The sequence below is a fragment of the Anguilla anguilla genome, chromosome 10 (genome assembly GCF_013347855.1).
Source record: "Anguilla anguilla isolate fAngAng1 chromosome 10, fAngAng1.pri, whole genome shotgun sequence".
Taxonomy (NCBI): domain Eukaryota; kingdom Metazoa; phylum Chordata; class Actinopteri; order Anguilliformes; family Anguillidae; genus Anguilla; species Anguilla anguilla.
The window spans coordinates 5,283,467-5,389,377 of NC_049210.1; the positions used below are offsets into that span (position 1 = coordinate 5,283,467).

Sequence of the window (105,911 nt, forward strand, 5' to 3'; positions counted from 1 at the left end):
TAAAGCGAGCGCGTGTCACCGAAGAGCTGGATGAGAAGCAGAGGGGAACGCCAGAGCCCTTTCACTGCGAATTAAACACAGCTTGCGTGCGGAGGCAATGATTGAGGCCGGGCGTAATGCACGGAGACAGCGAGGTTTAGCCATCTGCAACGAAATTACACAAGTTTTCCCCGGTCCGATTTGTGTTGCCGTGTTGATATCGGCGCATGTAGCCTACCGTTTCTGGTCATCGGGCCGGGGCTGCTGGAAGGGCCAGCAGACGGATGTCTTTTCGACCCGGGGGTGATCGGAGTCACGGCACGGCTGTAGCAGGTGCGGCGTTTGGCGCAGGCTTCGTGATCGGCTCCAGCACCCCGGACTTTATGCGCCGCGAGCACGGTGCTCTTGTCCAGATAGTCGTCAGGTTCGATACAGCTGAGGAGCCAAAGATGCACACCAAGAACCAGAGCTGTCACATAATGTGTTTGGAAGGCTATTAAACGTGTTGTAAAGACGCTCAATGCATCCATCTTCCTTTCTCACTGTTGTCATAATTATATTATCCCATTATGTCCTGGAGTGGTTTATTTGGACTCTTTCTCGCATTGCAAAGGAAACTGGTATAACACTTCCTAAAAGGAGCTGGCATGCATTGCATTATGCATGTATGTATATATGTATTTATATATTATAAAATATTAATAATACACCATACATACCTTATAATATATAATGGAAATGACTTAACTGTTCATGCCTCAGGTGCCTTATATTTAACATATTATTACACATTAGGCATGTATGTATCCAAATATCCTAAAACATTAATTGAACCACTCAGTCAGCAAGCAATATTTATCTGTAATCACAGTTTCCAATGGAAAAATCAGTGTTCTTTCATATGAAACTGGCTGTTATTGAATAAAAAAGTAAACATAAATTACTCGGGTGATATGCTGTGTCACTCTTGTTGCCTGTTATATGCTCACCAGTGGCTCCAACAGTTTTTAAAATGCATCGTACATCGAGCAGTCGGCTCCGGCCAAATCATCGCGGGAGCTTAACTTAATGTTAAATCTTTGAATATTACCCCTCTTCTATGATAAGGCTCTTCCATCTATTATTCATTTCCCCTCCGGTAGTTTGCTCTGTCCAGTGATGTCACTGCAGACATTAATCTTGAATCTAATTGGTCAGTTGGCAGTGACAGGAAAGAAGACAAGCTTTTTTATTACTGCAGTTATCTACTCACAATGTGCTTCCTGCCCGAATGCTTCCATCAATAAAAGGGTTTTAAACAGACGTGCGCATACATGCGGAGTTAATAGGATTTAACAAATCTGCGCAGCTGCACATTAATATTTACATGCAACATACCGGCATATAAGCCATTAGAAAATGTATTTGGTGAATGAAATTAAAAAAAAATTGTACCAATTGTACCATTAATGCATGAATTCATAATCCTGTTGTTGTCTTATTCATTTGTGTGACTCAAGTTGGAGTATAACTCAAGTTGAACTTGCTCAAATGTATATGTTTCAGAATTCAAAGCATTCGCATCATTCGACATAGTAGCTACTGACATTGCCTCTGGCTCATTCTGAAGTACCTGTGGTGCTTACAGATAGAAAATTACAATTCAGATATTTATTTTCTGTCGTGCAGAATGGCAATAGATGAAATAAAGTCCCAAACATCCAACAGGCCATGTAGCCCACTGAACAACACCTGCTGGTAAACCTGTCCAGTTGGCCCACCATCAGTAAGTTAAAATGAAGGAATGTGCACAGGTACTATCGAGGTCCAGTTTGTATGGCAATCAGAAGAGTCCTGATAAAATACCTGGGACTTTTGCGCGACTATTTCATCTTAGGAGACACTGGTTTATTTGGAAGGCGGGAGGCAAGATGACAGATACAGCCGGCCATTGGAAGTCATTGGCGTTCAGTTTTTAAATAGATAGAATTCAGACCGTCTTAACTGACAAAATTACTTACACAGAATGCTTTATTCGCATTTATTTATTTGTTTATTCATTTATTGGAACATTGCAGTTTATGTTGATGCAACATTAAGACACATCTGCGTGAATGGGTAGGGGTGCTGGAATTAAAGAACGAAGCAGTACTTGTAATAAAAATGTTTTTAAAAATTTTTGTTTGCTCTTTTAGCCTTAGAATAATTAGAACTTTTGTTGCAAATTTCCTAAACCACAGGAGGTATGTAATTCAGCTGATTGCACCCACACCCCTCCCAATATTCCTGCACCTCAGAAGGTCAAAAACTGCTCCAAGACTCAGTTAGATATTGGCTCACTGATACACTATTGTTCTGAATTCCCGTAGAAAGTCACAAAATGTGATGATTCATGAATGGCAAATCTGACTGTGCTCCATTTCAGAAAGAACAAGTTCCTGTTCCCCTTGCAAGACTGGAAAGTAAACTTATCACTGTTCAGACATTACATAACGACTAATTTTCACTTCTACCACAGTTAATACAATTAAAATTAAAACAAAGACTGCAGATGGAACTACCGTGTCAAGTGAAGTTTCAATCAGGTTCAAAGGAAAACAATTTGCACTGATTACTTCTGAGCACTTATTTTTGACCCAAGAAATGTAGTAACTATATCCTATGGCTCATTACGGCTCATATTTCTTTTTCAGCTTTCATAAGACCGAAATAATTGTTTTTGGCATATCTGTTTGTACTGTGGACCACGCAGTGGATACAATATTCTGGAAAGACTGTCAACATAAGCAGTATATATTTCAAAATGTCTTAATATCCCAAAGGTTACTGAACGCAGAACAGCAAATCTAGTTACATGGCATTATTTGCTAAAGGGATTACCTGAGAAACTGTTAACTGTTAACTGTTAATTAACCGAGTGAGTAATGCTTATGTCATTAAATGGGTTTCATTGATTTTTTTTCTATCTTTGAGTTTCCTGTTTTCTTTTTTTGCATGAAAAGCAAGCTTACATGCCAACAGTGTTCCTTTCTTACAAACCTTCAGCACAAACCTAAGCAAAAGAATAACATTAGGTTAACGGGATTACCGTCTGAAGCCGCGCACTCTGATTTTTAAATATGTCGATATCTATGTGTGTGCGTGTGTGTGTGTGCGTGTGTGTGTGTGTATATATACATATATATGATTCACAACTACAGAATTCCATTTACCTAGATATATTTATTGGTTTTCATTATTTTCATGACATATCTTATGGCTCGGATGATTCACCCAAAGTCGATAATGTCGCAGCTGAATCTCTCTCTCATTATCTTTGATTGTTAGATTTTTCTTTTCGTCATTTTTTATATGTAGAGAATGGCGAACCCAAAGGAGTCATTTAAAAAAAATAAATCTAGCACAAAGTAAGAGTCGTCTCAGAGGGAAATATGTGCATAAAAATAGCGACAGTAATAAATAAACAATGGGCTAGCTGTGGAATATGATTTCCTCCTGCATCTGCAGTATTGGTTACAATGGGCAATGCTGTCAGCATGTGTTAATGACTATAGGCTGAATCACACCATTGATTCAGTGTTTTATTTTGAACCCCGCCATGCCAATCAGGAACAGCCACCAGATCCTCTAATGGTAAAACCTAACCTGGCCTTCGATCACATATTCATTTACTCGCATCCACACACACACACACACATACACACACGCATACCCGCACCCACACACACACATGCACACACACATATATGCTCTCTCCGAAACATGCACATGTGAAATGCTCTCTCACGCTCCCAGAATCACTCACATAAATGCACAAGAAGCATTTTAATGCAACAGTTCTCAAATTATTTATTGACTTTTATTATTTTTTCTCCGGACATCTGTACCCCAACAAGGGCTGCACAAAAAAAATTAAATAAAATAAATAAATAAAACACAGAATGAAACAAGGCCTGCAGTTTTTTCAAGAGCTGACATTCAGTAGAACAGCTGAAATTATAAACTTTCTGCAAGAGTAGAAAAACTTTTTTTTTATAAATGTCACTGTACAAATGTACAAGAGTAGATCCATCATCTGTTTGCACAAGAAATGATTTTTGCTTGAAATGAAATTACAAAAAAAAAAATCTTATCACAGTAATAATAATGACAGTGACAGTGACAATGATGATGATGATGATGATGACGGGAAATGGTGGCAAGGGCGATGAAATGATGATCCAGACGCTGGTGATGAAGATGACCGTGGCGATATCATTCCCCGCTCGTTCTGCAACAGTCATGAAAAGTTACACGAACAATATAAAAAATATCCATCAAGCTCTTCATGTAATACAAGCAAAGAGTAGAAAAAAGTAAAATAGTCATTTACAGATGTTGATTTTGCCTTTGACAAAGCTTTCAAGGAAAATATTCATGTAAGAATAATTCTTTTTTCTTTTTTTTTTTAAAGCATACTGACACATAAAAATTAACATGAATCAAGTGACAAGAAATTGAATAAGCCACAGTATTGGAGCCAAGATGGAGCACACACAGAGTGATGCTTTCTATCCACAGTGTTAATTCTTGAAAAAAAGAAAATGAAGGTTTATTTTCTGTTAGGATTTTAGTTTTTTTTTCTTTTTTTTTTTTACATTTCACACATCTTTTGCATTTTAGATGACTCGATTTTGAAACTTTATATCCAGGGAGATATTTTTGTGATTTTTTTTTTTTTTTTTTTTTTTGGAAACGCCGCGATGATAGATGAGAACAATAGATGATGTGTTACACCGAGGAAGAAACGTTTCTTAAATGCATTACTCATGTAAACACGTGTAGTTGTGCAGCACTGCTTGTGTGAATACTGCCTTACCGCCCTGAGGACTGGAGGTTTGGTGTAGGAAGAGTACATACATTCAGCCTTCACCCCGATTGGTTCTCCTGCAAGCGACTCGTCAATTCAAAGCAAACGCTGAGTTCTTCCCCGTCCCGCGTTTGAATTGAACTGACTATCCCTGTTGTCTCCCTGCCCATTGACTGCCTACTGAAGGGGCATCTAACAACGAATATACTGCACAGGAAGCAGGTTGGGTGAGGGAGAATAACCAACTGACGTGCCCTGACAGGTTTAATTTCTCATCGAGGCCTACTTTCATTACAGTATAAAGACCCAACTCATCCTTTAAAAGCAGATCTGATAGTAATGATTTATTCTAAATGACGTGGAGTGTAAACAATGGAAAATTAAAAAAGAAGAAGAAGAAGCCGTTTGCAACCACCAATCAGGGCCATTTCAGGCACGGATATGCACTGACTCTAAGCACACTCCAGGAAGCGTGGACTAGTCCTTCATTGGTATACGATACAGTTGCACATTGCAACACCTTTGTCTTTGTCATGTAAACATCTGCATTGCTTTATGATGGAAGATAGAGCAACACAATACATTTGTGAAAAATAAATAAATGAATAAATAAAACCGTGCACAGCTCTAAATCATCGAAAAGGGTGTGCTTATAACTGTATTACAAAGTTGTAACTCCATTTCTATGAAGGTGTTACAAATGCTTCACAAAGACCTTCCGATGTCATGCTCTTGATTGATTAATTCTGAATGTTTATAATGAGCACTGATACTTTTGCTATCATGTATCTCCAGTTTCACTGCCTCACCCACACATTACATGGCCATCTGTTACCCAAAAGGAACGGCAGCAGTAAAAATGAACTATAGCAAAGCCAGTCCTACAGATTGACCGGTTGGTTTTCGAAACTGTGGTCAATTTCACGCTGAACTGGCAAGGGAAGACAATCAGCCCAATGATATGGCTGATTCAGCAGAGTAGCTGCTCCCAAGAAGGCCAGTTGGCTTATGGTCGAATTCTCTTTCATGTGACTGAAGGCTGTCTGGTAGAAACAACCTGAAATTTTAGCAATAAGAAACACGGCTGAATCAGGTTCTTTTAAAAAAAAAAAATATATATATAGGGTGAATGAAGTTCCAGGTTCAGCAAGTCTTACTAACTCAGCTCTTCTGGGCACCTCTCCGCCCCCCGCCCCCCCCCCCCCCCCCCCCCCCCGCCCCATGAAACAATGAAAGCAAATATGTTCACAAAATTCACAAAAAAATATATACGTACACAAAAAAAAAGGCAGACACTGTGACATAGCCCCAGGGAAGCTCTGACATTTTTATCCATCATTAGACAGAGAGTGACAGTAGCCACATAGCATCATAGCTGAACCTGCTTCACTTAAAACCAACATAATAAAACTTCAAAAACAAAAGTTTCATCATGCTGTTAAACTTAGACAACCAAGCCTTTAATCCAGTTTGTCTGAGTGTGTGTGAGTGTGGGTAATGAATGAAATGGAAATCTTAAAGCTTTTTCTGCATTTTAAAGGTTATCTAAATGGGATAATGCATTAGCAAAGAGCGTTTTTTTAAAATATTTTTGCATCCATCAAAACCAAGGCAATAGGATCACCTTAACACGTGGAATATGAGCCTGTTTCATCACTCAGATAATTCAACATGAACACAAGACAAGAAAAAAAAAAACCATACATGACAAGTAGCTCTCTGTCATGTATGGATTCTCAGGATCCTATTCCTGGTTTCCATGAAAACAGCTTTGCCAGTTCACCGTGCGGAAGACATCTGCTGTGAGTGCTGTCACTTGTGACATCACTGCGTAGTTCAAGAGAACGACAGCGCAAGTGGCTAATCTCTTAGCATGTGCCACTTCCAAGAGGCTTCTCTACACTGACAGCACTTGCAATACCATGGCACATGTGACAGGTTCCAGGACAAAATATGCAAACAACAGGGGCCTGTTATGTTCCTGGATTTAAATGTAAACATGTCCTAAGTTGTGCTTAGGTTTGATTTATAAAATAACTGAGACTTACGTTGGTTCAGCCAATAACAGGCATAATACCTCTAAATACGGTTGCATTTGAGCATTTCTTATAGTCCTCATGGCTAAGATTCATTATCAATTAAATGTTATCATATAAGTGAAAATGTCATTCATTATCAATTAAATGTTATTATGAAGCTTAAAATGTTAATTATTATCAATTAAATGTTATCCTGAAAGTGAAAATGTCATTCATTATCAATTGAATGTTATTCTGAAGCTGAAAATGTTAATCATTATCAATTGAATGTTCTGAAGCTGAAAATGTTGATCATTATCAATCAAATGTTATTCTGAAGCTGAAAATGTTAATTATCAATTAAATGTTATTCTGAAGCACAGCCTGAATCCAAAAGATTGACATGCAGTCCTCAGATGCTCAGTACCTCCACATAACCGTCAGATAATTAACTAGAGTAAACGTTACATAGAGATATGATAACATCCGCATCAAAGTGGGATTTAATAAATTATTTCTTAGTCATGGATTTCTGCATAAGCCACAATTTTAGATACGGTTTGATGGCCCAAGTTTTGAAAAAGCACAGCTAAGCAGCCCACACTCACTCTGGCTACAATCCGTGCCCTGTGCATCTGACGGCAGCAAGGGTGGCGGTTTGAGTACCCTTCATGCATTGTGAAAAGCGAACGCAGAAACATGGGCATCGCTAGCAGCCGTGATGGCTCGGCGCACCGAAGAGCTGATGAAAAGAGTCAATACACGCGTGATACGGACCGCAGTGATGGCAGAGCTGCAGGGAACAGAACTGTGTCAAACACCTCACAGCCTCATTCCTGCAGGTTCCTGACTATTCCGAAAGAAACATTCAGAACGTTTAATATAATCGCGTGTGCTGATTAGTAACAGTGGACATTTTGTTGAACATTCTCAGGGAGTTACTGGAGTGTTTTAAAATGATACCAGGAATCCAAAGCTCTGATGGGAGACTGTCTATATCCCGTTAAGCAAGTTCATTTAAAATATGATGCTTTTGTTAGATATGCTATAAAATGTAATTTGAAGTGTGTACATTCAAATTACTTGTCAAAAAGACTTTAAAGCTGTATTTCAGGTCAGCAGCTGGCCCACATGACACTATTTTGCATGGGAATCAGTCATTTTGGGAGAAACACATGTCAATCAATAATAACTCAGTTACTAAAAGATAAAATATGTATTAAATTCCAAAAAATGTATAACATGCAAATAATTAATTGTTAATAATTTATTTGTATGCCTTGTACTCACTAAGACCCTGAGTATGGGCACATTTCTGAAACAGCATTCAATTAGTGTGTTTGAAATGCACCACATAGACAGGTCTGATTTCTCTATTGCTTGCACGGTTTTGTTTTATGCAAAGCTTTCTGGACTGATGTGAATTAATAGTTAAACACAAGAGGGGTGATTCATCCCACCACTCATCGAACTGCATACAAAATCCTGTTTGCATCAGGAATGCAACAGGAGGGGCTTCAACGGAATATTTAACAGTTACGAACTCAGTTGCGCAGCACGTCTAAATGCCTAAAAGTACAGTTGTATTATACATAAAAGTTTCTGGACAACATGGGTGAAAGGCAATGTGCCAGTGGGTAGCTTTGCGTTTCGATTTCCCTGCGACTGGTGTTGGACAAGGTAACTGCGTGTTTGGCATTTGGTCTGCTGTTGTGGCGCGTTCGCATTCTGCGTTATGGGCATTTAATCAGGCACTCTGCATGCACGGGGTTGAGCCGAAATGGCGGACATACACCCCTTTGCAATTTACTGTCTCTCAACCAAAGCACTTAAAAAATAATAATAATAATGTTCTCCCTACAAACATGTCTGACAAATCCAAAAAATAATAATAAAAATAAATAAAAAGCCACTCACTAAAATTATGTCCTAAACACAAAATACCTCTGTACAAATCAGCCATAAGCCATTGAATATCAATGAGAACACTTCCTTCCCTCCGTAATGTAGTTAACACTTCAATACTCAAATCCTGTCAAAGGAGCTGCCCAGTTTACACCTGCATGATCCATCCACATTTGCAGTCCTGTCATCGGGTAATACTTAGTTTGTCAGTTTGCATTCGTGACTGTTAAAAGTTAAGGAGACGTGAAAACCATGTTCAATCGGTAAAAGACTGCAGGGTAGCACTTAAAAATTTGTAAAGTTTTGGGAACTATTTTTCTCAGCTAATAATAATAATAATAATAATAATAATAATAATAATAATAATAATAAATGCAAATAAAAATCGATGATTGGCTCCTTGCATTGTTGCTTCCATACCCTCAGTGTCATACCGTATGTACTTTGCATTTATTTTGCAAAACCCTTTTCATGTTTGGTACTCACATGAATTTAAATGACCAGGTCGAGCCTGTTCACAAATGAAACCGTGGATGACAAAATGTCAGAGACAGATGACACACGGTATGGATGCTAGCATGGACAGTACAGAGGACAAACGGTCGGGCTCTGATTCGAGCATGGCAATGACAAGTGGCGTTTGTGATTGGGCGGTGAATGAGCGAACGTACTGGGAAAAACAAAGGCGGGTGAAAGAGGAGAAAATGCTTCACGTTTTCGAGCTTCACAAAATGGCTGCACAACCGCAACGCCTATCGGAGTTCACAGTGAGGGCGTGGATGACGTGGACAGATCGGTGAAGAACAGCGCTAATGACCACTTCCTCGCAGACACGCGGAGGGCGGGGGTGGAGGTGGGGGTCAGGGTGGGGGGCGATGGGCATGCGGGGGAAACCAGGGAGGGGGCGGGGAAGAAACCGGCGCTATCGAATATCGATGGCGAACTCGTCGTCTGTTCGGCCGGCGGATGAGAGGCGGAGCCGAGCTGTCAGGAGAGAGCAGGCGCCGTGCGGAACGCTTTGAGGCATCGAGGGCGAGAACGGGGTCGGCTGCAAGGGATTCTGGTCCGAGGCCCCCCCGCTGGCGAGCCACCGTGCTGGGCAGCGAATGGGCTTCGCTCAGGGTGTCTCCTGATACAAGTATGGAGGGGTTGGGAAGGGGTGGGCGGGAGGGGGGCAAGGGGGCAGAATCGGTGGTTGTTTGAGGGTGGGGCTTACGACAGAGAAGTGCTGGGGGGGGAGGCAGTAAAATGTCCAGCGTTAGTTCAACTCTAGTCAAGTACATGTGAGTCATACAGGAACCATGTGCACCCTGTAAGAGTTGATTCAACACTGAACATTTTACTGTGTGGGAGGGAAGGGGAGGAGTCAGTGAGCGGGGCAGAGAGGGCGGGGGATTGGGGGGCGTTCGGTGGGGGGGTCAGTGGGTTTCACGCAAAAAGAAACAAAAAAAAAAATCAAAAAAGGCACAATCCCATCGCGGCTTCTGTTACAGCCTGCAAAGAGGAGGGAAACAAAAACAGAGAATTCGTCAGCAAACGGGCCCCTCTCTCCCTCCCCCCCCCAGCCGTCCCCGCTTTACCGGGCCCCTTCAGCCCAGGGACCGCCCGGGGTGGAGACACGAGGAAGATCACATCACATCAGACGCACAGAACAAAGTCATTCCCAGTCGCAAAGCCTGACCGGAGCGAAACATTAATTAAAGAAGACAAGTTTAATAAATTATTTACCACTTAAAGTGCGTGTGCAGAACGCCCGCCTACCCGAGCTCCACTTGCTGCCTAAATCCCGACTACTGAGCTCTGAGCTCGACGTGTGGGTGAGCAGCGAATCTAGAGGGACTGTGGTGCATCTCATACACTCCTCTGATTGGCTGGTAGGACTCCGTGGAGCAGCGGGTCAGGGTTGTCAGGGTCAGATTTATTCTGTGGGGCAAGTTTAGTTTTTCGAGGATATTAAAATGTATCTAGCCAGGATTTTTTATTTTATTTTTTGCTCATTAAGGCTGGAGGACACTCTGGGAATCTAAACCCAGTAGTACAACAGCATTGGGACTAGATGCCATTCAAATTGAAACACCTGTTTCCATACAACTGAAAAAAATATAGTTGAAAGATGGAAACTATGAGGAAAATTACAAGGAAGTTTTGCAATCGTGACATGAACACTTCAAAATCCCTGGTTTGCACCACTGGGAGAAGCCAGCTGGTTATTGTGAATAATGAATGTCTCTTTCTTTAATATGACCTGGACCTTAGCTAGCCAGAAGGGTGTAATAGAGAATTCCACGCACAGTCCATACCAGCGCTACGCTCTGAACCTCTAGGGTTTGGTGTAATTTAAAGGAACTGCTGATTTGTTTTCTCTATGTCTCTCTCTCTTTCTCTCTCTCTTTCTTTCTCTCTCGCTCTCCCTCTCTCGGATAATTTAATATTTCTTGGATAATGAGTCCCATCTCCTATGAAAAATGTGGGTGTCTGTGGTTGAATGGGGAGAAACCCACACAGTTTTGTAAATTCTAAGCTGACTTTTCAGGCCAATTATATGTGCCGTTAAATTATCCAAAATCCTCCCACGACAAGGCTTTTTATTTCCTTAGAAAAGACATAATGCTGCCCGAGAATAACGGATAGCACATGCTCATTTGATTGGACGGAGAGACACTGTGTTTTTTTGTTGCTGGTGTTTACATACCTCCATTTCAGACTGACATTATAATGATGTGACTGAACGACAAGGAGAGGAGAAATTAGGTTCTGTTTACCTGGAGATTTTGTTTCTCTCAGCACAGCTCAATCAGTATGAGAATTTCGGAATGAAGTAAATGAAAATGGGAAGGGGGGGTGGGGGGGGGGGGGGGGGGGTGGAAGATTCATGGAAGGATCAAAAGGTTTCAACAAAAGATAATCAGAAAAAAATCAGTGAAACATCAGGCAGAAAAACAGAACAAAACCAATAAGATCCGTGCCACCATTTTAGACGCTGTTGGAACATTACTGCCCCATGCCTATCAATTATTCCCGAGTTATTACCGACTAAATCTTCATTACACAAGCAAATTATGTTGTGTGGAGTTACAAGGATTACAGTTGGGTTTTGGGGTCATTAAGACGTTTTTTTTTTTTTTTAATGTTATTCATATCAAGCACACAGCTCACGTGGCCTACTGTGTAATTAAGTCCTTTCAAGTTTCAATTACAGTGCAATCACACAGGTGTAAGGGGTATTAATTGCAATGAAGGTTAATCTCGTGTCACTTTATGTATCTTGGGAATTGTAGTTCTTACTGTTATCTTTTTGTCAGTTGCCATATTAGTTGTCACAATAGGAAGTCTAGCATTTTTCCTTTTGTTATTTTCTCAAGCTAAGCTGTTATGTCTTGACACCAATGCTTGCATAAATTCAGCAAACCACAAATGGTAAAGAAATTCACAAATAAAACACCCCCGGCCCAGCGTCATTAATTGAAAAGCCGAATGTTTTTGCAGAATTGGTCAAACTGATCTGTTGCGGTATGCCGAACGATGATCAACTTACTTCGTGTCCGCGGGCATCTTTAAAATTGCGGAGATATACTAGGAAATAATTTGCCTCTGTTCTGCCAACAAAAGAAATGTCAACTGTTAACTGGAATTCAATCTGGAAAAAACAATGAGACTCAGTTTTATCGATAACACAGATCAGGTATGCTGCCATTCTCTTTATCGCGAGCATGCGTATCCTACAAGTGTCAGCATTCGTGTTTATCTTCCATCGCCTACACAGTTACATTATCTCTGATTTTGTCTCTTGGTCAGAGCATTATTATGACGCCGAGAGTCCATTAAGTACCGAGACCTCTCTCTAAGTGAGGCCACACTTGAGATTCCGCGAAACAGCGGTTTAATTTTCCGCAAGTCATAACGCCGTAATTTCAGACGCAGCGCCTGAGGCGACCATTACACCGCAAATTCCGGGTTTTGAAATGCGTGACCTCCTGACCGCAAATAAAGCGCCGCTTTGTCCAGGTAACATGTGCCTCACTTTTGCAAAAACTAATTAGAGATTCCGGATACGCGGCTCCCTTGTCTTTTTTTTTTTTTCATTTATTATAATTTTTAATTCTCTGGGGCCAAAGGCGGGGGAGTGTTTGAGCCCCTCTCTTTCCAACGCAAGGGCGAAATGTCCCTCCGCACCGAGTCTCCCCTCTGTTTCAAAGGCTTCGCAAATAAATAAATAAATAAATAAATAAATACCGAAAAAGAAGCTATATAAAAAAGGAAACAAGAGCCTCTCGTGTCTTTGCTTTTTCGAACAATTATGCGGCATCAGAGCTTTCTTCTCGACTTCTTTTGTAGCGGATTGTGGCCAATTATCCCCTCGTGGGAATCCGGGAAACGCAACGCATAAGACGGCACCAATTAGTAAAATCAGCCCTGCACTGAGATAAGCCCAGACCTCCGACACAACTGCTCTTTCAGGGTTTCTGTATACTGGAGAAACCCCAGGCTTAAATAAACCTCTTACATCATTTCGCTCCGTATACTTGACAACGGATTTTGGCACACCTAAGTTATGAGTTTCTGCAGAGGACCAGAAACGCTCAACCGAACTTGTCGCTAGCATGACTCTGAATGACAGGCAATGAGAGGGTGTCAGCCCTGGAGTATAAATAACCGACCTTTCAGAATCCACACATTGACAGCAACGGTCAACAGTCTGGGAGTGAGTCATTGGTTATGGTCACTGTCCTCTCCATCACTGACAATTGCATCATAACACCATGGTTACGCCCCCCTATACTTCCACCAGAAATATTCACGAATATAAAAAGCGTCAATTCTAAAAATAAAAATTAAAAAAATTAAAATTTTAAAGGAGCAAGACTAACATTTTATTTAACCATTATATAGTAACCGTTTAATAATAAATAAATACATTTTGGTGGTATAAATAATGATCAGTGTCATACACTTACCTCTCGTTTTTATCTGATACCTAGAACATTATAATGCAAGGTGGTGTTCTAACAGACAGAGTGTGAATGGAGTTAATGTAAGCCCCCCTGAATAATTTCTTGAATTGCTGCATCAATCTCTTCAACTCTTATTTATCACAGAGCAAGCTTTTTAATTTTTAACTGAGCTACGAAGTGTTCGGCATACAAAACATATTTAGGGATATTTCAAGACTGCATCTAAGTGCAACAGGCTTTGCCTTTAGCTTTGAGCTAATGTGATCAAGCTTGGGCTTACATAGCATAGCAATAGCATACAGAGCATCCATACTCAAGTTTTGTATTGGAATTTCAGTTGATAGATAAATTGTCTTGTGTGTGCAACTCCAGCTGAATGACAGAGGTAGATATATACTTTTCATGTTATCCTGGCGACAACTGAATTGGCCCAGACTTTATAAAATTTTATAAAATTTATAGTACATGGTTTAAGTAGGTTGCTAAAGGATATTTGTAATTTAACTCTCAAAACTGAAAATATAAAACATGGAAAGGAGAAGGGGAGGATACTGAACAACTGAAAAAATAAACAAAAAAGTCCAAAATGAACCCATTTTTATTGTCATTAATGATGAGTGCAAATCAAAACTTTGTGATAAATTCATTAAGTCACTTAGCCATGAACCATAAGGCAGCAAAAATACAAGCTTTTTCAACTACACTCTACAATACAAGACCCAGAATACAAATAAATAAATAGATAAATAAATAAACAACAACAATGCAGATGAAATATAGGGAAACTGGCAATTTTTTTGGAAAAGGAAAACGAAAAGGAAAAAATTATGTGTGGACAAAAGTACGACAAAAAACCACAACACAGTTGAAACATCCAAAAAATGAAGAAAGAGTGCTGCACACCAAAAACTGATATGAGTTCACACAGAATATGGAATACAGAACAAAGTCTACTAAATATTTAATAAAGTCCGCTATCTGTTAAATACACTTGGCACTAAAAACGGTGCAGGCTAAAAGCTGACCCGGCTTTTGTTAAATAAATATCCTTCCAGCTCCAGATTCAAAACAATACATGTTGCTTCATAGTATGATACTGTACAAATATAACATTACAATCATTCTCTTAACACAACTATGATTTTTTACAAAGCTCGCGGTAGCACGGCAACCAAATTTTTTGACGGTGCTACAGCAAGAACATGTATTAGGTTTGTTTTTGTTTTTTTTTTCCAGAAAATACTCCAGTGCACTTACAAGAAACTTGTGTGTTTTAAAAATCACAAACTAAATAAAGAACTTCCCTCTTTTGGAAAAACAACGCTGACCTGTACCTTCCTAAAGCATTTCATGCACTTGAAGTTGTAAACAGTGGAGTACACTTACAAATATAGATGGTCCACATTCAATTCGTACAAATCTGAATTCCAGTAATAGATTGATTCCAAAATAGATAGATGTTCTTCAAAACAGCAGCAAAATATTTGTACTGAATGCGGTAATGATACTGGCATATATGATAAATATATATGATAAATATACAGGGTAAATGACTTTGTGCTGTACATCAATGGATTGTCTATCTTGATTAGGCGTGGCACTGGATTTACGACCTACCATAGGATTTATTTTACAGTTGGCTGAGACGACTTATGAAACCATTTTATGAACCAAGTCAGAGGTTCAAATAATCGGGTAATGTGTGTGCTCATAGAGTCCTCCTTAACTTAAAAATGACCAGATGCAGTAGCCTAAGTATTTACTGTACATACGCATCTTTTAACTTCACGGTTCAAGCATGCGACAGTCACAGAGACTTTACCGTTTCAGAATCAGGGATATATATTAACACCAGATTAAGTGCAAGGCTCGCAATTGGCACGATTGTTTTTTTTGTCACCGTCGTAGTCGTGTCTCTCTCTTGAAACGCGACTGTAAATATCATCTCTCACATTTACGCACACGAACGTAACACTGCGTTGTTTAAAAAAAGTGAACCTCGAACCCGTCGATGAAAAAATCCTAATAAAACAAGGCGCCTTTACAGGCATGCTATTTTTTCCCCCCACAGGCTCAATATCAGCTACTCATCGAAGGGATCCATGAGTTTGTCACAGTTAGCACGTTGTTTACATTTCAAGTGTCAAATTCACATCACAAGTGACCTCTGGCAACGGACTGCGATTGGCACAGTGGTCAGTACGCTATCGTCTTTTGTTCCAATTTCGCCCCGAACGGAAAACATTCGCTTTTGTAGATAGGAGGAAGTCAGAAGCGCCTGCTGACATCACCACTCACAGGCAGGGAGATGCCCCTCGTCACATTCAGCAGTGAGACAGACACTGTGAGAGTCCCCAGGAATTAAAGCTTTGTGACTGAGCGTACCACACACACAGACAACCACACGTGACAGTGCATGAATCAAACAGTGAAGGAGACGGATGACAAGGACAGAAGAAATGGAAAAAAAAATAATACGAAAGCAAAAAATACATTTCACACCTCGTAAAAATAATTACACTCAATCTAAAACCACATTTTCTTACAAAAAGAAAAAAAAAACACACACTTGGATTTGCATTTCGTTCATAAAAATGCAGTTCAGTTTGAAGTGATTCATGACACAAAATAAAAAGTCATTCTTAAAATAAATAACATTAATAAATAAACTGATAACCGAAAAGTCAACAAAAACAAAAAAAGAAAACAAAAAATACTGTAATTAAATATTTAAATAAAATCCATGTTCAACATGTAACAAAAAACATGAGCTCAAAGGCTGCTGAGTAGTCTAGTTAACTGATATCACTGATTATCTAAACATGTTTTTTTACTCACGTGTGCATACACAATCCATAGGGGAACACAGTCTAGGCAGTTGTACTTATCGGCTGGAATTATATATTTTTTTTTTGCGGTTGTTTTTTTTTCTTTTTTTTTTTTAAATTCAGTGCACTCAAAGGGGCGGGGATATTTTTTTTTTTGTTCCTAATTTATTTGACATACTCAGCTGACTTCCAGAAATGCCCTGGGTGGGAGAGGCGGCGGTTCCGTTTTGGCAATTTTTCCAGCAGCTCCACCAGCTTGGAGAAGCTGGGCCTCTCCTCCTGCTCGAAGGCCCAGCAGAAAAGCAAGATGTCCTGGAGAAAAGGACCGCAGGAGAACACTGCATGAGACAGCCAGCGTGGGCAACACAGGCAGCAGCAACAGCGCACAAAGCAATGTTCCTGTAAAATCTTTTTTTTTTTTTTTTTTTTTTCTTCAAACATTTTCTCCAGTATTCAAACTGAATTTCTTTACCACCAGTTGCACATTTCAGCTAGTGACACAGGCCGTTTTAAAAAATTATTTAAACATCTTTCCACCACCCAAACGGGCTAATGTAGGGCTCTCAAACTCAAATTCTGGAGAAATTCTGTGTCTTGGTGGTTTTTGACGTGTTTAAGCACTTCTTTGCTGAGCTTAAAACACCGTATTGGCCAAAGGGACCACACACACGCCTTCTTTCCGAGGATTACACAGGCCGCTGATCGAAAGGAAACCTAGAGACACCGCAGGGTTTGAGAACCCTGCAAATGCACACTGGATCCAGGTCTAGAAACAAACTGTAAAACTGTATCATTGTTATCCTATCGCACAAAGGTCCTGAGCGTGCTGCCCATTACCTGTGTTTAAAGCATAAGCCCAGAGTAATTTTACATCCTGTGAAAAGACCAGAACCTTACAATGCATCTGCCTGACTCTCCTCACATTGTCTGACATTGTCCTACCCCATTTAGTAGCGCTCAAACAGGAAGCTATTCATTGAAATTGTGTGCTACAATAATTAAATACAGCTCAGGAAGACACGTTTTCACATTCAGAAAATGCAACCTATTATCTCGAAAAACAGGGCCAGTGTAGTTTTCACCACGTTTACTTCAAAACGGAGCAGATTGTACATTTCATAGGATGCGTTGATCATAAGAAAAATAACAAATGTTGCCGACCTTATCCTTTAACACCGCTGAACACTGGAAGCATAATGACCAAAGCGTGATCATTGTAGAGCTACTCACTGATATCTCCTTCCCCATGCCGATCTGGGTCAGATTTGGCTTCATCCCACTACCAACTTGCCATATAATTGCCTCTGCTGGTTGGTTCTTGAAAGGCCACTCGCGTGCATGCAACTCATACCATATAGTGCTGCAAAAATTAAAAGGGGTTTAAAAAAATGTTATTACTCTTTCAATCATGTTACAAATGACAAAACATGACAGCATAACAAACCAGCTGTCGTGTGGTTTTTAACTCCTTGAAGAGTAAGTTTTTTGGAACGTTTTTTTTTCTTCAGAATTTTAAGCCAGAGTTCTAGAACCCCACTTCTGTCAATTACCGTGGTCGTTACATCAGCATTAGAATGCTCAGTTAAGAGCATTCTAATCACACACACACACACTCTAATCACACACACACACACAAATCACACACTAATTTGTGATCTTACACCTTGAAGGGTTAATATATAAAAATATTTCCAGTCACGTTTTTTAAAAATAATTCCCCTGCATGTACCCATTTCTGGGGTAAAGACAAGAGTGTGGGCGAAGCGAATGTTGTGGACATAGCACAGCGGCTAGCAGACCAGCTGAGCTGCGTACGTGCTCCAAACTTCAGCCGCTCAAACTGACACTGTGACTCCTCAGAGACCCTCCATATGCAGGGACATCTGAGGATGCAGTTGTGTTAGGAGTCAACAGACCAGCGGCCGCCCACTCGCTGTCAGCGCTTCCTGTCAGGAGGCTAGCGGACAATGGCGCACAGATACGCTGACGTGAGCCTGGGACGGGGGGAACCGTCCGCTAGGCTAGCACTGATCTGTGAAGGGTCAGGGAGGGAGGGAGGGAGGGAGGGAGGGAGGGAGGGAGAGCGAGGGGGAGAGAAGGGGGTGAGGAGAGAGAGAGAAGGGCAGAGAAAGGGAGAGAGGGAGGGAGGGAGGGAAGGAGGAGAGAGAGAGAGAAAGGGAGAGGGAGGAAGGGAGAGAGTGGGAGGGAGGAAAGGAATGAGAGGAAGAGAGTGGGAGGGATGGAAGGAAAGAGAGGAAGAGAGAGAGGGAGAGAAAGAGAATGGGGGGAGAGAGAGGAACAGAGGGAGGGGAGGAGGGAGAGCAAGAGGAAAAGAGGGAGAGAAGGAAGGAGAGAGAGCGGGGGACAGGGAGGGAAGGATGGAGAGAGGGAGATATAGATAAAGAGGGAGACGGGGAGGGAAAGATGGAGAGAGGGGCAGAGAGATGGAAGAAGGGAGGGGGAGAGGGAGGGAGAGATAGAGAGGGGGACAGGGAGGGAAGGATGGAGAGAGTTAGAGAGGGATTTTTAAAAAAGCCAGACACCCACCCGAAAGCGAAGACGTCGGACTGCTTGGAGAAGGGGAGCTTGTCCTCCTCAGTCTCGGGGGAGAGCTGACGGATGATCTCGGGGGCCAGGTGGCACAGCCAGCCGCTGGGGATCCGCAGCTTGTCCTCCCTCCTGCTGAATTGGGGAAGAGCGACACGCTGCTCAAACTCTGACAGAAAGAGAGTTCCCCTCAACTACACCAACCGTCGGCTGGACTCACTCCAGGATGGATTCAGTCTGTCCCAAACTCTGACAGAAAGAGAGTTCCCCTCAACTACACCAACCGTCGGCTGGATTCACTCCAGGATGGATTCAGTCTGTCCCAAACTCCTTCAGCATTTCCTTCTCTTGTGCTTTTCAGTGCAAACACAATTCATTTTCTCAGCTCACTTTGGTTATTGTTCAACTTGTTGCACCAAACTATGACCACGAAGAACAAAAAAAAAAAGGCAATCAAAGAAAATGACCCTGTCCAATAAAATCCAGGGGTTAAAGGATGAAAGAACTGCTCTGGATGCAGCAAATAAGACATCCAGGGTAAACATCTTAATTTCTTGCAAGATTCGTTTTCTAAACTTCCAGTTGGAGGGATCAATAAAATACAATAATTTCCCTTTGATACCACTTCAAAAACTTCACATCAGTCATTCAAGTACAAGGGCTGCACACCAGCTGAGATTTTTTCTCCCGAGTCCAGGAACAGGTCTGCATCTCTGCCTTTACCACTGAACTGTGCTTTTGTGTTTATACCGGTTTTGCCGTTTTTTTTTTTCGGCCACAAGGGACCGCAGCCCTCCGAAGGGAATCGTCCCGTCAGAAATTCAGATTCCGGATGACACGCAGCTATTCATACTGATCAGAAGCTGGTCTCCCAAAACCTACTGCCGCACTGACATTTTGTTTTGTTTTTTTTACCACCCAAGAGCTTTTACATCTGCACACCAGGGTCGACATCCTGACTGCAGTCCAGGCTAGCAAAACACGAGTCCGGTCTAGGTTCGGTACACGTGCCGTGGCACTGCGATCATGGGGCGGCAGTGTAGTGTAATGGGTAAGGAGCTGGTCTTATAACCTAAAGGTCATGGGTTCGATTCCCAGGTAGGACACTCCCGTTGTATCCTTGAGAAAGGTACTGAACCTGCATTGCTTCGTTATATATCCAGCTGTATAAATGGATGCAATGCACATGTAAAAATGCTCTGGATAAGTGTCTGCTAAATACCTGTAATGTTAACCCAACTGGAGAGAGTCATGCATCAACACCGATACAAACAGCTCTGTTCATATTTTTTTTTTCCAACCTCCAACTGATTAATATTCACAGCAATTCAGGACCATGCAAGCTCCACACATTCTATCCAGAGAGTACAGTCAATGACGTTCCCCCGTCTAAATCAGAGCGCTCTGCCTGCGTGAAGCAAATGGCATTCAATAAAGAAGTTGCTTTGTAATGCATTATTTGTCAGCATTTACATCAAAAAATTACATCTAGGTCTGGAGATGTACAGCATCTGTGGGCAGAGGAGAGTTATGTTCTTGGTCCGATGATTATTACAGCTGTGGGTAGGTATTAGATATAGGGTGACTCACGGCAATTACATTTGTGGGCAGGCTGGTATTACAACTGTGAGTAGATGCGCAGAATAATGTTCAGCGCTAGATCAATTCTGAGAGAGTAAATTTTACCCTTACAATTCTATCCATGGCCTACAACCAACTTTGCAGTGCAGTCAATACTGTTGGCTGCTTTCGAATAAATGTGTTTTTTTTTCTAAGAGCAAAACTTATCCACTTCAGCAACTCAGGCATATTGCAGAATTAATTATTTATTTCCAGTCCAAGAATTTCTAAATTTCCCTTTCCAAATTTCATTGACTTTTCCAAATAAATGCAATGAACTGGCACATTGCCAATATACTCACGGACCATAGCTTGCGGCAAACTCATTTTGAAATAACAAATAAATTGCCACCAAGCAAGAAATGATTAATCCTCCCCATATTCTTATAATTCTGTGAAGTTTTTTCCTCTGTGTTTTCTGGACCAATCAAAGGGCTTGCACAGGCACAACAGCATGAATAACATAATAATTTTTCAGTTTGTTTCAAAAGTGCTCACATTTTTAAAAAATAGGCAATATTCCTGACAGCCCACCGCTTCTTTATGAATCATTGATTAATTAGCCATGGTAATATTCAAATAAATACACAAAGGAAAAATGTCAGCGTGCACATCCATCCCAAATAAAAAGGAAAAAAATATATCCGCATACCAAAATGAAAAGCTCCCAAGAATTTATTGAATAAATGCAATGTTTCTTGGGATAAATTCTTGGGAGCTCGGTGTGTTGATATGTTTTCCTTTTTGGAATATCCGAATAAACTCGTGGCAGAATTTTTAAGGGAAATTTCAAGCAAGAATATTTCCATTTATTATTGTCTCTTTAATGTATTTATTGTATTTCATTATTGGTTTGACAGTACCACCTTTAATATATTTCTGATGTCCGTAAAAGATGGTATGGTATAATAATGATTAATCTAACAATGTTAAATTAGACCAGTTGTTCTATGGTTTTCATCTTCCTCTTTGCTTTTCTCTGATTGCATTGTCAAGGAAGAAGATGCAAATTAAATGACAATGAGTTCAATTCAATAAAATCAAGTCAAGCATTTCAAATAAACTAAAAGCAATGAGCCAAATCCTCCCACAACAGCACACACGACCGGCTTTTGAGTGCAAAACATCATAAAAGCCAGCGAGCGCAGTTTTGCACCTTTACAAATCCTTCACGGTTTACTGGCTCCACACAATATGCAACCGGCTGACAAGACACAGATGTATAAATATATAGATGAATTAATATTAAACATTGACAGAGTGAATACAGGAACAAACTGCACCTCCCACAGATAGCAGACCCCGAGCCCAACAGTGAAGGTAAATACTGAAGTGTCATGGCAGGGTTATAAGTGCTCATTGAAAGGGACTGTGATCGGCGTAGCTGATTGGCCAGTGCGCGGTCACCCCTTTAACCTGTTACAGATCGGTCACCAGGCACCTCGTCACTTACCTGTGCCAGGGCCATTAAAATGACTTAATATTAAGTTATATGGACATAACTCCCAATCTGCTAAAAAAAATAATTTAATTAATAAATTATGTACTGTAATGTATTCATTCCATCTCCGTATGTTCATAAACCTCTCCAGAACTTTGGGATATTGAGTCCCTGCATTTGCACTGGGAATCGCATGAAATCTGGGACCAGACCTTTCTGAATGGTCTGAATGGTAGCAGCGAAGCGAGCACAACTGGTTTGGCTGCACTTGAAAGATCGGGCGAAAAGCAAGTGGCTGCTTGAGGTGGTGTTTGTGGGCCAGTAGAGGGCAGTGTTCCTGACACACGGCTGTTAGTAAGGAGCCTTATTGCAAAACAGCACGAAATTCCCTGGGGAAAAAAAAACCCCCCCAACCTGACTGACTACCTGGCCACCTGAGCATGTCCTGGTTTAAATTAGGTTCACAATGTCCCTCTCCAACCCCGGCTGATGTGTGATGAGTACATCATCCCAGGGGTTGAGTTACTGGTGAAGATCATGAACAGTGCTCTGTGAACAGCAACCATGACCTCACAAGTCCCGTGAGATCATGAGGTCAAAAGTGCTCTAAAATCACCATCCATTATGAGTCCATGATTGCACTCCCAGTGCACCAAATCATTGGGCTGCCTGATCCCCACACATTGTTACAACAACAACAACAACAACAACAATAATGATAATGATGATAATAATAATAATAATTATTATTATTATTATTATTACTATTATTATTATGATGATGATGATGATGATTATTATTATTATTATTAATAACATGTAGCTTTAAATAAGAATAACAAATTGGTAGGGAAAAGATCTACCGCACAGGAAACATTAGGCTAGCGTGCACAGCTCCTGTCCAAAGCAAACCATTTACAGTTGCCTTTCATTTTCATGTTTCATAATGCAATGCCCCCGGGGGAAGAGCAAAAACATTTCTGCCATAATAAATGATACAAACAAGCATATTACTGACCAGGCAACGGTGCTGGCATCGCTAGTGTGTTATCTGCGGTCCAGATATCCAGATTTCAAAGAAATCAATTTGGCTGATCAACTTTAAATGGTTGCTGTTCTTGACATTAATAAGAATGGATGTGCTCTAAACGAAAACAAGAACCAATAAAAAGGTAGATAAAATAAAACCCTGACTTCAAAACATCGATGAAATACAAGCAATTTAAATATTCCTTTGCACTTAATTTATTGCAATTCCACTCATTACAAAACATTCGTGCTCTTAAAAGCAAGGATCTAAAAAGGTCAAACAACTAGAAAGTGTGAGGCAAATGTACTGAGCCAAGCAACTACTTGCACTAATAGCTCGCAGGTTTTTAGCCAACATGTACATAATGTCCACGTATCAGGTTTTCCGTGTACAACATGAGCTGACTTGCACACATCAGACGAACAAAATAAAGCCTGTTTACATTGCCCTACAGTGTACACTAATATCAAATATATATTTAAAAATATATATGACATCACTAAGGGACCGTTTTGCACAAAATAAAAAGCTGTCAGAAGCATTATATAAATCTGGCCCGGTTTCCAAAAACAGTAATTCCTCTCAGCAGTTTTTCCATTTTAGTTGCATATTCATACAGTGCAACAAGTGCACTTTTATCCCTTAACTGGCTGATATAGAGAATGAAGAATGGGGGGATATTCCTGCAGAAATCTCATTGGATGGGAGGATATGGTTCAGGGATGGGAGTGGGTGGAATTATTCAAATCTTATAGCATACGAGAGGCCAGCAGTATCCTTTTCCCCCCACGGGGGAGGGGGGGTGGGGAAGGGGGGGAGGGGGGAAACTCTCTCGCGTTTGCTTGGGACAAAAGTGCCAAGATGCCCTCGGAGACAGTTTCCCCGCGAAAGCCTACACTCGAGAACAAGAGCGGCAAATGGGGGGCATCTCTGGCACCCATTCCGCTTTTCTGGCTGCGATTCAGGTTTGAAAAAGCGCCCCTGGAGTTGAGCAAGTTTCCCTCGCAAGGCATTCACACCCAGAAGTGCCAGCGTGATCAAGAGGAGCCCCTGGCTCGAAACTTTCATAATCACTTCTTTATACGTCGCCTCGAAAAAACCAAGAAAAGGCATTCGAACACACAGGGCCCGCACTTAAGGGGATAGCGCTCACCGTGGCCCCTTTCATCTCATTTCAATGCGCTTCACAGAAAAGCCGAAACCAAAAAGAGCGTTTTTTTTGCACGCGCTTTTGGAGATGCGCGCTGGCCATCTTTTTTACGCCGCGGTTAAAACGGAGTCGGCCGGAAAGGGGCGAGAGTGTGGCATGATGATGACGACGAGGGGAACGATTTGCAACTACGCGGCTGCGGGTTTGAATCCCAGCTGGGGGGCACCGCTGTCGTTTACCCTCGAGAAAGACACAACCTGAAATACTTCAGTAAACATCCAGTTGTATAAATGGTTTAAAAAAAAAAAGAATGGAACTTGTGCAAGTTGCTATATGTAAAGGGAGAAAGTTATTGAGCCAGTCATAATATGGGAAATCAGGTCTGAAATATCAAAGAGCAATAAGCTGTCGGAAATCCACTGCTATTATTTTTATGTCACAGAGCGTTATGTCATGTGACTCTAAATACCACTATTATCCATTCTCCTGCTGGGTTCACCTGTGCAGCCATTTTCTTAAAAATGTAATCTGTATTGTGTGGTCAAATACACAAAAGAATTGACTGCACATGGTCTTTTAACAAAACACAATGCATTTACAGTGCAGGTTCACAGCACACAAGGCCACTTTTATAACACACCAGATGCCTGTCCATAATTCCAAGCCCACTCAACTGTACATGTGCGACTTGCGGAGGAAAAAATCGTGAACTAGAGACGTTTTGAAGAATAAAGCCACACGCCGTACCTTTTGACAGCTGCAATAACAGCTGCTACAGTACATTTCCGTCCATTTCTAAGACTTGAGAATCACTGTGTGCATTCCTTGGTGCTGTGTGTGTTTTTCTTTTTTTTTTACACGTTCTGATTCATTCTGTGAGCAGAGCATTAACTCAATCACCTTTTTTCACGAACCTGAATAGCCATCAACTAGACGACTGAAAATTCTCTTCTGATTTTTTAGATGATCCTCCAAATTGCGGTGAGTCAGAGTATTCCCCAGCATGCAATTGCCAAGGGTTCATCCAATCCTACTTTGAGTGTCAGACAAAGAAAAGGAGCTCTGTCAATAAAGCTAGGTTAGCTTTTGGCTTCCTCAAAATGATTAGCTCTCTAGCTATACTGCAAGAAAAGCAAGTGGCATAGAGGTTGGGGGACTACAGACCTCTACCACACACTGTACTCTGTTACAGTCAAATAATTCAGCAAACACAAGTTCTGTTATGGAATGAAGAGCTGACAGGAAGAGAAAAACACCAAACAGCAACCCCTGATTGCAGTCTCCTCATCATAGCCAATCACCTCCATGGAAGAGGCCCTAATCCAGTGCAATTCAGATGAACAAAAGTTTGCTTCTCAGGCACCTTCCAGTGCTGGCTGTTTACCGAAGCAATTCTGGTGAAGTGCCGCACTCAAGTGCATGACTGCAGGTCGATGTCCCTGATGAAGCTGCACCGCAAAACACTGCGGCTATAAGTCGGTTTTCTTAACCAATCACGCCCCCAAGAGCCGAGCGAACGCTGATTGAGGGAATACAGCCCCACGGTCTGTTTCCACGGACAACGGGCCTGCTTTTACCTCGCCGACTGTGCGCTGACAACCGGCGCAATCAAACCTCTCCGGAGGTGAAATGGATGCTAATTAGCCCCTTCGTTCAACGCATTGTGGTTCGCTAGAATGAATGACATTGGGGAGTAATTTTCAAAAGACCACCCCCCTGCTGCCCCCCCCCCCCCCCCCCCAAAAAGAATGTGCTGTAGATGCGCAGTAATTCTCGGTTGTTTATTATGATGCGGTGAACGTTTTACTGCAAATGAGCAGACGCTAGCTGCAGTGACTGAAATGTGCATATTCACAAAGCTGATTTTTATCGATTCACTTGGTTTAAACGTAGCTTTGGTTTATGCGATAAGCTTTCGCACCGACGTACAACAGTGACCCTGAGGACGCCCGCAAGTATTCTGTAAGGGATCCCTGTTACTTGTGGCTTGGGACAAATTTACAGCGTTGCAGGAGTGGCCAGTCAAATAAATAAAGTTCAAAAAAGACCTGCCTGCTGAAAAAATTTACTTGAGGTGAACGCCATACAGCTGAAATAATGCTGAATGACTTCAGAATGAATGAATGAATGAATAAGTAATTTATATATGAAAAGTAATTTTGAGAAAATGAACCGTGAACAAAGGTGGTGCTGGCAAATGCTTCGAAATTCTAACCAAAATATTTATCAAGACCTCCCCTCTTCAAAACTCTCAAAGTACAAATTTTCAAGCTAAAACCTAATGCTGCCATTGACTCCCAAACACGTTTACAGTGAACCTTACCTTTAGGTATATTTTTAATACACGTAGAACCCTTTCACATACTTATATAAGCAATTTACACAACACATCCATTTTCACAGAGTTAACCTGAGGGGAGATACCCAAGCATCTACAAGTTGGGTGCATGTCTAACTAGTCTTGTTCTTTTAAAACCACCCCCCCTCCCCCAATACCCTGCAGTTTAACAGACAGGACCAGAGGATGCATGATCAGGAGCTACTAGTGAGGCAGGCAATATGATGCTGTACTGTCACTGTTTCCTTACGTGCACACAAGCATTTGTAATTTGTTTCGGATGCAAGATAGATTGGCGCAGTGCATTTCAGTTCAAGCACAATTGAGTCTTTTTATAGCATTCATTAAGAAACCGACACGGGTTAAACAGCTACAGAACACTGGCCTACAGAAGAACCACAAGACTGGAAAATCGCACTTCCTCTCAAATAAAAACATCTCTTGACCTAATAATAATAATAATAATAATAATAATAATAATAATAATAATGATGTGAACAATTCCTACGGCGGCACTGTTTCTCATTCTGCTGCACAGATTAGAGCACATCAAACGGTTTTTCTCCGCGATGGGAAGCGTGGCTAAAATCCAGCTCCGCGGTGTTCCCACGGAAAGTGCCGGAAAGCCACTACTATCCCTCGAAGCCACTGCGTTGAGGCAGGCAGCGAATATCTTAAAGAGCGAAGCATAGCACAGGATCTCTTAAATCCACACTCCCACTCAACTTTCACACAGCGTTGCTTTTTTTTCGTTTTTTTTCCCGTTTGTTTCGAAACTCAGTAGCTGCATATTGGTTTTTTTCATATCGTTCAAATGACCGCACTTTTTAAATGATTTAACTTCTAAAAAGCAATTACTTGTGCATGAGTTATGAACAATATAAATCTACTAATAATGAGTAATAATATCGTTCAGATGGAGAGATTTTTTTTCTTTAGAAATTAGTCATGTAACAAGGATTTTTTTTTTCTTCATCAAAGACGTGCCTTGGTTTTTCCTCTATCGAGGTAATAAAGGAAAAATATTGTATTATATTCACTCACCAAGACCTCTACACACAAAAAAATGCTGAGATCTGAAAAAAAAGATCACATTTTACACTGACAGAGTACATTTGTAGACAGACATATTCTATTACAGTACGACTAACACAGAAGATTTCACTCCGCCCCAAAGAGCATGTTCTATCACTGCTTTTTTTTTTTGGAATAAAGCGAACTGCCTAATAGACCGACGTCTGATGCTTTTCACCTAGCTATTGTTAAAAGGAATAGATTAGTGCTCGACAGACAGAACAACCCGACGTGGACACAAAAGGGATTTTTACCCAGGATACTTCAATAATTACTAACCTGGAAAATAAAGACAGCTGGAGCTCACAGCTTTTTGCTAAGTGCATAATGAACAGAGAAGACCTTTATAATGTTAGTGCATTCCTTACCATATTACAATCGCTCCACAATTAAATAATAAAATTCACATTTTATACATTCAGCTAAAACTGAATGATCTCCAACCCCATACCATGACAATGACGGCGTAGGGTGCTTAAAATAATAATTATGTTTCTCTTATGTAAGCTTCAAATTACGGTGGCATTTTTTAAAATTTTTTTACTCCAGTTCAGGAAATTGAAATCATATTTTACAGGCAGTCCTGTGATCCGGGACCATTTATCAACAGCTACTAAGTCCACTCGAGTCCTCGACCCAGAACCCTCTGGGCTGTCACCGCAGTGCCATAACCACGGCAGCGTTTGAACAATGGAAACTGATTAGCTAGGTGCTCAAAATTCAAAACATTCTGTCCAAAAGTACAGCAATCCATTGCGTGAGAGACACGCATTCCCTGCTAACGTGCGGTAGCCTGCTCTTAGAGCACTGCAGTTCGTTTAACAGACGTTCAAAGCACGGCATATTGCTGCATATCTGATTCAAGCCGGAGATGGAATCAACAGGCACAATACACACAAAGGACGGGTATCTTCAGTGTTTACCAGTTAAAATCTTTCGCCGATTAAAAGGTATTAAGAGGTAAATGGTCAGAGTGTGCCAACCACGTCCTGGTTGGCTTGTGGCCTCCCAGGAGAAGAATCATCCATTGCTCTGAACGAGCATTAAACAACTACCGATACCCATTTAAAACTCGTTGCTGTGAAATCATTATAGATCTAGTCAATGTAATGTAATTAAGTAGCCTGAAACTCTGTTATTTTCAGCATTTTGCAGTGGGCTGACGGCTTTTGGCTCGGCAGGTGAATTATATTGGCGAACTGGCATTGAAACGTGAAATTCTGAATGCAGTCGCCAATGCCACAGGCATATTTCAGTCAGAGGCAGAGGAAATATATTTAATTTCTGAGATTAAAGGATTTCCTCTGATGAGTAAGCGTCATTCAAACAAGGAGATCCAATCGTGACGGAGCAGTATGCAAAAATCAAAACAATCAATCTAATTATGAGGCAGCAAGGTTGATCGAATTCGAAAAACTGACGGAAGTGAATATAATGCAGGCAATTGACTGAGAAGCTTAACGCTAGTGAATGGGAAAATTTCAAATAACATTTACTCCCACTATCTCACCACTACATCGCTCTGAATACAGAAGAGTCTTATCTGAGGCTAAGACTGCATATGCTGCCCAAACAGATTTAATGTAATTTTTATTTCTTAAATCTACGTGGAAGAGTATTCAAAACAGCTGTTAGAAGCAGTAAAGGACTTTTGATTAAACTAATAAAAGTCAAGCACGAGATTCTGAAGCAGCCTGTGGCACTTCTGTTCCTGACTAGTCTGTTACAGCACCTTCAATGCTACGATCCACACGGACGCTATACTGGCAATCGCCTAGGGCGGAATCTTTACTTCGCTTTACTTCACTCTAGTGTGCTTTTCTGCACTTCTGCACTTTGAACTGATGCACTTGTTGTACGTCGCTCTGGATAAGAGTGTCTGCTAAATGCCTGTAATGTAATGTAATGTAATCTGCATGAGAGGTGTGCCAAATAAAAGGGAGAAAAAAGGGAAAACGGAATGCATTGCATTAACAATAGTCAGCGAACCCCCACACCCCCCCCCCCCCCCACCACCCCCATCACACCCCAAGCACAGCCCCAACAACCCTCCCCCCTTGTTCAACGATCCCTACCTTACCACACTCTTTCCTTTTATCAATTGCTACGCCCCCCCCCCACCTCCCCATGATACAAGGGCTACAGCCAAACCTACTGGTCAGCGAGTTCAATGACCCTTGGGCCTTTAGCCACATGAACACGTATTCAGATTCACCCAGTACCTGTTCAAATGGGGGACAAAGATTACAACCGGGATGCTACCCCGAAAGCTACAGGCATTGTAACTTTCACTCGAAGTACAAGTATGTGATGTTAGGCTTTGCACCGAAATGAGATAAATGAATAATTAATGCACAACACCCAGAAATACGGCTATTCTAAATATTTGATGTCACTGTCAATTCAATTAACCTGAAGACATGGCGCAGTTCAAATGATCATCCAATGCATATTAAAATATTTTGCTGCCACAAGGCTACATTCGGGTAGTATGCTTTTATACCCATTGAATGCACTTCCACCACAAAAAATTGGTGTACCAAAGAGGCAACACATTGCATGCTTGTTCTTAGTTGCCTGTAATCTATGCCTTTTGTATGTGTACACGCATTATGGGACTCTTTACATAACACCTACCTGCCAGCCTGCAGAACTCCCGATATGGTGAAGAGGCCAAAATCGGTTATGACAACTTTGCCGTTGTCGTAAAACACGTTCTTCGACTTCATGTCCTTGTGGAGGATCCCCTTCGCGTGCAGGTATCCCATCCCCTGAAAGGACCAATAGGAAACTCCAGTCAGATCCCGTCCTGTTCCACCAGTGCCCCGGTGCATGCTGGGGAAAAAAAGGGTCACCGCCCTCTTACCTTGACCATCTCCTGTGCAATGTGTCTGGTTTTGTTGACATCGAGGACAACTTTGGCATCCCTCACTACTGCGAAAAGGGTCCTCCCTTTGCACAAGCTGGAAGTGAGAAAAATGATCAGTTGGCAAACGTAACCTTGGCTAAATCAATGGGCAATCTCCATCCACACACAATTTATAGAGCTTATTTGTTTTCGTCTCCCCCCCGCCCCCAAAAAAAATGTTTTCAATATAGGAATGCTCTTTGCTGTGACATTTTGTGAAGCCACAGATTGAACACCTTCTTTAGAAAACAATATGGCGATACTTGCACATACCCAATATGAAACAATTATTTTATATGAAAATCATTGTAAAGCTTGATCGCTCAAACCTATACTACCTGTAGAGCAAGGGATCCTGCCATTCTAAGCTTTCAATGTGTTACTTGGCAAAAAAGCTGCCAGCTGTATATCTAACGTACATCTTAGATATACCCGTGAGATTTAATGCCCCTAACGCTGTATGTGAGAAACAGGGTCAAAACAAGAGCGAGCTGTTTTTATATCCTTAACTGCTTCCAACGTGGTTACAAAGCAGCTCAATCAACATCCTGTTTTTGGTTTCGGCACACATGACCGCCAGTCGAGGGTTTGTGACGCCGTTCCCTCCCTTTACCCCTTTGGGGGGTGGGGTGGGGTGGGGTGAGGTGGGGGGGGTGAGCCGTGCGGGATGTCCCTGCCCAGCTGGATGAGGTGCAGACAGCACCAGCGCCAGCACCATTCCAGGTGAGGATCCCTGACGTAGCGGACAGGCGGTTGGGCCTGGGGGCGCGACGAGTGACGCTGACACGCTGAATATTCATCGGCGGTCGGGATAAAATTAGACTCGATCATCCTGTGCTTTAGTGGCACCCAAACGCAGCTCACAGTCTAACCCACCGATCATTTTTTACTTAATCAATGTAGAACCCGTATGAAGGTACCCCGCATATACTGTAGGTACAACCTTTTCGATTAAACCTATTTTCGACTGGAACTATGCGGTGACAAGTCCCGGTCCCCAGAATGGGATTCAAAAGCAGTTTTATAGCAGCACTGGCCCATTGGGTCCACAGATGGACAGAGTGGCACACTGACAGAAGCCATTTTCAGCATAATTCTGGAATTATTCCTGGTCAACATCTGGCTGTTGACATCAACTGTGGAGGCACCTTTTTGCCAAAGAGAAGATTCACCCCGAACGTTCACACGGACTAGATATTTGCTCACATTACACTTTGATCACTGCAGTTAGACTCACCAAATTACATTTCTAAAAGCCCAGAATTTTCTCTATTTATAATAATAAAAAATAAAAAAAAACTCTCTACTGATATAAAAGCGAATAAATATTGGCAACGAGGAAGCGCAAGCACAACACTCAATATACGCCCACTCAAAGAAAAACCGAATGCAGCAAATAAATATTTACATTTCCATAACTCTCACACGTCGATTGGTCTGCATCTGAATTTAATTCTGCATGTTTGTGCTGTTACCGTTCGGGGAAAATTACCCGAAACGAATGATTAAGAGTTTTGTCCTTTAGAGGAATAACAAGGGTCGCGTCTAAATATAGACTAAAGGCAACCGATGTCGATACATTTATCAATTTAACTAACCTGCACTTACCCCGCTTCTGTGCTTCCCAGAAGCCTCAGGGGCATCGGCTTTTCCTAGCGCTTCTGTGTCATGGTCCTCGAATCATTCGTTCAGCGTTAATCAAAGTACTGAAACGTGTACACGCTCACGGTGAACCTGATAAGTCCACCGCTCTACACTTGTGCTACAATAACCCTGGGCTCCCAAGCCAATACCAGACCGCGGGAGTAAAATCATGAAGCTACAGCGCTTCGCAGACACTATAAATCCTCGAGAAAAAATCAAAACGAGAAAAGAGATGGGAGGATTACAAAGCAGTCGATCTGTATCTGTATTTGTAGACGTTTCGGTCTGGAGACCTTTTTCCAAGACGTGCAAGATTCAATGGCGTCAGCATGTACAGATGAAGATTAAATACTGATTGGCAAGTTGTTACGTCATGATTTCGATTACTCCCACCTGGTCACTGTACTGCCATTAAACCACAGTTTTACAAAGAGTGTAAAAACTCCGAGACATCATGGTCTGTCTTTAAACCACTACTTTTGTTAACCCCACTGAAGAATAGGTTTTTTGAATGTGTTTTCCAAATTCTAAGTCAGTGCTCCAGAACTCCATTGCTTTCAATTACCAGTTGTGACTGTTACATCAGCATTAGAACGTTCTTAACTGAACGTTCTAATGACATACAGCATTTGCGATCTTTAACATTTAAAGGGTTAAGTTACATGCAAGGGTAACCTGAGAGCAGTGTCAGCTTGGTGTTAAAGAAAGGTAAAAAAAAAAAAAATAAATATAAAAATTTCCCCTCCTGGGTTAATTTGTTAACTGCGATGACACAATTCACAGATTTTTTTTCCCCCTCGGCGGGGGGTGTGAAATCTGGCCACCGATGGGGGCCCATCTGCTACAGGTGAAGCTGCTGGAGGAGTCTGCGCCCCGCCTATCAAGCTGTGGCCCCTCCTCTGTGACAGAGGCTACAGACGGGAAGGACAAACTGCAGTCCTGCTGTTCTCTGATCCGCTCTCTGACGCCACCAAAGGTATCCTTCCCCCTCATTACTGTCAAGTACTGATGGGGGGAATGAGGCTTCATCTACCCCATAATGCACTGTTTCTCAACCACGTTCCTGGAGATCTACCGTTCTGTACACAGTGTAAAATTAACTCTTACACGGTACATGTGGTCCCTATTGGACTCGTATAAACTTTGTTGCGTTGAATTAAGACAAGAAATTTTACTGTGTGGGTTTTCACTCCAACCCGAACCTCATTCAACAATTAGAGTTCTTACTGAGCTGCTAATTAGTAGACTCAGGTGCACCAAATTCGGGCCGACGTGAAAACCTAGTTTGGTAGAACTCCAGGAACAGGGCTGGGAGCCACTGCTATACAAAATGGCAGTCAGTCACGATGTATTTGTTTGAACCAATCAAAAAGTTTTGCTTTCCACAACAAAATGCAATTATTGGTTTAATTCAGTGAGTTACAGATGGAATATTGTTGCTCCAATCAACCCCTTTTCAGTGTTGTGAAGCCTCATTATCCCATCACAACTATCAAATTCTACTCCATCTTTGTTTCCCATTGAAACTTACTTACACAAAACGCTCATGTCAAGCATTGTTAAGATTACAGTCCAAAGCCATGCTCTACAGTGCAGTGGACGTTTATTTTTAAAAATGTCATATGCTATTTAGCCGTTTATAATACTTCCCATGTTTCAAATGAAATGGCTGCACATCTTTACTTTATACTTGGTTTTTTCCTTCCTTTGTGGTATCTTGCTGTCTGAAATTAAGTCTTTTCAGAAGCTGTTTAGAAAGGAGAAGCCAGTTATCCTGACAAATTACTTCTGAACAAACAGCAACCGAGAGTGGCACAGAAAGACATTCAATGCGAGCAGTAAATTAAGTAGTAAGAAAGTTAAGCCAATGTACCATGCTCCCTGAAATATTGGGATTTCACACTTCACCGAAGCACGAACATCATCTTACATTTGTTTTTGATTTTAAATGGAAGAAACCAGGTCAACACTGAAAACAAGCACTTCATTTAAGGGACTAGCATGAATGCCGTTTCTGAAAGACTTCCTTCCAAAAAGCTCCAAAGTAAATTGAATACAAATGTGCTGTATTTAAATGCCTTAAAGCTGTATGAGTTCTAAACTCATTTTCTTTAGCACCCCTTTACAGTTCACAATGTGTGAAGCTATTATTATTATTATTATTATTATTATTATTATTAATAATAATAATAAATATTATACTTTGTATCCATTAAAGACTTACAGCACCAGTTTCTTTAGGCTCTCCATGACTAACAAGCCGTACGCACACTTTCCTAATGTGCATTGTGCACACTGTGAAACCGGCGTGCCGGACGCTTACACACTGGCAGATCAACTGAGGAGGACGAGCTGGAGTCAGAGCCTTAATCACAGCTCGTTACGCTGCCTCCCCCGCCACACAGGCCCCAAACAAACGCTGGAAAACTTGAGTGACCTCACAGGGGGGTAAGGCAGCGTTTCCCCCACCCGCGTGGTGAGGTCAGAGAAGGCGAGGCGGATCTGTCTGCTCCGACGGCCCCTGGCACCGGGCCTGCCAGCAGGCCTGGGATAAACTGGCGTCGGTCTCCGGGTGGGTGAGGGGGTGAGGGGGCGGGGGGGGGTGCGGAAGTCGGCCTGCCGCCACGGTGATTCTAAATCATGAGCAGCAGCAGGTTGGGGGGGTTGTGGGGGGGGGGGGGGGGGGGGATGGCATGCATCTGGGCATGCCCGCTGCCACAAAATGGACAACGTCCTTAACAAAACTCCTTCCTCTTAATGATGCACAAACGTGAACTTCCCAACAGCCAGGCATCAAGCATAAGCTGAGGCCCAGTGACATTTTAGAGGGGGCGGGTCCATTTTTCTGCATGACGCTGTTCAGAAATTAGACAGGCATGGATGGCACGTTACAGTATTTTGTCTGCACTGCATTCTAGAAGTTAAAATCCAGACCGACTCATTACCAGAAAGGGTACAGTAGATTGTTCAACAGAAGTTTAAAAATTGATAAAACACAGAACAGGAAATATAGAAAGACTAATAAACTGTGTGAAGACTAAGACATATTTTCAGAAATGTTTTGTTTATTAAAGATGTGAGGAGCATATTTGATTATACGTACTAGCTTTTCCTTACGGAGAGTGAGACCTGGACAAATGTGGCTTTTCTACAGGCCACTTGAAGATCTCGTTTCTTTTTGAGCGAGGAAATGTCTCCATTTTCACCCTGGAGCCAGTACAGCGTCACCTCATTTCATCTCAACAGTTCGTGTACGACCCTCTGGGGCCTCTGAATTTTTTGGGTTGGTCTTGTGTGACACGTTTAAGGCTACAGCACAAACACTTCAGCTCTGAGAAACACGGCTTGTCACAAAGCAGAATCTCGACACCGAATCGCTAAAAAAAACAAATCAGCCACAAGACTTCACTAATTGGCTCCCCTTCAAATACAGTCATCAATTAACATTTGGATGCTCATATCAATTATGCAATAATACATACTCTCGTGACAAGAAAAATTGATGCTGTAATTACATACAGCCAACAATTTCGACTGCAGAAGCCCCAAATTGCATGCTTAACTAAATGCTAAAAGACAAATTTAGTAGGCAATTTAGAGGCAATATGAAATTATTACTTTAATTGAAATTCATGGCTGTGACCAATTTCAAGAGAAAATGTTTCATTTGAGAAATAACGTAGGAAGCAAGACAACAAAGACCGTGTGCGTTGGACAAACTACAGCCAAAAATCAAAATTTTATGTTTTTGTTTATTTCACCCACAGTGTTAGGGAGAAATACTCAATTGCAGGCTCAGCCAGACACAACTCCGCTCTCTCCAAGGTCTCATTAAACATGTTTGCCACAAATGATGTTATTTGGGAAAGCGATTCATAGAAAAGGCATGGATAGCAGCATCTGGATTCTGTTTCTGAACGCGAATGTGAGGCTCCTGCTCAGTGCATGCAGTTTTCCTGGATCTATTCAATCCTTTACTGTAGAAACACAGCATCAATATCTGTTTAAATTTTACACAAGATGGTCCATAATTTCAATTATTTCGTTCAATAACAATAGGAGCGTAAAAGTCCATCATGAATATTCTTTCTTCGGACAGCTTGAGGCATATCAGGGCTGATCTGCATCAAGATTTCATGGCAAATTCTGCTCTAAATGATTAGATTTCTCCCTAATTATTTACTCATCACATATTTCATCGGTCATGAATGGCACTGGCAGCTGCAGGGGGCAAAATGTATCCCTGGTGATGTTTTACCGAGCTTCAGCACTGTTATACAGCCTTTTAGAAAACAGTGCGAATAAACGGTCGGAACGAAAAACCAGCACACGGGTCGGCTCTCCAGGAACGGCGCCACGTTTAAAAAAATAATCCCCCCGGCCGCAGGCAGGGGGCGCCGCGCTCACCTGGTGATGATGGCGAGGTGCGGCGGGCTCATGCAGGCGCCCATGAAGAGCACCACGTTCTCGTGCCGCGTGTTCCGGTAGGCCATGACCTCGCGCTTGAAGGCCTTGAGCTGGTCCTCGTTGTCGCGCTCGATGTCGATGAGGCGGATGGCCACCTCGCCGTGCCAGCGCCCGTGGAACACCTGGCCGAACCGGCCCTTGCCGATCAGCTCGCCGATCTCCAGCTGCTCGAACGGGATGTCCCACTCCTGCAGGAAGATGCTGGTCTGGCTGGCCTTGCGGGGGAAGTTTCGGGCCGACAGGAGGGACAGGTTCATCTCCTCAAACTCGTCCTCCGAGTCCTCGGCCTCGTCGTTCCCCTCCTCAGTCTGTGGGGGGGGGGGGGGGACAAATCACACACCTCCATTAACACACAAAAAAGTCTCTTTCAACAGGCTAGGGCCATGTTCGAATCAGCGCACTTGCCTACTATTGAGTATACAAGTCGCAGAAAAGTTGTACACACTACAGCAGGCAAGTATGCCGATTCGAACCCGGCCTAGCTTCGATGGAGTTAAAGAGGAAATGCCCTACCTCGGAATTTTGAGAAATGACCAGCAAATTTAAATGGACCGGTTCACGGATCTAGAGGCAGAACTGTCAAAACTCATTATACCTAAAAAGCATATTCTACTTATTACATCTGATTGACCAACCTTAAAAATTTCTATCTATTTCAGTAAATTGTCCACTTTTATAACCGTCAACAGTCAACATTTTAAGCTCCTGATATTTCTCCACTGTACAATCGCTCCCCCTGTGATGGAACGACCTTCTGGCCAACATCTCAATGCATTAACCCTGATGTCATCTCCATTCTCCAAGTGTTCAGCCGATCATGACTGATTTAGCAATAGACTTGTGAAGGGCAAGAAGAAATTTATGTGGAAATGTGGATCTCTGAAATCCTCTCTCTCGCAAAAAGCTGGGAGATGAAAGTTTCACCAGGAAATGAAGACTTCTTGAAGAGAAGATGAACTTGTCACAAGTTCAAACGAGAACCGACTGCAAATAAGATGAAAGCCTCGACAAACGAATGCTGTGGTCAAGGCAGAACCAGTCATTTAACCTCCGCGCCATAAACAAAACACATCAAAAGAAAAACAGATAACAAAAAAAATGTATTTTTAAATTATTATTGTCCCTGTGATATGAACAATGACTGACGTGAAACAGCTTATTTGTTTACATAACGTACTCTGCATCCGTAACTAGGATTAAGTATTGTCAGAACAACAATAAAAATAAATCACGCAGTAAGAATGAGAAGACCAAGAATAAGCCTGTTCTAAAATGGCAAACCCACAGTTATGCTTTGGCACGTATTGGTTTGAGCATAATGTCTTCACGGTGAAGAAGCATTTGAGCACACCACGCAGTGTGAAATTGAAAACCAAGAAAATTCAAGAAAGTTCTCAAATTGGCAACTCAGAGTTGCCTGGTTTGTTTATATTGCTTTGCTTACTGATATGAACTTTGTACACCAAGCCTTCCTTCAATTCAATTTGTGATTCAGAATTTATTGAAATGAATATATTTTGTCATACCAGCATATTGGCAGTCTTGTGCATAAACCATGTATAAGGAATATCAAAAAACCCATTTACCAATGACCATCACGGTTGTGCTATTTGGAACCAACTTTATTACTAAACTGGCACTACATCGAGTCGGATGGGAACTTTCAATGTTGGCAAAAAGCTACATTTAAAAAAAAAATGAAGATGGGAGATTTTTGCGTGACCCTGATGATATAATGACATCCTGGATTAGGCCGTGTTTCATGGATTTTACTAAATGGTAATACCTGTGTCTATGTGTAGTTCATACAACTACAGAAAAAAAGACATAGATAGAGCACTTCTACTGTTGCTGTCATCATCATCATCATTGCAATACAGGAGTTGGAAGAATTCATGCCGTAAGAATTTATGAATTTTAATTCATTGTTTTACACGTGAAGAGGCAAAAAAAAGAAAAAGGCCTGGGCAGAATTCTTCTGTTTAAGGAGGCAGAGCAAATAGATGACTCACCTCTGATGTTGGTTCAACCTCAATCTGTAGCAGGGGGTTTCCTTCATTACTGAAAAAAAATAACAGAGATCACCTTCAAGGGGAAAAATGCCTTCAAACTGAGCACTTTAAAAAGATTTAATTTCCCAAAGCACACGAATGCTGATGCTTAGTGGCAGGACTCGACACCGCAGGTACCTAACGAACGGCTCCGGGGCTGACAGTGTGTAACCTCTGTGCGTTCGTTAACGGTTCCCCGAGACTTCGGTGCGTCACGCAGTTTAACACGCGACACGCGTGTGTCATGTTAACGTCGTTAAAATAACGCCGCGCTCCGCCAGAACTCCAGACCCCAGAGCGCTTTAATGACCTGCAGCTGCCACACTCAGCGAGGAATATTAACCCCCGTGTCATTAAAAACGCGGGGGGGTGTGACATCTGCAACGGTGAAGACGGCGAAGAAAGGCCAGCTTTGACTAATCGTGAGGACTACGCATTGCTCACTCACTTAATCGCGCACACCATCAAGAGCCCAAAGATAACGCGCCGCGATCGCAGCCAATGAGAGGGCCGTTTCGCCGCTGAACGCTCTTCAGCGAGGCGCTTTACCCAGAATTCCTTTAGTTGGAAACCAGCTGTGGAGCTGAGAAGCAGAGTAGGCTTACATAAGAACACAGACGGTGTAAAGCCAAGTTGTCCATGACTGTCCGGCAGGGATGCAATTCAGTTTTTTTTTTTTCTTCCTGTTTCCTGGTAGCCGAAAGTGAAAATGACAGCATGGAATTGGCAAGTTCAAACGAATTAAACAAAAAGAGAAGAATCAAAAATTTCCTGATTGACAAATGACATACGGCCATTGATAAAGGCTGGATTTTTCCCAACGGCACTTATTCTATTATTCTGTCTTTTTCTTGCCTTCAGTTTCCACTCCGCCTGATTTTCCACTGCGAACCCTGATTCAGTCCCGTATCATAACTGTACCGTGAACGCAAGGCCATCCAGACATTAGCCCACAGTGTTTGCCCTCGCCACTTTACCGCGAGCATTCGCGAGCGACTGTTTCCTTAACAAGGCCTTCCTTCCCTAACCCCACCGACGGAAAGACGGCAGAAAAGATCATCTGTCCTTGAAATTTCATACGTAAGGAAGACAAACAAAAGCCCTTATTGATTAAGGGCAGCACTCACGTTAACTTAAATGCCGTCTGACCTCCTTAAATTTGAGTGCTGAAATACAGTGCTGTGTTGTTTTTTTTCCCACTTCATGTCCATCCCCATCCAAGTGTATTAACGTAAGAAATGAACAGCACAGCTCGCTGTAAGACGCCATCCAGAGCGGCAAAGTACACTGCAGTTAGACTGAGTCAACAGCACGGTAGGGGGCTGCATTATGTCTTCACTGTAAGCAATACATGAACGGCAATGCCATGCAGTATCACACTCGACCAGGATCCGATCATTTCAAGCATCTTAAATATTGAATTCTGATTGAATGTCGTCTGTGTTTAGGATTCAGCTTAGCACACTTGGCACATCTTACCAGGCGCTTGATATATGTGTGCGCATGCATGATCTGTAAAATACGACGCGATTAATGCACGCTGCGAACCGGATTTGAAAGGGGGGCAGTGAGGTCACGTCGGTCTCACCCGGGCTCAGAGAGGACAGGGTGCAGGATGACCTGGGGTGCCCTGGGCGGGGCCTCTGGAGCAACATCTGGAAGAGAGGGGAGCGGGGGAGAGGGGAGGGCGGGGTCAAAAAGGATCGTAACCGCAAGGCGACCAGGCTCAATTCGGCACTTCCGCAGAAACCCACCCCCCACCCCCCAATGACACCAAACCAGGGTGACCTGTGTCGCACCCCTCACACCACACACCCCCTCAAATTTTTACCAAAGGAATTTCTGTCAGCCTTCCCGTGGAACTAAAGCGCGTCTCCGCGGCAACTCGCCTATGTCGAGAGCAAACAAACAAAAAATAGCCCAAAATGCCCATAACTATGTAACAAAATACATCGTCTTAAGGAACGGCTGGGAGTTTAAATGCGGTTCAAGGGGGGAAGGGGAACATCAAAAGAATCCTCCTTGGCTCGCTGCACTGGATTATGGGAAGGCGTAATGACCAATTACAGCGCACATACCTGGGAAAATGAACTGCTGCTTGTGTTTGAAGTAATGAGACGCTGAAAAGAAGAGGGGAGACACACCAGTGTGAAGCACAGCCCAAGCCGGGGGCACGAGCCTGACAGCTAATAACAACCAGAAAATATTTTAATGTGGACCTCATTCTCCATTTCAAGGGGGGAGGGGGCAAATTATTGATTCATGTGCAAACGAGATGGCAATATTGTTCGGTCAAAGAGTAGAACCATCTGAAGAAATTATAGACTCCCCAGTTCCAATTTAAATTTGACTTCAGGCAGTATTTCATGAGATGGCAAAAAAAAAACAATTCAATTAAGGAGGTAAGATATTACACACAGTAGAGAAGAGTTGAGAAATATATTAGAGATACAGAACATGCTCTATGCTATACAGAGACAAAGACACACCACACACAAACACACACACTGTGTATATATATATACAGAAAAGGAAGAAAAACTATACAATACAAAACAATATCACTTTTTGTCTTTTACTAAGGTTATACGTTTCCTCTAACGTGGACGAGCACATTTAAGTACAAATGACACACCTGTTAAGTTGAACTGTTTCTGTTGTCGAGTGCACTGGGGGGAGGGGTGAAGGGGAGAAGGGGGCGTGGCATTGGGGGGAAGGGGAGGGGCAGGGGACGAGGGCGTTGAGGAGGTCGTGGAGGAGGGGTTACTGCTGGAATCCGGCTGGTAGGGAACGGAAATGTGGTCCTGTCAAAATAAAAGCGAACTTTTACGAGACTGAAGAACCGCCAATATGTCGTACGTACAAATGCATCCCTCTTTTTGTGTGTGAAAATGTAGAAATTTTATATTTTCCGAAGATTTTCAGAGAAATTACAATTACCATCATATGGTGAGGACAATGGGTGTAAGTGACCAAAAAAAAGACTTAAAAGACCAAAAAATTAAGATTGCTAAACTCTGATGCAATCCAAATGCATGTCAATGACAGCTTTTCAGCATCACTTTAAAAAGGCCTCACTTTAACAATGTTCCTAAGACAAAAAAGGCGGCCTTAGTGCCCGTATTAAAATGTGAATTAAAACTGAGGTCAGAATCTAAAATCACACCCAAGCCCCAAAATTCTGATTTAGACTGTTTAGCCAGACAACTGAGAGCAGTTGCACAGACATAAAGATAAATGCCACAGCACCATAGAGACCAGCTTTGCGGGGTGACCAAGATATCGATGACTCATTGACATTTTCTTCCACCTCAGCTATTGAATATTGTAGTTCTCACAATATTGTAGTTCTCATGCGTTTTTATGTGTGATGTACTTTAGATTTTATTGCTGCTGCTGCCTTGGCCAGGTCTCCCTTGTAAAAGGTGGGTGGTAACATACACCTTCTACTTCTAAATGTTTGACCAGCCTGAGCACAAATGGATACTAACTGACTCTGAAATTCATACGGCCTTCTTCTTCTAATCTGTGAGTTTCCACAGCTTAATCCCTGATTTGTCTTGAAAGCTCCTCAGAGTTCACAGTTGACTTTTTTGTAAAAACTTTATTCCACTGCCTAGCAGACAGATCGTACTGTGGCAGGTGTATTTATCGTGCAATCATACAAACTATTACTGCAGACAGCAAAAGGCTATTCAGCCAATTTTGTGACTTGTCACAGTAATTGTCTGCACCTGACATCATTTTGGTTTGCCATGGCAAAGGGGTTGAATAATTAAGCAATCAAGATGTCTCCATTCATAAATTATTTATTCACCACTTTTTCTTTTGCTTTGACATAGTGGAATAAGTTCTGTAGATCAGCATCCATAATTCCTCTTTCAAAAATGCCATGTTCCCAATGTGAGAATGTGAAAACTGCAAAAAATATATGATATGAGTACTTTCACAAGGCACTGTATGTTTTTTTTATATCAATGTGTAGGTTTTGCACATACTTTTCATACCCAATGTAGACAGGTTCACATGGAGGGACCTACCTTGTTGATCTTGTTGGTTTTGGGGAGCGTTTGACTGATGTGCAAATCCGTGTACCTGAGGGGGTTGTTGATGTCACACGGTACCGACTCGGTCCGAACCAGACGAGCTGGAGCAGACAAAGAGAGAGTACCATCTGGACCTTCCAAACAGGCCATACTGACAAAAAAACAACATTCTCTCTTCAGACCAATTACTCCTAAAATTCAATGAAATGACAACAGAGGTCAAAATTGCCCAGAAATAAATGCCTCGTGTTATAAGGAAGTAATACTTGAGGGAGGGAGAAATCCTCCAGAGTTATGGTGATGCAGTATATAGAAATGTCATGCATAGTCACACACACATACACAAACTGTATGTAACCCATGCATCAGCTGATTCAATGCCCAGCTAACAAAAAAACTTTGTTTTGGGGTAGATTTTAGTTGTAAGATGGCATTATGATCAGAATGTTCCCCTATAGCCTCTGAAAATATATATTATTCCAGGCAGGTTCTGTCAAACTCAGACAAATATCCCCATGCGTGTTCAATAAAAAAACGTACTGCCAACCAGAGGAGGAAAGTAAAAGTCCTGCCAAGTGTTTCTTCCACCCATGTACTCGGCCAGCTGATTTCACTAATTAGTTCTACCTCCTGGCTAAAGAATTGTGCTAATTAGCAAATCCAGGTGATTGGAACAACATACTGTGGAGAACTTTTACTTTCTGAACCTGGATTTTCCACCTCTGCTGCCAACATTCGATAATGGTTATTTCTCCATGAAAAAACATCATGGAAGTACGTTACACACATTTTGCGAACGTTGCCCAACTGAAGTATTGAAATGGTGGAAAGTGCTTAACATTGTTAACATCCCTGATAAAATGAACATGGATGACCATTCACAATTCATTTTTTTAACAAGAATTACAAAACTGAATAACATACTAAAGCCAGTCCTGCGATGTTCCTTGCAATTTACCCCAACTTTTATAACACTTGGGTAACGATATGAGAATCAAAATTTGGCTGGATGAGTACCATGCTCCCTCAAGACATTCAGGTAGAGAAAGAAAAAAAATACTGTGGGAATTCCTTTTTGGGTGGCCATAACAAAAATAATTTGGGCAAGAAGAGGAGAACACTGTGTGCTGAGTAGACTTGCATCTAGGTCTGAATGCACACTGTTATTAGGCAAAAACATCCTCTCTTTAAGGCATGCTGATTTTAAAATGGCACAGGCATGTAAACAACATTAGAGCAAGCTCAGGCAGTCATTCGGACGTATCGATCGTGTTACCTTGGGCTGTTCCTTGGTGATCTTTTGAGCCAGACGAAGAGAGAGAGAATTAAAGAGCTCACTTCAGATGAGGTAAAGAGAAAGGACCTCACTTATTTGAAAATCAAAACCAAGTATGTTGACAGGGTAGGTAAAATCAATAACAGAAATGTCCATGAAAGCTTAATGTTGACAAGTCCATTAGGGACAATGATGGTGAGGAAGTGATAAGGCATAGACTGAATAGAAATATTGATGCTCCACTAAGGAGTACATAAAAAAATGAATCAGACAAATTAGTCGACCAAAACATGCAATGTTTTTCAATCAGCAAATGTGTTTCAATCTGTTCTTTCCTCAGGCAAGCAGTTGCAAGGATGTTAGATCGCCAAGACTTCATCAAAAAAAAAAAAAAAGAAAGAAAAAAAAAGACCTTGGAGAGCTTGACAACACCACCACCTTCTTCCTAAACTTTGCTGCATACCAAGGCCACGCCCACAGACTCATCCTGCCCAATAATATCTCAAAGATTCCCTTCCGGCCCCACTGATTGACAGATGATGCTGAGCTCTTGTTCCGTTGGCTATTGAAGCTGTTTCCCGCTCTTTTTGTGATTTCCTCCCTCTGATCTTCTGTCACCCCACTCTCCGCTCCCACAGTTCCACTCTCCAAGCAGCCCTCCACTCACTGCCAATTGCTGCCTGTATTAATTTCAGACCTCTGTGTCATAATCAGAACTGTACTTATGCTACCTTTGAACAAACTCTTCTATGGCCCACTCATTTTCATTTTCTGCAGCCTCTTCAAACACAAATACATGTTTTATTTTTTTATTTTTTTTAAATCGACCATGCTGACTCAGTGCAGAACTCTGATATATGCTGAGGGCACCAGATGAGGTCAGAGAAGAAAGGCAGCCATTTTACAGTTCATACCACCGGCATTCTTTTTTATTTTTTAGAATCTTTTTTATGACACACTAAAGAATTTATTGGTTCTTAAGGATGTTGTTAAAATGTTACAATGTTAAAATGCGTGAGATTGAAACCGATCTCAACAGCTTGTTTTCCATCTTTTTTTAAAAAGTTATTCTTGACAAAGAAGGAGACGGATTTTGATTGACAGCCAAGATTGGTACTAAAGCAGTGGCAGAGTGCAAATCTCTGTTACAAAAACACCTTCAAACTGAACAACTGCGAGCACGACAGTTTGGAGACACAAAGATTCAAACCTTATCACCATCTGAAACGAACCATCTCAAAACACTTTTAACACTCTTGAGAATTCTTTTCCTAAATCTTTTTTTTTTTAAAGTTATATGTGTAGTACATGTTGTGCTAAGTAATGTATCAACAAATAATCTTATCTATTCAGCCATTCATTTGTCTGTTTGGATTTACATGTGTCTATTTAATGTCTTTTTAACTCTGCCATAGATTTATCATCCCATAGATGTCACACTCCTTAAAATAAATTAAAATTTGATTACAGCTACAATTCCGGAACATTATCTTGCTACTCGCTGCCTTTAATAAGTTGCCATTGTCAAGAGATGAGAGTGACCCTCTGGGTTTGGCCAACAATGAGGGTGAATAGAAGAAAATATCACTGAGTGACGTGCATATTAGCATGACCGGACAGCGCTCCAACACAGGAAACTCATGCAATCTATTCCTGTGATAAAATGATCGCTTACAGCTTGCTATTGCCATAGAGACAGACAATGAAACATGTTATGTAAGAAATGATGAAATACTCAGTAGACATGGCACGAAAGGTGATAGCAGTTTTTTTTTTCTGCAAAGCAAACTGGAATCAAACTTTTAATCACAGCTTACGCCTAACATTTATCTAAGCATAACTGAATATGTCAAGCAGTGGGGTGAGAGAGGCTTGTCAGTGCATTTTCGCTTTTTTTAAACAACTTTTTCATTTGAATATTTTTCGATGCAGCCTGAAGTGCATCTGAAAAAAATCCATTTCAGACTGGATGGATTACACTTCCAGAAAGAGATGTTTGTTTGACTCTTTGCATAAATCTAAATGAAAGGGCAGGTTGAAGTCAATTCCACATGCCCCACATAGACCTTCCCTTTTTTGAGAATGCAAGACAGGTAGTATTTCTTTCTACTCGCAGTTGTCAACCGTGGACAGGCTGTTATTATGGTGCATCTTGCTCCGCATCGGTCCAGTAACACTGACAACATGACACCGAGCTCACAGCCTTTTAGATTATTGGCCATTCATTTCTAAAATGATTTATAGCCACAAAATGAGGGTCCAGGGGTCCAGACTAATTTTTTTCAGCGGCCAATTGGGTTGCGCCCAAAAATTTCACCCGGCTCCACACAAAAGAGTGCTTAGCTCTGCCTGTTTGTCCCGCCATCACATTTGCTATTCAATCACAGCACTGGAAAATGACTGCTAAAGCAGGACTAAGGTGCAATGAAGAATTTTAATTAACATTTTAAATTTCACTTCAAGCAGAGGTCTGTATTAGAGCACAGAACACACAATGCTACATTCAGTGCTGTGGTGTCATTCAGAAAAATTTAGGAGGTAATCGTGTGCTCATTTGATTATTATTATTCTTTTTTTTTTACGTTGGTCCAACCCAATTATAAAGTTGGGACCGGCAGGATACAACACATCAACAAAAATGGACAATGATGGCATCTGGACAATGATAATTTTGATAGCCTGTTTGAAATTGATCATGTAACTTTTGTTAACAGTAACGTTTGGTCAGACAGGCTAGGGGTACTCACAGGTAACCTACCTAGGCTACTTAACACACTTGGTGGAGCAGAGGACACCGATTGTGAAATGTGTTGATAACAAAATGCTTAAAGCCTATCCTTAACCATGTAGCCTGCTTTTTACTTTGGCCAGAAAGTTTCATTTTACTTTAAAAGCTAATTTTTACTCGCATGTGTGACTAAAATGGTCGCACTCTGGAGCCGTGAGGGTCTTTTTTAATAAGGGAAGAGTAACAAAGTAAGAATTCCAGTAAATATTTCACGGTAAAATGCGCTTGTTCTGACTGATGTGTGCTTCTTGAAGAACAATTTTGAGAGGTCATGGGCACCTCAGAAACTCCATAAGTTACACTACTCCTATTTGCAAGAAAAGATAATCAGCATATAATTATTCGCAAGTAAGTAAACATTATCTGATGGGATTAAAAAATGTGTAAACTAAATGGTGCAATACAATAATTTTGCCACACACTTGTTTTCCTGTTTCTATCAATATATACTTGATAAAGTATATGGAATAAATCTATCTATTTGTGTCTGAGTGTTCAGACACAACAATACCAACAATATTTAAAAATACATGCATGCCATGAATCTCTTTTGTATTTTTTTTTTTTTTTTTTTACACATGCACAACATGACACATCTGTGCAATGCTTTACGGCCAGAAATCAAAATGGCTTCCCTGCTTGATTCTGGACAAAAATAACAAAATAAAATCTTAATTGCTTGATATTGCACTGTGCCGCACCAGTAAAGGTCAACTGACATCATTATTTGTGACCCGAACGCAGTGCTCGTCTCATGCTAGGGGGTTTCCATTGTGCGATGCAGCAGGTTTGTGCAGTCGTGCTGCCACAGCTGAATTTGATAAATAGCCATATCGTTTCTCTCACCCAGTGCATCTAACCACACAGAATTCTGTCCGTAACTCCAAGTTTGTCCATTTTTTTTTATTGTGACTTTATCATTGCACTGCAACTTTACACAAACCATCATCATTAAAAGTTGAAACTACAGACTGCATAACATTGTGCGAGAAATGCTGTCAAAGTGCACTTGAATTAAAAGTGGAGCATACTGCGTTTAGATTGAACACAACCCAATGTAAACTGAGTGTATCATAACTTTTAGAGACCTGGGCTAGGATCTCAGAGGTTGCAGGTTTGCATCCTGGGAGAGATCCAGCTCCTGTGCCCGTGAGTAAAGCCGTTAGCCTGAATTCCTCTGGCGAATACCGAGCTGGATGAATTGGTCGTATGTAAAGAAGGTAAGTTGGGTAATAATGACTAAATGTAATGAAATGTAACGAAAATGGCCGTTTTGTGTTAGCTGCAGGAGAACACATACTGTAACAGGAACACTGGTGTGGATTCATACATGTATCCTTAACTTTACCAAACAACTAAAAGCAAGAGTTCTGTCTGCTCTTCTTCACAAACACAGTTTTGGTGTTTGAGTTCAGGGATTACCAAAACGAACTCGCCAAGCCGAGTTTGTAAAGAAAAAGCGAAACGCTTGCTTTTGCTTGCAAATCAAAGTTGTGGACTAATGTTTATTGACTGTTGATTGAATTGTTGACAGGCCATTGCTTTTTGAATCCCTACCTCCACGATGGATGATCAGCAAGTGGCAAGGCGGGGCTTCTTTGGTGCATTTGTTGTGGCACTTCAACCTACAGAGACAGACAGAGAAGTATCCTGTCACTCCGACGAATCAACTCAACGACTCAACAATGGAGTCTGGTCCGAAAATAAAGGGATAGATACACAGTAAGCATAGTAACTGCTATGTTATAATTAAGTAACATTATAAAATTGTAATTGCAATATTTCTGATTACAATTCTATAAATAAATACATTTATTATATTAGGTATTATATTAGGTATATAAGATATTGTGATATTATACATACATGCAATATGAATACGTTACAACATTATAAATATATTACAATATGTCCAAATGTGTGCGCATAAAGTTTAGTTTAACCAGGGAACTCTGTCTCATCCAAACAGCCCTCCTGCAAGCCAGAGGCTCAGAATGCATGCCACAGAGTGCACTCGGTACCCAATTCCAGAGGGGAAGATCCAATTTGGAGCGAAAAAATGTTTGTCGCTGTTTTGCACATACGCGCGGCGCTGTGAGCAGGCGCGGTGCGTGGGCGCTCTTTCTTTCTTTGTCGTTCAAACATCCCACAGAAAAAACGGTCACATTGAACCGGTGCCCTAAGTCTTAAGCTCAGTTTCTCTTTTTGAGCAACGCACACGCTGAACTGAACGGAACCGTTTTCACGCTTCTCTGTTGACATCTGTTGACATGCTCTCGTTGCATTCAGTTAGATGTGAAACTATGTTAACTGTGTCTCCTGAAAGAAATAAATGTTTGAAAAGAGGTCATTAGAAGGATACGTATGCATCTTCCTTGTGAGAGATTTAAGCTTTTATAATCGTCGCTCTGATAAAACACTTGAATTGTTTAAGGAATCAAAGAAGAATTTCAATAAATGTCACTGCTATAATCTATACTGAATAAAGAATGGTATTCATTTCAAAAATACATCAGTTGGGGAATTTTATATATCCGGCATTAATTCTAATCAAGTACTACTCTACATCACGTTTGGACAGGGTGTGTGGCCAAGTGATTGCATATACAATATAAAAAGTATGTAAAAGAACGGTCAGATAAACACAGCTGATGTATTTAGTTGAACAGAGAACAAAAATATGAATTATAAATAATATGTTGTATAATGATAATTTTTAAAATACGAATTTGTTAAGTAAAACCTATAAAATTCTACCAGTCACGTACAACATACACTTACCACATAAAACTGATGCAATTTCCTTTGAGAATTAGTGTAGCATTTGGTGGAAATACACTTCCAAAGCCGTTCATTTGTATTATAACAATATGCTAATCGCCCATCGTTACTAAGGGGGTAAATGAACCCAACAGACCTGAACTGGCTGTAAAGTATGTGGAGTGAAGTGCCTAAACAGCTTGTACACGGTGTGCATCAAATGCATTGTCTTGGTGTCAAAATGACACGATGTATTCGGTTTTAATAGGCAGTAATTAGAAACGTTTTTTTACTCAAATTATCAGTTTTAAATTATATAGATAATTACCACTCACTTCCCAATCCGCTTATTATGACAAATGCCCTTCTGACATTCCAAAAACCAGTAATTAATGGAAGAAAATGTTCATGAAAAAAGGTCCAACTGAGGGCAAATACGGAAATGCATCAAAACAATTAACCCCGTTTTCCAAACTTCCACCAAACCAAGGGCTATCAACAAGAACATGTGAGCGCAGCACAACTGTACCCCAGGTCCTGTGACCCACAGCGTCTGAAAGCATTTGCTCCAACCATGCACTACGCTACCTGATTTCACCACAGAGCTTATTTCTTGAGTGAAGAAGGTCGAATAATTAGCGAAATCTGGTGGCATAGTGCACGACTGGAGCAGATACCCGCAGACACTACAGCACAGAGGACCTGGCGCAGAGCAGCAGCGTATTTAGCGAAACATGGCCCTCGCCTGCCGTGTTACTGCAGGTTATAATGGCGAGAAGAGTGCAAAATCTGAGGCTTCAGCATCTCCCTTAAAATCAGTGTAAATGATCTTCATGAAAAAGATGCGCGTGGCTCAGGTTTGCACACCCTATGCAGTTTTATGCAGGTTGAAACTGCTGAAGGTTCTGATCAGAATCGGTGAATGAGCCTTTGATGACTCCCCCACTAACTCCTCGTTGCACATAAACAAAAAAAAAGAAGATATTTAAGGCTCTCATGGGAATAACAGATGTTGGTTCATTTTATTCTCCAAAAAGTCGGATACGTGCAGACGTACTTGCAGTTTTTACATTTCAGTCCGAACAGCATTCCTTTCCCACAAACTACACATGTCTGAGACATCCAGTACTTGGTGGAAAATCTGCAAAAAAGACCAAAGAGAGGAACATTTACTGACAAGAAACACTTGAGAAAAATAAAAAAAACCCACAGCATCAGTTTTAAAACACAGACACGGGTCTTGTCTACATCATATGAAGAATTGACCTTTGACAATGATTACCATTTGCGAACGAAAATTGCGCGCTTGTCATAGACAGGATCACATTCACGCAAACAACAAATAACCTTGAATTCTGTAAAAGATAGGCGTCTTTTCATTTTACCCCCCCCCCCTCCCCCCCTCCCCCCCTTACATCTAGCCAGCTTTCATCTGTAATCTCACAGACGCAGTGATTCAATTTCCAGCCTCCTGCTTTTCAGCTCTTCCTGAATGCGGAGCTCGTGGCTACGGCTCGCTAACAAAGACGGCGCGGGACAAAAGGCCACAGGGACGCACGTCAGCGCGCGGCGAGGCTGCAATCGCGGCAGCCGGGGCCCAGGAAACGCAGACTGCGAGACCCCCCAGTCTCTCCCGCCGCTCGCCAGTCGCCAGCAAGGCGAAATTTTACGCCGCCCGCTTTCAACCGCGATAAACACATCTCGGTTCTCTCTTGACTCCGCGGCTGAAAGCGGGCGGTGAAGAACGCAGGTTTGTTTGTGATCCCGCGCCGAGGTACGGCTAGCGGGCCCACAGGTAATGGAATATGACTAATGCTGTCTGACAGAATCAAAATATCTTCATTAGACCCGCCATCTCACCTCATTCCGGCAATATCGCGGCTTGATGCGAGTCTCCACTTACGGGCGGGACGTGTGACGTTCGAGCGGCGGGCGAGCGAGCGAGCGAGCGCGCGCAACGGAAGCTAAAACGAAAAGAGCGTTCGCTCTGGGCCTTTAACCGGTCACGTCTGTAACCGCTTCTCCATTCGCTGGCCGGTATCTTTTCAGCACGACCGCGTCCAGAAACAAACTTGACGAACTTGGGTCACGATGAACCTGGGCGTTTGGACAGCCACCGCTAATAGCACGTAGCGCTGTCCACAAAATGCTAAGTGGAGGAACTGAATGAGAATCCACTACACGTATGTAGAGACGACACTATATCTGAATACAACACGTTACCGGTGCTTTTCTGAATAGGGTATTCAAGTATAATACACCCCAACTGTTGGGTCTCTACATATGCCCAGCGAATGCAAAACGTTCTCACAACGTTTCTGCCATGTATAATATTGAACAACACATTTCAGAAACATTTTAAGAACATTTAATGTCAGCCGGGTGGACACTGAAGGGGCTACTCTGGAAATACTTTTTCTCAGTGGCAAAAGGTTGCATGTTTTGTAAGTTTAAAAACACTAAATGGCAATTTATAATCCTTCAAAAAACAGCCCATTGTATTTGCCAAGACTGAGGTGGAGTACCAATTCATGTGTACAAAGTATTTCTTTCCCCTTCTGTAGGGCAGCAGTACAGTCTCAGGGAAAGGAAACTGGGCTTTTAACTTGCAGGTTGTGGGTTCGATTTCCTGCTGGGGACGCCGCCACTGCAGAGTTGAACGAGGCACTTAACCCCAATTTCTAGGAGTGAAATATTCAGCAGCATAAATGGAACGAATGTAAAAATATATTCCGTGTACGTCACGCTGGATAAGAGTGTCTTGCTAAATGGCCGGAACGTAAAAAAAAACGTAAATGTGACGTTGATTGATGTGGCGCTCACAAGCAATGCCTCTAAACGAGGATTTTCATCACCCCCCACCCAACTTTTCTTTTTGTTACAATACGTCATCACCGTTTTGAGATCACGCACTTAGAACCATGGAGGGTTTCAGAATGGGGGGCGAGGGTGGAAATGATCTACGCAAGCAGGCCGTTTAATTGGCCTGACATTTTGTCAAAGGAGACGGTGACCCACCCCCGCACCCCACCACCCCACGCCCCCCCTCCTTTCAGTCAGCACGTTACCTGTGTTTTATAGAATTTCCCAAGTCTCGACGGGGGATCTGAGGAGACCATCGAGGCACTGAGAGAGTGTCTGCAGAGAACGACAGGAACGAGAAAGAGAGGGAGACAGAAAGAGAGAGAGAGAAAGAGGGGGAGAGAGAAAGAGAGAGAGACAGAGAGGGAGAGTGAGAGACAGAGGGAGAGGGGGAAGAACACAAATCAGACCAGAAGGATCGGCCATCGTGGGCCTTCCCTCCCATCCACATCCTGCGGATGAAATGAGAAGAAACGGGGAGAAGAGGCATCGAGTGCCAACCCCCCCCCCGCTGAAATGGCAGCACACAAACGGGCAAACGCTGATCGCCGCAGTATAAAGGCTGCTTTTGCATCGGCTGACATTTCAGCTGGTAAATACCTTTCATAATGACTACAAGTCACCTCGAACGTCAGGATGGCCTTTCCCCGATCGATGATAAGAGCTTCACCCAGGCCGAATGCAAAATAAATATATTCGATTTTTTTTTTTTTTTAAACCCCGAGCCCCTTGAATGTAGCAGCCCCCCCCCCCCCCCCCCCCAGATATAAAAAATTTCAAATCGAGTCGTTTTGGCAGAAGCGCTCCAAAATCGTTTTTTGTTTCCAGCAAGTACGCAGATGCAACCACTCACACACGCGCCGAAATAGCCCGGGCCCAATCACACACACCGAGATGGATGGATGGCGGTCGTGCGTTGACCTGGCACCGCTCTGCCATCCAAGAATACCACAGGGCGCTCTTTACCGGTACTGGGGGGCCTTCAGCTGGTGCAGTAACAGATACGCTCGGTCACGTGGAAACACCGGTGAAAAAAAGAGACGCGGAAACACAGAAAAATCCACACGGACCAATAATAATCCCCCCCCCCCCCCCCCTTCCAAATGCGATTCGGGCTTTTCTGCTATTTTAGCATGAGCTAATTATCGGCAATTAATGCAATCGTCATTCCGGAGTCATTGCTCAAATTGTGAGTAACCCAATAAAATCTCCCCAATGGACGCCCTTCAGGCAGTAATCAGACCGAGGATCTGGTGCCTCGTTAAGTTGGAAAGGGCATTCATCTCGTGAAAAACATCCTTGATACTTTAATTAGGATTTGGTTGCTCGTGCGCGGTGAAATACGTGGGGGCGCTGACCTCCGTGACCCCCCCCAAATGCCCCCCACCCCCCACCCCACCCCCCACCTCGGTGGCACGGACACAGAAACACTCGAGAGCTTCCGTGCCGGTTGCTGAGCTGTAGGGATATTATGCCGCCCAACGCACATCCTGATAGAGGCTCTGCTCCTCTCTCTCTCTCTCTCTTTCTCTCTCTCTCTCTCCCCCTCTCAACAGACCCTCCAGAGAACCCATTAACGTACACACTGGCGGAAAAATTACCAACGGTGTGCAGTGTTCCCACTCATCCCCATGTCATATCTCCTTGCTGGGGGGGGGGGGTTTGAAAATGTATGGATGGTTGCAGAATAGACCCCCCACCGGTGGGGGGGTTGCTGCGTACAGAGCCTGTGTGAAAGCGGACAGGGGCCCCCTTACCGTTTCCTGAAGCCAGGCGAAGAGCAAATGAAGCCTCTATCCGCCGTTACAGAAAGAGCCGGAAGGGTTCGGCAGAAGGGAGGGCCGGGTCTCCCGGTAGCGGCCGCGCGCGAACGAGGGCCGGCGGCGGTACGGAATCAACGAGCGCTCGCGGCGTCGGTCTACGGAACGCGGGCCGAGACCGTCTCTGGACAGAAAGGGGCTCGGCAAAAAAACCCTCCGCTCCTTTATTTACATTCTGTTCCCGCTCTCAGTCATGGAGACACACTCACCAAAACAGACAAGGCAAGGACATTTTGTTTTCCTCTTTTGTTTTTCGTTCACCTTCATTTGCAGTGTGTATCCTGGCTGAGCCCCGAGGCTCTGGCTCGTCAAGTTTGTGTGAGAGCGCAGAGGCACTGCACATCCCGCACAGCCCCCCTACATCCCTTACACCCACACGAGCGAACCAGGACACATCCATGGGGCCTTCCTTCATAAAAAAGGTACCAATTTACACCCAAGACACAGTCACGTGGAGACGCCGATTTCCCTCTTTCTTCGGCTGTTCCGCCAAAAAAAATCCTAACCGTGTGACGCGGCGTCAAATTCCTTCACGTTCCCGGGAAATCCGTGAGATATTTTTTCATGTTTTTGTTCATGTCAAGATGCTAATATGAAACCGGAAGCAGCCTTCACAGATCAATCCCCCCACCCCCCCAACCCCCCCCCCCCCCACTTTAAGGGGGGGTCCTCAGAGGATCAGAGATGAGAGGCTTCGCGCCGCTCTGGGCAAGGCTGGCACTGTGGTCTCCGTGCCCACTTCCACAGCTGCTGGGTAAAGTGCGCCCACCTTCCCCTGAGTATGAAAACGGTTGCCATGGCAATGCCTACACACACACACACACACACACACATATGCACACGCCCATGCATACATACACACAACAGCCCCTCGTTCAGAGAAGGAATTTAGGAGGCCCAGCATAGCGGTCCGGTCCATGTTTCTACATTCTCCCTCTCCTGCACTGGGGGGCCAGGGCCATCCTTAACCATTTGGGGGCCCAATATAGAGTTAGATTTTGGGCCCCTCCCCCTTTGCTTTCTGTGGCTGCCTTCCCAGTGGCCCTAGCATAGGTCCAGATGGCAAGAGAGGGCACGCCCACAAAAAAACATCGTAAACTCTCCAGGCCCAACCCCTAAGGGGGCAAATTTGGCTTTGAGTTTCCACAGGAAATCAATGACGCGGTCAGTCATAAGTCTTTAAATTAGGACCAAATCTGGACTCAGTGGGGGTCGGGCATTCATTTTCCCCCACACAAGGCTCCGCCTACATTTCTATGATGCGTTACCAACTGGATTTATTACGGATTGTGGTGTGGGACAGTAGTTCACTGGTGATTGGGGGGTGTAGTTGTTATCATTGCACAGGGGAAGGGCGGGTGGGGGTTTAGTCATTATTACTGACTGGGGGGGGGGGGGGGGGGCAGGTTTGAGGCTCATTGTGGTCCAAAGGTATGTGTGATTTGAGGAGAACCTATTTCAGCTATACCAATGAGAATTAACTTCCAGAAAGCTGGAATCTGTCATTTTCAAGTGTCTATTCAACAGAAACATCACACCATAAGAGGATCCATGGCCGACTCAGAAGAGACAATCACTTGCAGAAAGCCCAAATCTCTCATTTCCAAGTGTCCATTCCACAGAACCATCACATCACAAGAGGATCCAAGGCTGACTCAGACAGCGAGAAGCACACAAGGGGTAATACTGTATCAGGCAAACTTGAATCGCTTACGAAGTTCTGCCGTCTAGCACTGTGTCTAGTGGATGAAAAAATTAACCTCACTCAGACATTTTAGCAGACTCAATTTTCTTTGCACAACATGAAAATGAAAATCACTGAACCGCAAGAGCGTGCTTCGTAAAACATTTTTTTTGAAGACAAAATACATCTCACAATGCGATTAAATGAACAAACAATAGTAATTACAATATATTGTCTTCTTTTTTTTAATAACATCTCTAATAGAACTGAGAGCACGTGTCACGCAGGAATGTTTTGACTTTTCAGGGCCATGCAGATGGTAGTCAGCAGAGAACATGACTTGCTCTTGTCATTAAAAAGAACACGACTTCCATTTCTCATTAAAAAACTGTTTCTTTCTTCTTTTTTTTTACATCGCTTTGTTCTCCTTTGACATTATCATTTGTCTTCCTCTTTTCGACAGTTTTTTTTTTTTTTACCCCAGTGACGTGCTGCCACATATTTTTCGACAGGTGACTAACGTTAAACAGTCGAAACCTCTGTAGTAGTAGTCAGACATGCGCAGACATGCATATTTAACGGTCTACGGTTACAACTGGCGATGATAGCAGACAGGAGACGTGAAATCCGAGTAGCCTAATGAACGTGAGGATCTGTGGAAGTCTGGCATTCTGAAGCTTTGCTTGTGATTGGTTTACAAGCATGAACTTCCATGCATGTTGTGGGGATTTTTACAGCAGCTTGATTTCTACACGACAACATGTCTGGTTAATTGGTCCCGTTCACCCGACACCGCCCTAATCTACCCACATTCGGCGGGTGTTCGAGTGCTAGATTCAGGCCCTAATAGCATAATGGTTAAGGATCAGGCCTGGTAACCATGGGGTCTGTGGAGATTTTCTCTGGGAAAAGCGCCATATAAATAAAATTGATTTGAGTCGTAGTGCCCATCAGCTGCTGTAAACCACACACAGTACGCAGCTAAATGCAAGGCAACAGTTATTATTATTATTATTATTACTACTATTATTATTATTACTATTTTTATAAATTGTAGGGTTAGGCTTAGCCTCACACCACCATGCATTGGCGAACACTAACAGAGCATCACTACCATCTCAGCTGGGGCTCCTAGCCTACAGATCGGAGGCCATGAACCTCAGCCAGCGAAGTTCAAGCTGCATCCGACATTCATATTACATGCATTCTAATTCTGATTAATAACATTAATGCAGTTCTTCTGCCTTAGTAATGACACCCAAACCACTAAAGCTGTGAGGTAGGGGACGCATAGGTTTATGTCTATTTGTTTCACATAGTCCCACTTATTGGGGGGACCAATGCGTGTTTACAGGTGACAGTTACCCATACCCACGTCAACACGCGTCTTTTCCCCCCGAAAGAGAAAGGGTTTTATTTTCGCGAAACGTACGAATCCCTAGCGCAGACCGGACGACCTTTCGGTCTGGCAGTCTCGCGGACTCAAATGGAGCTAAATGGACATGACAAACCCTGGGCGCCGGGAACCCACCGCCAGCCCTTCCTGGTGGCCCTCTCTCTGGCACGCATCACTTCCTCTTAATTAAGAACGAGTCCCGGTACTTCCTTCCCTGCGTAATTGCAGACTTCCATCATCCCAGGGATGCTGGCTTGCCACAGTCCCGTGGAGGGACAGAGAAGAGGATTGCGTTAGACTCTGGGGGAGTGGGGAGGGGGAGGGGGGGGGGGGGGGGAGGGGGGGGGAGAGCGAATCCCATCAGGACCACACTCGCGGAACAGCGTCTCAACACCGCGTCGCCGAACTCTAAGAAAAATGAGATCGCCGCTGCGGCTAACTGCAAAATGCACGATTACAGGTGGGTTCGGAAATGGGGCGAAGATATGTCATCGAAGGATTTCAAAGGGCACACGGATCGCTACGCGGGTGCAGTTCAGCTCCCAGCGCTGACCTTTTAAACGCGAGTCAGCTCCTTCGGGAACCCGGGCGAAAGAGCGGCTCGACGGCTGAGCGCCGCTGAGGGGTTAACCTCCGCCTCTTTCCTCCGCCGATCGTGAGACAACTCGCCGATTTTTCGACGGAGCTCCGCCGCACGCACGGTTTCTATGACAACCGGTCAAACCTTCGTAAAACAGCATAATCAACTTTACTGTGTGCTCTTACGTCATCGCAGGGGACTAAATGAGCACGCTTAGCTTATTGATGCACTTTGATGTTAACCTTGCTTTTTTGTGAACAAAAAAAAAAGCTCTCTTTAGATCATATGCTACACATTACATAGTCAAATAATTTTACAAGTGCTAGATAAGAGATGATGACTGTATAAAATATAGCTGGAGAGATACTGGCATATTTTCTTTAATAACATTTGCATTTTGACTGACAACCAATGATATATTTAATGCAAATGACTGATGAATTTCAACAGTGGAAAAGGTCATCAATTATCATAAACGACAACTAAACAACCGACTAATAACAATTTCTCCTGCCGTCAACAGTTTTTTTCTTTTCTTAATTTTATTCCTAAATACACCTCCCGCAGCTAGGCATTTGCATAACCAACTCTCTGAACTCGATGTTTTGAAGAGTTCACAAGATTCTGAGCCATCTGGTTTCAGAAGTAAAGGTTTACTCTTGTTCTTCCATTAACACAATAAAGAAAAGGCTTTTCCTGATTACAGCTGAGCTTGAATGCAAGTCATCAATGACAATGGGAAGGAAATCTCTAAAGTCTGTTTTCTTTCAGTCATTTTTTCTTCAACTCTAACGACTTGCAGTTCTAGTTGAGTACAAATCAATAATGTTTAACCAATCACCTCTCACTACCTTAGGCCTCAGATTTGTGTTAATATGTGAGCTATGGGGAGGTTTTGAGAAGCCCAATGCACTTTTATCATGGAATATACTGGTAAAAAAAACAACAATCATCCAAATATACTAATTTTCTCAATTACTTATTCAGTGAATATCTGAAATTAAGGGGACATTTCAGCTTCGGTACTTCTTGTCTATAGAACCTGCTATTCATCAGAGCGAGAATATGTATGGGAAACATGTTTTTTTGGACCGTATCACGGTTCGAGCCATGAATGACATCACAACCTGCTGCTCTGGTGATGTCACTCTCTGGGCGAGCGACAGTCTGAGGATTCCGCTCGGTCGTCGCCGAACAAGCCTCGCCACGGAACGTGCCGGCATCGCGAAGCCGAAAATACGGTGTCCACCACAAGACCCAAATCCAGGAAGAGAACAGGACCCAAGTTCCTCTGCGTATACTGGAAGCTCGATGAGCAAAAGACAGGCTGTGTGTGCGCGTGTGTGTGTGTGTGTATGGAAGGCGGGGGGGTGGGTGGGGGGGGTTTGAAATCGGCGATTTTTTGGCAGTTTGACTGCGGCGTTCACCTGGCAACGGGGCTCCGAGCGCATCGGCCACGTCACCGCAGATGGGACGCTGGTCCTCGTCACGCCAAACCCGCCCCAGGGCCCAACCACCAACCGAGCGCCGACGCAAACCAAGACCCCAACCGTCCCTCACCGCCAGCCTCATTACGACAAATTACTGCAAGTTATTCTGTCCCTGCGCTCGCTCATTTCGGTGCAAACGTCGCTTACAAACAACAGGGGCTAAAGCACACAAGAAAACATGGCGCAGGGCATATGCTACGACAATGAAATATATATATATATATATAGAGAGAGAGAGAGAGAGAGAGAGAAACAGTCACTTTCTGTTAACTCCGGTTTATTTCAGAAAATGAAGTCACCGTGAAACTGACACACACACACACACACACTCACACACGCACACACACACACACACACACACCGAATAGGCTGCTCTCTCTGGCCGTTCCCGTACAGGCTTGAGATCTGCCTTTTTGATGAAGACGGTACGGGGCAGTTCATTGTGCCAAATGGCTTTAGTGGATTAAGGGTGTTGATGTCTTCCATGAGCGGACAGAATGCAGACAAATTACCAGATCTGATGAGACAAACAGGGCTGGTAAATGGTGCCGTGTCTCTTCTCCTGACCCAGGAGAGCACCACCGCGGCCCCGGTTAATGCCATTACCGACTCCGCCACAATCGAATGAAATCGTTCTGCTGGATCTGGACGCCCGCCTCTGCAAGGGGGATCCGTCTTAATCACTGTCCTCTTTCCAGATCCAGGAAAAAACCGGATTGGCCGCATTATTGATCTGAGATTGCCTGCCTGCTCTGGAGGAATTCTGCTCGCCCAGATGCCGCTAACTCAATAGCGACGTTCCGCTCCTCAGAAAAAACAAAAAAAAAAAAACCAGGAAAACGTCTGAGGAGGAACAAAGCGGAGGACGCGTGCCGCTTCCAACTGCCGAGCGCCGTCGCCAGGCAACTCACACACAAGAACGAGGAGCCGAATGGAGTTTTACCCACGACCCAAACCGCTCCTCACACCGAACGCAATGCAAATCAGAACGTTTCTGTGTGTCATCACGGAAGTGTATAATTATCAACACATACACAGACATATGCACAGGAGCACGCTAAACACATAATGCAAAAACATACGCAGACACACATACAGTGTGTGCATACACAAATGCATAGACAAATGCACACGGACACATACACATGGTATAGATGCACAGACACACGCACACACATACTGTAAACACAGGGTGACATACACATACACGCACACAAAAGCATACATACTAGCATGCACATATATACATCTCCAAACAGACACAGACACACACATACACACTCTCACACACACATACGCAAACACACACACATAGAAACACACACACACTGTATACACACACACTCACACAAACACAAAGACACACACGCACACATGCGCACATACACACAGTCCCGTACTACTATCCTTATGAGGACATCCCACTGAATAAATTCATTCCGAAAACCTCTAACCCTAACCCTAGCCATAACCCCTGCCATAACCCTAACCCTAATCCTAACTCTAGATGTAACAATAGCCCTAGCCATAACCCTAACCCTAACTCTAGCCACAACCATAACCCTAACCATAACCCAAGCCATAACCCTAACCCTAGCCCTAGCCATAACCCTAACCCTAGCCGTAACCCTAACCCTAACCCTAGCCATGACCCTAACCCAAACCCTAACCCTAGCCATAACCCTAACCCTAACCTTTGCCATAACCGTAACCCTAGCCGTAAACCTAACCCTAACCCTAGCAATAACCCTAACCCTAACCCTAAACCTAGGCATAACCCTAGCCCTAGCCCTAGCCATAACCCTAACCCTAACCCTAGCCTTAACCCTAACCCTAACCCTAAAACAGTCCTTTGACCTTGTGGGGACGAGCAAAAGGTCCCCACAAAGCATAATTTTCCTTATCTTTCTATCCTTGTGGGGACATTTTGTCCCCAGAAATATAGTATTACAAGTTCACACATACACACTCACACACACACACGCACACACACACACACTCACACACTCACATACACACACACGCACACACACTCACACACATGGCCGGTGCAGGAGGAGATTAATTGCAGCGGGCCCTTCCTGGCTGCCGAACGTGCACCAGAGGGCCTCGCGCCCGACACCAAGCGCGGCCGCACGAATCCAGATCGGCGGATAAGAGCCAGCGAGTGAATTAGGGCCCATTACCCAGGGCCCCCCTAAGCCATTCGCCGCTTCCATCTGCGGCCGTATTTTATCCGCCCCCCCCCCCCCCCACCCCACCCCCCGTTTCTGACGCCGTCACCCGCCATTCCGAGTCCGCTCACACAGCCTCGCCGATATCGCCCCGCGCGAGACGTTTATCGTCGCCGGCAACGCGGTAATGCGGCAGCGCCGGGGGGGGCCCCGGAGGGCCGTATGCGACCGCACGCCACGGATGCAAATACGAAGGGGGGGGGGGATTGGGGGGGGGGGGCTTTACTCATTCTCCGCCTGACAGCTCTCGCGCTGCGACCGTGGCCTGAATTTCGGAGTGGGGGGCGATGGATGCGAACATTATGCGCCCGGAGCCAGCCGCGCGTTGTTGAGGCTGAAACGTTTTTGTTTTGGAATTCCAAAGCAGCCAATAAAACACCTCAAAATCCTCTGGGGATCTTCTGTCTGGACAGCGGCGTGTTAAGAGATGATGTCATTTCCGTTGACGTAACTTGGGTCTTCCGATCTCATGGAACGTTTATTATTAACTCATCAACATCTGGTCAGTTAAAAATAAAAATAACGTCCCATACTCCAGCTCAGGCCAGGCCAGTCTAAACGACTTTAAAAACAATGGCTCAGTTTATTCTGCCTTCATTTGGGTTTGCTCATCAACCTGTTTGCTGACAACATTGGCTTTTAATGACATATTAAATTTGGTGACATTGGACAGGAGATTCATTCTGCTGGAGCTTACTACTACATGTATTATTTACGCTATTATTCGATATATTCATTGTTTGTTTACTTTTGCCATCCATCCACCTGCAGGGCATTTCACCGGATTAAGGATTTAGAAATATTTTCCAAATAAAAATAGGCTGACTGCTTCAACAAGTTTTATGAACTACCAACAAGTTTTATAAAGCAGATTTTCAGTGGGTGCGGTGAGTTTGGGTGGCGGGTCGGGGACTTACTTGCAGAGAAGGTGGCGTCGGGGTGGACGGGGGGCGTGGACGGGAGGAACGTGGGGAAGAAAAAAGAACGGAGGGAGCGCTCGCAGAGCAGAGGAGAGCGCTGGGAAGGCAGGTTCTCACAGCTGCCCACGCTGCTGTGGATCTTCAGGTTCAGAGGTTTGCTCCTCTTCTTCGCCCTGGAACACAAAGCAATTAAATCAATCAATCAAACAAACCAAAAAACAAACAATCAAACAAACAAACAAACAAACAAACAAACAAACAAACCAAGCAATCAATCAATCAATCAAACATACCAATCAATCATCCAACAAATCAACCAATAATTCGTTCAACCAGTTTGTAAATAAATCAATCAATTAAAGGCCTACACATCTTAGAAAAAAAGTCCTGCATAGTATTGATGCGAATCAATCAACCAACAACCTATCTGATTCCTGATGATCAGTTCACTTTGCAGCAAAGCAATCGCTGAACACATCAAATCATTGACCTTAAGGTTAGACTGGGGATGGCATGTGATTCAGCAGTGAAAACTGGAGGAAGAAAGCAAACGTAGGCCAAGGATCAGAGTTTGTAACCGCCATTACGGTCCTCTGGAAAACGATGGCCCAGGTTCCCAGTAAAAGATGTCAAGTGTACAAGGGGGAGCATTCCCTGGAGTGACGCAAGTCACGCGGGTTGCGTATAGCATAAAATTTCATAGGTGTAAAAAAAAAACCATCTGTTTCCCATCGAAGAGGCTAAAGAAGCCAAGAGGGCGTGCTAACTGAGGTTGCTCATGACCAGCGGATGAACTTTGGAGGTAATGAAAGCTCAGGACCATGTAAAATGGCGTCTTATCCATCTTCCTCTGCTGCCATTAATGGATCCATCCAGGAAAAGCTATAAACCTGTTTGGCTCAGGCCAGGGCAAGTCATTAACTACGGTAGTCTGTGCTTGGCCACGCAAACAATGGGTTCAACACCCTCCCAAAATGACAGGTCGTCCTCAAGCAAATGTCAAGCATCCCTATGGACGGCCTTGTGTAACTGTCCTTAAATGAAACACCACCCCACCCCCCCCCATCCAGACTGTTCCCGTTCACACCGTTAATAATGAGCTCACTCGTCCAGCTGAAGTCAGAGAAAACCTGCATTCTGCCAGACAGCTAATTTAGATGCTGCCGTACTACACCCTCCAGGACCTCTCCTTAACGGAGTTACACAATTACACTTTTTTTTTTGCGGCAGGGACCCTTCAATTTGTTTAGGTAATAAGGAAAGCTAGGCACCCGGTTATCCTTTACCCGCTAAAACTGTTTGCCTACAATCAAATTTGATAAAATTAAACCCATTTATACTTGCACATTTTCTTTCCATGATGAGGGGATCATTTGTTGAATAGTGTGCAACACAAATAATACAGAAATGGAAAAAAGACAGCTCGTAGGATACCATTAAGAAGACCTTTCCAGAAGACAAAGGCAGCAGTGGAACATAGTAGTTAGAGAACAGGCCTCTAACTAAATAGTTGAGAGCAAAATTTGGCATAAAATCCCAAAAGGGATACGGACTTGGACCTCTAGGAATGGGGTTCCCCGATTCTGGCCTAAAAGGTCCCACGGGAAATGACTGCGCCTTTTCAAAATACGGTACGCTCTCCCCATCCAACCAAACTGGTATGATCTGAAGATTCAAATGGGAGGCAAAATGGCATGACATGACACCACCGCAACAAGCCCAACACCACGTCAAGGCACACTCGAGCTTTCATTACCGCTCGATGGGATTTGCTCGCGCTTGTTGAGCGTGATGTCGTGCGGGCAAACGCGACGTGTCGACGCAGGAATCCCTAATTATGCCAGCGGGAAAAAAGACGGGGGGGAACAAGACGGCCATTTGATCACGACAAGACAGACGAGAAAAAGGCATCTTCAAAAGGCTCCACGGACAAATTACACACAGGAAATGCAAAGAACTCGAGGCATGAGTCATAAATATTAGACGCGTTTTGCTCTTTCCTTGGCGCACCGGAATGTTCTCAAAGAACATTTTTTTCCGAGCGCAAAGCCCCGCGGTTAATTAGCATGTGGCTCCTTCGCCAAGACAACATTCTGAAATTCCAGCCATGCAGGCGCTACTACTGAAAAACGTCTGAGAGGACCGATTCTGCCACTGAATCCAACTGGCAAAACATCTCCCGTCACATTTCTCATGCTAATTACCGTTGGGCTCCGATACTTCAAAAGCTCCTTAACGTCGGCGCTAATAAACCTTCAGGAGGAATGAACAAGATGAAAAAAAAAAATCAAGATCGGGCTTTAGAGAGATTTTTTTTTTTTTTAAACAGATGATTGATTGATAGAGATGATTCCACCACCCTGGTCCTTTGTGGCCCGCGGATCACAAACACCCTATTCCCAGTACTGCTCCGGCTTGAGTTTCAGTTCTTACTCCATAATAAATGACAGACGGCCTGTCGAAATGGCCCCCCATCTTGTCTCGCTGCCTTCCGAGGCAAGAAGACTTCAGTCAAACCAGCACGACCCGCCTAAAAAATAAGCCATCGCCCGAGAAACTCCGGCTTCGCCCTCCCCTCTAACTCCGACAGGACACGGGTCACGTTTTTCGCATCGAGTAGATTTTTTATTTTTATCCCTCCGCATCTCTTCGTCGTCTCATGACTTCTACGATAACTGGACGTCAGACACACAGCTACCGCTCCCGCATCCACATCTTACAGCCACTGCTTTTCTAAAGTTCATCCTGGAAACAAAGGTTTCCTCTCCGGGCCATGTACCCTTCTTAAAACCTCTTTATCTATTTGAGCCATGCGTGCCAAATTCAAGCAGTTCTGCATCTCATACACTTGACTATAATACTCAAGGCAGGAGCCTACACCTTTTTACAATATCATAGTATCAGAGGGTGGTGTCTTATAACCATCTTATAACATATAACTATCTAGTGCAACACTAGCAGGTGACATCCTACGTGTGATATCTTTACAGCATTGGAGGGTGGATGGTATTCTATGCTTGACTGCGTATACATCACTGGAGGGTGGGGCATTTTCTACATCGGACATCTCACACGTGACGAACGATAAACATCCTCTGTCAGACGCAAGGCGATCGGGAGGCCTTCGAAGCCTCTCCGTTTCACCGCAGACAGCCTTTATCAGGGAGAAACATGGCGTACAACGGGAGGGCATCAGGGAATGCCAAATTACCGATCTGTTTCTCCTCAACCCCGTCATCTTTTCTCTAAAGCCACGGTCACCGATTTCATTTCCCCGCAAAGAAGTACATAAGTAAATAAAAATAAATTTTAAAAACCCCCCCGTGCCCCCGGGGATGCCTCCGTGTCAGCCTCGTCAGGGCAGGGAGGAGCACGCAAAGCTCCGTCCGTTGCCAGGGAAACGCGTTTAAAAGCGAAAAACGTCTCGGGGAGGTGACAGGGCGGCTCGGACTTCCGAGGCCCCAGAAGGGAAGCGGCCCAAAACAACGGGGGGTCGGGTGGGGGGGGGAGCTGCGCAGGGTGACGTAAATCCTAAGGATGCAGCCTTCGTGCATCTTCATTCTGAGCTTCACTGGGACCTCCAGGCTCAAGTCACTGAAGGTACGACCCAGAGGTAGGGAGGGGGGAGTTTGGGAGGGGGGGGGGGCGGGGGTGCACAGCAATTCCACAGCAAACTGGTGACAGAGACACAGATTTTCAATCATCCGCTGTGGCTAAATAGGGTCATGTACATAATGTTAAATCAAAATGAATCAAATACTGGCGTCCAACTAAAACCTGGTCATTAAAGATCCCATGGAAATTACAGTACAATTACAGTAACTCACAGAGTACGGGGTTCCCTTGCGTCCAGGCAAAATGCACAAGCTGACTGCTAATTGACCTCCCCTTTAATTGGCACAATAATTCCCACCCACTCCAGTGAAACTAATATTGTGGTGAGACATGTGGTCAAAAATGAGTGCTCTGTGTATCACCCAGATGGGTGCTAGACATCGGTGGAGTTTTCCCCCCTTGCCTATAAAATGATTTGAAATCATGAGAGGCACTATATAAATGTAAATTATACAAATTATTATTATTTTTATGGTTATTATTATTATATTACCACTTCTGATGTCAGCTCCTGAGAGCATGGCAGGACTACATACACACACAGAACATAAAAAACCAGGAAGCTGAGATCTGAGTATCAGGGAGTAAGTGCTAACAGGTTCTCTCGCCCACAGTAATTACAGACACTAAAACTTTTGATTAATGTGACGGGGGAATGGAAACGTTAGCACATCAAACGGCCGTCCGCCGCGCCGCCAGCAGATTTCGCGGTCTGTCCTACGCGCTCCCCCCCCCCCTCCCCCCTCCCCGTCCCCCGCTATGAAGACACACCCACTCTCCCCCCCCCCCCCCTCGACACGCCGCAGCGAGGCCTCATCCGCTGTTTTCGGCAGGTTTTATTGATATCAGCGCCCCAGCCCGCTGCCTTTTCCGCTAAAAAGCAACATCGGCGTGGGGGTCAAACGACACGCCGGCTCGCTCCAAACCTGGGGATCAGGGGCTCGCGGCAAAGCGGGGGTGGGGGGGCAGGCGATTTTTAGGGGCTCGATTTAGCGGCGGTTAAACAAAGCTGGTTATTCCCCCCCCCCCGCCCCCCCGTCTCTAAAGCCCAAAAAAAAAAGGCCAGAGGGATGGGCGACAGCGCAGGAGAAGAGAAAATGAGCACAATGAGAGAGAATTTGAAGCCTTCGTTTTCATACCACTCTGGGGCGTCCTCACGCTTCACAGACAGGCTGTGATGTCCACCGAATCACACACAAAATGGAGCAATATAAGAATCTGTGCCAGGAAAGCGGCCGTCTGTGATGTAACTTTCCCAAAATCAGTTTCATGGGGGAATCTGAATAAGCGTCGAGCACATTTACAGTTTATTTACGGGCCACTGTTTTAAAGGAGAAGAGGCGGGCTCCACCACTGCGGAGGGAAGGAATCCCAGCAGTCTCCGAAAAAAAGGGGTTCGTTTTTGGGATTGCCCCTTCCAGAATGTTCCCTGCTTGACTGCACCGCCGAAAGTCTAAACCCCCTGATTGGCTGGACCCGCCCCTGAACCCCTGAAATGTCCTATCACAACCAGCCCTCTGAGACCCCTCAAATCTCTCTCCTTGGATTCTCAGGTCTTCCCCATTCCACAATTCCCCACTGGCGCCCTCTCCAGGTCCTCTTGGGGCGGGGGGGGTGGTGGTCGGGGGCCAGGTGGGGGGGGGGGGGGTTACTCTCCACCCCTTTTTATTCCGCCAGTGCTGGCAGTGAGGCTTAATATATCAATTATGCGCAGACGACAATGGCATTCCCGCCAGCAAACCCGCGCGCGCCTAAACACTCATATAAATTCATAATCATGCCTTCAATTTCGCCAGCCCTCGCAGGCGCGCGGGTTCTCATTAGACGGGAGAGACTGTGTGAGGAATTAGGCTCTCCAAGCCGCGCGTGTCAACACCCCTTTAACCTGACTTGTCATTAATGGTGGAGCGCCAAAGTTTGTAATGAACAGGGGGATAAGATTCCTCAAGAGTGGAGCAGCCACACGGGCAAGGAGCCTCAACCCACCTGGAGTGCCATCAGGCTGCAGACTGCGTCTATGCCTGTGACTGTGCCTGTCTGTGACTGTGTCTGTGACGGTACCCGTGACTGTGCCTGTGTCTGTCCATGTGACTGTGCCTGTGACGGTACCCGTGACTGTGTCTGTGACTGTGTCTGTGACGGTACCCGTGACTGTGCCTGTGTCTGTCCATGTGACTGTGCCTGTGACGGTACCCGTGACTGTGCCTGTGACTGCGACTGCAACTGTGATTGTACCTGTGACTGCGTCTGTGACTGTACCTGTGACTGTACCTGTGACTGTGCCTGTGTCTGCGACTGGGATTGCAACTGTGACTGTGACTGTGCTTGCGACTGCCAGCCTCGTTCTGCGCAGTACTGCAGCACAACAAACTGTCTCTTTTTTGTTTATTTTCTTTTAAACTATACAGATGCCCAACCTGACACTGGGTTTCCCCCGAAGCCCAATATCATCGTGCAGCTGTTCTGGAGAACGAACAGTTCCTGACTATCTCCATTCTCCCGTGAGATTAAGTTCTGCAGAAAGAAATTTTGTTCGGGGCAAAAAAAAAGATGTACAGAAATGTACATACAGGAACAAACCTGGAGCGCAATTTCAAATACAGTGCAGCACTGTAGTCCTCCGCTTGAAGTCCACCAAGAGGCAACTGCTGGGTTTGACAGGTTAATGGTCAGAGTGTGCTCCTGACTCATAACTTGTTGGCTATACGAGGATAAACATATAAAACAAGCCAAATGGGGACCAGAAGACCTCCCACTGCTTCTCTGAAACTGAAAGGAAGTTGGTTTACCCCCTGTGATATCGTCCTACTGTGTGCTGGACTGAATCGCAACTGCTAATATGTAAAAAGGTTTTTCGTGTTTCCTGAAGACCATTAAATGTTGTGCCAGTCCCATGAACCCAGTCTTTTATGTGGGAGGGGGTGCTGGGGGGTTCAATCACAGGTCTTCCAGGGGGCCAATGGGTCATTACTAAATGTTCTACAGAGGACTGCGGCTTCCCCACTTCCCCAAATCGCTGCAGGACCAGAATGAGGGGTTGGCTGTTTAAACACACCAGAGGCTAACTGACTTTAACTCCGGGTGATTCAAATGCCAGACCTCAAGGAGAAAGATGTTTAGATATCTTCCCATTAGGCTACAGGTCCTACCAGCAGCTGACGGCCTATTCAGGAAATTTTCCATCGGAGAATGAAGACGCCACTGGTCCACCATTTTATTCATATAAAGCACAAGTGAGAATGTCCACACACTCCCCCAACACTGCCGGTACGCAATCTCAGCACGTCATTCCGAGAAAAAAAGAGGGGGGGCGGGGAAAAAAAGAGAAGAAGAAACCCTACGAGAGCAGGGGAGGAAACTTTTTAATCAAACCAGATATCCAAACTGCCATCAGAATGGAGGAAGATTTCTCCCTTCAGGTGGTTGCAGGGTTGGAATTACCCTCAGTGAGAGCAGAGGTGTGTGATTCATACCAGCCCTCCCCCGGACTCCGAGCCGTCTGCCTGGCAGAGCCGCGTGATTTATCGGCAGATATAAAACTCAATAACGGAGTACTTAACATTCACAATAAGACTCGTAATGTCATTAAAGCGAAAAAGGGGAAACTTTCATAAAGGTAACGTCGGGACGAACGCTATCTTCTCTACTCCCCCACCCCACCCCCACACACTCCCCCTTCCTCCTCATCCTCGTCCTCCTCCTCCGTCTCGGCGGTGTGAAAGAAACACGTTCGTCCGCGCGCCGCTCAGAAACGCTCCCCCCTGTCACGGCGTGCCGGAAAAAAAAAAAAAACCCACCGGGCGAGGCTAGCGAGCTCGCGAAAGACTTCCTGGCCTCTCCGCTAACGCGCTGATCCTCATTAGCATACCAAATGAGCACCATTAATTATCGCTCAAGCTGAGGGAGCCACTCGGCTGGAAAAGGGCAGGCAGAGACGCGCGCGGCTAAATAAGTTAGATTAATAGCGGCCGCTCCACTCCGCATCGTCGCGGAAGTTTAAGTGGCGTGGCTTTTTATTTATTTATTTATTTTTTATTTATTTTATTTTATTCGGAGAGGCAAGGGACCCGTGTCGGCGTGACAGCGAGCGCTGACGTACTGCAGCCGAGCGAGAGAGAGGGCGCCTGCTCGACTTCTGGAAAAGTTCTAACCCGGTATGTTCGTCGCCTGAACCCGAGATTAACATTGGTCTGCTAATTGAATGTGTCCACAGAACCCTGTCTCAGTATATTAAAAGCAGACCAGAAACCACCACACTGCCAAGCAGGAACTGCAGGCCCCGAGCAGGGCTTGCTTAAAAAACGGATGTCTCTGATAAGGAGAGGTCACAAGCCAGACATAAGAATAAGGAGTTTTGTTTTATGGACCTGAAAAAACCCCACATCCTTCCCCTAGAAAAAGAAAATGTTAACACCTACGTGTACTTTTACCAACCGGCACCAAAAAATAATACAAAGGGGAAACAATACGTTACTTTTTCTGTTTGTTTTATATAGATAAGCTTGTTGAGTAATGTGTTTTGGGTCTAGACCTACAAAACAAAGACTGCTTTTGCTTGAATAAACTCTTTTTGTGGCACTACAAGTACATCTATGCCAGGGGTGGGCCCTCCTGGCCCCAGAGTGCGAATTCCGTTTCCGGTTTTTGTTCCAGCCGAACTGAATCACAAGAGTTTGATGGCTTACTAAGAGTCTGCAAATTCAGAGCCCCAAGGGTGAAACACTGACTGCCTCCAGCACATGGTGACCTGTGTTCATTACGCCCAATAATCAATCCAGATATGTACTTACAGGCTCGGAAAGAGAAAAAACCAGGAACATCTCTGCAGTACCAGGGCTGTCTACCCCTGGTCCATGTATTCAACCTGCATACATACATGCTTTTATTGACAATCCAAGGGTAGGCTACTCAACAGCACAAAGGTAGCGCCCGAGGATATGACCAGCAGTCTCTCAGATACATGCCCGATTCCAAGACCATTACACTACACACTGCTGGCTCTAGACTATGACCAGCTGGGATACTGGTTTGGTGATGTGCCCCCCACCCCCCTCCCCTAATGACTGCACAATAAGCCAATGCTGACAGCAAAATAAGCTAATGCTGACAGACTCCAAGGGACATTTGGAGAGGGCATGAGAGGGTGTTTGGTTGGCAAGTTAGTACCAGCTTCTTATCGACCCCTTTGTCTCATGTGTCAGCTCTGAGGTACAGTGTTCTGCCATGAGGAAAAAAGATTCACTACCTTCACGTGACGTACGATGCATCCAAAAAAAAAAAAAAAAAAAAAAACGAATTAATTTACGCAAAGCTACCGTAAGCACCCCGCGCGAGTGGAGTTAGGGCTGTATCACATCTTAATACTCCACGCGGGTTTGTCCGTCGAAAACGAGCCGAGAAGCAAGTCAATTACACGTCCGGTCGTTTGAATACAAATCGGAACGCCACAGCGAATGACAAAGAGAATGGCGGAGATGTACGCATCCGACAAAGAAGGGCTCCTGACATCAGCCCTCGGTGCTCCGTGCCGAGGAGGTGATTTTTCAGGCACATAATGGGGACGGAACACGGCTTCATTAAGGACTCCACAGGTGCCCACCGTCCAATCAGCCTTTGGGGCAGGGCAACGCTTCTGTTTCGGCGGGAAAAAAGGAAAAAAACGGACCGATTCTCTCTCTTAACATCTGTCTCCGTGCGACGCACGGCGCCAAAACGCAGCGATAACCCGGGTTTCGCAAAAACAAAACACCCGCCTTGTGTGCTATCGACGCCAGGCGCTTCATTATCGGGTCCGGTTTCGTTTGTGAGGCAGAAAAACCAACCAGATGGAACAATAACATTAACAATGTACCGAACGGTTGAGCTAATACACGTACACCGGGCCAACAGGCCAACAGGCTATGAGAGTTCCCGCCGCTTTCCATATCCGTATTTGCAAATGTTCCTCCGCGTAAATCCATCGCGCACAGAAACGGCCGCAAGGTTCTCCTCGTCTCAAATACAACCCAACGAACGGGCTTCAACAGCACAAAAGGCTACCGCCGCACTTAACAAGGCACAAATTGCCAGTCAGAAATGAGCCGAGGATTTCGAAAGGCGGAAATATTTCTGAGCGCCCCTCGTCTGTGAATGCGGTGCGGCCCAAAAAATCCGGAGAATTTCGGGCGCTAATGCGGAAGAAGAAGAAGAAAGGAGGGACATCGTATGGTTCCCTACGCGTCTACTCAAGAGGCTCTTTATAAGATACTTTGATGTGTTACACCGGTATCTGGGGCAGAACCAAAAATGCAAACCATCCAGTAAAATGAAAGTTATGAGGGGTGGGGGGGGGGGGGGTGCGAGTTCAGATATCTCATTAAGAGAGAATGCGTGGGTCAAAGGTAATTTTTCGAGACTAGTGTATTCAGCGTGATTAAGGACGGACATGGGCACGTTAGAAGCTGCTTTGGTCACACCTGGACACCTGTACACACACACCCGCAAAATCAGGGAGCAGACAGTAGCCCCTATCATATGTGGAACCCCTGAAAAATTTCCAGGTTAAAATTATCCAGATTCAGTAGTGGTTCCTCCGTTTATTCTGTTCATCTCTCCGTTTCCTATACAGAAAAAAAGTTCTGGAACATTTACGGGTTAAAATCCATGTTTGATAGGGGCAGGTGACCTCACAAGCTCTTTGAAATTTACAGTCAAAAATTGAAAAACAAAACCATACGTAATACCAGTATCCGTATTTAACGCATATTAATAGCAAATATCCACAACAAATTTTTCAACTTACAAAAACTAAGTAACTTGCATCACATTTCCTGTGACATTTTTCAATCCTCCACCCGTTCATTTCCTTTCATCAGTAACAGCAGCTGTCCACGCAAACTTTTAAGTTCGTGGACAGTGCAATTTCAGCGTCCAATCATTCCGTTTTTTTTTTTTTTTGTCCATAGCTGGATAAGTTTTAAAGTTTTGGAGATAAGGAACGGAGTGCTGACCAAAAATCACAATAACAGCCGCCAGGAAGAGGGGCTAATTACACCACGCAGAACCTGACAGGGCTACGATAAACCGGCGCGGTTACGCTCTGCTCCAGAGTAACGACACGACTAATCAGCGTGTTCTTCTCACTTTTATAATAAAATGCTAATGCCTCCAGGAAGACAACAGAAGCCAAGCCCCGAACCCTCATTTCATTCACGGCGTGAGCGAATGCTAATGAAATCCACTGTCAATCAGTGGACATGCAACACTTTCTTTTACGCAAGCCAAAGGTATTTAGAGACAGCTCTGGAGATGTTATTTTTCACTTATTATTTTTTTTTTCCCACTTTACTTTTCTTTGTTTGGCCTGAGCTAAAGCGGCTTGTGAAATTTGCGCTGATTAACATAATCCTTTTCAACGCTTTCAGTTAACCCACCAAAACTTTGTCCGATGCTTCTGCTAATACACCGAAACCTCCCTGCAATGGCGATATCTGCGCACAGAACAACATTCTCCCACCCATCCGTTTCCGTGAACAATAGAACAATTAAATCAGAGGCAAAGCAACTGCTGGCTACCAAAGCATTGCCTCCCATGTCTGCGTGCAGATCCTCACAAATCTGTTACGGGCGTCCCCTGGAAGACCTTCGAGAACCCTCTGGGGAGGTGGTGGGGGGGGTTGGGGGGGTGGGGTACCCGAACCGCTCTCTTGGGGGACTGATTGAATTCAGGTGAACGCACGACGCTGCCGGCTCTCTTCCCAATACGCCATCGATTAGGGAGCGAGCTCCGACTGGCATCTGCGCTGCGTCTCGGGTCCGAGCTGAGGGACCGGTAATCAATGCGCTAATGGCGTCTGAGCAGCCCCAGCGCGGCTCTCCCTCTCTCCCTCTCTCTCTCTCCCTCTCTCTCCCTCTCTCTCTCTCTCCCTCTCTCTCCCTCTCTCTCTCTCTCCCTCTCTCTCTCTCTCTCTCTCCCTCTCTCTCTCTCTCTCTCCCTCTCTCCCTCTCTCTCTCTCTGAGCCCGGTTCGCGGAAAAACACAACGCAGATGGCCACGGCGAGGGATTCACTTAAACCGCCGCGCATGGTCAGCGCCGGGACCCCTAATGGCATTAGAGCGATGACTTTCACCCCCCTCCCCACACCCCCGCGCCCCCCCCCCCCCCCCCCGCCCACGCGGCCCCTTCCCGTTACCCGGGTCCGTGGGCATCCTCTGGTTAGTGTAAGCAGAGACAGGGCCGATTGGATCAAAGCCCCGCCAGACCAGGAGCTCGTCAGGAATGCAGGCGCTGTGCTCTTATCTCTCTCTCTCTCTCCTTCTCCCTCTCTCTCTTTCTCTCTCTCTCTCTCTATCTCTCTCCTTCTCCCTCTCTCTCTCTCTCTCTCCTTCTCCCTCTCTCTCTCTCTAGCTCTCCTTCTCCCTCTCTCTCTTTCTCCCTCTCTTTCTCTCTCTCCTTCTCCCTCTCTCTCTTTCTCTCTCTCTCTCCTTCTCCCTCTCTCTCTCTCTCTCTCTCTGTAGCTGCTGGAGTTCTTGAGTATTGCAGCTCGACCGGGGTGGTGGGGGGGTTTGAGGATCAAAGAAGCCGATCAAAGCCTTTACATTCAGGAGAATGAGGTGGCCGGTGTGACCCCCCCCCCCCACCCCTACCCCCCTGTATTGCACCTCAGGCTGTAATGACACCGCCTTGATTATGATGCAAGAGAACTCAAAAGTAAAAAATATTTTAAAATTGCACCTGAAAGTGTTCTGAAGTGTTGGAAGCCTTTAAGGACATCAGACTGGGAGCTGAAGGTGCTGCCATTTCCTGATTTAAAATCAGTTAAAATATGTGGGGGGGGGGGGGGGGTGTTCAGGGGGGACCTGTCCCTGACAGTGTGCTAACAACAGGTTTTAGTTACCTAAAGTTACCTTTACTTTATTACCCTAATTACCCTGCCTCAATTAGCAGAACATACCAATGCCACGTCACTTGTAGATAAGACCACAGTAAAACATTTTGCATACAGAGACACTAGAGCAGTCTTCAAGTCTTCATCTGTCAGTCATAAGCATATCAATTAATACAGGAAAAAAACAGGCAAGTGTTTGGGCTAATTTTATACAGACGCACGAGAACAGTCTTCACCTGACATTCATGAGCTTGTCAATAAATACAGGTAAGATCACATAATAATCGGGGCTAAGTAAGGGCAGGAGTAAAGGGGGGTGGGGGGGGGGGCAACTCACTTGGGGATCTGCGTCTCGTCCACTCGGTTCCCCAGCTGGAACTCGTGAGACTTGCTGCGGTGCAGGGCGGTGAACCCGGGCAGCAGGTGGATCAGCTTGCGGGACGAGGGCGGGGGCGTGCCGGGGGCCTTCACCTTGTTCCTCCGCCTCATGGGCGGGGTCCCGGGCGGGGTCATGGTGTTGACCACCAGCGGGGTCCGGGGCGGGGTGTGGGGGAAGTGTCTCTGGCGAGGGGAGGGGGGCAGGGAGCGGTGCCCGGCGTCCAGGGGGGGCAGGAGCCCCAGGTGCCCCTCCACGGTGAGCCGGTCCACGTGCGAGTAGGAGGGCGCCAGGGCCTGGGGGCTGTTGCAGAAGTGCTGGTTGTACTTGGACTGGACCTTGGGGCTCTGGGACAGCTGGAACCGGATCCAGTGGCCTGGTTCCGGCGGGCAGACGGGGGAGATCTCCTTCCCCGAGCTGGGCCACTGGATCGCCCAGTCCTGCTTGGCTTGGCTGCTTCCTACAGGGGGGTGGGGGGTGGGGAGAGTTTTAAAAACGAGCACCTGCGGGTCAGCAGCAAAGCTCTGGCGCAATGCGAAGGAAGCGGAGCAAAGGATTCTGGGAGCCATGAGCGTGAATGAATCTGCCGTCGGGGCAGGGCGAGCGGGACACCGCAGTGCGAACAGAACAGGAAGTGCCACACGCCAGACAACACAGCCACCGACCACCACAACAGCCCAGCGCTCGGAGAGAGAGAGAGAAAATAAGCAAGATGGAATTGTGGGAGAATGGGGAGGGGGCGGGTGGTCATGTGATGCGCGTGTCTGCCTGAAGACAAAAGAAAAGCATCTGCGGAGGGGCCACAGCGAAAAGAAGAAAGAAAGAAAACATTTCAGCTAGAGTGCGAGAAAACAAATACATCACCTCCGTTATTGTGCAATTTGTCATCCTCAAGTTGTTCTTGAGAAACAAAAAAAACAGAAAACAGAAAACAACTTTACTGCAGCAGGAACTTCCCTGACCTGTTGACCTTCAATCAATAACTTGTCTCAGCAAATGCAATATAATCTTGGACAATAATTCCTGTCAGAATATTATATAGCCTATGTTTGAGGAACATAGGCCTGGATTGTCAATGTTTGTCAGTAACTTCATTCAATAATTAAGGTGTTTGCAGTTTGTCGAATTAATCTCTGAAGAAAAACTAGTATTTGCATTTAATCATTAAAGTTAAGACAAATGTTGAGCGAATCCAAGCTTCGTTAAAGTTGAGACAAATGCTGAGTAAATCCAGGCTACATTTCTTTTTTGTAAATGAAAAGAACCATTTACACAAACAAAACTGACATACACAGGAATAAGTCGGGAGATGTGTGGCTTATTGTAAACCTTTAAGAACACCGTAGCTGCAAGCCAAGCATTAGCATGAGCTGCACACAGTCTTAAATTACACACAGAAGCATATCCTTGCCTTTGACCAGCAAACCATCTGAAAGGGTGTCATTCTGTCCTTGAATCATATGTGATTAAATTTAGAGATACAAACTTAGTAATGCAGCTCTTTAACGCTCGTCACAAACAGGTAGGTGTGAAAAATGTCCGCTGGAACGTGCTGTACTCGGTGATCTTGCCGGTACGGGTGCATTTCTGAACCATAGTTAATGAATGGCTCTGGTGTGATGACACTTTATTGCCCGTCTGTATGACAGAGTTTTTTTTTTTTTAAGGCTTTTTCAAGGATGATCTGCCAAAACCGTCAGCTGTAAATTCGTAGATTTTTTTTCCCCCCTTTGGTTTGCCAGTTTAAAGGGAAATGTTCAGCGTTAATTTAGCTCTAGGAGAGTTCATGGCTCTAAGGGGGATCAGATTATATCAGAGTAAAATGTACTCTTGATATTGATTAAACACTGAAAAGTTTACTGGACTTATTAGTGAAGGTTGGGATCCACTTAAGATGGCCATAGGGAATGTCATATGTATGTCTTCTCTAAGGATTTAACAGAGATTGTGCTTTGACACGTTTCCAAAAAGTATGACAGAGCCAGACGTATTGAAATAGCCATTTCATACAGAAGCATCAACCTCGGTAAAAACCCATGTTTGCCAGTGGTGTGAAAGGCCCAATCTGTGGGACACTGGTTACTCTACGTAGCACGGTTAGCCGAACGACGCTCAAACCTGTGTTTCATTGGTCCAAATCAATCAGAATGGCCAATCAGAAAAGGCAGAAAAATGCAAGATAAATAGGGTTCATGGAACATAAATATTTGTTCCTGCATATACAGTAATCTTCAGTATCTTCATCCATATCTGGAGGTGAGTGAAGTTGAGACTAAATTTTGCTGGTGTTTTATACAGAGTGTGAATATTTAATGTTCGTAGAACAAATAAAAGGGAGTAAGTTTTGGAGTTCCAGTTAAACATTTTGCGGGACAGAATCGCAGATGGGCTCCAATTAACAGTTTAACCACATTTTTAAAATGAATAATAACTCGATCCAAAGTATTATGCTCATATTTCATTAGAAAATGAAATGTAAGGCTTTAGGAACCAAGCTGAACCGAAAGGCATCAAAATGTAATGTTCTTCTTCTGCTTTGAATAAAGGTTTTTTTAACTATAACCCCATGTAGTGCCCTGGATTTCTTTTTCGATTTGCACATTCCCCTGATTTCAAAGAGCACCCAGGGTGGTTAATTATTTTTCTATGCCCGCGAAGCCGTCTTTGTACACTTTTTATTACATTTTATAGGTTGTGGAAGGTTTTTCTTCTGTCACTTTCCCTGCAGAATAAAAAAGCAGTGTGATCTGCAGCACAACAGGAAAGCTTAAGTTTGGCGATGGCAAAATAAGGAAATGGTGCAATAACTTTCTGTGCAAGTTGGGTTAAAAAAAAATCTAACCAAAGGTGACCGTGTCGCCCGGGGTATGGGAGGGTTGGGTCGGATAGGGATCCGCATTTTATCACTACCTAGCGACCCCTGCTGGTCAATCAAGTGCCATGGACAACATACTGAAGCCACATACGTATGAAAGGTCTTCCTCCTACTCCACTCTGAGAGCTCAGCTGTAGTCTGTGACGTAAGAGAAGCAGCCGACCATGCCACATGTTTTCGGAGGAGAACCCTGGATGTCTACATCCTCCCAAATCGGCGATGGGGTTCGCCCGTGTAAGCAGCTGGGGTTGCAGACAACAGGCCCATCCCAAATTGGGGTGGGAACTGGATATGCTCATTTCCACGTTGGGCGCCAAATTTATTAAATTAATAAATAAATAAATCAAATTGAAAGTTGACCAGCACATTACTTTATTATGACAAAGAGTGTGTGCTATACTGTTTGCTCGTTGTTGTCTTCCAAGGTGATCACATTCGCAAATTAGCAAGGCTTTTGACCGCAGCGTTCTTTAAATGAATTTATTCTCTTGGTGGTCTGTGGGAGAAACAGAGGAGAGCTTCACTCAGAGATCTGCACAGATGTGAGCCAGCTGGGACAGGGCAGTGTTGTATAATGGTTAAAGTTGGGCTAAGTCGCTCTGGATAAGATTGTCTGCAAAATGCCTGTAATGTAATGCAACTGTGCTACGCTATTCTCAGGCCTGGACTACATTACCCTTCCTCCCTGCTCCATATCGCACGCTCGTACAGCGCACAGCAGCTCCTTCAAAGGTCGCCCAAGAAGAGCTTCTCCATTACAAACGAGCAGCTGCTGGAAAAACAGGCCATCGCTACGCACCTGCGTACCTGTAAGGCGGGTCCCTGACCTTGGCGTCGGCGCGACAACGATGACTCATCCGCCCAGACTCATCTCTCTCGCACTGTTTTCTTTTTCTCTCAGTCTCTCTCGCTGTCTCTTTATCTCTCAGTCTCTCTCTCCCTCTCTTTCTCTCTCTCTTTTTCTCTTAGTCTCTCTCTTTCACTGTCTCTTTTTCTCTCAGTTTCTCTCTCTTTCTCTCTTGTTCTCTCAGTCTCTCTCCCTCTCTTTCTCTCAGTCTCTCTCTCCCTCTCTTTCTCTCTCTTTCTCTCTCTCTCATCGGCTGAGCCCACCGCTGCCTCTGGGCGACGCCCACCTTTACCGCGCTCGGTGGGTTTTTTTTGTTGTTTTTTTTCCCGCCGCAGCTCGGAGTAATGACGTCCCCGCTGCAGCGGATCCTTCCGGAAGCCGTCCCTGCGGGGGCGAGCGAGCCACCGGGGCCCACCTGGACTCCCACGTCCACCCGCCGCCTCCGCCAACTCGCCGCCGAGGTGAGGAACCCCTGGAATTAAACACCCCCACGCAAGCACAGAGCAGGGAGAGGGGACGGTGGGGGGGGGGGGGGGGACGGTGGGGGGGCCCAGAGAGGGCTCTGGGGGCGTAATTAGGGGCCGGCGGCGAAGCTCTCTCCAGAACGATCTGTCCCACTCACCAGCTGGAGAGGCTCAAGGTCCCAGGAGCCGCACTCGGGCACGGACAAATACATCCCCCCCCCACTCCACCCCCACCCCCCATCAGATGGAAGTCGATAAACTCAAGTGAGCCGCACCGCGACGGGGCAGGCGAAGAGGCCCGCGATGCCCTCCAGAAACATCAACGACTCTGAGCAGACGAAACTGAGCTCGTCTCAAGCTGGGTTCTAATAAGTCGGTGGGGGGTAGGGGGGTAGGGGGTGGACGGGGGTGGTGGACGGGGTCAGGCTTGATGTGCCCTCACTCGACAAACACACGAAAAACACACAAGCCTCGCTCTCACCACGTTCCTCTGCCCCGACAAGCTGAGCACAGCAGGTTCCTGGTAAACGTTTTCCCCCCCACAGCCGGGGGGGGGGGATACGTGAAAGCATCAGCCATTTGAAGCAAAGTATTTCGCTTGAGTGTACACACTGAGAGCGCCATTCCGTGCCGCTGCACGAAAAGAAAAAAGAAATCGTGGAAGTACGACTGCGGGGAAGCACAAGGCCGCAAACACACCCTACGCGAGTACGCGAACGCAGGCCCTTCGAGCTACGCAAAGTCGACTTCACGTGTAGCTGCGTCCTAAGATTCTCGACGCAAAGCGTGAGCTGCACTTTCCAGCATCGCAACTACAGCAGGTAACAGCGTCATAAAGACGTCTTCTTCCATTTGCGCTTTTTTTTTTTCTTCCCCTCAGTCTTTTGCGACTGTCCTGGATCGCCCCCTAGAGGACGCGGGTTTATCACCTCCACGTGGACACGGGAAGGCACGTTGAGTACGCGCGCCTGAGCCGTGTGTTTGGAGCGCTTCGATCTGCCGTTGTCGTTTGCGTTCGTTTACTTGTGCAGGGTGTGTTTCTAGCCTTACACCTCCCCACAGTTACACTTTCACAATCGCTCACTGTGCGGCAGCGCAGAACGGTGCTCTAAATGCGTATACTCAAGCAAAATATTTTGCTTCGAATAGCTTAACACATTATACAAAATTATACAGCCTGGAGAACAAACGACACACAGAAAAACCCTGGCCGGGATTCAAACCCAGGACCTTCTTACATGCTAAGATGCACATATTTAAGACGAGGTCTTTGGGAAAGACAGCTCTTCAGCAACTGAATTCAGCTTCCATGGTGCAGTTAATCTGTTAATCATCTGTATCTCTCGCCCTGACTTTTGTGACATGCCCTTTGCTCTTTCCAGTCTCGTCCAGTAAGCTGTGAAACGACCTTTGTCCCAGTACAGGCTTACAACAAAGCAATTAACTGCCTTGCACTCAGAAAACTGGCAGACAGTATACATTCCAGTAGAACAAGACTGTCGTCATTTATGGACTGTTTTTTCTTAAACAAAAAATTGAATTTTATTTCTTACGATAACTGGACGAAGACGATACGTCTATATCAATTACGGTTCCAAAATACCTGAAAGTATCTGGATAAGGATTAACCCTGACATTATATATCACACACATAAACAAGTAACGCGCAGTTTAATAAATGAAGGAGGCGTATAAAATGGAGGTGATGTTTTTCTCCAGCCGCGGAACGGGGTATCTGGGATACTCCGCTACTCTTTCCTCGCCAAACCAATTTGCGGCCCACGTATCGAATCGCCGGCGCATTTAACACGTCCCGCCCTCGACGGGTAAAAAAAACGCCGGAGATAACGCACGAGCCGCCGTCCCCGTCCGTCTCCGCCGGGCCCCCGGGGGGGCCCCTCCGTCCCCTCCCCCCCCCCCCCCCCCCCAAATAAATTTCCCCGTGCCGAACCCGCACTCCCCAGCTCCCTGACGGACCGGAGCTTGTGAGGTGCGAACGCCCCTCCCGTGGCAGTCTCGGGGTAGGGGGGGGGGGGGGTGGGGGGGGAGATAGCTTTTTATTCCCCCAAAACTCCACCCTCCCAGCAACAGAGGCCCACCGCCTGCCCAGAAGTGACATTCCGGCAGCCAGGAAGAGATTTATGGCCACTTATTCACAGGGTGATTTATGCTAATGGTCAACAGGTGGGCCGACTGTCGAGCGCCAAAGCGGACTCCGCGTGGAAGAGAAGCCCTGAAAGGCCGGCTCTTAATAGCAGAGTAATCGCGGTAATTAGCGTCGAGCCCGTTCCTTTTGTTCATAAAATGGCAGGGAAAATATCATGAGACAGTTAACCGATCTGATCCAAGCACCGTGGCAAAAAAAAGGATCAGGGGGTAATTGTGCTCGCATCCAAGTCTCTTAAACCTGCTTCTTTTAACGGGGCGTCCCTGAAATGCCCGTTCGTATATATACAGCGTGCGTCACTTCTCTTTGATTAATTAATAAAAGGTCTCCGTTATGCACTTCCTGTGAATGTTTGCCCGAAGCGGAGAAGGCGCCGTTTTTTTTCGCAGTCCCTTTTGACCCTAATTTGTGAGGTCAAAGTCGCTGAGGGCCGGTCTAAAAAAAACAAGGTTTTTCTCTGAACAAAGACTGGCAGCCGGAATATGAGAAACGCTTTCCATACAAAACCGCCCCCCCCCACCCCTCCGCCCGCCCCACCCCGCTCTTAAGAGTCTGTTTCATCAGGGTTAAGAGCTCCTCTGCAGGCCCCCCCTTATTAAGCTCTCCTTTATCTCCGCCTTTCAGCGAAACGATCACGGGGGCAAAACGGCAGCCGCCGCGTCGAAGCGCGCACAGCGTGGACTACTCCCACAGGAATCGCTTTCTCCGAGTTCGGCGGGAGCGAAGGGGGGGGCGGCCGCGTCGATACATCGATATCGCCCCTCGCGTCGAAGAGGGGCGGCAGAGGGCCGGTCGTACGGAGACGAGGGTAATCGGAGACGCGTCATTTAGCGAAAAGTCGGCGATGATGACGGCCAGGCCGTGCGAGCGCCCCACCAGGTCCGCTCGACGGGCCCCAGTCGCAGGCCTGCCGTTTCCCCAGGATTTCCTCTCGGCGACGGCGCCGTTTGAAGGGGCTCGGAAAGCGGAAATGGCGGGAGAAAGTTAGCGGTGACTCAGCCAGACGTGGGGCGGGGGTGGGGGCGGGGCGGTCGGCGCTTTCTCGGCCCAGCTGGCGACAGTGGCGGCGCCGGAGGTGGAGAGCGGGCCCCGGGCGTCGTCGGGAGACGCCGGACGGCATGGCGAACCCGGGTTCGAACGGCCCTCCCGTGGTCGGTCTGCCCGGCGTGTGGTGAGGGAAGGTGAGACGAGGGGGGGGGGGGGGGGGGCGTGCGGGGTGTGAGGGGTTTCTGGCCCCCGCTCCACCCCCCCCCCCCCCCCCGACAGCCCCACATCACCCGCAGATGGTATTTTGAGGCCAATTAGCGGTAAATGAGAAGATGTGCTCTGGAGGCAGGAGGTAGGTGGTGGTGCGTTAATGAAGGCGCTTTTGGAGCGGGCAAGGTGGGGATGGGGGGGCGGGTGGGGGTTGGGGAGGCCCAGGCTGACGTGCAGGAAACCGCGTAGCGTTTAAAAGACGCCCCAGGAGCACTGCGGCGCGTGGAGTTGGGGGGGGGGTGGGGGGGGGGGAGGGGGGTGGGGGGCGTGGGGACGCGCCGCTGCGTCATCGGCGAAAAGGCACCCGGAGCAGGAGGAGACCGGGCGGCGTGTGTGGGCGGGGCAGCTGAGAGGTAGGTAGCTCCAGATGACCCCCCCCATCCTCGCCCCCCCCCCCCCTCCCCTCCCCTCCCCTCCCCTCCCCTCCCTCGAATGTGGTCTCCTGCAGAGAGGCCTGGTGGAACGTTAGCGTTGAGCTTAAATAAATAATAAAACACGCTCGTCTGAATCTTTTCTGACTCCTCACTGGCTCTCCTCCCGTCGTGTACGCACAAGAGACACGCGGTTCTTCTTCCCCTGCTCCGCAGAAAACGTGCCACTGTGCGTGGGGAACGCGCGCCAAAATCCCGATACTGAACGAAAGTGTCAAAATGCGTCTCAATTCAGGTGAGTTGTAAAAAAAAAAAAAACTCGCTTGAAACCAAATGACACTTTTCACCTGTTCCTACCTTTGTCGTTGCCTCATAGATATCCATTTGAAGGCCATTTTCATGGATAAATAGAAAGGATGGGTAAAAAAAAGTTAACCTCTTAAATATTAAATAAAGGGCACAAACATTAGATTGGGGATGAAAATTTTCAATATAAAATTCTATTATATCTTTGCAACTAAATCAATTTAGTCTGAGAAACTCAATAAAGTGCATCTCCCACGGTACGTGGATTTCCAGTTGCAAACACAGATGTACGCTTAGATTCAGCTCTACCAACATTCCCCATCGAAAGCTAATCTTCCATTAACAAAAACAAAAACAAATGACTCTTAATTAAGGAAGGACCACAGCATAATGAAAGAAAATGACTTCCACAAATTATTGTGATCTTAAAAATTAATTACTCTCTGTTCCGAGAGGATCGACGCGGAGGCCCAGGCAAATAACAGCTCCGTCGAAGCCGAAGAAACGCATTTACAAGCCAATTACAGTTTAATACTGGTTTTATAATGGAATCGTCCTATTCGCACACAGTAGGGTGCAGTGGGAATGGAGCGGAAGAGTTTTCCCATAAGACAACATTCCTCTCAGAATGATCACGGACAAGATTTCATTATTTAAAGCGTGAGCTTTGGGGTTTTTTGGTACCACGGATTTCAAAAACGAGCCTACTGGTCTCGGCCGATAAAAGGAGCAGTTCTGTGTTTTTTTTTTTCGGAGGCGCCACTACCCCCTTCTCCGTGTTATTCGTTTTTTTTCCCTCCACCCTCAGAACGAGCCTATTAGTCGCTCTCACTCCAGCTCCTCCAGAGCTCGTGTCAGGCAGGAGGAGACGGGTTGCCGAGAGACGGGAGTGTGACGGGCACGGCCTGCTCCGCACTTAATCCCATTCTGCCGCAGCGGGAGCCCGCAGAAGCCCCGCCGGCCAGCCCAGCAAGGCTCCGCGGATCTTAAAGTCGCAGCCCACTCTTCCCCCTGCTCTCCCCGCGAAGGCCACCCCGGCTCCGAGCAGGATTTTAAAACAAATAAAATCCTGCCCACCGCCATTTCAATCGCCGGGTCTGGCCAAACAACACCCACCAGGAGACTTGGGGGATTGAGATAACGGTCGATTGATGAGCGATCCATGCATTACGCACCGCAGGATTCACAATCACAGAGATGCACAGTGAATCCAAGCCTAACAGGACAGGCTGTTTTGCAACAGCCTTAACTACATGGAAATAACCAGTTTAAAATCCAGTTCTTCATTTTTTTTTAAAATTTTGGGCCGGTAAAAAAAAAACCCTCTTTGGTAAAATCGACCGCCTCACTGCAACCAGAAACAGATCAATTGAGGTGTTAACAAACCCTGTTTGGTTGTCTTTATTCTTTATCCCTCAATTAAACAGGCCGTAAAACTAAATTAGCACATATTCTGAATGGTGGTTGCAGGTGAGCTAGCTACATACCAGGAGGCAGAGAATTTACACTTATTAGATAACCACGCCGAACCTGTTTTTCACATTTTTGCATGATTAACTGATTAACAAACGCGCACATTTCAATGAGGCTTACCCATTAGGAGTCGATTCATTTCTGCTTGATTGCGTTTAACGCAGCAGCTCCGCCAACGTGCGCAATATCATTTCAGCAATCAAATCAGTTCAGTTATCCATGTTTTCAGCATAAATCACTCTGGGGGGAAAAAGTGTCTGGTAAATGTCAATAAAAACGGAAAAAAATGTGGATCTCTTTGTTATAATCAAATTGACTTAAGTGCGCGAGGCCAATTTTATCACAGGAGACCTACTTAGGTAAAGAGGAATCAGTTGGAGAGGGACAATCCTCTTCAAAATTAGCCAGTAGCGCGAGTTGCAAAAAAAGAGGTTCATATCCATTATCAATTTAAAGTTACGCCTTCCCTCCCTCCCTCCACAATTTGGAGAGAGAATGATATACAAAGACCAGTTTTTCCGAAAGGCTGCACTGCCCTCTGTCAGTCTTTTTAGGTACTGCATTTAAATGACTGTCTTTAAGAGGTGATGGTGATACATGTGTCTTTGCTGCCCTCTGTTGGAAGAAAAGTGAATCTAGTGGGACAGTAATTCACGCACACCTTCCTGGAGACAGAAACTCAGTCATGTGCTGACAAATTAGGAAAATGCACAACTATTCCGCATTTTACCAGAAAACAGCATCAACTGGGTGTTCTTTTTTGGTACTACATGGGGCTTGGGAAAGGATTTAGAAGACAAAAACTGTTTAATCCCATTAGTGAATATGCGTAATTCCATTTGACTCAAACAATTGTTTTCTTGCTCTATTGTTTTCATAATTTTCTGTGTTGCGTTACAAACAGCAGTACACGCAGAAGAGCTAATGCTGACGGGATTACAATGCTCACGTAACAAAAATAACCACGCCGCATGCTGCAATGATTGCTTTTTTCCCCTTAAGTTTTGGCGCCATCTCCTGTTGGCCTTCAATAACTTCAGGCTTGCTTTTCGTATTTGGAATTGGCTATGAGCATTTGCCGCAGCAAATGGTGGTAAATGAACTTTTTCTTGACCTTTATCCCACATCTGTACATATAATTTTTATTGTTATTGTTTTAGTGAATTTCTGCTCTGTCAGATCATAGGCTTCTGTAGTTTATAATAAGTAGACAGACGTGGAAAGTCCAGGGGTCAGAAAGTAGAGGCTCTGCCATGTGTTTCTTCTACCCATGAACCCAGCTAATTTCACTAATTAGTTATACCTCCTGGCTGAGGAATTGTGCTAATTAGCAAACCCAGGTGGTTGGAACAAAATACTGGGGAGGCCTTTTACTTTCTGAACTTTTATGGCTTTTTCTTAATCAAACCATATGGTGAAATATGGGGGGGGTATATGTTTTGACTTGCAAGATTAATAAAGCTTCTGAAAGAACTTGCTGAACAGTTGCAGTTTATTCAAACGATGAATCAAATCAGTAAATGTCTTTCACATCAGAAGTATGGTCTGTACATGGACTTTATCACTTTCATACTCACACTCTCAAGCAACGCAAATCTAATAGAACAATTATGGCTGTTACTAAGATACGTAAACTGATAGCAAGTAAGTGATGTTTGGAGCACAGAGCATCCTCAGACTAGAGATACTTATGTGCACAAAATATATTTCAGTGTGATTCCGACTCTTTCATTTACATTTCTCTCTGTAGCACCTGATGAGCCTTTTTGCATGTGTCTCTATTTCGCTTCATGCTACACAAATTTTAACTGCTGTGACGGCAAACCTGTCCACTCACATTTGGCATTGCGGGAAATGCAGTCACTGATGTAGACCTGAACATGAAATTCATGAAAAACTCTTTAAAAAAGTTATTCTCTGAATACTTAAAAAGGTGGTCAATATTTTATCTTTGAAAATCTATGCGAAGATTTAGTAGCTGTTATACTTCGTATAACAGGCCTGCCCATCCCTGTTCCTGAAGATCTACCATCCTGTAGGTCTTCACTCCAATCCTAACAAAGCACACCTCATTCAACAGCTAGAGGTCTCACTGAGCTGCTAATTAGTATAATCAGGTGTGGCATTTAGGGCTGAAATCTAGTCTGTATTTATTACATAATACATTCATGAATAGATACAGCTATATCACAAGTGTCTGAATCCACCCCTGGAGGGTCACGGTCCTTTCTGGTGTCCACGCACGACAGGCCGAGCAGGAAGCGATACGATTGGCCTGTAATCTCGCCCACTGAAATTAGCGGTGTCCCGTCATTCATTTATATACCGTCATTAGACTGGACACCCCTGAAGTGGATGCTCAATGGACTGGACACCCCTGAAGTGGATGCTCAATGGACTGGACACCCCTGAAGTGGATGCTCAATGGACTGGACACCCCTGAAGTGGATGCTCAACGGACTGGACACCCCTGAAGTGGATGCTCAACGGACTGGACACCCCTGAAGTGGATGCTCAACGGACTGGACACCCCTGAAGTGGATGCTCAACGGACTGGACACCCCTGAAGTGGACGCCCGCCCTCCCCCCCCCCCCGCCTTGCAGAGATGACGGACAGCGCCTCACCTGATTGGTGGACGCTGCGCAGACAGGAGAGGGCGGCGTTGAGCCGAGCGCACTCCTCGGCGTTGGCCCCGAACTTCTGCACCGTCTCGCACACCTGCTCGTCGTCCATCTCCAGCAGGCCCTCCAGGGTCAGCTGGCCCGGGCCGATGTCCTGCAATCGGACAGGAGGGGACGGGACAAGGGGGCCGGGAATTAGGATAAAACGTTTTTTTACAAAGATGGCTGTCCGGTTCCTATAGACCATAGAACACCAGAGGCTGTTTCTACAGCAGGTTCAAACCTTCAAATACTGCAAACGTGTTCTGTGGGATAACTACTCGCGTGTTTAGGGACAAAATCCGGCTTCAGCTCCATTAGAAAGAACAATAATGTAACTGTTCTTAGTTAACTTCATGCACACCGCTTTCAGGGCTGGAATTTACTTAGCAACATATGAATATCTGCATCTGACTAATACTTTGAAGACAAAGTTGAAGAAGACGAAGACGAAGAAGACTAAGAAAAAGACAAAGAAGAAACCAAAAACAGGTTTGTAAAGAGAGATTTCTAAATACTTTACATTAGCAACATATGAATATTAGCATTAGACATATACTTCGAAGACAAAGTTGAAGAAGGAGACAAAGAAGAAGACGACTCAGACTCAGACCAAGCAGACGGAGGGGGCGAACCTCAGTGACCTCCTTCCTCATGTTGACGATGCGGAACCAGTGGCCCAGGTGAGGGAACTCCTCCAGCTCCGCGTTTCTCTCGGGTAAGGCCACCTTGCGTTTACAGGACAGCTGCCGGCTGAAGTACTTCACTAGCTTACCCTGAAAGAGAGGCAGAGCACATTTCAGAGATCGGGAACTCCCCCCCCCCCCTCCCCCCCCCCAGCCCCACCCCCACCCTGAAAGAGAGGCAGAGCACATTTCAGAGATCGGGAAATCCCCCCCCCCCCACCCTGAAAGAGAGGCAGAGCACATTTCAGAGATCGGGAACTCCCCCCCCCCCACCCTGAAAGAGAGGCAGAGCACATTTCAGAGATCGGGAAACACCCCCCCCCCCACCCTGAAAGAGAGGCAGAGTACATTTGAGATCAGGAAACACCCCCCCTTCCCACCCTGAAAGAGAGGCAGAGTACATTCTAGAGATCAGGAAACCCCCCCCCCCCCACCCTGAAAGAGAGGGAGAGCACATTTCAGAGATCGGGAACTCCCCCCCCCCCACCCTGAAAGAGAGGCAGAGCACATTTTAGAGATTGGGAAAACCCCCCCCACCCTGAAAAGGAGGCAGAGCACATTTCAGAGATCGGGAAACACCCCCCCCCCCCCCCCCCCCCCCCACCCTGAAAGAGAGGCAGAGCATCTTTCAGAGATCAGGAAACCCCCCATCCTGAAAGAGAGGTAGAACAGATATCAGAGATCAGGAAACCCGCCCCCCCTACCCCCCCGATACTGTCCTCAGCAGACCCCACAGTTTAAGTCCTGAGTGTAATTCCCTGGCCTCTACACCACGCTTTACACGGGGATGCACTTGAACCCAACTAATACACACTACTGCCACAGCTCTGTGTAAGAACTTAATCCATATGGGTACACTGCTTTCCATATGTGTCTGTACTTCCCCTCCATGAAGGATATGTGCCATTCTGCTTAGCAGTGATAATCTATAAAAACCAAAACGATTTAGTTAGCATGTTCAATTCATTATCATCATCATCATCATCATCATAATCATACTTTCCCAACCAAGACCGTATTCAAAGCCAGACAAATTAAACTGCATGCGTAGAATGGGTTTCAGTTGCAAGGTTATTATAATTTGTTTTGCTTGCTATTCTGTCCTGCTTCTGATATGGTTTGTTTTGTTTAGGGTACATGCTACAGTTCAGCTTTCAGCTGCAATTGATCATTACGGCCACAAGAGGGACAGGCAACAATGAGCCAGACACCATGTCGTCCATTTTTACTGTACAAAGAAGAAAAAAAAATTCAGCCTCAGATAAACCCTAAATTATCTGACAAGTAATCACACTTATCATTTATAAATATAACAGCATATCACAATATGCTTTCATTTTCACATTCATTCAAGCTTGTGTCTGACATTTGAAAGGTACTATATTCTATAAAAACCTACGGAAAGTGTTCGGTTGGATTTAGACAAATGTTTACAAATCACATTTGTATGGGCCATGGCCTGCCTTTCAAACTTAGCACTTAACCCTTTTGTTCACTTTGGGTCAAACTGACCAATTTTAAATTTTTGCACAGATTTTATTTCTGTATTGCTTTAAAACCACAATAATGGCCTGAGTATATTTAATCCAGGCTAACAGTTTCACAGGTGCTAATAAGTAAACAGAATAAGTAAAACCTCATTTTTTTCCATTGGAAGTGGTTCCCCTTAAGCATGAAGGAATGCCCTAATCTGTACTGAGAGCTGAGCCTGGTAATAAGGAGAAAAATGTTGGTGAATTAGGGAACATATATTTAGCGTAACATCTCTGAAACCTCCACAGTCAACATCACAGCTCATCGTCAGTCTCCCAGTCCTCCCACAAGGTGCTCATTTTGATATCTAGTGATTAGATGGTGTGAAAAAAAACTATTACTATTACTGACAGTAACTACTGGGTAGTAACGGCTTTAAACACACAATAATACTCACAGTTGGCTCTGCGAAATATTTATTAGCAATAGCACTAGTTTATTAACGCACACTGCACTTCAGGCTGCCGGTATACAGGAACCGCCGATTAGCGCGGAGCAATAAAATAAACAAGGGGGATGACTATATTGTCACCACTTATGACCTCAGACATCTCACAGGGAACGCAGCGCAGTCGAATCACACGCAGGTAAGGGCTACTGTAATGGCGCTGGCTGAACGGTGGCTTTAAGACGTGTTTGCGGCAGCTGTTTCTCGCAGCGTCTTCGACTCTCGCTCAAACGGCCTACCCTGGAACGATTCCTCCTCGATATCACGCCACCTCACGCTGGCTCACTGCGTACGGAGGAGTTGAGTCTCCAAGGGGACGGCTGTGTTACAGTACAGCCAGTCGCGGGGAAGGTCTGTTCCTCTAGGAGGGTTTCAACAATTAGGCTACATTCCATGTACCGATGGCATTCACACATGTCTATGATCACATTCACACATGTCTATGTCACAACACCCCCCTCCCCCCCGCCCACTGCCAATATAAAACCATTTTGAGAGTAAGTGGGAGACATTGGTCTAATGGTCCGTTCATTTTTTGAACAATCAAGGATCCGTAACCAACATTCCCAGGTCATTACATATAATTCTTGTACAAAAACGCATGCATCCTAGGGGTCACTCTTCGCTACCTAACTGCTGACTTCAGAGAGTATTTTTTAATGTTTATGTTACAGTATACCCTTTCTCAAGGCTGCAGTTTAAAATAACGATTTTCTCCTGAAAAAAATCTGAGCTTAGACCATACTTGTAAAGAACAAGTACCAGTAGTGTTTCATAGACCAGCTGTAAATTGTGCAATGCCAGAGTCACTTAAAAGAAAGGTAGGCTACAAAGAAGCACATGTTCTTTCCAGCACTTGGTTAGCAACCCAAACAAGGAAGCAAATACCTGAATAAAAGAATACATGCACGCACACGAACACACGCGTGATAAATGAGGTAACAAAGACAGAAACAAATAAAAATCACTAAATAAACACAGAGATTCGGCCCTGGGGTCTTCACAGAAAAGGTTCAAATGGAACTATCATCATCCTGCCATTGTATTTATTATTACTGTTATTTTATCATTCTTTTAAAATGTATTTTATTATTGCTGTTTTAACAGTATTTTGTAATCTCAGCACTATTGTAAATGAGGGCTCGTTCCCTCGATGTGTCTATCGTCCGACAATAAAATAAAGGTTGACTGATTGACTGACAATGTCGTGAGAGAACGGTTCTCAACAGACACGCATTCCTCCCTCACTAAGGAATATTCAGCGCTACTGTTCAGAGAATGTCTCAGTGTTGCTGAATTCTGTTGCCTGAGCATTGCATCTGAAAATATAGGGCTCAGGTTCCATCAGTCCACACAAATCCTGCTTTAATTTCACCAGTTTCCGAACTCATTTGCATAGTGTAACTACTGTGTGCATCTTAAAGGAAGATGCACAATGTAGTTAAAAGTTCATTTGGTCCTAAATCTTTGCTTTGGAGGTGCAATCAGAGATCCATACTCAAGTCTTCCTGTAACATAGTAAAACAATGTTTTTTCACATGTATCCAAAGAGCTCAAATTTAGCAGTCAAAATGCTTACATTTCACCTCACTAAAATGTAATACACACCTAATCTTAATACTGCCAAATGCTGGAATGACAGTACATTTTCCCTCCCACCCAACTCCCTCACACAGCAAATAATTATGCCAAAAATGCAAATTATCAAATAAATAAATACAATCTGCCAAAACTTTTTTTAATGACGGTTTTATTATTTTTTAAAAAGCAAGAAACACAGAACAAATGACAAACAAAAAGACATTTATTAAAGCCGTACCCATACACTTTGATCCCAGATCCACAATCTGACCGTCCAATACCTTAAAGCCTTAATTTACCACAATGCACCTGGTGTTATGCTAAGAACCTTGGGGCAGGGCAAGACTTCTCAGTATCACTGAGAAAGAAGCAGAATAACAGCACGTTTACCGCTCAACATAAAACCAATTCTTACTTGTAACTGAATATCACAATAAACATGTTCATCATGTGGTTCACCAGAAATGGAGTACCTCAAACTGCAACAGCAAACTGTGAAATGGTCTTAATTAATTTCAGCCAAGCAGGTTAAAGGGATAAACTAATGTGAACAGATAACGTGCACGCTAAGCAACCCCTACAGCCCAGGCCGCTAAGCCTTCATTCACTAAATGCGTCAGGGGACCGCTACGAAACAAACAGGTCAATAAAACAGCACTTAATCCAGTCACGGTTTGTAAATGACCGCAGAAGTGGAACGGCAGTTTTTAAAAGAAGAGCAACGCCGCGGGTTTCTGTTTCCGTAATACACGTGAATGTCCAGGGTAATTTTTTTTCGGGATTTTTGCAGGATCGGAACTTCCTGGTATTTGCGAGAAACAGAACGTGATTCTACCATCATCTAGCAAGTAAAAAGACCACTGCAGTGACCCTCCAGTCTGTATACAATGAGTATGGCAAAAAAAGAAAAAAAAAAATCATATTTGATATTTATTGGAAATAAAAACAGATGATTCCTGTGACTAATAACCCTGCCAAACTCATCAAACCACACACCTTTATTTGAAGGTTCACATAAATACAGGCATAATCATTTCAAAAATAATATTTCTCAGAGCATGTGCAAAAAGCAATGGACCAGAGATGAACACTTTGATCATTGCACAGAACACAGCTACACACAAACAGACTAATAATTTACAGTCAAAAACTCAAATCGCAAATTCTAATTAGGCATGTGCTGTTTCTCATGTAATATGACAGCACAATACAAGAAATAAAGTGGTAACCATCACATGTTCTAAAGTCTACAATATTTGGACAAATAGCACGACCACAGTCTTACTGTACAGTGCCATTTCAAGCTAGGTATTGGAGAGAATAACAGGATTGTATGTCCCCCTGTTACGAAAAATGGATCTTGTAAACAATCTTGATAATGGTATCTTGTGTGTCACGACACCAAATATGCACCAGCAAAATCACGCTGTTACACAAACCTGTGCTGTTAACATGACAACAACTTCATATGAAGTGACCCTACAATATAAACTGTGGAAAAACTCCAGTAAAAGTGAGAGAAAAACTCTGTATCATAAAATGTCGAACTCTGAATATGTGCCATTAATGGAGCTAATTAAGTTAGCATTGGAAATGTAAAGCTCAAGCGAATGTTCATGTCAGACTTGGTGAATGTGAAGGCAAACAGAAGCCGGACCTTGTATGAATGGATACATCCATTCTGTCACCATGAAGAGATCCAGTCGTAACATTTCTCAAATTAAACACTCATGCCTAAGTCAAGTGTATGCATCAAAAACATCAGATTTAAGTAAAATTGTCTTATCCCTGTTTCTATGTGTTGGCCCAACAACTGGTCACCCAGTTGCCTTGATAGTAAAAAGCACAGGGAAGGTGCTTTAGTGAGTTTGGTTTCAGCTGACACTGAGTCACAACAGTAGTTGTTATCAGGACTAAAATAATTTATACTACACTGACAGAAATTAATACAGTCTTGTCCTTGTCAAACAATACTTTAATATAATTTCACAAAATTCTAAAACTTTCTTACAGAATGAATTGAAGTCATCATATCTGCTGTAAAAATACCAGATGGAAAAAATACTATTGGGATGTCCATGTCTCACCAAGTGTAGTGGACTATGTCTACTTAAAATGACCTCATTAAAATATCTGCTCATATGGTCGAGCCACCTTGTTTGTTCAGAAATTATTTTTTTCCAAAATCTTAATTTTTTTTCTTATCAACTTACTGCCACTAAATGAAGAGTAGGTGAAGGGATTTTGAATAGTAACACTACACTAACACCACAGATGGTCTCACTATAATGGTGAGACTGCCAGTATACCTCAAAGTTTGTTTGAGCAGTTATTGCATACTGTTTATTGTTTTATTGATGTATTTTGGCCAACTAAGCTTCCATGTAATTCACACATTGGGTCAATGTCAAAAATATCCTGATTTCACAAAACTGCAAATGCCCAAAAGGATAAAAATGTAAAAGATAAAAGCAGAAACGCAAAAAGTGACCAGTTTCGAGTTTCTAATTGTCAAAACGTCAAATTGGGACCCTCTCACAATTCACAAATCTACTTGTATTGTAATATTAAACTGTATAAACATGAGGCTGAAGTGCCATGTCATGTTTTGGAACATTTGGCCCACCACCTTCAGCTGAAGCAGAAAGATGTGAGTCACGTCTGAGAAGCATGACACAGAAGGTACTGTAACAAGTGACAGTTTTCTCCAGAACACTGCAGAAAGTTCAAATAATTCTGCAAATCTCAAGCTACGCACTTCTCAATGACACAAATTTCACACAAATTGTCTATTTCTACGTCAAATAGAAATACACAGCAAATTTCCTAGTGTTAAATCAACTCTAATAGTGTTTACACAAGTCCAGTAGGGACAATATACTCCCAATTCTGAATTCACTCATACGTAACTAATATAGTTAGAAGTACAATCATAGTTGATTTTATACTGAACACGCTGCTGTGTACAAATCTCAGGTCAACACGTAGCACATTATCTGTCAGTCCAATAAAATGATTTGGACCCTTTGCTTCTTAATCATCCTCCTGCAGCACTGTTAAAATTTTCAAGACATCTGAGAACTACAATTCAGCGGAGTTTTGAAAAAATATGAGCATTCTAAATTGGACATCTCCCTCATGACGGTGATGTCATTCTGTTATTTTTGCAGTAGCATGCAGTACAGATGGGGCATCCAACTGAGATACTGTGTCTAACACGAGCACAAGCACAACACTTTAATTTGATGGACTCAGCATCAAGAGGTACAACATGTAGACTACAGTTTTTTACTGTTGCTGTACAGTTTAAGTTACTTTGTTTGTTAATATAGTTACACCAAGACAGACGCTGGCCTAATTGTAAATGCAGTGGGACAACAATATATATTTTTAAACAATGTAGCATGTAGCTTTTAAAAAAAAATCCCAACCTAACAAGAGGACTGCACATTCAGTTTATATAATGCAAACATACTCATAAACCCGATATCAATGTCAGTTTTTCAAAATGGCATCGTCTCTAAAATATGCCTTTGAAAAATGCCACTAAACAGCAGTGATTAAATCAATAAACGTGTGGGCTGTCATCAACGGTCTTTAAATGAAATGGGTCATTTTGTTCAACTAATGACCAGCTGGCCTCGCATTTTCTTATGCAACACAAACATTCCTTAAACGTTTGGCTACAGGAGATATGTTAAAATACAGTTTATTTTTTTTATTTTTTATCATAGCTTTAGGATATAAATGTCATCTTTACACATTTGGGCCGCGTGTCAGCTCGTCATGTCAATGTTCCAGACTGGGTATGAGAGGGAATGAACATATTTTATATTTCAAAAATATGAGAGGCACTAAAAATGAGAAACAAAAGCAAAAGGACAAAATGAAAGGTGATCTGTTTATCCGGCACAAAAAAAAAAACTGCTGACTGCATTATAAAAAAACATGGCTCATGTGACACCATTTCAATGCCATGTTAAAATGAAAGGAACGGCAGCCCCATGAAAATCCCTATTTTTAGACGAGGGAGTTCAAAATAACTTCATCACGCTGCCAGCCGTGCTCATGCACTACATGGTACCGGCATCACACGAACACATGCACAGCGCAAGGGCGTGTGCGACGATGGTCAAGATGCGGTCACGGTCACACACACGCACACACACACACATACACACACACAGACCAACACAGAACACTCCAGAGGTATTCTATGAGGTCTATTTGTGGCGGGAACAGTAGCCGGTCCTGCAAACGCATACTGCTCCATTTCAGTGATGTTATACTGTAAGGTTTTGTTCGCTTGTCAATCGCCATGTTCAAATGGGTGGTCTAGCTTCTAAATGAGTTAAAATGCGAATGTGTGTGATGAGAACTTCACCTCCATAGCAATGCCCAGTCAAGGACTCACGAGTAAACACAAGACCGTAATCTTCCTCCGCGCTCTACTGCAAAGCTGGAAATTGTTGGTCCTGGAGGGCTTCAGGGTCAGCTGGGTTTTTTTCCCCCAATTAAATCAGCATCCACCCCATACCATACCATTACACCTCCAACCGGTCCACCTCAACAACAGAGCATGGCTGGTATCCCTCTCACCGTCTGCAGTGCCAGAGCTACCAACTAACTGAACATCGCAAGAAATATTTTTTTTTTTTTGGGGGGGGGGGGGGGGGGCTTTCTACTGTATGTTATGTTACCTTCATTAGCAGACGCTCTTTTACAGAGCGACTAACAACGTAGGAGAACATAGGTGCATTCACCTGAGCAGCAGAGCTGTTATGTGAGCAACAGTGGCCCACCTGGCTAAGAGCATTCCCAGACCCACGAGTGTAAAGGCAACATCGATAGCGCACTGAAAATAACTGAACTCACACCAACCTAGAATTATAATACAAAGCATAGATGCGTAGAATTATAATACAAGGCATAGATGTGAATGTTAGCATACTGCTAACATCCACATGTAGCCACAACACAAAAGAAAATCCAAGCTGGATTCTTGATTTAACAGACCGAAGGAGGCTCATGCTTCAGGGGCCTCAAGCAGGATAAGTAGCCCTACATCAGGAATGTGTGCAGGTGAAATGTTATTAACTCTCTGAAGAGTAGGGTTTTTTTTTTTTTAAAGTTCTATGTCAGTGTTCTAGATCTCCATTGCTTTACCAATTACCAGTAGTGACAGTTACATCAGCATTAGAATGTTAAATTCAGAACATTCTAATCACATATTTATGATCTTACACCCTGAAGGCTTAAAGGGTTAATGATTTCATCCCAAAGTATTTGGCAATATGACAAAAAAAGATTTACAGCTTCCACAACGGGATCGCAATTGCGGTTGGAACAAATGCCAGCATATACAGGGATCACCCAGGACCAGGTTTGAGAACCACTTATCTACTCTATCCAAATCCTAGTCCAGGCCCTAGTAGGGGGATCTCAAACTCAAATCCTGGAGGGCCACAGTGTTTTCTGGTTTTTGATGACGCATTCCTGCAATTAAGTGCTTAATTTAAGTCACTGATTAGCTAAAGAGCCTGCACACCTTGTTTCCAAGGCCTAAATTTGGGTGCCGACTGAAATAGGCTTTTTGGGTGCCGACTGAAATAAGGCTTTTTATCTGCATTTTATTCAATGGACTTAAGTGGACTTGATCCTGAGTTTGGTTACACTGTTGTAAGTCGCTCTGGATAAGAGCGTCAGCTAAATGCCTATAATGTAATAATGTAATGTAAATACCGCAGAGACTGTGGCCATCCAGGACTGGAGTCTGAAACGCTTGGCCTAGTACTACCAGGCCTGGGTGGTTGCTGCAGTTTGTCGAAAGCTAGGCCTCTGAGCTAAACATCCACAAGCCTCTCCAGTTCATCTGGAACCTGCTGAAACCTCACCCGCCTCCCCGCTCACTCGAATCACAGCACGTTTAACACACTGGGGCTCCGCCTCCTGGGTAGGCCCCTCTACTACACCGACCACAGTCCTTGCGATCCACACATTTCATTGTATTTTCTTGCTTCATCTATCCTGGATACTGATGCCATTTCTTTTAGTTTCTTTTCATTCCTCTTATGAACACATCCTCTGCACCTTTGCATACCTGTCCAAACGCAGTTCTGTTTTTGATTTTACAGCTATATGCTCATCCTCAGATTCAGATCATTCCAGTTAGCCTACTGTCTCAAGTGATGCTACTGCTGGCCTCCTGAAAGCACAGCATAATTTAAAAAGTTAGAATAGATGCAAAATAATTTTAAAAAAATTCCACATGCAGTTTAAACAGACTAAACTGCACCACAAAGACAACGCTTTGACCAGGCTTTCAGTTGAACTTTGAACTCTGTCACTGTAGTGCAGTTTTAAAACTCTCATTTGGAGGCTTATACACCCCTCGTGTGCGGGAACTTTTTCCCCTTTGTGCGATGTCTGTATCAAATGCTGAGATAATGTTCAATTTTCAAAATGACATTTTCATTATCACGTGCAAATGGTGAGGAAAACTATTTGTACATGTTTTTTTTCTCCCAACACATCCAGGTCCCTCTTGAGAACTTTCGGTTCCCCCTTAAAGGTACAGCCTGCACTCGGGGATGCATGGATTTAGGCATGGAGTTCATAGAAGTATTTAAGGAGGGTGCTCTGTTCAATTCATGTTATGAGAGTAGCACTCCAACAAATGTTATAAAACGACACAACCATGTCGCTTTTTGTAACATTAAAAACAGGATCATCTCATCTTCCTCAGCCTATATTGTTTTTGTTTGTTTTTAATACTTCTAATACTGAATGACAACAGGCAGCATCATGGGCTAAATGGAGTTTTATGGTCACATGTTTCCCACTGCTAAGCCTTTAAAACCTTTAAGCAAATACACTGGGTGGCAGTGTAGTATAATGAGTAAGGTACTGGCCTTGTAACCTAAAGATCAGAGGTTCCATTCCCAGCTAGGACACTGCTGTTGTACCGTTGAGCAAGGTAAACCTGTATCGCCTCAGTATATGTATCCAGCTGTATAAATGGATGCTACATTTTTTTTTTAAGTATTGTGTAAGTCTCATTGGGTAAGAGTGCCTGCTACATGCCAGTAATGTAAATAACTAATTAATTAAAGGCAGAATTACTTCATATGTTACCAACAGCCTACGGACCTTGGGATCCTATGTCAAATTATCTGACAAGGCAGCCTCTTCCTTAGAACTTAATAGCCAGAGGACTGCCACACCACACAGTGACTCTAACTCCTGGAGCCACAGAAAATACTGCACAATCATCTCTGCCTGATTAAGCTTCTGCCTGCTGTGACACTGTACACTTAACCAGAGTATGTACATAAAAATAAAGTTTGGTCACTGAACTTTACATGGGACAAGCTGCATAACATGCAATAAAACACAGTTTTCAATGATCTGATATATAGTTATAAAGACCTTGCATAAGACTGCATGTATACATTTTTGAGAAGGCCAGATTTGAATGATACAGTTCCCATTTTTTCAAGATTTCAACTGAAAGAAATGACACAAAGACTGAGCATAACACCTGGGTCCTATTTCACGAAGCAGGGCTACTTGCAGGATAACTGCACTGCGAGTGAAACTCGGAACCCTCGCAAATCTGGAACAAAGAACCATTATGAATTTTACTCAGCGCAGTTATCCAGCTAACTCAGCAATCCGGCTTTGTGAAATACCCCCCGCCCCCAGGTTCCAATCAAATTTCAGCATTTAAACTTGAGACTGGAACCAGGTGATACAGACAGGTGGCATCTAAGCTTAGCTTACTGGGCATGCAGACCAACGGTGGGTAGGAACATGCTTACTTTTAAAAAGGCTGTCATACCTATGGTGAAATATGGTGGTGTATCTTTGATATTATAGGGTTGTTTTGCATCAGCTTTTAGGACAAAAACCTGGAATCCTCCTGCCAAGAACCTCAAACTGAACCACAAATGGACCTTTCAGCAAGTCAGTGCTCCCAACCAAACTTCAAAATACACCACGAAATGGTCAACTGATCGCATAATTACTGGGGCACATTTCAGGACGATGATTTGTGAGGAGTTTCACTTGCAGGTCACAACATCCGGTCAAAACGCGTTTCACAAATATGCATCGCTTGCAAACTGTGCAATTCTTTCCCTGCAAGTATGCCATTTCCTTTGATTGTGCTGAGACAAAGATGCACTCCAAAAAAGATAAATCTTCCATCACCACGACCACCCTTTAGCTAACTACGGAGATAAGAAGATATAGATTATCACGGTATGAAAGATTACATTTATGCAACCTTCTCGAAAGAGATCTTAGGTCAAAAACTAACAGGAGCATGGTGCTACCAGTTTCGCTTCATGTGCTCCCTGACAAAAAATTAGTACACAAAAGTTAATTCTTTAAAGTATACTTGATTATATCAAGTTCATTTTTCAGTATACTTTTAAGTACTTTCTTGTCTCATCTTTATGAAGGGTGTGAATAATTTTGGACAGCACTGTAAATAACACAGCCCTGATGCCCCTCAAACCAAAGCTAAATTAAGCAACACTACAAACAGACCCTGCACACTAACCTGGCTTTCAGCACTGGCCCCTTACATATGGGTCCTAGTGAGGCTGGTATCATAATCACTATGAGCCAATGGTGAGAAAATTGCAGATGTTACCTTTCTGTGGTGGCTACTGAAAGAAATGTTTTATTTTTTATTTAAAAAGCCATATTGCATTGATGTTATTGGGACTTCCCTATATGTTTTCACTCTGTTGAATGATGCAAAGCTGGACAGGATGTTCACAAACAGGACAGTGCCTTTCGGCTGTTTTTGGGTCTGAATGTCAATATCCTAAGGGGTGTGTGTGTGTGGGGGGGGGGGGTTTCCAGTTCTCCGTGTGCCACCTTGTTTTTCCTGTACAGCATGGATCAGCTGCCCCAGGAAAAACTGTCACAGCGCAGTTCATCAATAACCACAATACTGTCCATGCTCCGTAAACTGCCTAACTGACACGGAGAAGGCCCCTGTACCCTTTTCAGGTTACCAGGAAGTGCTTCCCACTGAGTGCACTTTGATTGGTAGAAGAGCATGCCACAATGCCAAGCTCCAGGAAAAAAATAAACACAGCAAATGAATAGCCCGAAGCGCACTGATAGGCTGTTCCGCTGAGATTCCAGAAAGACAGGATAGAATTAATTGAGACTTGAAAAATGCTATAGACTGTGACTTTAAGTCCAAGTCTCGGTTCCTGGAAGCATCTTTCCACAAATTCATACACTGCCAACCACTCCTAACACAGAAAAAACAAGCAGCGCAAGTCGATTTCTGTTCCTCATCGGATCATGACTAAATATATCAAACAATGCAGAAACCGTTCCACTTTTTAAAAAAAAAAGCTATCCACAGAAAGCAAACGTGAAAATAAAAGACAGAAGGGCAAACACGACCAAAGTCCACCGCGGTTTTATCGTCTCTTCGCACCACAATCGGGATAATTGATTGTTACTGGACAAAGGCAAAAAGCTATGATGTGCGCATTTAGCAGGAGCTTTGTAAAACATCTCCTCTTTGCATTAACCACTTGGTTGAGCAAGCAAATCATGTAAGAGGTAAAAAAAATAATTAAAAAAATAAAATAATAATAATAATAATAATAATAATAATAACATTGGCAGATATATGATCCTCATCAGAGCTGTAAAGGATCTGATCAAAAAATGGAGGATCAAAACATTGGCCTGGCACTACTGGCAATGTAACACATTGTATAACAATGCTGAAAAAGTTGACCAAACAACAACAACAAAAAAACCGTCAGCAATGTATTTTGGCAATGAATTTAAGTGCTGCACTTGGTCTCTCCTGCCGTTTTTCTCAAGATAAAGTTGACCACAGAACAAAACAAAAAACGTCAAAGCACAAAAGGTTTCAATGTGTCCACAATTACTGTACTCTATTTACAATTACACAGAGACACCAAGTGATGTCATAATTTGACATTAGAGAAAATAAGTGAAACTAAATTCCAGACCTTGTCCTTGGAAGCTCCTGAAAGACTACTCAGATAGTTACACTATTACTAGCCTATACTAAGTCATGTTAGGACATTTAACATAAGACTCATGATTCATGATTCATGATCCATGACCACCGCCATCCCAGATTCAACAGGGCAATTGATATTTCACCAATTTCCAATTGCTTTCTGCAGAGCCAGAGTTCAACAAGACTTTTATCGTGACCTAACTGGGTTTTGCTTCTGAAAGAAAATTAAGAATTTCCCTACGGCCCACTCAAATAATTTCCCTTCTTGTGACTCGAGCAGCTAATTTCTGGAAGTGGGACATTTTTTAAAGAGACAATTACAGCTAGGTGCTAGCAACTTAAAAGTGAATACCCACTGGCACCATTTTACTGAAGTATATTCTACAGTTTGCCTTTTGTTTTAGCTTCTTTTTTTTGGGGGGGGGGGGGGGTCCAATTATATAATTGATCAACAGGAAGAAGGCAAATCGACAAAAAATTATAATAATTCACATCACAAAGGGTGTAATATGAACTGAATATGCATTAAAATGGCTTATTCTATTATCCTCAGTTGTGAACTATGCTCATACCAACACAACGACAACTGAAACAACCGCAGAAAGTTATTTAGTTAGTGACAACATTATGCAGAACGGCTTCCATTTACGCTTACGTTCTTTTAATTGTGTGCACTGTTTTTACTTCGACTTCAAATCCCAGAGTATGTTACTTTTAAAATTCCCCGCCTACAGATATCCCATTGGGAGGTCGCTGGTTTAAAACACCATGAGGGCATGCGAATGCGAACATAACTCCTGGGTTATTTACGAGGTCAAAATAAGGCGAACGTGGTTTAACATCAAAAATGTGTAAAGCATAAATGTTACATAACGCAATTTGTGTGATTCCCCGCAGTGATATTAAAATGGGTCACGTTTTAAGCATTTGCACTGATTTACCAAAAACAATATACATGGGGTACAATTGCTGCGAAATAATCATGAAATGCGCACGCAGATTTATAACAAACCGCTTAGAGAGCCTAGTTCGGGCCTCCAGATTTGCAGTGAAAATCTGATGGAAATTGTATGCTAGAGCCACCTTTCTTCCACCACCTGCAGAATGCGCAAGCTCACAACAGCTCACTGCAGCTTCTTAATTTATTACACTGCACACAAACCAAGATAGCTAGATAAACAAATGTGGCAAAATGTACATATTTACAGACGAATACACCGATGTTAACACGTAATATACATATCTGAATGCGAATAAATGCAGAGCACGGAAAATAACAATACGTCTCTGTCGAAGCTGTTACGGCTACAGTTAAAATGGTTTTGATAGTGGAAAATGTATGCTTACCTCGAGCGTTCGTATTTCTTTTTGTGTCAAGTCGTTGGATGTGGCACATTTGGTCCTTAAACCTTCCAAACTGGAGATGCTAATGTCTATCATATTTTGCACCAGCTCGCACTGCTGCAAGGCTTTTTGCAAACTCAGATGTTGCTCTTCGCTTTTTGTCATATTCTCCTCGTCCATAGTTTGCGAGCAGTGGTCGTTTGTATTTTTACTTTTCTTAATTTTATTAGAAAATACTTTCTGAATAAACCAGTGAACTAATATAACAGAAATAAAATGAAATGGTATAACAAGAAATATACAGATGCCTATGTATATCGATTATTTAAACGTGTTTTAAAAAGACGATTCTATTTGGACGGCGACTCCATTGTAATCGTCCTTTTTGTATCTCTTGACGGAGTGTTTTCATCAGGGTAGTTCAGGTAGTGGTACTGATGCTGAGGGCTGAGTCAAACACAATATACAGAAATGCAAGAGAATAAAAAATTAGAACAGAGCGTTTGCTTCTGCAGAATCCATTCAGCGCGTGTAGATTTTTAGAAAGATACAAATAGACAGTTAACTCTTCATTGCACAATGGATAAACGCGAAACGGCGCTGTACTGTTATTTAAAGGTGGTGTGTGCACTGGGTGCAGGTACTCCCCGTCTCCCGTGCCAGCAGCTGCATCCCGGCGCTCTCCCTCCACACCGACATGTTTCCTGTCAATCAAATACACAGCAACAGCAGCAACAGCGACAGAAGCAGCAGAAGCATCGAACGGGGCGGAAGGAGTTCTCGCGAGATAGGCATCAATGCAGTGAGCTCACTGTTTCAATCCTCCAACCTTTTTAAGAGAAATTTACTATTGCTATTACTTTTTATATAATTTGCTTATGACGGTAAATGATAAACCTGGAACATACAAATAGGCCTACAGATATCTCAGATGTGTAATTACGCATCTATTAATCTAGTTTCAAACTATTGAATTTTGTACATCAGAGACTGGATAGGTGTTTTGAGAAAACACTTTGATCTCCTAAAATCATTGATGATGATGATGGCAATTATTATTATTATTATTATTATTATTATTATTATAGCAGCCATATCACCATGCATCTTGATCCTGCTGAATGGCTGAAGCTAAGCACATTCTGACTTAGTACTTGGATGAGCCACCTTCTGAGAATACTAAATTGCTGCTGAATTTGGTGTTACTGGGCCAGTAGGTGGCGATCTTCATTCTGGTCAAATAAACCCCAATGCCCCAGTGCAGTGATGGGGAAACTGTGCTGTAGGAGATGCAGTCTTTCAGATGAGATTTTAAGCCAAGGTCCTGACACACTGTGGGCATTAATGATCCCATTACGCTTATTTCAAAGAGAAGCAGGTTCCCCGGTGTCCTGGCCTAATTCTCAACCTGTCTTTCACAACCTCCCACCTAATCAGCCCTCAGTTTAATTGGCACAAAGACTTTCTCTCCCTCTTGACCTCAGCTGATATGTAGTGAGCGTTCTGGGGCAGAATGGCTGCTGTGCATCACCCAGGTGGGTGCTACACATTGGTGGTGGCTGTGGTGAGTTTCTGCCTCATCACTGTAAAAAAACACTTAAGTCTTTAGAAAAGTGCTATATAAATGTAGGGAATTATTATTATTATTATTACCGACAATGAATCAAATTGTAATATGAAGCATCATATGTGTTTTACCTCAAAATATAGTACATAGGTGCATGTGTGTACCATGGATATATTGTATTGCCACACAACCCCATTTTATTGCTTATTACATATTTCAAAAATGACAAAAATACATATTTACACTGCAGTTTAAAATTCTACTCAAATACAAATAAAAATCTACTTTATCAGTCTTGCATCAGCTTAAGTATTTTACTTGCAGCATTATTTTCTTAGTGTCTTTGTGTAGAGGCCAGGGAGTTGGTTTGGCTGAAGCCTCAGGGTACATTGCAAGATGGGTTCAGAGGACAAGCCTGTGTCAACTTATTGCGACAGTTCATATTTTTTTAGTCGGTGGAGAAAACAATTTTTGGAGGATTTAATCAGTATGTCATCTCGAATGAGGAAGGTGGTTGGCTGATGTAGATTCTTTTGACATGTCTGCCACGTCACCTGCAGAGACATCACGGAGAGTCGTGTCTTATTGAAGTGCATGCCTGGTGCCATCCTTCAACAGCGAATTAAAAATAGAGCTCACTCCCTAACAGTTTAGCCCACTGAATTACAATGAGGCAGAAGGTGTGCTCGTAATGCAAAGTGGTGTGCTTCAGTTCAAGAGGGAATCTATTCTAAATTCTCACTCATACAAACACATATTCTGTTGAAAACTCAGTACTTATTTTATACTTTATGTGTTAAAGAGAAA

The 105,911-nt window shown here is 44.0% G+C and overlaps 1 protein-coding gene across 4 annotated transcripts; it reads right to left on the reverse strand.

Moving 5' to 3' along the window:
* Positions 1-3,781: 3,781 nt before the first annotated feature.
* Positions 3,782-104,350, reverse strand: ksr2 (kinase suppressor of ras 2). 4 transcript variants are annotated; one of them, XM_035378649.1, is made up of 22 exons: positions 103,541-104,350; positions 88,551-88,691; positions 87,880-88,030; positions 76,359-76,394; positions 75,456-75,954; positions 62,634-62,809; positions 52,719-52,788; positions 50,708-50,791; positions 48,448-48,515; positions 44,103-44,123; positions 42,821-42,927; positions 41,416-41,584; positions 40,859-40,900; positions 40,369-40,435; positions 38,742-38,790; positions 36,670-37,037; positions 30,577-30,673; positions 30,348-30,481; positions 19,058-19,192; positions 17,741-17,870; positions 16,689-16,822; positions 3,782-4,228 (listed from the first exon to the last, which is right to left on the reverse strand). In XM_035378649.1, exons 1-22 carry the CDS (start codon positions 103,715-103,717, stop codon positions 4,213-4,215), a joined length of 2,871 nt encoding a protein of 956 aa, XP_035234540.1. In that variant the 5' UTR covers positions 103,718-104,350; the 3' UTR covers positions 3,782-4,212. The 4 variants fall into 4 exon arrangements, with proteins under 4 accessions (XP_035234540.1, XP_035234544.1, XP_035234543.1 ...); XM_035378651.1 differs by lacking the exon at positions 3,782-4,228 and adding an exon at positions 10,146-10,224 and having other exon boundaries at positions 103,541-104,349; XM_035378653.1 differs by lacking the exon at positions 76,359-76,394.
* Positions 104,351-105,911: the final 1,561 nt, after the last annotated feature.

What these genes read in the sequence shown, in the direction of transcription:
- ksr2 (XM_035378649.1), bottom strand. Translation starts at nt 103,717, where the DNA reads ATGGACGAGGAGAATATGACAAAAAGCGAAGAGCAACATCTGAGTTTG. An exon ending in CGACGCCACCTTCTCTGCAA is followed by an intron (nt 52,789 to 62,633) that starts GTAAGTCCCCGA and finishes CGTTCTCTGCAG; the next exon opens with ACACTCTCTCAGTGCCTCGA. An exon ending in CCTGTCCTCTCTGAGCCCGG is followed by an intron (nt 38,791 to 40,368) that starts GTGAGACCGACG and finishes ATTTTTTTTCAG; the next exon opens with TAATGAAGGAAACCCCCTGC.